This window comes from Lupinus angustifolius, chromosome LG08 (genome assembly GCF_001865875.1).
Source record: "Lupinus angustifolius cultivar Tanjil chromosome LG08, LupAngTanjil_v1.0, whole genome shotgun sequence".
Taxonomy (NCBI): domain Eukaryota; kingdom Viridiplantae; phylum Streptophyta; class Magnoliopsida; order Fabales; family Fabaceae; genus Lupinus; species Lupinus angustifolius.
The window spans coordinates 22413870-22532570 of record NC_032016.1 but is presented as its reverse complement, the minus strand read 5'-3'; the positions used below and the strand labels follow the sequence as shown (position 1 = coordinate 22532570).

The following is a 118701-nucleotide window of genomic DNA, read 5'->3' as shown; positions in this document are numbered from 1 at the left end:
CATTGCAGTTAATATGATAAACCTTAAAATTTATTGAGCTGTGGTATTTGTTGCTGCACATGCCTACTAAACCTTAAAATTTCCTTAAATAAAATTAATATGATAAATATTACATACTAGCTGTTACAACCTCTAAAAATAATGTATATGTTGCATGAGTAGACAATGATGAAAACAATTGCAGCATATCTTCACTCTTGATTAGTTGTGACCTGAGGCTCAGTACTATACCTATAAGATTATGAGAATAATGTATCTCATTATATCAGGAGATAATTTATTTCGTTAAATATATTTATTGTTTGACAAATGTTTTATTTTTATTTTTATATTATGTTTTAAAATGAAAACTTCTATAAAGAAAAAATAAGACATATGTCTAATAATAAATGGTTTGAAGAAGATAAATCATCTCATAGTGTAAAGAGATACTTTATTCTATTAATAAATTTTTACTTATTTATTTTGAACTCAAGTTACCATTTTTTTCATAGGATATTAGGTGACATGAAAATAGCTACATTTCTTCAATTTGTGATGCAATTCCCATCCACCTATATAGGAAAGGGAAATGTCTAACATGAAGGCTTCCTAATGAGGTTGGGGTTCAGTAAATGAACTTGTACGCGAAGATAAAAGGATGAAATAGAAGACTAGCTATTTTGTGGTGGGAAATGGTCAGTGACAAGTAGAACATTGCCTTATGTTGTTGCTTGTAATAATAGGATTCTTCTCTCATTTTTTAACAAACTGCCAGAAATACCCTTACATTCTTTCTTGAAGCAACCCAGATTGAGCTGCCATTGCACGAGACCAAACCAACTATAGGTTGGTGGTAAAGAGATTTAAATTTATGAATTCATGTATCACTTGTATCATTCTCTTAGACATGGTTTGAATATCAGTTGAACTATTTTTGTCATTGCAAATTAGTTTTGAGATGAAATATTAACATTATACCATAGTCAAAGTTCAACTTCTCTCTAATTGTCATTGACCAAAAAATATCATTCAAATCATGAGTTAAAGTTAATTATTCGTCTATTCCAACAAACATATGGGAAGGGAACATTTTAAGAAGTAATTCTCACATCATCTAATATATTTTTCCCTTAAATAATTTAAATATTTGTTAGACTACTCTTCATTGGAGTGTGAAAGTTCTGTCTTATTAACATATTATGAACATTCCATTTAGTTACATTTGAATATATTTTGCTACGAACTACATCCATATTCATATAGACAATCAATTTTAGTCCATTCATTTAAGATTACTTCATACAAATATTATTAAAAGGTAAATTAAAAAAGAAAAGGTGTTCACTCGTCCTATAAAAGTGCCCAATAATGAATAAAAAGGGAATTTTAAAGAATTTGCCAATTTGCAACTTTAGGACCTCCACTCATTCTAGAGTTATCATGACACTTTATTTGTAAATAGGGCTTATAATATGAGCATGATTGTCCCTGTTGCTCTACTCTTATCAAATTGTACTTGTAAATCTAATTGTGAACAACTCATTATGCCTCCATGATCCAAATTTCATAAAGAACTACCCCAAACAACTATGAGAAAGAACTGAACCGGTTCCCTTAGGTCCCACAAAAGTTACTTACCAAATCGACTTTGTTCATATTTGCCAATTATTCTTAAAGTCATAAAAAAATTAAAACACCTAAATTATAATGCTTTAACATATTCACATTCATGGACCAACATCAAAAAGTCTACGAATCTAGATAGTTCTTTAATATTATGGCTTTATGCATTGAATAATAGGATTGGATAGTTCAACTAAATAAACCAAGCAACCCAAAATATTAACAAAAAGGAAATCCTTAAATTGCAGAAATATTTCTCATTACTTTTTTTTGTTACATACTAATTTATCCCCCCAGGCTCCAACCTCACCCTCATGTACATTGTCCATCTCCCAAATGAAGAATTGACTTAATAACAAGTTTTAATGTAAAATTAATAGAAAAGTAGTTCAACTAAATAAATCAAGCAACCCAAAATATTAACAAAAAAGGAAATCCTTATATTGAAGACATAAATAAATAGAGAAACAAACAAGGGGGACACTCACACACCCACCGTTAAATATTAAATGAGATAGTTTTGTGCTTATTTATCAGAGTAGTTACATGTAGACCAAGAAATTGATATCAACTAATGACACTTTACTTAAAAAAATGAGAGCGACCCAAATGTCTAATCTTATCATTTCCTTTTTCTTTTTTCATATATGGAAAGTGTCAATAGTTTAATTGGTATCAATATTTAGTGTAAATATAACATTATTATATTATTATTTGTGTTAGAGCAGTGTGAAGGCCATTGTGACCCACATTCCTGAAATGGTTGGCCCTTACATGAAATGCCACAATTAAATCCCCGTTTCTAGTGGCCCACTCTTTCTCCCACTGCTATGTCTGCTAACCAGTGCACCATAACTCTTCGGGTTAGAGATTTGGTGTGTATTTTTGTGAGTTGAATTTTAGAGGAAAAGAATTGGAAAAAAAATAAAAGACTTTGAAATTTTTATTTTCTTTCTTATCTAATACTTAACTCACAAACTAATCCTTAAGCGATATTTTTGTTGTACAGTTTAATTGAAGAGAGGTAAGTGAAGTGAGTAAAAAGTAATGTCATTATCAGTCACTACTATGAAAGTATTGGGTAATTTTCGGTAAGAAATTTCACCTGCTGCTCAAACATATCATTCTTAACATGGGTTTATATGCAGTTACCATTTTTCTGATTCACGTTATTAATTGGTCCGATGTTTAGATGAAACAAGCACTGAAGCACACTTGGGTAAAAAGTTACGTAGAAAGTACTTGATTAAATAAATCTTGATCCGTATTATCAATTAATATTATGAATCAGGATGAATAAACATAGCATATATATCTTGCTAACTTTAGCGTATTGCTATCTTTCACATTAAAGTGACTATAGTATATACATATATCATCTATCACCAAGAGACATAAGCAGTTAGTATTTTGTTCACACCTCAATAATTGCTTTTACATTCTTTACGTCTCCTTTCGGAGTCGGCATGTGCCGACAAACTCAGTTACAGTATAGGGCTATCTTAAACTACAAAAATCAAAATAACATTTCTATAAGTCTCTACCAAATCCAAATTACCATCAGTCACCATTACTACTTCAGCTCCAAAAACAATGTAACTAGGAAATAGTTCTCAGCTCCCATTTTTGTGTTACTCAGACTTACTCAAAAGCTTGTCATTAAAGTTCAAACCAAGCTAGCTTTATAGTTTGGACTTGTATTTGAAATCTGGATTTTTGTTTTGATAAATTAACTTGGAACTTTTTGTATTTAAAAGAAAGTGCTTAGCTAAAGAAGACATGCAAAATTTTCATCAAATTAATAGTATGAGCATGTTTTTGAAAGTTTCGGGATGCCTTAAAGCATTATATTTTCCTTAAAAAACGATTTATGTTTAATATGACGTGAAGTCTTGAACCAATTATTCATGTTACAATCAATGCTTCAAGCAAACTACAAATTTAGGTATATGGTCAATTTGGTGAGAACTTAAGTCCACATCCTTTTCACAAATGCAGAAATTTCATGCTTAGCAATAACGTGGTTTTAGGTACCAACAATGTATGCCAGACAACTCACCTTGAACACATCATTAACTACGTCCAAATAATCAGATTAGTCTAGGATATCCTTCCCTGCATATTATTCTTGTGAAAGTCTCAGCTGAAATAGTCGTGGAAATTTCCTTTGCTTATTTTCTATTTGGATAGAAAAACAATATTTATAAAGTTATAAGAATACATCTTCTATCACACAAAATGTCGTTGTTTCAATATGAGATTCATTATTTTAATATGAGATCTTCTCTAGTATTGGAATGTGGAGGAAAAAAATAATTTTTTTATTATTTTGAAATAATATTAAATGTGGACCTTTAAACTTTTTTGGTGTTACATGTAAGGATTTAGAACTAGTAATGGACTCTTCAGTGTCGAAAAAGATCACATCCCCACCATTCCATGTGTCATTTTCTATGGTTGGTTGCAAAATATATATTTAAGTTAAAAGTTTAAAAAATAAATGTTTTGCTTATAATCATAACAAATGATACATGAAGTGAATACTTTGTTGATTGATTACATTTTCTGTCCCACGTGTCACTTGTTATGGGTCAAAAAATACTTATTTATTAAACTTCTAACTTAAATATTCTTTTGCAATTAATCTAATATACTTTGCATGACAAGATATACACCCAATATCACTTTTTTTAAACCTATTTTTGATAGAAATAAAACAACACCCTAAGGTTCAGGCCCAAGTTAAGCTCAGCTCAATCACCAAGCTAAGTTGGGCTTCAACCCATAAAAGCCCAACTACACAGCCCATCACCATTTTCATAAGTCAGACTCCGCCACCGGAAGCGGTCACCGTTTTAACCCAACCAAACGCATCAAAGACGAAACAGGAAGTGCAACAATATGAACAACGCACACAAGCTACGAGTTGCATTTGTAATAGCTACTACTATCGCAGCTATCTCCATCTTCTTCACCGTACGACGCCGTATCAGTCGTCGTAAGCAGAAATCTTCTTCAAGTTCATGCTATTTACATTCCGAACCCAAACCACAGCGCGTGTTCAAGCGCGTCTTAGCGGATAACTCTTACGCTCAGTTTAAACACTTGAAGCTCAATGACTCCACTAGCGATGGTACATTTCTCACTGGTTTATTTGTTTGTTCGTTTCGCGAGAAAATGAAGGCAAAAAATGAATCGCATGAGAATTTTGTGTGTTTAAAATCAATTCTGTTGTTCTGTCACAATAATCGTAGCGAAGATATAATAGTTGTTGTTTTGTGTTTTTGTATAGAAAATATCGAAGTAGCTCTGTTCAGTTTACTCTAGCAACTTATGTATTTGGATGCTGTGAAAGTGAACGAATATGAATTGCGCTAAAACTTACTACATTTTAATTAATGCTGATGCTAGATAGAAATAATGATAGCAGAGACGTTATAGCTGTTTTAATATTTTCGCTCGCTTCCGATTCTTTGATGGAGATTTTTTTAGTTTATGCGTCAGGTTAGAAAATTGAGTCCATGAAGTATAGTCACTTCAAAATAGTTTTTAAGCACTTTTGTTATTTTGCAATTTTTTTTTTTAAAACATTATGGTTGGAAATGTTTTAATATTATTTAGATAAACGTTAATATTTACGATAATGTATTTAGAATGATTTTTACGTACTTTATAAAACATTTTTTTTCTCTTTCAATTTAAGATTTACTTTTATGTTAATGTTATTCAAGTTTTATATCATACATCATAGATGTGTTGTGTCTTTTAATTTTTAAAACTTGGTGTACTTCCTAGACTGAAGTAACTTAGTTCATTCCAGTGTAGCTGTGGCAGAATTCAGCAAGCGTTTTGGAAATTTTGATGTTGCATAACTGGTTGAGGTTGAAGGAAGGTTAAAATTCAAGTGTTAAGTTTTCATTTTCTATACTTCTTAGTGTTTTCAAAAAACAAAGCCATAAAATATGCTGAAAGTTATAAAAGATGTTGTCTAAGTTTCTTTTGGATTCTTGATGACCTATTGCATTGAGTTTTCTATGCAAGGTTTTGGAGATCAAGCTAAGTTTAGTGGTTTTCTTGCAGAGTTTGCTTCACATTCACATCCGTTTGAGGCAGAGATTAGGGCATTGCTTAAAAATCATCTGCCTGACATCGAGCTTAGGACTGAGATCACAGACTTGGAAATGAATGATTCATATGTTTGGGTTGATACAGAGATGCAGTTGAAGGAACTGGTCAGTATATTGAGCAAAGAGAAGTTATTTGCTGTTGACACGGAACAGCATGGCTTGCGATCTTTTCTAGGGTTTACAGCATTAGTTCAAGTGAGTTTGTTCTGCTTTTAACCTTTCGTCTTTGATTGCATAATGTTGCACTTTTTCCGACAAATTTGATGATATGTGTGCTCTTTAATGTTATCAAGCAGATTTCTACACAGGAGAAAGATTATTTGGTTGACACAATTGCCCTGCATGATTCAATGGGAATCCTTCGCCCTGTTTTTGCCAATTCTTCTATTTGTAAAGTATGTAAGTTATTGGATCTTATTTCTAGGCTGTACAATAAGAGTTGGATAATTTTTTGCCAATCCTTATATAAGTTCTAATAAAAGATTATTTGTTATAACACACTGTTAGGATAATTTACATTTATTATATATATGTTGCCAGCGTCGGATGCTTAGGATTACACTATATAATTTATCTTTGTGTTTTCCCCCAGTCTATTTATTGCATTTTTCCCAAATTGAAAATTTATGGATAGGTGTTCCATGGGGCTGACAATGATGTTATCTGGCTACAAAGGGATTTCCATATATATATCGTTAATCTATTTGATACTTCAAAGGTGAGATATTAACGTTACCTGGCCATGTACCATACTGAAATTTCTACTCATGCATGATAGTTATTGGAGAAGTTTTCCTTTTACAATTGACTGGCAGCTTCTGTTTTATCATTTCATGTTCATGTACTGCAGGCATGCGAGGTGCTGTCAAAACCACAGAAATCACTAGCTTATTTACTCGAGACTTACTGCAGTGTGACAACAAATAAATTATTGCAGGTTTGACCTGATCATGCTCGACCTCTCCTTCTTTTGACGAGTTTGTTGATTGTCTTAAAAAAATAGCTAGAGTTTTTAGTATAATTTTAACGCTTAATGCACAAGATCTCATCAGGTCTCCATAGTTAAGCGTGTTTGGCCGAGAGTAGTACTAGGATGGGTGACCTTCTAGGAAGTCCTCGTGTTCAAAGAAAAGCCGACCCCACTTAGTGGGATTGAGGTTTGGTTGTTGTTGTTTAACACCTAAAAACTCATTTATATCAAGGACAAAAATTACTTAGTGGTGTAGTTCACATAATAAATTTATTAGTATAACTTTTTAGTGGTCAGTATTTCAATTGGCATTGAGGTTCTCATGCAGAGAAGAGATTTCTAAATCATACATTTGAAAATTTCCCTTCCCCACTGATTCACAAGTAGCCATCTGAGCAATGAATCGTATTGGACCAACAATTACATTAGCGATGAATTGTCTAAATTTTTGTAAACTAGTTATTTGTTACTGATGTAGGCTATAGTATGAGGGACATCAATGGATAGAACTATCAATACCTTTCTCTTTTACATACTAATATGTTATAAATAAGACAGAATATCATCATTATGGGTTTGGGGGTTTTTTTGTTAGTGACTTGAATCCTTATTTATGTTATATGCCTATCTCATTTGTAGCGTGAAGATTGGAGACAGCGCCCCCTCTCTGAGGAAATGGTAGAATATGCACGTATGGATGCACACTATTTGTTGTATATTGCTAACTGTTTGATCACTGAGCTCAAAGAACTGGACAGTGGTATGCCTTCTTGTCTGATATTTGTAAGGAAATAGAGAAAAAATAGAAATGAAGATTTGTTTCACCAAAATATTAAATATTTCTGAAGCAGAGAAACTTTGAAAACCTACTCTGTTTAAGATCTCTTCCCCTACTGTATATTCCTTCTTGTGGCCCAAAAGAGTGTGGCTAGAGAAATAAGCAGGTTAGATTATACTCTATATCTCAGATATGCAAGATCTGCAACCATGGTTATGGTATGGCCCCAAGTATTTTGCTATTTTGACAGGATAACTTTGATGTAAGAGCTTAATAAATGTTTAAATGTTTCCCGAGTTTCACTAACTTAGGACATAAGCCTTTTCTCTTTGCTACTTCTCAACTCAATAGTTGTTTAGGATCTTTCTTTGTTTACGTTGTTGTTCAAAATTCTGAATTTATTCTTGTATCAGAAGACTCTTGTTCCAATGACAAATACCATTTTGTTCTTGAGGCTACTCGGCGTTCAAACATGATTTGCTTGCAACTTTTCACAAAAGAGAGTGAGGCATCTCCAGGAGAATCTGCTGCATCATCATTACTGTCACGTCATGTGAGCAGTGAAGGTTTTCCTTCAATTTCCAATGAAACCCAGGTTAGCTGCTTCTTATACAGATTGCAAATGATGTGAATGATCTAGTTGAATATATTCTTCTAATATGATTCTCTGATTTCAGTTTCAGAATATTGTGAGGCAACTCTGCACATGGAGAGATCTGATGGTCAGTTATATAATATATGAAGGTCCCTTAAGTTTAGTTACCGTCTAATAAATATTAGTCTTTCTCTTCTTCCCTGAGTTAGAAGAAGACTGCTTGAATGAAGTTATTTTGCAAATTATGATATGAAAAAAAAATTCATGCCCCATGCCTAGATTGGAAATTCATTTGAGATAAACATGTTTTTTGACATCATGGTGACATTTGTTTTTGTTAAATAAATAAACCTAGAAGTAATACTGAACTTAAAAGATGTGAGGTTTAACTAAGTACAATTGAGTATTGTTTTAATATGTTGAGAATTGAGATTTATTTCAACTGGAAATAGTTAATATTTGTTCAGTTATTAATTAGTAATAATTAATCAAGTTAATCGTTTATCCTTAAATTTATTTTGCTATAATCCCCCCCAGGAAAAAAGAATCTGCAAAACTATGTTAAACTGACTCTATCAATTCAACATTACGTTGGTTGCTATATAAATTCTGGCATTTTGCTGAATGTTTTCAATATCATATTTTGGTGACACGAGCTGATTAGTATTTGGCATGTTCATGCTTCCAGGCTCGGATTCATGATGAGAACTTAAAATATGTACTGTCAGACCAGGCAATTGTTGTTTTAGCAAGTCATCCTTCAGCAAGTCACTCTGAAATATACAGCATCATAGCTCAGGCTGATGTCAATATGGAAACGGGTCTGAATGGTTTCAACCCTTACCCATCTCCTGTTGTTTGCAGCCACGTAGGTGACATTTATCATATACTTGCAGATGAGTTGGTTAGCCATGGTGATATCTATTCAGTTATTCTTCAGGAGTGCCTTGGTAAATATGGAAGTTGTCCACTTTCTATATTTAATTATGCTTTATTGGTTAACAGTAGCCCAAGACCTACTTTAGCCTATAAACACTCTGCCTTAAAAAATCCTAAACGAATTTCCCGGAAGGCTTCTCGAGATTTGTTTGTTCAAAAGTTCTCTTGTAAATCTCCCGTTTATCATAATTGCCGGATATTTGCTAATGATGGAAGATTGCTTTGTTATTGTGATCGGAAGAAGCTTGAATGGTTGGTGCACTTTTCACTTACTTTTGTTCTGTTTTTAAAAGTAGTTGTTTCTCTGTGATAAATGTTCAACTTTCCAGGTACGTTAGTCGTGATCTCGCAAAAGTTGTTGAGGAGGACCCACCAGCCATAACGCTTCTTTTTGAACCCAAAGGTCGCCCAGAGGATGAAGACAACGACTTTTATATCCAGAGTAAGAAAAACATGTGTGTCGGGTGTGGTGAAGGAAATCACTACTTGCGGTACCGGATAATCCCATCGTGTTACAGAGTGCATTTCCCTGAGCATTTGAAAAGCCATCGTTCTCATGATATTGTCTTACTTTGTGTGGATTGCCATGAAGTTGCCCATGCTTCTGCAGAGAAGTATAAGAGAAAAATAGCTTCTGAATTTGGGATTCCTCTCTACGTTCGTAGAGTAATCCATCCAGGACAAGAGAATGAAGAACAGACAGAGGAAGGAGGTGTATCTCCATTACAGTTACGGACAGCTGCTATGGCTCTTCTGCGCCATGGACCAAGAATGCCTCCCAATCGCCGTGAAGAACTGACTGAGGTTTGATCATATTTCTTTTATTGGTTGCTTTGGCACTTGACACGGCCATGGTAGAGCCTCACTTGATAATGGATGTCTGAATTTTATTGCAAATTATTAATTTGATGATTTGGACAGGTCAGAGATTAAATGTGGTTACAGCCAACTGGGAGTATCTGTGTTTAAGGAATCTTTTGAATATAGATCAGATGCATTTCAAATATGCCTTCTAAATTGAACTTTTGTAGTGATTATCATTGTTCATTATTATTGAAGAGCTTCATTAATTGCGGAAGCTTTTGTTCATCAGGTTATTTGTTAATTTATTTGCAGATTGTGAAGAGGTATTATGGAGGAAAGGAGATATCTGAGGAAGATCTAGAAAGAGCTTTGTTAGTTGGCATGAGTCCTCATGGAAAAAGAAAGTTTGAAAAGAAGAGAGGGAAAACTTCAAGAAATTCTATGGGGAGTACTGCTACAGAACCAGGACAGGAAAATCATGCTTGTTGCACAACCACAATGGGTAATATGAACATATCAAAAGTTGATGCTCCTAATGGTACATATGCAAATGAAGAAACAAGAAAGGAAGGGGATAGAGAAAATTTTATGGCAAAAGATGATTTTGGAAATCCCTCTTTAGCTTCTGATCTTGTGGTTGATGGAGCTGTCTCTGCTGCTTTTAATGGAAATACAAACACAGTTAAAACTACGGATTATAACGAAAGCAGTGATTTTGCTGTAAATGTTGATGATATCTGTCAGAGCCGAAGGCAGCCAGATGAAATTAGTGACTTGACCTGTCCCCCCAGAGATGAAAAATCAACTCAAACTAAACTTAATTCAAAACTATCACTCTTGGGCCACGGGCCACATGGCAGACAAGTAGTGGAACATTTACTGAAGGAATACGGTGAAGATGGCATTCGACAGTTTTGTCAAAGATGGAGACAAGTTTTTGTTGAATCTTTAAAGCCACATTTTCTTCCTGCTGGCTGGGATGTGAAACACAGGTATGCAATCATCATAAATTTATGATCAACTAGCATATATTTCATATGATGAATATATTTTTTATGCATATTTTGCAAATGAGTAGGTTAAAAGCATATAAAGCATGCAATCTTGAACAATTGAGCAAAAGGAAAAATGGATGCCATTTTCAAATTAATCCAAAGGAGACTAACATTGGGTCTGTAGGTCATGAATATAGTTAGTTCATAAACAAAATCTGGTACTGTAATTTAGTCATTTACTGTTTTTTACTTCCTTTGGCTGGTTTCTAAGTTAATTAGTTTTGATTAACTTTGTTATCAAATCCGTGCATAATAATAGTATAATTCATAGTTATCCCCCAGAAGAGAAATGAGAAATCTATTGATGCAGTTTTGCTACCATTAGATAGTAATTTTCAGTGTAATTATATGATACTAATATGTATAACAAGTTAGCAACTGAGTTATTATTCCTTTCCCCAAGGCTTTGATTGTGGGAAATGTTTTTGGCAGTGGAATAAGGGACTTCGGCGAGTTCAGTGTATACAATCCTCATAAAAGGGAGGCTGCTACTAATACTTAATGTCTCTATGCTGGAGCTGCAAGTGACATGCATATTTTGTTACAATGCTATCAGAATTTCGATGTGGTACCCCACTTCCTCTCACTGTATTGCTCCTGCTCATGCTCAAAAAGCTACTTTCTACTTAAGAATTGAAACTACTCAAATTTAACATGTTAATCTCATTTCTTGTTAGCTTCGTATAACACATTTGCTCATGGTTTTTGTTGCGCATTCCCATGAAATCACAATCTAGCATTGTTGACGTATTTCTTTGCTGCAACTTTTATATGGTTTCAAGATACAGCTGCGATATTTGGATAACTATTGGGAGTTTGGGACACTGTATTTTTATGTGGCGCCCTTTATTTATTTTTATTTACCAATAGTTACTGGCTTCTTCTTCTGTTTTTTTTTTTTTGTAAGAGGGATCAAATTTTCTTAAATCTAATAGACCAAATGAGTGACTGAAATAAATGATGAGAGAGAAAAAGGAAAAATCTTAAATAACTTTTAAATTTCACTCATTTGGTCTGTTGGATTTAAAAATGAATAGTTGAGATCGAATGTAACTAGTGTAACTTAACTTGACTGTAAATGAATCCTTCATTTTTTTTAATTGTTGCCAACAAAATGTTTATGTTATCAAATGCTTAAAGACATTACCAACTATTAGGGATGAGTAAGACCCGGCCCTATTCGCTCACCCGGCATGACCTGATCATAATCAAATCTGAATATGGTCGGGTCTAGGGTCGGGTTCAAAAAATAGACCCGGTCAATTTTAGGACCAGGTACGGACCAAGCATGACCTGGTCCGTCTTGTCTTATGATCATTCACTCATCAGGTTTGTATGTTTTTCTATTCAATGTGTATAGAGTAGTAATATCTTTTAGTCGAAAGTATCATTTATTATTAAATTTTTCCATAATATATACATGATTAATAATAGGATTTAATATGTATGTCGTGTAAGTGTTATTTATACTCTCAGCAAATTCTCATCATTCATATGTCAGCTAGTATTGACTTTCAAATGAAAGTATTATAAATCAATGATGAATGATGTGCGAGAGTGTAAAATTTTTATACGGTCTGTGCATGGTTAGCAATTTATATGTCAGCTAGTAACGACTAATCTAATCTATTTTTCCGGTTAGCAATCCATTACAAAACAAATGGACACTTTTACTTACGAAGTTTATTAATTCTAGTGACCAATCATGTTATCAACAACCAAAACCATCCTTATTTGTCACACCATACGTGCTTTTATTTTTTTGGATATACAAGGTGCTTTTATGAACCAAACTTTAATTAGTATGCAAATAGTTGGAGATCGAAGAGTGTTTTTATAGCTGTGCTACTAGCGTGAATGAAATCTATGGATGTTCGTTTCCTCCTGCCATTAAATAGTCATTTAAAGTACACTTGTACTATGTTTAGCAACTGAATTATTCTGTTCCCCAAGGCCTTGATCGTGGGAATCGGAATTTTCTTTGCCAGAGGAAAAAGGGACATCACGAGTACAGTGTATACAATACTCACATGCTGGTGCTAATACAGAATCTATAGGGTAAACATTGGCGACATTGCTTTTGTAATTCGGACTTATAACCTCCAAATCAAAAGGATTCTTACGATTGTTTATTGCACAACTCATATGATATAAGGTTGCCAAACATTGAGCCACATCTTTCTGGAACTAAGCATCTTATTGTCATTCCCTATACCCAGATATAAAGCACTATATTTATTTATACATTATAATAGTATAGTATAAAGATTTTATACAGCTAATATATAATTCTCATTTATTTGTTTTTTTTAAGTCAATATAATAACAGTAATATAGTATATAAAACTAACATTGTCAGTACATACATTTTTTTCTCTTATATCGATAGAATTGAATTAAAAGTTTCAATGTAAATGGATAGAATATGAAACTATAGTCCCATATTGTGCATGATATTATGATTTTCCTGAAATTACTACATTGATTACCATGGCTAAAAATATATTTTACTTTACAGTATAGACAACAATATCTCATTTAATAAGGTGGACAGTGGACACTACATCTTTGTAACTAAAAAAACCATTCCTCTATCACTGTGCTTCTGTCTAACATAAATAAACGTTCTAGGTTACAAAATTTCTGTAAATGAGAAAATCTTCTTGTGCAAGAGTCTTCTTGGGTCACCCAACGAGCAAAAATGACTTAGTGCCTTAAAAATGCGAGGAAACCATAGTTACACACGATTGTCCACTTCATTAAACCAAGGAATCTAAATAAGCACAGTAAGAGAGAGATATATAATGTGAGGATAAAAACTTTACCCATGGCGTAACGAAGCCATAGTACTAGTCATTTAAGAGTATTACAATAGTGAAACCAATTACAATGACAATAGCTGTGACTTATGGTCGATGCCGTTGAAGATGAAGGTCCCGGACATTGGTACAAATTGCCTTGTTATGAGCTGCGAAGAATAAAAGTAATGTTATCCCAAATCAAGAAAATAAAAGCTTGCAAACAAAACTGTTCAAGATCAGCTAGAGTTGCAGACCTTGATCACTTCTTGCGATGCAATTCCTCCAACCAAAGCAGCAACAGCATGAAGCTCTGCAGCGCCAAATCGACACATCTCATTAATAAGGTCTTCAGCCAAAGTGGCGCCGTTGCATCCCAAGTCACTAAGTAGGCTAATAGCTGTGCTTTTCAATCTTGGGATATCCTCATCCATTGCACTACAAAACAATGACCATGCAACCAAAAATACCTCAATAACACTGTAAAACAGAGGAGTATGATTATACCTTCAACAGTATAAGACATCACCTGTCAAACTGTCCAGGAAAAGTGTTGTAATTAGCAGCGAACCGGTCAACAGCACGAACCAAAATATAAATCCCCACAGCAATGCTGCAACACATATAAACAGGAAACCAACATTCAGCAAGAGAAATCCATCTCCGCGGATTAAGTCTTAAGAATAAAAATCATCCCAAAGCATTAGGTACAAAATTAACATAACCTGTAATCCTCATCAATTAGTAACTTCTGTAACTCGGGTAGATTTGGAGAATTAAATTCATCTTCAATCGGACGGTACCTGCAAACCTACAAAATAAAGATTAGTAACTATACAAAAGATTTCAGCTAACATCTCTAATGCTGCAATTGCTCCAATATACAATGAGCTAGAGAAAGGTGTGTGTGTGGGGGGGGATAAGTATTTCAAATCTTCTACTAGGAATAATAGTAATAATGTTCTACCATTAGGAAAGAGAACTAAGGGCAGTTTTCAATCCCAAAAATTTAAAAACAAAGTGATGCTTATGATTGTTCCTTACTCTACTGCAGATTTTCCTCCTCCACCAACTTCATTATTTTCACTTTCCATGAGAAATTAAAAAAAAATCATTTGTTTTCTGCACATTCATTCACTTTGCTACAGTCCCTAGTGATATTGCAGTGGCATTTGTGCATTATTACATCAGCTTTAACTTTCTACACCATCAATTACATATAAAATCCATTTGCATTATGAAAAGTTGGGGTTCTAAATAGAAAATTAGAACATTACTAAAGTTCAATTAGTTTTTGAACCAGCTTAACAAAGTTTTAAACATCAGACTAACCAAATAAGATTATGGCAGCATAAAATAAGCACCATTTGAAGAATCCATGGGGAGCATTGGCTCAAACAAAATTGCGCTTTGAAAAAAAAAACTCATGTAGGTTATAAATAATCTTATTTCATTTAAAAGAAAAACTTGAGAATGCCAAGTAAAGAAGACAGTCAGATGTACAAGATGAGTAACTCCACAAGGAATATTGAGGTTGTGCATAGTGTTTGCACTTTTGCAGAATCAAGGACCTCATGAAAATTTCGATTTGGCGATAAAACAAATTAAGTAAAAACATTATTCAGGAAAGGAAATTATTATGCTTTCATTATTTGCAACCTACAATGAATTTGATCTGTAATTTCATATGCTTACTTTGAGCTTTCTTGCATTTTTACAGAAGCTTTTAATTGTTGCCCTCGGAATGCTATTTGGATCTCTGCCAATTTTCTTCAAACTACTTCTTACCAATCGTTCCATTACAAGAAAGTCAGCCTCAGCCTTAGCTTGATAAATATTCTGCAAATTCACATATTGCCTGCAGGAGGGTAGATAACCTCGAGTAAATAAATTGGAGACTGATATTTTCTAGAAAAAATAAGAATTACCCTGAAAGTATAAAAATAATTGGCTACTAACTCAGTAGAAGAAGTCATATCTGGTATAGAGCCTTCAAGAGGCGCCTCCCCACCACCTTCATTTGCAATGAATTCCTAAAAAATGGTAAGAAATGTACTATCAAACAACTAAAATATAAGCAAGCAACCAAGAACATTGAGATGAACTATAGTTCACCAGTTTGGTGCTTCTAAACTCAAAACTGAATAGCAACTCAAAGGTTCAGGAGGCAAAGTAAGACCATTAAAGAAGCAAACTATAACTGAAGTGCAGTTAAAAAAACTATATCTGAAGTGAGTTCAATGATGCAATGCCAGGAGTACCAACCTTCAGAGCTGCCACCAACACCCAAAAATCTGATGAGCTAGAGTCCACTTCAGCAGAACTATCATTGAGTATCTGTTGCAATTCTGAACCTAAGAAAGTGCTTAGCATTAGGGGATAAAACTCAATTTAAATTGGACAGATGGGTGTGTAAATGTTCACACAATAGCTAACAAATTCTTGATGAAAACAATTTACTTAATGGAAAAAATAATGGAAGAGTTTATCATAATGATAACATCCTTCATCCTTTACAAGTAATGAATTTCTCAGTGAAGATGTTCATAGTAATCTCTTGGGAAAGCTCAACAATAGACTTTTAGAACCTTTATACAATATACTTGACATTTAAAATATTCAACACTTTTATTTGATTTTATCATAGATCAATATCATATAGATCCGGTAGTTTTATGTGGGTTGTCGACTGCGTAACACAACCTTCACCTTTTATCCGGGCTTAGGACCGGCTATGTGTAGTATCAAGCACACATAGGCAGGTTTATGAACATGCTTTATGATAGAATATTATGACATTGTTAGATCCATGTAGCCGACCTCACCTAGTGGGATTACGGCTTAGTTGTTTTTTATTTTATTTTATTCATTTCCTAATACAAACTTGCAAAAGACAATGCATTACTTTGTTCCTTATCTAAGGAAACAAATGGAGTGCTGTCAAAAATGAAGACTTGAGACTGAAAAGCTACTGAATGACTAGAGTGAACAGCACTCAACACTCTAATATTTATTATATAAAAAGGAATAAACACAATTTACATTTACATGGAAGAGTTAGATATTCCCTATGAGCCTAATGAAAATTTACTCAGGATTTCCAACAGTACATTAAAATGTCGCTATTTCCAAATGAAGGTTAGCAAATGCAAAAGTTGCAAACAATCTTATATAATCTACTTACTAATTCCTCGAGGAGCAAATACTTTGAAAGAGGCATCAATAGCTTCTTTGTAATTATCTTCATCTTGTGCAACCATCCCAGCCTTAAGAAGCTCCTACATTGTTCACATCCATAGATAATCAAATAACTATGACCAGCAGGATTCATAATGATAAGGGTAAATGGTTAAGCAGAAAACCTTGAACTCTCTTTTTTCTTCTCTTGTTGATGGAAGATTACCACCATGGCTTTTGGCCCACTCATCAGCCATCTTAACAAGAATTACAACATATGGTATGTGCTTATGAGCAACAGGATCTTGCACATTTAAGTCAAAGCCTTCTGCTAACCTGTGGTTACATGTACAATGAGAACATCAAGTGAAACAGTGAAGGACTATGTGACCACGTATATGGTACCAGTTTAACAACAGTTACATATGTTGACATGTGAAACTGATGAAGGCAAAATCACATCTTCATATATATAGGAACTAATCCAAAAAACAAAACATCTCTATACCTCTTGAGTTCAGGCCAAGGATTATTTAACCGGAGGTCATCCAAGAAATGATCAGGTTTTGACTCTATTACAGTATGTTCCTGATAGAACCAATAAAAAACACTAATCAACCAAAGCATACAAATCCTGTTGATATTGAATTACATATTGATTCTTTCTAACACTGGCATTTTCAGCTTTCTATTTCATACATACGACTCGGAAATTACCCCAAGCTCATTGTCAATCCACTGCAATTCTGGCCTTTATTTCCTTCCTTTAAATATTGTTTCAAATAGCCAGATTCAATCATTTCTACTCTCTTTTAAATGTCAAATATCAGAATATATTACATCAGAAGAGTGGTCCAGTGCATGAGGCTCCCACCTAGTGGGGGTCTGGTGAGGGTATATACACAGGCACACAGCCATACAGGTGCAAGCAAGAGACTGTTTTCAGGATTTGAATTCATGACCTTCAAGTTACAAAGCAAACAACCTTACGGCTGCACCGAGGCTCGCTCTCTATCAGAATATTACATCAATGATAAAAATTATTATGTTTCCTCAAGGGTAAGAGCTTCTTTTAACTTGTAGCATCAAATATCAAGTGGAAAAAAAAAGAGTTGTGGATTCACCAGATTACCTTTAAACTAATTCGAACAAACCCTGTAAGGCCATAGGAGCGAGCAAAGATCAACATAGCATTCGCCTCCCTACAGATCCGATCGAGCTTTATCATTGAACTTTCCACCAACTGAAAGGTTTATCAAAGAATACCATCAATGAGATTGCAAGTGAAAAGAATACGTAAGATATTATGCTTGTTTAAACTGAAATTCTAATTAAGCTACACTATTAATTAGTAGGTTTCTTTCATGCAGAAAGATAGAAAGAAAAACATAATTTTGAATGGACACACATAACAATGTTATGCCTGCCTTATAGAAGTTGGTGGCATAATAATAGTAGCATACCTGTGTGGCAACAACCAAAGTAAACTGAGAAAAGAATGATGGATTTGTCTCAATCAATGTTTCTGGATCCTCTTCTACAAATTTTGCTTTAACAGCATCGTTCAACTCTTGAAGAAATGAGCATACACATTTTGCCTTTGACTGCCCAAGGCTTGATTCATCCACTAAAAATAATAAAAAGAATGAGGGTCAACAGAGACGCACAAAAACAAAACACAAATTGTGTAAACTGATTCCTACTATTAATTAATAGGGGATACTGTACCCATAAAATTGTTTCCAAGGTCACCAACTTCAACTTTAGACCCATCAACCACAGTGATGCTTCCAACTCCACCAAGAACGAGATTCTTAAGTGTTTCAGATCCAGTAGGACCACAGTTAAGTAAGCATATGCTAGATTTCTCAAGTGCTGCCTGCCCTTGGTCACCCCATATTCTGTGCTTTCAATTTAGCATTACAGTACTGATGAGAAGTCTTACAAAATATTGTTGCAGAATACATCAAATTCAAAACACAACGCACACAGAAGACACAATTTCACAACAAAGGAAGCCGAGAGTTACAGGTTAAGAATAGTTAGAAAACTAGAAATCAATTACAAGAGCATACAAAAAAGAAAGCTCAAAATCCAGAATCAGCGACTCGGCATGAATTCATTGACTTTATTCAGTATCAGAAGAGAAAGAACCAACAAGGCATTAATCTAGTAGTGTAAGACCCGCTAGATTCTCAGGATGAACAAAAGGTCAAGGTTCAATTCCTGGGAGCGACACTTGTTGGGAGGGACAACCACGCATCCCGAAAGAGATTAGTTCCTTACCCATAGGGTGGTCACGTGATGGGATAACTTGATAGTACCAAAAAAAAGAAGAGAAAGAGAGATAAATATCTTCCTGTCAGTGTAACATTATTTCACTGAATAAGCAATTATTACGAAAACTAGCTTGTATAGAACAAAACTGTTTTGCAATAGAAGCTTAATTTCAGACACAGCATACTCAAATTGATTTTTGTACCCTCCTAATGCATTTGATCAAATCATCAAAACCCTAGCATCATCCTACTACAATAAATTAGTGAGATTATATAAAAATATATAAACAACATTGACTGATCTTCCAGTAAGAACCTCACCACGAGAATCTACATACACTACAACAAATTACTGAGTCGTTCATTCGATAAATAGGTGTAGAAGAAATAAATATGGAAGCTCAATCTATTCATACAACAACTTGATATATAGTAATTCAATACTCCATCGGAATAATAATTTAAAAATAATGAGGCGTTGAGAGTAGTTAGGGTAAGAGAAAGAGGAACGAGGAATACCTGAGTTGGCGATCGTATTTAACTTTGGGTTCGGCCATTTTTGAATGCTGAGAAATGAGATTGTTCCAAATTGCTCTTACTTGCTTAAGAGTAACGCTGTGTAACTGTGTTCTGTTGAGTGAGTGAATCAGTAATTGCTAATTGGATTTTGGAGTGGAAATGGGCCCTCTTCCCTCTTCAACACAATAATACCCCCAACGTCCTACAATGTCACATCAAATATAGACATACTTAACAACAATTGCGATTAGCATTGAGATTTTCTTTAGAAGAAATGGGCATAAGTTAACATGTATATCTATCTAGTGCTACAAACACATCTATTTAAACAAAAAAGAGATATATATCATATATAAATTTTATATAATGACATTATATCATCTATTATTTATATCTAATTATCATTAATTGTTTATGAATAGTGAATAATGTAGTGAATTTTATAAATTCTTGATGCTTAGATATTATTACTTTTTTATATTAATTACTATTGAGAATTATTAATTAAATCTAGTAAACCTCATTAGTAACTATTGATGTAAATTCATTTTGCCCAATTTTATCCATCTACTTATTTCGTTCAATTTTTTCAAGCTGATAACATAAGTTATTAGTAGGGATAATAAATGATGTTGAAAACAAATTATTTTCTTTACTAATAAAATATAAATTATTAATGTTGAAACATAAAATGTTATTATTAAGAGTGGGTCGGATGAATATCTTAAGTTGACTTTAAATTAAGAAATTGTCTTTAACATTTTGCATTACACCTATGAGGATACATTCCACCCAAACAAATTTAAAAAATAAAAAAGATTCTTCTAAAGTAAAAACACATTTATCATTGATTAATTAATAATAACATAAACCAGCTCACTTTGGATCGTTCTTATAAGTAAACCACGTGGTATAACAATAAAGGCCCATTTGACATTTTGTATTACGCAATAACCTTATCTTATCATATATCAAACAAGCCATACATTAACCTTCTCTTATGTTGGTTATGCAACACAGAATTATCTCTTCTAAAAGATATTTGTGATTTAATACAAAATGTTGTTTAGTCTAAAAATACATGTGCTTAGTTGAGATGTGACATGATTAGTTAAGAGCTAGTACTTTACACTATTCTTATTTTCGAATTAAAATATATCAACAGTCATTAAGGTTTAATAAAAGTATAAAACTACAAATAATACCTTCTCTATTTTCACACATACATACGATACTTTCTTTATTTCTCAAACCTCTAATTTATAGGCATCTATTATACCACATAACACTTCAGATGAAGTGAGTGAACATGCCTTAAAGAGGTCAATGTAATATTTGAAATACAGGGCAATGGGTGTAATTGAGATCAACTTCAAGAGTAATTTGCCCTCATTTTTAATTATCCTTCATTAGACCAAACCACTTTTACAGTAACAGCTCATTCAATGGTATGTTTATATCATTTATGCTAACTAACATAAATGTTTGCTAGCAAAATGTCAATGAAGTGGAATAGAAATGTTGATTGGTGAGCATAAGAAAGAAAACAAAGCGACTGACATATCTGTCACTTTTAGCATGGAAGAAAATATGTTAAATGTTGAAATTAAGCAAGCTCATAGACACCAAGAAACTGAAGAAAGGATGTTAACGAATTGATGGTGTGACAAAATAAAAAGTTGTTATTGGTATCACTGAATGCTCTAAAAAAAATTCAAGCACAGATGCTATGTAAACAAAAAAAAGTAAAGGGGTCATGTCATCATAGTCATTAAAACGGTGCCCTAACAGCAGGTTTAACCAGAAAACTGGTCAACACCGAAAAATGCAGAGATGTAATTAAACTAGTCAACTCCAAAAAATACCTATCAAACTGTATTGTCGCAAATGATAATATTTATATTCTAAATGCGTTGTATTTATTATAATATGTGGTTTAATTAGTAAATCAATACCACTATATCAATACCATGATATGATAACTTTAACTATTTAATAACACTGCAAAGTCATGTAACATTTTATTCAAACAACAAACCATTTGCTAAGGAGATATCCTACAAACATTTGCTGCTTGTTTGTGCTTTGGATATTACACAGGAACATCCACAGTGCAAAAACAAACTGAGGTAGGAGGAGCCTGAATGTTTCACTCATATGAAATTATGAACAATACTTTCAGAGGTATAAGCAGTGGGTGGCACGGATCCCAAACAAATAAGTATTTCAATATTTTCAAATAAAAAAGTGGCCCGGTGCACGAGACTCTCACCTAACGGTATATGGGGATGGTAGATATACAGTTTAAACAAACTTGTCATCAAAAGCGAAGAGATTGTTTCCAAGATCCAAAAACATGACTTCTAAGTCACAAGGCAAACAAATAGTGAATTATTTCATATAGGAGCTCAACTGCTTACAAAAACAAATGCCTATCAGCTTATGCCACTGTCAAAAGTACTGACTGACAAAAGAAAAGGACAAAGAAGTGCCTAAATTAAAAAGCAGATAAATAAGACAATCGAGCATATGAGTACATAGTAAATACATTCTTGGTTTGCACAGGTGCTCAAGCCTCTAGCTAATGTAACATTCCAGGTATAAGAAAGGAGCAAAGCTGAGTAATGAAAATCATTTATTGCCAGCATTATAATCACAAACATTACTATGATCAGAAGTAACTCTGTAACTTCACAATTACATAACTCCTAATTAACTCAGTAATTAAACTTTGCCTATTAAAAAAACTACATGAGATATAATCACATTAAAGTGAGCATTACAAGTTTACCACAGCATTGAAGCCAACTAGTTAATTAACCAAAGACAAAATATTAAAGATCCTTCAACATGCATGAGAGATCAAGGTAGTCCTCCAAAGTTTTAAGACACCAACTTGGTCCTTTAATGTTTAAAATGGATTTCAATCTAGTCCCTCAATATGCCTTTGAACATCAATTTGAACCATAAATTGACAAAGCTGGGAGGACTTCCTCCTTGGACAGAAGCTCTAGAGCAAAGGGAATACATACAAAAGACACTCTAACACTTATGTCAGACAGAGTATATAAAGGGTTAATGGGTATTCGAATCCATTGTGGTCGATTGTCAGTACGCGATAGCAGGGGTTAGTGTAGGAGTGGATGCTTACCTATTCCTACATAAGGTACCAATGTTAGGCAGGATTACTTATCCACCTTTTTGGTATTATCAAGGGTATTCTCTCCCTTATTGGTAAAGAACTAATCTTTTTCGGGATTCGTGGTTGCCCCTCCCAACATGTGTTGCTCACAGGAATCGAACCCTTAACATTTCGATCATACTCGGGATCTAGCGGAGTCTTACACCACTAGACCAACGCCTTATTGGTGGATTATCTATCCACCTGATCATGTCTCAAAGATGACAACCTTAGTAAACAACACAATGTTTGAAGCAGGGTTTTCAATTATTGTCTATAACTGTAATTAAACCCACTATTACAGTTCTGATCATCTCTGCAACAATAATAGCAGCAGCAGCATCAACCACACTTCTTGATTGTACGCAATTAACATAACCACAATTGCAATTTAAAACCACAGTTCAAAGGAGCAACATACTGTCTTATATATCTTTGCAAAACCAATTTGATTATTTACTCATAACAAAACACACACAGAAGTTAATGCATCAAAAAACTAATAGAGGGTAATATATTTGTGATGATAGATCTACATAAAACATACTCAAATTGTATATAGCTATTTCCTAATCAGAAGCATTGAAATCCAACAATAGAGCACAATTAAAACAGTAACGGTTCCATAATTATAATTATAATAATAAAACCTGTATCAAAATTGGTATTTGATAACACTTCATTAATTCAAACCCTGTCTGAGTATATTATTTATTTCACATCAAATCAACAATGTACTAATACACCACTGTCATCAACACATCTTAACGGATCCGCATCCTACGACAACGAATCAGTTCAATTTCTTTATATATCTTTCAACAACAAAAACTATAACCATTCTTGAACTCGATTCAATTAGCAACAACAACATCATTACCGAGCGATTCAACAAGAACCGAATCAGGCGAATCAGCAACCGAACGAATAGGTGAAGTGGTTACGAAGTAGACGGACTTAGATGCCATGAGCTTCTTCCTCTGCGGGCATCGTGGAGAGAAGATTCTCGCGACGAAGCAAGGAAAACCTTCGGTGTCGTTTTGCTGAGGCTGAACGTCGTTTGGTGGAAGCGGCGAAGGGATGTGAGAAAGTGAGTTGAGACGGTGGAACCTTCTTCGAGCGGTGATCTGTGAGTCACGGAGTTTGGCGAGTGCGCCCGGTTTAAGAAACTTGTGAAATGGGTTCGGTTTGACCGGTCTGATTCTCCGGTTCATCGTGGCGGAGTAATAGAGGAAGAGAAAAAAAAAAGAGATTAGGGATTTGGAGAGAGGGGAAGGGTGGTGGGGCGGGAAATTGAGTGTGTGTGAGAAAAAGAAGGGGGGATGGGTTTGGATTTAAAAACAGAGCAAGGCGCGGAACGAAATAAATCTATTGGATTAACTAATGTCAATTAGGAGCTTATTTTTTGTCCTATAAAATATATCACTTCATGTTATGATTTATTGAAAAAATATGTTTAAATTAATTTTTTAATAATTAGTTATTTTTTGACTAATCACAAACAATGTTACATGAAGTGGTACACTATTTTGGGACATCAGATATCTACCACTAATTACTGAGCGAGATTGACATAATTTTAGTTTTTTTCTAAGTTTAATATCTATGTAAAAGGTGTTATAGTTGTTTACAATATTGGCGTATTATTTATGATATATTTAGATTCTAAAGAAATATTGTGTATGATATTTATGTAATATTAGTATAAATATTATACAAAGACATTAAATTATTCGTTATTTATTTGTATTACTTTTTATAAATATGATTAATATATGGATAATAAATAATACAATTATAATATATAAAACTCGTGTATTTTTAGTGTTTAATTTTTTTCCATAGATGGATATAAGATTAAATTTTCTGTGCAATAGTGACTACTTTCATAAATGTCATCCCCTATTTTGGCCATATATATTCTTGGTACAAGGTAATTTTGTTTAAGCATATTTTCAACTCACACGAGATGTAAATCCTAGTTTCTTAATAAAAAAAATTAACATATATTATTTCATCTGATTACTCATATTTGTTAATAAAAAATCAAGCTGAATCATTATATAAATTCATGCCAGTTTTGGTGTGTGTTGAACCTATTTTACTATATTAGTTAAATCAGTGTTGGTTGTTTAATTGAACATTAGTACGCTCAGAATGATTTAAAATTTAGAACAAAAAATTATTAAATAAAATTATGATTTTTTAGAATTTTTAATATAAATTGAATCAATTTATACAACAAGTATCTCAATTGTCCATTGACCATTGAATCATTTATATAGTTGTCTTAGTACTTACTTTTCTTATTTACCATTTCCTAATAATAGTTATTCTAAATCCTATACATATAAATGATGGTCCTTTGATATGCCAAAAGAAAAACTGTGCGTATCCATGGGTTTTAGAAATGAATTCTTAAAAATACTTGCAATATATCATGCGGATATGAATATAGTGATACTTGTGAATACCCTAATATATGAAATTATTGTACTATATTGTTGAATTTGAGTTTTTAAAAGTTTGTATGATTTAATTGAAGCAATATTGTTTTCAAAAAAGTAATATTACAAAAAAAATCAATTTTTAAAGTATCTAGCATATACAGGTGGGTATTTGTTATATTCGCTTCCCATGTACCCAATAAAACTTGCAAGCTGGCTTATATAAAAAAATTCTATATATAGAAATGTCAGCTGATAGAATTTTCCATATAAAAAAGGTATAATTTCAATATGGAAGGAAATTTTTATAAAAATTCCCATATATTATAGTAATTTCCATATAAAAAATTAGAAGAATTTATTTTCCCGTGGGTCCACGAATAACATTTTTGAAAAAGGTGCAATGGAATTAACTATTGGGTAAGTATTATTAATTTATATAAACAAAATGGTGTGTAATTTATTATCTATCAAATAGTAAGGTAAGATTATGGCAATTTTTTTATGATATGTATGTCAAACTCAAGGTGGTCTTTGACATATTATTTGACTATTAACTCACTGTACATTGTTACTAGTGTAAAGTTCTACTAGATGCATATAACGATTAAAATATCAAATATTCAATTTTTTGGAGCAACATTTATTAGACATGACAGTCACACACAAAAAAATAATTAGTTCATTAACAAAAGGTAAAAGAATCCACATTAAAATTTTTGACCATTATAACCAAAACAATGTATAACATCATTTTTTAAGATATAGTATAGCCTATTTTAAAGGGGAGTAATATTTTATCTCATAATTTATGTCACTTCATGTAGTATAAGTTACGCTTAGTTAGAAAAATAATTAATAAATAAAATTTAACTTAAATATATTTTTTAATCAATTATAATCTCAAACAAGGGTGACACTCTTCATAGCACATGCACCTTATTTTAATATGGGAATATCAGAGGCCCACTATATTAGTTAATAAAAAATTATAAATAAGTAAATAAGTTCCATAAATGTGTTGATTTAGTAGTGTAAAGTTTCGCTAGATCCATATAATGACTAAAATATAGAGAATTCATATTTTGAGTGACACTTGTTGGGAAGATCAATCATATACCTCAAAAGTGATTAATTCATTACTAAAAAAAAATGAAAGAATACAAATGGGAATACAAAAAAATATTATTTTATTATTGTCCAAATTTTATAGTAATTAGTTTTCAATAGATACAATAACTGTAAAATTAGTCCTCAAGAGAAAACTGTGACCATTATATATTTTGAGAATCAAAACAATGTATAACATATTTTTTAAGATGTAGTATAGCCTATTTTAAAGCATGTTTTTAATCTGGAAATCTTAAATAGATATAATTTAATAAACAAACAACCAATAAGCATTTACATATAATTAGGTTGACATCAATTCCCACATAACATTATTAAATTAAAATAGACTATAAAATTTATGCATTAAAATTTTATACATGTCAACACGTCATATGATATATATTATTTTTGTTTAATGATTAATAATAGTTAACAAATCAATGATTAATGATTAGTTGACAGTGGAAAAAATATGTATATTATTAATATATACATATTAAATCCATAAAATATATAGAGAAGACACACATCATAGTGAAAAAGTTGCAATGTTGATGGTTGAATTTTCAATTTTTAAGAAACAGGACCACATATTAAAAATAGTTGAAAAAAGGAGGATATTTAATGTTGGAGAAAGTATGTCACTCTATACTATTGTTTTGATTGGAAAAAATTATTTAAGTAAAAAATTAGTGATTAAATATTTTTTGACCAATCATAAATACTGGGTCATGTGGTGTTACAAATTTTTGAGACAAAAAATATCTATTGGAGAAAAAATGGTGATGATATATCATAAAATTTTAATTAATGTATAAATATTACGCCTTTTAGTTTGATTGTACAAAAAATGTTGAACTAATACAGAGCTAGGAGAATATTTTGATGTTGGAGCTTGACCTTCTTAATTACATACTTTTTAAAATACTATAACCAAACTTTTTTGTTAAATTAGATTAGACCTCCATTGGGGTATCAGGTAAATGGTATGGGCTAACATATTTTAATCTATTTATGAAGGCAATTCTTTTTACACAATTCAAACTAAAATTATTTCAAAACAGATTCCTACAACTAAAAAAGATTATACACTTAATAATTGTATAATATTAGATTCAGAGCTAACTATTAGTATCGACAAATTTACTCTTATAGTATAGTTTGACTTTAAAATTACGACCACTGTCATCAACACATCTTAACGGATCCGCATCCTACGACAACGAATCAGTTCAATTTCTTTATATATCTTTCAACAACAAAAACTATAACCATTCTTGAACTCGATTCAATTAGCAACAACAACATCATTACCGAGCGATTCAACAAGAACCGAATCAGGCGAATCAGCAACCGAACGAATAGGTGAAGTGGTTACGAAGTAGACGGACTTAGATGCCATGAGCTTCTTCCTCTGCGGGCATCGTGGAGAGAAGATTCTCGCGACGAAGCAAGGAAAACCTTCGGTGTCGTTTTGCTGAGGCTGAACGTCGTTTGGTGGAAGCGGCGAAGGGATGTGAGAAAGTGAGTTGAGACGGTGGAACCTTCTTCGAGCGGTGATCTGTGAGTCACGGAGTTTGGCGAGTGCGCCCGGTTTAAGAAACTTGTGAAATGGGTTCGGTTTGACCGGTCTGATTCTCCGGTTCATCGTGGCGGAGTAATAGAGGAAGAGAAAAAAAAAAGAGATTAGGGATTTGGAGAGAGGGGAAGGGTGGTGGGGCGGGAAATTGAGTGTGTGTGAGAAAAAGAAGGGGGGATGGGTTTGGATTTAAAAACAGAGCAAGGCGCGGAACGAAATAAATCTATTGGATTAACTAATGTCAATTAGGAGCTTATTTTTTGTCCTATAAAATATATCACTTCATGTTATGATTTATTGAAAAAATATGTTTAAATTAATTTTTTAATAATTAGTTATTTTTTGACTAATCACAAACAATGTTACATGAAGTGGTACACTATTTTGGGACATCAGATATCTACCACTAATTACTGAGCGAGATTGACATAATTTTAGTTTTTTTCTAAGTTTAATATCTATGTAAAAGGTGTTATAGTTGTTTACAATATTGGCGTATTATTTATGATATATTTAGATTCTAAAGAAATATTGTGTATGATATTTATGTAATATTAGTATAAATATTATACAAAGACATTAAATTATTCGTTATTTATTTGTATTACTTTTTATAAATATGATTAATATATGGATAATAAATAATACAATTATAATATATAAAACTCGTGTATTTTTAGTGTTTAATTTTTTTCCATAGATGGATATAAGATTAAATTTTCTGTGCAATAGTGACTACTTTCATAAATGTCATCCCCTATTTTGGCCATATATATTCTTGGTACAAGGTAATTTTGTTTAAGCATATTTTCAACTCACACGAGATGTAAATCCTAGTTTCTTAATAAAAAAAATTAACATATATTATTTCATCTGATTACTCATATTTGTTAATAAAAAATCAAGCTGAATCATTATATAAATTCATGCCAGTTTTGGTGTGTGTTGAACCTATTTTACTATATTAGTTAAATCAGTGTTGGTTGTTTAATTGAACATTAGTACGCTCAGAATGATTTAAAATTTAGAACAAAAAATTATTAAATAAAATTATGATTTTTTAGAATTTTTAATATAAATTGAATCAATTTATACAACAAGTATCTCAATTGTCCATTGACCATTGAATCATTTATATAGTTGTCTTAGTACTTACTTTTCTTATTTACCATTTCCTAATAATAGTTATTCTAAATCCTATACATATAAATGATGGTCCTTTGATATGCCAAAAGAAAAACTGTGCGTATCCATGGGTTTTAGAAATGAATTCTTAAAAATACTTGCAATATATCATGCGGATATGAATATAGTGATACTTGTGAATACCCTAATATATGAAATTATTGTACTATATTGTTGAATTTGAGTTTTTAAAAGTTTGTATGATTTAATTGAAGCAATATTGTTTTCAAAAAAGTAATATTACAAAAAAAATCAATTTTTAAAGTATCTAGCATATACAGGTGGGTATTTGTTATATTCGCTTCCCATGTACCCAATAAAACTTGCAAGCTGGCTTATATAAAAAAATTCTATATATAGAAATGTCAGCTGATAGAATTTTCCATATAAAAAAGGTATAATTTCAATATGGAAGGAAATTTTTATAAAAATTCCCATATATTATAGTAATTTCCATATAAAAAATTAGAAGAATTTATTTTCCCGTGGGTCCACGAATAACATTTTTGAAAAAGGTGCAATGGAATTAACTATTGGGTAAGTATTATTAATTTATATAAACAAAATGGTGTGTAATTTATTATCTATCAAATAGTAAGGTAAGATTATGGCAATTTTTTTATGATATGTATGTCAAACTCAAGGTGGTCTTTGACATATTATTTGACTATTAACTCACTGTACATTGTTACTAGTGTAAAGTTCTACTAGATGCATATAACGATTAAAATATCAAATATTCAATTTTTTGGAGCAACATTTATTAGACATGACAGTCACACACAAAAAAATAATTAGTTCATTAACAAAAGGTAAAAGAATCCACATTAAAATTTTTGACCATTATAACCAAAACAATGTATAACATCATTTTTTAAGATATAGTATAGCCTATTTTAAAGGGGAGTAATATTTTATCTCATAATTTATGTCACTTCATGTAGTATAAGTTACGCTTAGTTAGAAAAATAATTAATAAATAAAATTTAACTTAAATATATTTTTTAATCAATTATAATCTCAAACAAGGGTGACACTCTTCATAGCACATGCACCTTATTTTAATATGGGAATATCAGAGGCCCACTATATTAGTTAATAAAAAATTATAAATAAGTAAATAAGTTCCATAAATGTGTTGATTTAGTAGTGTAAAGTTTCGCTAGATCCATATAATGACTAAAATATAGAGAATTCATATTTTGAGTGACACTTGTTGGGAAGATCAATCATATACCTCAAAAGTGATTAATTCATTACTAAAAAAAAATGAAAGAATACAAATGGGAATACAAAAAAATATTATTTTATTATTGTCCAAATTTTATAGTAATTAGTTTTCAATAGATACAATAACTGTAAAATTAGTCCTCAAGAGAAAACTGTGACCATTATATATTTTGAGAATCAAAACAATGTATAACATATTTTTTAAGATGTAGTATAGCCTATTTTAAAGCATGTTTTTAATCTGGAAATCTTAAATAGATATAATTTAATAAACAAACAACCAATAAGCATTTACATATAATTAGGTTGACATCAATTCCCACATAACATTATTAAATTAAAATAGACTATAAAATTTATGCATTAAAATTTTATACATGTCAACACGTCATATGATATATATTATTTTTGTTTAATGATTAATAATAGTTAACAAATCAATGATTAATGATTAGTTGACAGTGGAAAAAATATGTATATTATTAATATATACATATTAAATCCATAAAATATATAGAGAAGACACACATCATAGTGAAAAAGTTGCAATGTTGATGGTTGAATTTTCAATTTTTAAGAAACAGGACCACATATTAAAAATAGTTGAAAAAAGGAGGATATTTAATGTTGGAGAAAGTATGTCACTCTATACTATTGTTTTGATTGGAAAAAATTATTTAAGTAAAAAATTAGTGATTAAATATTTTTTGACCAATCATAAATACTGGGTCATGTGGTGTTACAAATTTTTGAGACAAAAAATATCTATTGGAGAAAAAATGGTGATGATATATCATAAAATTTTAATTAATGTATAAATATTACGCCTTTTAGTTTGATTGTACAAAAAATGTTGAACTAATACAGAGCTAGGAGAATATTTTGATGTTGGAGCTTGACCTTCTTAATTACATACTTTTTAAAATACTATAACCAAACTTTTTTGTTAAATTAGATTAGACCTCCATTGGGGTATCAGGTAAATGGTATGGGCTAACATATTTTAATCTATTTATGAAGGCAATTCTTTTTACACAATTCAAACTAAAATTATTTCAAAACAGATTCCTACAACTAAAAAAGATTATACACTTAATAATTGTATAATATTAGATTCAGAGCTAACTATTAGTATCGACAAATTTACTCTTATAGTATAGTTTGACTTTAAAATTACGGTAGTAATGTAACTTTATTTTTATTTATCAAAGTAGTATACTTTTGTTGAAATTGCCAACCCTATTGTCGATTTGTATTTTTTTCTCATGCTCTCACCAAAATCAGCACTGGAAGTCGAGTTTATTTATTTTATTCAAGTCCTATGGAAATCGGCAGTGATAATGCATTTTTCCACTTTTATTTATATTTTATTTTACATTGGCAAAATCAGCATCCATAAAGGAGTTTTCAGTTTGTTTAATTTTTTTTCCTGCTAGAAAACTCTCGACAATGATATTAATAATATTGTAGAACATTATTCAAACGTGTTAACTCACTATATGATCATACAATATTCTACAATGAGTTACCACGTTGGATAAATATTCTACAATATTATTAATATCATTGCCGAGTTCTTTGGCAGAAAAAAATTAAACAAACCGAAAACTCTGCTATCAATTTCTATATGACTTGTATAAAATAAATAAACTCTACTTCTAATGCTAATTTTGGTGGGAGCAAGAGAAAAAATAATACAAATCGACAATGATGTAGGCGACTTCAACAAAAGTATACTACTTGATAAATAAAAATAAAGTTACACCACCTAATTTTAAAGTTAAACTAAGTGCTGGGTCTCACTGACAAAATATTGTAAATTGGCCATTAGTATCTATTAACTAAGCAAGAAGGCCCACTTCCCTGTACGCGCCATAGCACACTTTCCCACCTCTCTTCTCTCCCATTATCCATTCTCTCTAATTGCAGAACAAAACCGTTACAACCTTTCCCAATCACACACTCACACTTTCTCCATTTCTTCTTCTTCTTCTTCTTATCATCTTGTTATGAATGCGTGATCATCATGTATACAAGTACTTATTCTTCAGCTTCTTCTCTTCTCAGAACAACCAGCTCTAAGAATTCAACTTATTCTATTTCTAGAACCTTCTCTTATCCTCCTTCTTCAACATCTTGCTCTTTCTCCTCCGCCGTCGCTCGGTCCTTATGTTCCTCCCTTCCACGGTGGAGCCACCGTCTCCATTGGCGCTCTCCGTTTACTCCTCGCTCTCAGGTCAGAGCTGTGGCTCCCGTCGTCGAACGTTTACACCGCAAGATCGCTACCACGGGTACTACTTCTTCTTTCATTCACTCCGATAGAATTGGAATGTTTCTTTGGTCCTGTAATGAATCCATTGTTTTTCTATATTTGGCTGAGCTATGAGTTGTTCATTTCCACTGCGATTTCCCGTTTTCTCTGTTCATCTATGAATTATATTTCATTGTAACGAGAATCATTTGTTTCATTTTTTTATATTTCGGGTTGATTATCAACTAAGCGTGTAGAGAATAAGCAGAATTTGATGCATAGATATTTTCACTTCTTTTAATCCATTTCTTATATTCTATTAGCTTTTGAAGATGAGCGTGCGTTGAGAGTTGCTAATTCTGGATCAGTGTTTTTTTGTTGATGCTGGAAGTATTTGTTTTATGCAAACACAAAAATTGATTGAGGATTCGGATATTTCATTCGTGGATGGAATTGTGTAATTCGAACTATGTATTTGCCTCTGTATAATTTTATAAATTATAATATGAGTTTGTAATATCTTTTGCTAAATTTGACATTCCAGCCACTGAAAATCCTTTCAAGGGAAACTTGACAAGCCTCCCCAAGCCTGGTGGCAGGGAGTTTGGGAAATTCTACAGTCTTCCTTCTCTCAATGACCCAAGGATTGGTAATTTGCTACTTCGCTTTATTTTGTTTTGTTTTGTTTTGTCTTCGTGATCCGGGTTAAAATGTGATGTTGGTAATTTAGTTATAACAATATTGTTTGTCTGGCAAAGGACTAGTCTATCCTTATTCAGACTAGTGCATTCTTATTCACACAAATAAGAGTAACCAAAAAAAGACTAGTGCATTCTTCTTTGGATAGTTAAACTACTGACGGTTGGTGTGCATAACAGACAGATTGCCTTACTCCATTAGAATTCTCCTTGAGGCTGCCATCCGTAATTGTGACAATTTCCAAATCACTAAAGAAGATGTTGAGAAGATCATTGACTGGGAAAACAGTTATTCAAAGCAAGTTGAGATTCCTTTCAAGCCTGCTCGCGTTCTCTTGCAGGTACCTTGTTAACTTCTGAAATATGGATACAGTGAAAGGGTTATATTGGGGATAGGTGGTATTAAGTGATATGTTTTGATCCTTTGAAGTTCTTTACTCTTCCCAGGATTTCACTGGAGTCCCTGCTGTCGTTGACCTAGCTTGCATGCGCGATGCAATGAATAAGCTTGGCGGTGATTCTAATAAGATCAATCCTCTGGTATTTGTCTTTCTTATCACTTGCAGAGGCTTTCATTCTTTTTTAAGTCATTGATATAAGTCACCAACAAGAGTTCGAAATTTAGATTGTAAAGTTGATAGAGAACTGGAGACTAGTGGGGAAATTTTGATATAAATAAATTTTGATTATTGTCTGGGATTTCTTTCAAACTAGTTTTTGACTTCATATTAAAACTAGTTTTTTGAAGTTTGAGTGATTACCAAGCAAAAAAGCGTGTAACTAACGATATGGTACATGGGTTTCAGGGAGTTTTAGATGAGAAACACATATTTTCTGTGTATATCATGTTTGTTATATGTGGTTCTGAGCAATAATAGTTGGCAGGTTCCTGTTGATCTTGTCGTTGATCATTCTGTTCAAGTGGATGTAGCAAGGTCTGAAAATGCAGTGCAGGCCAATATGGAGCTTGAATTCCAAAGAAACAAGGAGAGATTTGCTTTTCTTAAATGGGGGTCAAGTGCGTTCCATAACATGCTTGTTGTTCCTCCAGGTTCTGGTATAGTACATCAGGTAAGTTTGGGATAAAACACTCAAAATGACTAAATCCAATTTAAATGTTCCTCTTTTCTTCGTAGTACTGGGGCCTTGTGATGCGATGACTTGAATCCGAGGTCAATCTTGAATACCTTGGACGTGTTGTTTTCAACAATGAGGGCTTACTCTATCCTGACAGTGTGGTTGGGACTGATTCACATACAACTATGATAGACGGGCTTGGTGTTGCTGGGTGGGGTGTTGGAGGTATTGAGGCTGAGGCAGCAATGCTCGGCCAGGTACATTACCTTCTCACCTTGATATATAAATATGTTATGTAATGAGTATTGATTCTATCCATAACACTCAAATGATTTATGAATGTTGATGACGTATTTAACTGTTAAAATTTCAATGTTTATTTGCTTTATTTTGAAAAAAGGATGTGTACTAACTTAGATGCAGTTTGATGATTCTAATGCTGTGTGCTATGATACTGACAGCCTATAAGCATGGTGTTGCCTGGTGTTGTTGGGTTCAAGTTATCTGGAAAATTGCAGGATGGTGTTACAGCAACTGACTTGGTTCTAACTGTAACTCAAATGCTTAGGAAGCACGGCGTTGTTGGGAAATTTGTTGAATTTTATGGTAAGTTATATCGAGGCCCACTATCAATTTTTCTCTCCTTTTTTCAAATTATGCTGATCTGCCCTTCTGATTAACACTTCTCGTGTATTTATTCTCCAGGTGATGGTATGGGTAAATTATCTTTAGCTGACAGGGCGACTATTGCTAACATGTCTCCTGAATATGGTGCTACTATGGGCTTCTTCCCTGTGGATCATGTCACATTAGAATATCTCAAGTTAACTGGAAGAAGTGATGGGACTGTGAGTATTCCATATTGGCTCATTTGCTGATGTGATATGCTTATAAAACTATTTGACCTTCATTTTCTCTGAATATAGGTGGCCATGATAGAGTCTTATCTCAGGGCAAACAACATGTTTGTTGACTATAATGAGGTATTATTAGTAGATTGACCTATACATTCCTTTTGAAAAAAATGAAACATGGTCATATGTTGGAGGCTATGCAATGCTAATTTATTTCCCATCAATTTAGCCACAACAAGACAGAGTTTATTCATCGTATCTGGAGTTAAACCTTTCTGACGTTGAACCATGCATCTCAGGACCGAAGAGGTAAGATCCTGTGCTCTTTCAAATTTTGGCCTGCATATCAATGTGGATTTGAAAATAAATTCTATCTGTTTATCTATGTAATAGTTCATACGAAATGTTACTCTTTCTAGACCTCATGATCGGGTACCTTTGAAAGAAATGAAGGCTGACTGGCATTCTTGTCTTGAAAACAAAGTTGGGTTTAAGGTTAGTAATACTGAGCTGGTACAAACCCTTCAGTTTTATTTTGGTCTTATAAGCAGGAATGAATTTCATAGTTTATATCTTGAATTACCTCGCAGTAGTTAGTTTTAAGTGCATCATTGTCCATTGTTGTTCACGGGGGATGTTTATTGCAATACAAAGTTGGAATTGTTGCATTCAAGACTAATTGGTTTACCTTTTAAAAGTTATGTCATTGTATTTCTGTAACCTAGAACCATGAAACATCAGTATTTTTTGAGCTACAAGCCACTTTGGTATTGGACAATATCGTCGCACGTCACTTTAGTCCCAAGAGATAGAAATTGTGTTTAGTCCTAAAAGTGTATTCTGTCAATCAGTTTAGTCCTTGACGAGATACACTTCCAGTGACTAAACTGATTGTCAGGATACACTGTCAGGGACTAAACATATAATTTCTATATCTAAGTGGCTAATGTGATGAAAGGCTACACCATCCAGGACCAAAGTGACTATTTACTCATTTTTTCATTACTAACTTACAGTTTCAGCGTCACTTTTACAAAATTCTTTAGAATATAACTGTTCCAGCTGTTTACAGTTGTTTGCCTCTTTCATTAACTTTCTGATAGCTAGAGTGACCATGATTTATTACTGGTATAGTTAATCTTCATCAACATCAGTTTTGTACCATTTACCTGATAATTATTTAATATTTATCGAACTGTTGGTCACTCTCATCGGCATGAGCACTTATGTATGATATGTCATTTGCCTTTGCAAAAAATCAATGCCTCTCCTTCATTATTAGCCATTTAGTCATCACTCATGTTCCTAGTTTTATAAGACTCTTTCTAGTGACCTTAACAGCAGTAACAACATCAAAACTTTTGCTTGGTTTCTATATGTATGCTTTCATATCCTGTGGCTGAATATCTGGGAGATCCACTTGAATGAATTGGAGGGGATCTCCCCCTTTCCTAATTGTATTTGAATATGTGGAAATCAAGTCATCCATATTTCATTAAATTCTGTTTGATGAGAACCCTAGATGAATATAGAATACTGCATTTCCTCAATGTTTTGTTCTAATACAGGGATTTGCTATACCAAAAGAGGCACAAGGAAAAGTTGCGAAGTTTGATTTCCATGGGCAGCCAGCAGAACTCAAGCATGGCAGTGTTGTGATTGCTGCAATCACAAGCTGTACAAATACGTCAAACCCAAGTGTTATGCTTGGAGCTGGCCTTGTTGCAAAAAAGGCCCATGAGCTTGGTTTGCAGGTTAGGCACTAATTTAATAGTATCAAACTGTAGCAGTTCAACTTCTCTCCTTTTAAGCATGAAGCCCTTGCTTTGTGTGGTCTGTTTTCACTGCCACAAATGAAGGACCAAAATTGTGTGTCATTTATATCTTCCTTTTCTTTTCCTGATACTAATTTAGCTGTTTTTACCATTTCCAGGTCAAGCCTTGGGTTAAAACAAGTCTTGCTCCAGGCTCTGGAGTTGTTACGAAATATCTACTCCAGAGGTATTTTGCACTTCATATTAGAACAGTGCTTTAGTTGTTGTTATTAGAATACTAATACTGTAATTTGTATTATAATGTAGTCACTTCTCCTTTGCACGATTTAAGCAAATTGCATTCCGATTTAGAATTTGTTTTATCTTTTTGGCAGTGGACTCCAGAAATATTTAAATGAACAAGGTTTTCATATTGTTGGATTTGGTTGTACAACATGTATTGGCAATTCTGGGGACCTGAATGAATCCGTTGCCTCTGCCATCTCCGAAAATGGTGATATTTCATAACTGAATACAGATTTTTGAACTGGAATTGATTTCTATGCAATGCTTGTTCTTGTTTATAACCTTTAGACACTTCTAGTCATATTCTGCGTTTTATTTGCCTTATTGAGCTATTTTTTGGCTGATGTAGATATTGTAGCGGCTGCTGTGTTGTCCGGGAACCGTAATTTTGAGGGCCGTGTGCATCCCTTGACAAGAGCTAACTACCTTGCCTCGCCTCCTCTAGTTGTTGCTTATGCCCTTGCTGGCACAGTATGTGTGTCTTATTCATATTTGTAATGTGTGTATTTTTTGTTCTTACTTCATCTGATATTATTATTATTGATTCTCATATCTGTTAGTAAAGGAACTGATTTTCTGATTCATATTTTAATATTTATACTATTTATGTCAAGTACGTTGTTGAAAGTAAATGAAACAGACAAATGTTAATACTGTTGTATGTTAATCACAAGCAACTGATATTGGCAGCTATTTACACAATCTACATTGTCTTCATTTGTATGAATGGAATTTAATTCAGCCACCTTATGCTGTGTGCAAACTCAAGCGGAGGACTAATGCAATGCACATTCCCTTTCTTATCTTCTCAACTTTTTGGATACTTCTTCCTGAAGTGTGGTTACGGATTCTCAGACATACAATGATAGTTGCACATACTTGCATGCGTGTGTATGTGAAACATTATTATTTTGGTTTTGATTTTGTGTGATGAGAAGTGCTTGACTACGAGTATGGTGTGTATTCATTATTGACCAAAAAGTTAATATGCCAAACTAATATTACTGACTATTGAATGTAACTATATGACAACTAAGCTTTATTCACAACTTTCTTAGTCAGTAGGAAGCACATTTTATTTTAGTTATTAAAGGTTGATGAAATTTAAGTTTTAGAAACGTCATGACCCCAAAATTTGCCGGATCTTGATCAAGTACCTTCTGGTCAAATTTCCAGGTTGACATTGATTTTGAGAAAGAACCAATTGGAACAGGGAAGGATGGCAAAAATGTGTTCTTGAGGGATATCTGGCCATCTAATGAAGAAATTGCTGAGGTAAATGATGTCCAGTTTGCTCATTATGTGAAATTTAGTCTATATATATAACAATGTGGATGGCAAAATTAACTCCGGGTGACTTTATTCTTAGGTTGTCCAATCTAGTGTGTTGCCTAACATGTTCCGTAGTACATATGAGGCTATTACCAAGGGCAACCCTATGTGGAATCAATTGCAAGTTCCTGCTGACAAACTCTACTCATGGGACACCAACTCAACATATATTCATGAGCCCCCATACTTCAAGAACATGACCATGGATCCTCCTGGAGCTCATGGTGTGAAAGATGCTTATTGTCTAATGAACTTTGGTGACAGTATAACCACTGATCACATATCTCCAGCTGGAAGCATTCACAAGGACAGTCCTGCTGCTAAATACCTACTGGAGCGTGGGGTGGACCGCAAGGACTTCAATTCTTATGGAAGTTGCCGTGGTAATGATGAGGTGATGGCAAGGGGAACTTTTGCCAATATTCGCCTCGTTAACAAGCTCCTGAATGGCGAAGTTGGTGCCAAAACAGTTCACATTCCTACAGGGGAGAAGCTTTATGTGTTTGACGCAGCAATGGTGAGTTTTTTCTCAAGTATGGCATGCTTATATTTTCGATATCACTTTTCAAGCTGCGAAGTTTTGTTTATTATATGATATTTTCTGGCGCCGTCTCTAAAGGAAAAGAGAATTAGTGAATAACCATGTACCAGAGAATGTGACAGACTATTATTAATTTCATCACTGTTGAGTTGGTAATCCCCTGAAATCGTTCTCTTATGTCAGAGATACAAATCTGCTGGGCAAGACACCATTGTGCTCGCTGGCGCTGAATATGGTAGTGGAAGTTCTAGAGATTGGGCTGCCAAGGGTCCAATGCTATTAGTGAGTTCCTTTATAATAAGTTTATACATATTATGCTTGTGGTTAAATGGAGTTTTTTTCTTAGACTGTAGAGATTGATATTCCTGATGTGGTTGATGGCAAATTTTAATAGGGAGTCAAAGCTGTAATAGCTAAAAGTTTTGAGAGAATTCATCGCAGTAATTTGGTAGGAATGGGAATTATTTCTCTTTGCTTCAAATCCAGCGAGGATGCTGACACATTAGGATTGACTGGTCATGAACGATATACAATTGACCTCCCAAGTAAAATCAGTGAAATTAGGCCTGGCCAAGATGTCAGTGTCACAACTGATAATGGAAAATCTTTCACCTGCACAGTACGCTTTGACACAGAGGTAATCTATAATCTCATATTCTCATCCTTCATTTATATTTATTTGCTGGGAATAAGCCTTTTTATTGAGCTTTTCTAAAACATGGTTCAGAACCTTTTTGTCCCCTTATTTTTTGCATTACATAACCAACATATTTTCAGGTTGAACTTGCCTACTTCAACCACGGTGGCATTCTTCCATATGTCATAAGGAACCTCATTAAGCAGTGAAGTTATTGTTGATGGAGAAGTCCAAGGCTATCATTCCCGCCGCACGCTTTTGAATGTTTAAAATGCGGGGGAGAATAAATTTCCAATAAATTGGAAAAGATCCTTTCAAGGGAGTTTATTTTTTACACAACATTGTTTTTTCTTCTTATTTAATTTTTTGCTCATAGTAAATAGGGCCTCATTTGAAAATAATCCCTTAATTTTTTTTATGGTTAGGCCCTAGATTTTGAGAGTTTTTTTGTCATATTGACAAATGTTTGGTCTTTGAAAATAGTCTGTACAATGTTTTTACGTTTTGGGTCCCTGACTTTTGTGTCATAGTCTTTTTGTTAGTGCCTGTTGGTTAGGTGGTGATGGACACATAGTAGGTCATGTCGTCATTGCCACATCCATTAACATGTTGCCATGTTCTTTTTTAAATTATAAAATTCAGTTTTTAAATAAGAAAAGGAAAATAAACCCCATTCCATTATTTTATCCTAATAATTAAAATAAAAATGGAAAATATAGAAATATCCATACGGCCACCTTAACAATCCAAACAGCAAATATTGACAACTATCTGACATCCTTTTCAACTATCAAATTGGCATTTTTACTCTTCTCTCTTTTATCTCCTTTTTTCATCTTCCTCATCAAATCTTCCTTTGTTTCCTCAAACCCAACAATTCTCATTTGTTCGCTGATATGCGAGAGAAGGTAGTGCTTAGCGTGATTGGCACAATGTGGTTGCTCAGTGACAAAGGACACGATGGCCGTGCTTGGTTTATGAGATTGGAGCCAGGGGTGGAAAGGATGACATGACTCACCATGTGTCACGTCAAACACTTAACTGAAAGGTATCAATGGAATGACTAAACACAAAAGTCATATAAAATTAGGGAACCAGAACATAAAAAACTTTCGTGATTATTTCAGAGCGGCAAACCAAACCTTAGATAAGCTCTCTGCTTTTATTATTAGGACCATAAACAATTGCTACATTGATTATGGATTTCTAAACTAGGACCATAAACAATTGCTACATTGATTATGGATTTCTAAACTATGCGCCATAACTTCACCCGTTGAAAATGCAGCCAATTATAAAAGCCTAGGGATGCATTTTATTTGGCAGTCTTCTTCTTCCAAGTGCAGGATAACCCCAAGGAGTTGCGGGTTTTTTTCTACCAATTGGGGCCCTCCCTTCACCACCCACTATCCTCTTGCCTAGCAGGCAAAGATTTACCTCGGTGGAAAGGATGATTTATATGAGAACAGTGTCGATTGCACACTGCATTAGGTTAGTTAAAGTGTCTGGTTAGAAAGTCGGGTATTTATAAGTTAGATTTGATTTGTGAAAAGAAAATTGTTCAAACATCCATAACAAATTAAATGAGTGATGAGGTGGTATGATAGTTAAGATGGAGAAACTTAAAGAATTGATTGAATGAGTTTGTGGATTTGAGACTCTTCCATTACAAATTAAAAAAAGATAACAAATTAAAAGTTGAGTCTCACTCAAAGTTTTGAGATTTACTCGTTTAATTTATTTATAAACTATAATATCTATACCTTATCAGTTTAAAAATTATCATTACATTACTTTCATTTATATAATGAATAATAGTCTTATTATACAAAACTCTTACCAAGATATATACATTTCTTTCTCTTATTTATAAGGTTAATGTTAAGCTTTGGTTATAATTGATAGTTTGGTTATTTTTCCTTTTATGAAATTGCGAAGATGAAATGAAAATAGGCATAATGTAACCCCCCACTCATGTAATAATAATTTATAAAGAAGATGGTAGTTTAGTGTGTAAAATTTCAATAAATTCCATAAAGATTAAAAATATTCAATTTCTAGTATCTACATTTATTAAAAAAAACAATCACACACTTTGAAATAATTAACTCCTTCTGTAATCCTTTATAAATTATTCATAACATCATAATGTTACAAACATGAAATATTCACCAACTACTCAACTACGGCATAAAGAAGGAATGAACTTTTTCATGGTCAAACATTCTTTAGTAGAAATGAAACTTCTTTCTTTTTATTTCTCACGGGAACATCCGCAGGTATGTGACTAACTCTTTCAGCGGACATTTTTTCCATTTACAATACGTAGAACCCGATATCTTACTTAGGAGGAATCAAACATGTACCACTTGAATCTAAGCCTGTTTGGTAATAGAAGTGAGACTTTGTTAATGATAAATATTTTTCCAAATTCTCCTATAGTAATTATTTGTTTTGATATTTATCACTTTAATGGGGATGACATAAGAGCACAAGTTTGGAAGTGTGCATCAGAAATTGGAGTATTACGTGGCACAGCCCTACTTTGTCTCTGGTATCCATTTCCCTCTTCACTGAATTCTCCTCTTCTCATTATATTTTCCTCCAATCTCTATTCTCTATTCTCTTCATTACCAACGAAACCATGTCTTCCCTCCTCAGATCTAATAAGCCCAAACTTTTTTCTTCCTCTCTTTCTAGAACCTTCTCTTCTCTTCCCACTTCTACTCCTCGGATCAAACCCCTCCCTACCGCCACCGAAATCTTCCACCGCAACACCGCTACGCTCTCTCCCGGTACTACTTCACTCTATTTTATTATTATCATTATTAGGATATAAATAATAAGACGAATAGAACAAATTGCTCTGGAATTTCGGATCCCTTTCCTGAATAATATAATTATTAGGTTTTGAATCGTTTTATTGTATTTTATTTAGGATTTGCATATTTCATGTTTGATTGAAAGAATTTTGTGATGTTCTGTATATGCTTAATTAATTGTATTGATATGAAGTTATAGTATGCAGTTCAAATTTCTAATAGCTGGTGCTGTTGAATTTTATGTTTTGATTGTTGATTTGATGTTTAATGTCATTTCAGAGAATGAAAATCCTTCCAAGGGAAACTTGACTGGCGAGTTTGGAAAGTTCAACAGTTTCCCTTCTCTCAACAATCCAATCGCTATGCTTCCAAGTGATTCTATTGATAAGATCAATAATCCTCTGGTATGCACCTTTCTCATCACTTCCGTGTGCTTTTGTTCTTTATTATGAACTCACTAGAATATCAATAAACATGATTTATGATAGAGTTTTATAACCTGATTAAATAGAAAATAACCCTGTTGGTAACAATCAATCATATCAGAACGGTTTCTCCAACATTTGAGTGATAACCGAAGACAAAATTGCATAGTTAATTCCATCGCATGTAGTTATCAGGTTTTTGGAGTTTGATGAAGAAAATACCTTGGGCTAGTTTTCCTTTTATTATGCGTGTTATACAGAGTGGTTCTGAGTAATAACTGTTGAAACTTGAAAGGCTCCTATTGTTGTCAATGTCATTGACAATCTATTGCTAAATAATGTAGAGGATGCTTACTGAATTGTGATTTCTTTTGCTTATGTGCAGCATCATTTATTGAGTATTGTTTATTCAAATAATATGACCTTTTATTGCATATTTCCACATGCACATATGAAATTGTGAACTTTTTTTTCTTTAGCTTTAGTGTTATCTTGTCCTTTGATGGCATGGTCGAGGCATGATTACTATGATCATGGATGTAAATCCACTAAGTGCCGCTTTGCATCAAATACAATGTTGACAATCACTATTAATTTAGCTCTGTTGAGTTTCTAATCCCTTGGGATTGTTCACCCATGTCAGGGATACAAGGCTTCTGGACAGAACACCACTGTGCTGGCTGGAGCTGGATATGTTATTGGAAGTTCTAGACTCTGGGCTGCCAAGAGTCCAATGCTACTGGTAAGTACTAAGTTCCTTTGTTATAAATTCATGTGATTTAGTTTATATTTAATCGGCCGATGATGTTTACATTTTCGACAGGGAGCCAATGCTGTGATGGCTAGAAGTCTTCAGAGAAGTGTGGATACTGACACATTGGGATTGACTGGTCATAAACGCTTTATGAGTGACACTGCAGGTACAATCAGTGAGACAAAGACATATGGCCTTCGACCGTTATCTCCTCATCTTCCTCTTTATCAGCCACAACTATCTTCAACACTCTCAATTTTCAATAGAATCTCCGGAGCCCTCTTATCCACTGTCATATTGCTTTTTTATATGATATACATGAAAATTGGTTTGATCAGCCTCAGCTATGATTCTTTCTACCAGTTCTTGTTTTATTCATCAAAACTCAACCTACTTGCTGTTGAGTTATCTGGCTTAGCTCTGTCCTATCATCTGTATGCTGGAATTCGTCATTTAGTCCACAAGTAGTGATGTCAATCCCAACTGATACCTGAACAGTACGATTTGATCCTGAGGTAATTTAAGCTTTTCTTAGATTCAGTCTAGTTTTTTTTTTACAGATAGTTTGTTAAAAACGTTTGCATAGGGTTGAGCCATTTATTCAGCTTTTTGAAAAGATCCTTAAGAACCTGTTCTTACCTTGGCATGTCATATCTTTAGGTGATGCTTGCTTATATGGACGCTGGATGCATACTTCCCATGTGTCACGAACAAATCCATTAAGCACTGAACCTTGTTTAGATGATGTGAATTTGCTTCTGTTTGTTATCAACAAAATACTTTTACAGTTTGGGCCATCACTTCATATGTGTTGAGCATAACTACATTTAGCTTGCATATGGAATCTCAGTGATGTTTTTTCTCTCTTCAAATTGCATGTAATTAACTGTCGGGTTTAATAAATGCATGTCAGATTTTTGGTGACCTTAACATCATCAATTATACGATTGAAGTAGTGTGGAATTTTCTAAAGTGTATATATGTCTGGAAAATTCAGTAAGACCAGCTAACTTTATTGTCAATTATCTGTATCTAAAAATCATTAAAAAATAGTTCTATGTTCGTCCATCAAACAGAAAATGCCTTCCTGGGAAAAATAATTATATGGTGCAGAATTTATTAGAATTGGTCTAGCAACGTCAGCAATGAGTGGAACTAGATAGCTATTTCTGTGTGATAAATGAATATATGAACATAATAGGACCATAAACAATTGCTACATTGATTATGGATTTCTAAACTATGCGCCATAACTTCACCCGTTGAAAATGCAGCCAATTATAAAAGCCTAGGGATGCATTTTATTTGGCAGTCTTCTTCTTCCAAGTGCAGGATAACCCCAAGGAGTTGCGGGTTTTTTTCTACCAATTGGGGCCCTCCCTTCACCACCCACTATCCTCTTGCCTAGCAGGCAAAGATTTACCTCGGTGGAAAGGATGATTTATATGAGAACAGTGTCGATTGCACACTGCATTAGGTTAGTTAAAGTGTCTGGTTAGAAAGTCGGGTATTTATAAGTTAGATTTGATTTGTGAAAAGAAAATTGTTCAAACATCCATAACAAATTAAATGAGTGATGAGGTGGTATGATAGTTAAGATGGAGAAACTTAAAGAATTGATTGAATGAGTTTGTGGATTTGAGACTCTTCCATTACAAATTAAAAAAAGATAACAAATTAAAAGTTGAGTCTCACTCAAAGTTTTGAGATTTACTCGTTTAATTTATTTATAAACTATAATATCTATACCTTATCAGTTTAAAAATTATCATTACATTACTTTCATTTATATAATGAATAATAGTCTTATTATACAAAACTCTTACCAAGATATATACATTTCTTTCTCTTATTTATAAGGTTAATGTTAAGCTTTGGTTATAATTGATAGTTTGGTTATTTTTCCTTTTATGAAATTGCGAAGATGAAATGAAAATAGGCATAATGTAACCCCCCACTCATGTAATAATAATTTATAAAGAAGATGGTAGTTTAGTGTGTAAAATTTCAATAAATTCCATAAAGATTAAAAATATTCAATTTCTAGTATCTACATTTATTAAAAAAAACAATCACACACTTTGAAATAATTAACTCCTTCTGTAATCCTTTATAAATTATTCATAACATCATAATGTTACAAACATGAAATATTCACCAACTACTCAACTACGGCATAAAGAAGGAATGAACTTTTTCATGGTCAAACATTCTTTAGTAGAAATGAAACTTCTTTCTTTTTATTTCTCACGGGAACATCCGCAGGTATGTGACTAACTCTTTCAGCGGACATTTTTTCCATTTACAATACGTAGAACCCGATATCTTACTTAGGAGGAATCAAACATGTACCACTTGAATCTAAGCCTGTTTGGTAATAGAAGTGAGACTTTGTTAATGATAAATATTTTTCCAAATTCTCCTATAGTAATTATTTGTTTTGATATTTATCACTTTAATGGGGATGACATAAGAGCACAAGTTTGGAAGTGTGCATCAGAAATTGGAGTATTACGTGGCACAGCCCTACTTTGTCTCTGGTATCCATTTCCCTCTTCACTGAATTCTCCTCTTCTCATTATATTTTCCTCCAATCTCTATTCTCTATTCTCTTCATTACCAACGAAACCATGTCTTCCCTCCTCAGATCTAATAAGCCCAAACTTTTTTCTTCCTCTCTTTCTAGAACCTTCTCTTCTCTTCCCACTTCTACTCCTCGGATCAAACCCCTCCCTACCGCCACCGAAATCTTCCACCGCAACACCGCTACGCTCTCTCCCGGTACTACTTCACTCTATTTTATTATTATCATTATTAGGATATAAATAATAAGACGAATAGAACAAATTGCTCTGGAATTTCGGATCCCTTTCCTGAATAATATAATTATTAGGTTTTGAATCGTTTTATTGTATTTTATTTAGGATTTGCATATTTCATGTTTGATTGAAAGAATTTTGTGATGTTCTGTATATGCTTAATTAATTGTATTGATATGAAGTTATAGTATGCAGTTCAAATTTCTAATAGCTGGTGCTGTTGAATTTTATGTTTTGATTGTTGATTTGATGTTTAATGTCATTTCAGAGAATGAAAATCCTTCCAAGGGAAACTTGACTGGCGAGTTTGGAAAGTTCAACAGTTTCCCTTCTCTCAACAATCCAATCGCTATGCTTCCAAGTGATTCTATTGATAAGATCAATAATCCTCTGGTATGCACCTTTCTCATCACTTCCGTGTGCTTTTGTTCTTTATTATGAACTCACTAGAATATCAATAAACATGATTTATGATAGAGTTTTATAACCTGATTAAATAGAAAATAACCCTGTTGGTAACAATCAATCATATCAGAACGGTTTCTCCAACATTTGAGTGATAACCGAAGACAAAATTGCATAGTTAATTCCATCGCATGTAGTTATCAGGTTTTTGGAGTTTGATGAAGAAAATACCTTGGGCTAGTTTTCCTTTTATTATGCGTGTTATACAGAGTGGTTCTGAGTAATAACTGTTGAAACTTGAAAGGCTCCTATTGTTGTCAATGTCATTGACAATCTATTGCTAAATAATGTAGAGGATGCTTACTGAATTGTGATTTCTTTTGCTTATGTGCAGCATCATTTATTGAGTATTGTTTATTCAAATAATATGACCTTTTATTGCATATTTCCACATGCACATATGAAATTGTGAACTTTTTTTTCTTTAGCTTTAGTGTTATCTTGTCCTTTGATGGCATGGTCGAGGCATGATTACTATGATCATGGATGTAAATCCACTAAGTGCCGCTTTGCATCAAATACAATGTTGACAATCACTATTAATTTAGCTCTGTTGAGTTTCTAATCCCTTGGGATTGTTCACCCATGTCAGGGATACAAGGCTTCTGGACAGAACACCACTGTGCTGGCTGGAGCTGGATATGTTATTGGAAGTTCTAGACTCTGGGCTGCCAAGAGTCCAATGCTACTGGTAAGTACTAAGTTCCTTTGTTATAAATTCATGTGATTTAGTTTATATTTAATCGGCCGATGATGTTTACATTTTCGACAGGGAGCCAATGCTGTGATGGCTAGAAGTCTTCAGAGAAGTGTGGATACTGACACATTGGGATTGACTGGTCATAAACGCTTTATGAGTGACACTGCAGGTACAATCAGTGAGACAAAGACATATGGCCTTCGACCGTTATCTCCTCATCTTCCTCTTTATCAGCCACAACTATCTTCAACACTCTCAATTTTCAATAGAATCTCCGGAGCCCTCTTATCCACTGTCATATTGCTTTTTTATATGATATACATGAAAATTGGTTTGATCAGCCTCAGCTATGATTCTTTCTACCAGTTCTTGTTTTATTCATCAAAACTCAACCTACTTGCTGTTGAGTTATCTGGCTTAGCTCTGTCCTATCATCTGTATGCTGGAATTCGTCATTTAGTCCACAAGTAGTGATGTCAATCCCAACTGATACCTGAACAGTACGATTTGATCCTGAGGTAATTTAAGCTTTTCTTAGATTCAGTCTAGTTTTTTTTTTACAGATAGTTTGTTAAAAACGTTTGCATAGGGTTGAGCCATTTATTCAGCTTTTTGAAAAGATCCTTAAGAACCTGTTCTTACCTTGGCATGTCATATCTTTAGGTGATGCTTGCTTATATGGACGCTGGATGCATACTTCCCATGTGTCACGAACAAATCCATTAAGCACTGAACCTTGTTTAGATGATGTGAATTTGCTTCTGTTTGTTATCAACAAAATACTTTTACAGTTTGGGCCATCACTTCATATGTGTTGAGCATAACTACATTTAGCTTGCATATGGAATCTCAGTGATGTTTTTTCTCTCTTCAAATTGCATGTAATTAACTGTCGGGTTTAATAAATGCATGTCAGATTTTTGGTGACCTTAACATCATCAATTATACGATTGAAGTAGTGTGGAATTTTCTAAAGTGTATATATGTCTGGAAAATTCAGTAAGACCAGCTAACTTTATTGTCAATTATCTGTATCTAAAAATCATTAAAAAATAGTTCTATGTTCGTCCATCAAACAGAAAATGCCTTCCTGGGAAAAATAATTATATGGTGCAGAATTTATTAGAATTGGTCTAGCAACGTCAGCAATGAGTGGAACTAGATAGCTATTTCTGTGTGATAAATGAATATATGAACATAATCACAAGTCTTTAAAAAATGAACATTATCACAACAAAAATCACTGGACAGTTCTAAAGTCCCTCCACAGGCGAGATATGCTTTGTTGCTTCCTATATTATTTCCTTTCGTTTTTCGACATTGTTTCACTTCACATCAATATGATCTTGAAACATGCTTTGAGCAAAATCTCTAGCATTTTGGCTACAAAAACACCGCAAATTCAATTACTCCCATTATCAAGAATTCGTGTTCATTGTCCATTTAAGTTAAGACTGAGCACTCAATGGTCCATTCCTTCAAGATGCCAATCATTTTGCATGAAACTCCAGCGCCTTAATTATGACCCCCTCCTGCTTTTCACTTTATAAGAAATTGGATCACTTTCATCACCTGTGCATATTCTACGGCCATAAATTTTCTCCATGACTTAGGACCCACCAATCTCCAAGATGTTAAAATTTCACCAATCAATTACTTTGAAATAGCTCGTTTGTAGTTATATATGGATATGATATCCTAACACTACCTTTATAAGGATGGCAAAACTATCCCTGCCAAATCTTTGAACATATGTATTCTTATGGATTCGATTTGTTATTAACTACTTTTTTTATATAGTTGTAAATAATACTACCACACATATTGAGCATAATTAAGAATGAAGTGATGTGAAACAGTGCTTCCTGTCCACTGCCAAAAATCATAAGGTTAATTCCACACTTTTCTTCCTTAGTAGTCAAACTAAATCTACTTCAATTATATGGAGTTCAACACATACTCCTACATCAAATTAAAAATAAAATAAAAAGTATCATTGTTTACATAGAGGGATTATTAAATATTAATCGATTCTCTGGAATGCTTTCTAAAGCTGGCCTCCAAGAACTCGTACCCACATTATTATATTCACAAATCTTAGAAACTCCTCCTCTAAACTTGAAAGCACTCAGTAATTGCTCCAATGAAGTGTTATGTTCATCATTCTGGCAACTCAACACCCTTTTAAATTCTTTCTGAGTCATCACTACTTTAATCCTCACAACCCCACTTCTAGAATTTTTTTCACTTCCTCCATCTCCATTTTCTTCACCATCATCATTTTGTATGTTGAACCTTACCTTCTTCTTCTTCTTCATGCCTTGTTCCTTTTGCACTGATTCTTTCAACTTTGACGAGGAAGATGCATTTACCTTCTGAACTTTTGCTACATCACAAGATTCTACATGTGTTCCGTAGTTCTCATGATCCTGTGCTGATATTTTGTTATTTCTCAAGCAGTTTCCCATGTTGGTGATGAAGAATAATGTAACTAAACAAGAAAAACAAATGAAGAGATTATATTCAAAGTGAGTTATAAATACTAAGAGGGGACGAGAAAACACATGGAGAACCCGATTTTTGCGCCGGGTATTCGAAATAAAGTTGAGATTCTCTTGCTTAACAACAACACCAACATCATCCATTATTATGCTTTTGGTAACCCCATTTGTTTAATAATGCTATATATGAACATATTTTTTGGTACATTATATATATTTGCATGCTAATGTAACCGTCTATTTTCTTAAGGATAACAATACGTGTGGAATACAAAAAGTATTCGATAACTTTTGAATTAAAATGATTACTATTTCTTGGAAAGTTACTAGATAAAAGTTTCCTTGTTTTTAAACTAAAATATGTTCAGAATAACAATGTTGGTTTAAGTGATATATGATTGATATTCCCCTTAAGTAATATCTCAGGTTCAAGTCTTGTGAATGAAAAAATATCCGCTAGGAGAGTTAGCCCCACGTACCTATGAATGTTCTCAGCTCGACATGATTGTCTCCGGTGCGAGAATACTCGGGGAAAACAAAAAAAAAACTAAAACATGTTCTTCATAAAAAGATGTGAAATAGGAGTTCCTTTAATTTCGAAATAAAACTATTTTGTTTCTATATTATAAAAAGTTTTGTATCTTCTTTTGATTTTGTTTACATATAGAAATCTATTCAAATTTTCTTCAATGAATCTAATTTGAAAATCAATTTATTTCAATTTAAGGGGTAGTCAATTACAATGCAATTATTTTTGTTAGTTTTGCTATTTCCTAGTTATTAGTGTTTTTCACTAATATCATTTAACTTTTTTCTTAAGGAGTAAATAAAGGTTGAAATTAATAGTACAAAAATAAAATTATATGATTAGAATTGTTGCAAGTCGTATAATCAATAATATAATATAATTGGAAGAATTTTAGTAATGTCCCCCAACAAATATAGGACACAAAAATATATAACCTCACTTGATGGAATAATAATTGGTATATAAGGGTGGGGTTAACTTTTTATTTTTTAAATTTACTAAGACTAACAAGATCACATAATTGTCATTGTGATCTTAAGTAGTAGTAAATAAAGTAAAATGAGTATTTTTATCCAAAATTCTGGGCATTGCTAAAATCCTCCAAATAAAAAAATTAAAAGGACTTGTAGAAGTTAACAAATCCCATAAAATCCTCCAAGTCGGAAATATAAATATAGATTAAAATAAATGCACACATGCTAACATACGAATAGATGTTAGTATATATATTTTTTATAGTGTAATGCATTCCATCTTCAAAGGTAATTAGAAGTATGAATTATTCTAAGATCATTTTTTATAAAGTCGAAGTTATGATGCCTCTAATCACTGCTCAAAATGCGGTACATTTCATTTAGCAACAGAGGAAAACCTTAGTTAACGTAGGGTTTAGGGAATCTACTTAAAGGATATCATAAAAAGGACAGGAATAAGCATTAAGTCAACAAATAATCAATAAATAAAGGTCATCAACAAGGTGTGTAAATTACCATTTCACATTGAATAATCAATCTTATAACTTTTCAAGCCTAATTTCAGTAATTTGTTTTTAACTTGGTACACAATTAATGCTGATTCTAAGTACATTAATTAAAATGACTAGAACTTGCGTAAAGATTAACCCAAAGTTGTCAAACCATTGAAACCTTGGTTTCATGAACTTAAATTTTATTGAAGAAGAAGGAAATTGGTGCATGAAGGAGATATATATAACACAAGGCGCATCTTCAGCTTAAAGAGACCATTTATTCTATAGGCACTGTATTTGGCCTCATTTAATATAAGTGTTGTTAATCTACGTAAGATCTTGCGTATAGAAACAGCAGCAGATAATGCCAGCCATATGGGGCATATCTTCACATGGGATAAGAAATGTTCATTAACTTGTGTATTAATTAATTTCTTACAAAGTTTCATACAATATTTTCGGCCCTTGTAGCTTGATTTGCAGCAATTTGGAGACAATCTCTACTATGCTTGGGATTTGAGATTGTTTCATGCTTGATACAGTAAAATTTTGACTATGGGGTACGTTATTCACAAACTATATTCTATCATTTTCTTCTTGATAAGTTTGAGATGCAAACATCAATAGGGAGCAGCAAAAAATTGTACTGATATGATAAGTGGACTTAATTTGCCACCTTCATTTTTATGAGGGATCGGTAGAAAATCTATAAATGAAAGCATATAAGTTTGAATTAATGTACCCAAAAAAATATAAGTTTGAATTTCGGTCCACGCATTTTTAGGTCTTGTGCCGAAATGAAAATAAATGTCCAAACTTATAAGTTTATTTAATTATGTGAAACTTTGATATCAAAGTTAGTTTGAATAAAAATGAGAGTTCCATGTAAATTATGAAGGCAAAAAAAATATGTGCCCAAGTTTAACAATATTACTTTGAAAATTTAAACACAATTGTTATATTATATATTTATATTTTTTTTGAAAAATCAATAATAATTAAAAATTAATAGGTATAGATGGAATCATAATTATAAATATCTTACACCGCATTTTCACTTATTATTTTTTTGTACTAACAAGAGTATCCTTATATTTAGTTATGGAATTAATCTATTTTGTTGTGTGTGTGGCCTCTCAATAAGCTATTATGAATCGAACTTTTAACCTTTTGATTATCCTAATATTTAGCAAAGTCTTTCACCACTAAACCAATAATTTATTAGTTTTATGAATTGTTTAAATTCAACTTAGAGATGTTAAATATACAGTATATTTTTTAGGATATGGATATTATGGAATATGGGATTAGCTAACCATCACATGGGACATGACATAGCATTCAATCAATCACGTGACCATCCCTCATATTGTGGCTGTCAATGTTATCTCTCTAATGTTTTGTCTGAAACACTCTCAACTCTCAACTCTCAACTGTAACTAGCTGAAAATGGCTCTCTCACATTCCCTTCACTCTTTTTCTTCCATTGCAATTCACCTTTTCATCTTTCTCTCTGCCATTTTTGCATTGAAGCTTTTTCTGTGAGATTCTGAAGCCAGGAGGAACGTGTATACAACTTTTCTTAATGTTCACTTTAGCATTCACTGTCTTGTTTGGTGGCAAGCAACAAATATGAAAGGAGTTCTCTGTTTCAATCTCCTTCTTCGCATTACACTGTTTCTTTTTCTTTTTCTACTGTGTATGTGTTATTGTAAATATCTACATGACCCAGTGACTTTTTGTTATTTAAATTGTCACTTTTAGCTTTTCAATTTTGCATCTTTTTATGGCTTGGTCCTTAAACGAATTTGTTATTATTAATGACACTGCAAATTGTAATAAGCATTGGAATTGCTATTTTGTGATGTAAATTCAGAGTCTTAATTAATTAATTATTATGCACTTCAAATCTGTAAGGAATCTGAAAACTTCAAGGTTCTTCTATTCCAGGAAAAATAAGTTTTGGATTTTTCTCACAAGAAATTTTGATAGTAGAGTTTACTAATATGAAGTCAAGTAAAACAACATATATCTTTGATGTTATGTTTTTGGGTACAAACTATGATGAAATGGGGCAACATTGATCCAATTTACCAAGGAGTTGTTCATATCTTTGCACATTGTGAAATGTCAATGTACTACTGGGAACAATAGCAAAACTCTCAGAAATGTTAACTCTTATTTTTCAATTCAACACACTCACTAGAAGCAGCAAAGAATTGAATATGTCATTCAATTTGACATGCTGTAAATAAATTTGCATGTACTTATAAATTTGGGGCCTTAACCAATGTAGGATAGTAGGAGTATTTCTATTTCATTTTCTTGTAGAAATATCACCCTTAAGCTGAAACTTCCCTCTATGCAGTTATGAACAAGTCTCAGGGTTCTCCAATCAGTGGTGCAATACATTCCATTTCTATCACACCTAAGGTTGATGAGCTGCGTCCAGATATGTCTCCGAGTACACAGCCACAACCCTTTATTCCTCTTTTAGCTCCTTCCCCATTGGGATCTTTCACATATAATTCTCAGCCTAAGTTATCAGGTATGGTATACTTTTTCCTTTTCAGCTTGTCTGTGTCATGTGAGACTAAGCTATGGGATTTTTCATTTACTAAATTCTCATTTTTGCGTATATCGGCCGGCCTTTGACAAGTTAAGTTTGTTGGTGAAATAGAGTGGCTTAGATATGGAGAAGTAAACAGTGAGTTCTCTTATAATGGAGTCATGTCTCAGAAATGTTTTTCACTCCTTGATTCTTTAGTGGATTTTGTCATCCTTGTAAGTTGTAAACTGGGGTACCTCTACAATTATTCCTAGGTTTGTTGTGTCATTAAATCCGTCGCGGCGTCGCCTAATCACTAAATGCATTGGATTGCTAAACCTTTTAGTTGTTGAGATGACATAGAATTCTCTTTTACTTCCAGGCCTATGTTCGTTAAATTTCTCCGCTTCGCAAGATATAATGACCACGACTGCTACTGATTGCTGGACTTCCTTTGCTCCATATTTGGCTAATGTTGTATGTTGTCCTCAATTTGATGCCATGTTGATGACTCTCATAGGACAATCAAGCAAGTACTCCGGCGTGCTAGCTTTGAACACAACTCATGCTCGGCATTGCCTCTCTGATGTTCAGAAGGTCCTGGTTAGTCAAGGAGCAAATAGTGACCTAAAAAATATATGTTCAGTCTATCCAGCGAATCTCACTGAAGCCTCTTGTCCTACTGTTTTTGTTGATGAACTTGAGAGCATTGTCGACTCTTCGAGACTTTTGACCGCTTGTAGAAAAATTGATCCTGTAAATGAGTGTTGTGACCAAGTTTGTCAAAATGCTATAAATTATGCTGCTAGAAAAATTGCCTTGAATGATATGTCTATTTCAGATGGAAACCACAGCTTGCCAAGGCAGACAGCTAGGGTCAATGATTGTAAGAATATTGTCCTCCGTTGGCTGGCTAGTAAACTCGATCCGTCCACCGCAAATAATGTTTTCAGAGGACTTTCAAACTGCAACCTAAATAAAGGTGAGCGGAAACAAAAAGGGAGAAAGAAAGGAAAATGCTTTCCTTACAACATGTTTGATTTTTTACACTTCTGAATAGTTTATTGGAATATAAAGCATACATCTAACATGTTAATGTTCAATGTTTCTTTGCTCAGCCTGCCCGCTAGTTTTTCCAAATGTCACAAGTGTTGTAAAAGAATGCAATGCGCCGATCAGTAACCAAACACCTTGCTGCAAAGCTATCAAAAATTATGTGTCCTATTTGCAAGACCAAAGCTTCATAACCAATCTTCAAGCCTTGAAATGTGCTGCATCACTTGGGAAAGAGTTACAGAAAGCTAATGTCTCCAGTAATGTATATAATCTTTGTCATATAAGCCTGAAAGACTTTTCTCTTCAAGGTTGGCATTGTTATATTTCTATTGCATAGAAAACTAATATTTTACCCTTTCTTCTAGCATTGATACTGATACTTGTCCTTTTTGCAATTTATACTTCATGATCATTGGATTTCTCATGGATGGATCAGTTGGATCACAAGGTATCACTTATAGCAAGAAACTTTTATTGATTTACTGCTTTGCCATCTGCTGAAATGTAAAACAAATTGTACTTTTTCCTTGTTCCCCCTTTTTAAATCATAATTACGGTAAGGAGTAAGTGTGAGTGGGATAAGTCCCACATCGAAGTGGAATTGGCCAAGTGAAAAACATATAAGTGGATAAACACATAAATCTAATGCCTTAAGTGTGAGTGGTGTCCGATCTACTTATTGTATTCCTACTTTGACTCGTTAGTTGCATCCCTGGCTGTTTCGCCTTCCCCGGTAATAATTACAGTAAACTACGTGTGGAAGATGATCCATGTAAGAAGAAATAGGGAAGAGGATAGGAAATTAGAGCGCCTTGAGGTTCATTTCCATTTTACATTCTAGAGTAGTAAGCTCTTTATGTTTCAGAATCTTCTAAAGGATGTATGTAATTTTCCTTGGTGTTGTAACCTCTAAACTTAATCAATCATTTGAATTTCATCTAGAATCTGGCTGCCTTTTGCCGAGTCTTCCTTCAGATGCAGTGTTTGATAAAACTTCGGGGATTGGATTCATTTGCGACCTTAATGACAACATAGTTGCTCCATGGCCTTCAACATTAAACCAGCTTCCATCCTCATGCAATAGAAGTACGTATATGCACCTACATCTATCACATTTTCCCCTTCTACCCCATTGGATTGTGTCTTCCTTCTACTATGACCAAATATTTTATATACCTTCATGCTTAATACTAGTAATAATTGATTTGTTCATCGAACTCATGGCATTGCAGGTACAGAACTTCCTTCCCTTCCTACAGCGGCATCATCGCAAAATGGTAAGAAACATCATTCTCTGTACTCGATTGCTGAAGACTAATTTTTCATGCCTGATACATTCTTAAATTTCAAGGCATTGATAATTGTAATGCAAGGTATAAAAATTATTTGATCATGATTCATGAAAGATGCAGATATCTAATTTGAGGGCCTGTTTCCCTCTTCTTCCTTAGTCATGAATCATTTTATAATTGAAACAAGAGTAAGGAATGATGGAATTAATAAAAACCTATAGAGAATGTAGAAGTCGAACCTGCAAATAAAACAAAATCAAATGGCCCATGCAGGTCTCGAACCTGCGACCTTCGCGTTATTAGCACGACGCTCTAACCAACTGAGCTAATGGGCCAATTGTTTATGTAATGTTTATAAAGTCTAATTATATCATGTTCATGTACATGAGCTTTTGTTTCAAACATCCCACACATAAAGCTTTGATGGAGTAGTACCCTAGGCAACCATAAGGTGTAAGATTATATCATATTGTTGCAACTTACGCCAACCAAAGCCATTTCCTGATAGGTTGGGTATTTTTTTGATACATAAATATATTTCAACAATAATAATAATAAATGGGGTGTCGTGAACCTGCAGATTTAACATTATTAATACAATGCTCTAATCAACGCATTCATGGATACCTATGCAATCTCATTGATTGGTGTCTAATTTGAATTTCATTTTTTGCAGGTCTGTTTATTAGTAACTTGGTTTTACCTCACCTCTTGACCCTACTACTTCTGAAGAGCCTTCTTTAACCTTGCTTCAGGGGTTATTAAGGTAATTTGGATATTATATGAGACTTTATGGAAGGACTAAAAAGTCCTTATTTGTTTCCAACCCCAATATCTTCATATTTTCACTCTTGAATTAGCAAGGAAATTTTACTTAGATTTAGTCTTTCTAGTACACTCTTGATTGCATTGTATTATCAATGCTTCAATATTCTTTGAAAGTGTAATAAGGTATGATTCTTCATCAAGTAAATAATATAAAAAAATGGGATTATCTTAGGTTCTCTCTATTCATTTCCGTTCTATCTTATTTGTCAGTACTCCTTACCACTGTTCACTTGATAATGATGATATTTCACAGTTAGCTCCAAAAAATGGATAAAATTCCTTTATCGTTATCCTCAAGAATCTCACATGAGATATCCAATTCCAAAGACAATATTACTGAATGTGATTCTCCGATTTTAATTATCATTTTTTCACTCTTCTTTTTCCCTAATATTATTTTTAACTCCTTCAGAGCCAACGTGCAAATACTTATAACAAGGCAAGGAAACCAGCAAAACCGGTAGCCAGTAAATTTTTTAATCCTTCCCTGACAAATCCAACGGTTCATAACATATACCCCCGGTGAACATGCATGGTAGGATAAATTTTTTACTATCTAAGGTCGAAAGTTGAATTCTTAGGAATGACACTTGTTGAGAGGGATAATCACGAAATCAAAAGAATTATTTCCTTACAAAAAAAGAAAAGGCAAATAATATCCTTGATAATACCAAAACATCAAAGTGTAAAAAATCTTTAACTTCATTTAATGAAATGTTATTATATTTTACTATCGCTGAGACTTGAGAGTTGAGAGTATTTAAACTTCAAGTTTGCTAATTTGTTAGGGATTATAAACAGTTATTTTGAAATGAGGCAATACTTTAACACACACTTAATTATTTGATAACACTTCTCATAATTTTATGAGAGAAATTTGCTTATAACTTACATAACATGGAATAAAAGTAAACAAAAAAAGTATTTAATATATTAAGAAATTTGCTTAATATATAGTGTAAGTTGGAATTGAATTGAGTAAATTTATATCCAATTAATCGAGCTAATTAAAGAGAGTTTTCTCAACAAATTGTACCCTTTTTGTAGCGCTGGGAATGAAAGGAAACTACTGAGTTAAAATTCTCATAAAAATGTTCAACACTTAAACAAGGTCACAAGCCGCCATGAATGAGATAAGAATAACTTCAATTCGGCTTCTACCACTTTCTAGGCACAACGAACAATAAATACTACAAAAAAGATTAGCTAAATTAATCGTCACTGGTTTCGTCATACGAATATAGTTGAACATGCTTGTCCCTGTCCACGAATCCGTGGCATTTGTAGCAGCCACTGATTAATACCTAGGATAATTTATTACTAGATATTAATTTCAAGAATTTGGTCACTTCCTGCTACAAATCAAAGCAATCATTTTTTACTTAAATACTAATATTAGTATTCAGCTGTGGACTTGTGGTAGCGTATAACTATTGAGTATAATATGTATGAAATTTTATGTATAAAGTTTATACATAGTTAATACTTTATTTACTTTTTGGGAAGTAAATATAAATGGTAAATGATATAATAAGATTGTATATAACTCAGATACTTTTCATACATACACTTTCTGTCATAATTTTATTTTAAATTTTATGTGAACTACTTAAAGTTGGAGGGCAGCAAGGATATCACAAAACTGTATTACATTGAGTAAGAAATATGTTTAATTATTCAATTCTAGCCAAAGCACGCAAGTTTTAGTTGAATTGAGATTGTACCCCTCTATAACAATTCAATTGTGATTGTTAAGGAATTTAAAAAATAGTATACTATTACGCAATCCATTTCATAAAATTTCTTGAATCTAATGTATAAATTATTAAATCATTATCTATACCCAGGTTTACTTTTAATCTTTAACGTTGGTAAGTATTAAATAATATCATTTATAAATTTAATAAATACCAAATAAGTGAGATACAAAATAAATAAATAAAAATGTTTCAATTGTATAAATCTATACTTACTATTATAAAGAAAACTAGTAATCAGACGATTAAAAATAGAATTATACATATTCTACACTTTGATATATATAATTTGTAGTAGTGTGTATAAAAAACACAATAATAATTAGATATTTATATCTCAAAAATATTTAATTTCTACTAAAAACGGATAAAATTCAATACTTACATACAAATAATAAAATGTAGGAATGAAGATTCATATACTCAAAGAGTAAGTTTTTTAAATTTACTCTCTATCATCGTCATCAATTTTATAGATATTTAATGATTTAGATCTATTCACTAATTTAAACAATTAGATTCCATAGAATTAAGGGTTAAAATAAGGAGTAAATTAAATTTTTTTACTCTTCCATCCCTCCCAAAATGTAGATATGATGCTTTGCATTTATTTTGCAACTTTTGGGTGCCATGAGCTCTATCCGTTATCCTTTTCACATGTCTTTCTCAGCCCATTGCAATGTAGCGTCCATTTATTATGCATGTTTGCTATATGATTTACTTACTACTATTATTTAATTAATTTTTTTTTTATCAATATGACTGATGCATAATCATCCATATGAGTAGTGTAACATAAAATTTTGTATATGCATTTCACATTAAAGACACTCAAGTGGATAACTTTTTTTTTGCTACACTCAAAATTTGTATATATATATTTTACATGAAAGACTCTCCGATGACCAAAAGTTTTAGAGTTTAATTCCTAAAAACAAGATTTGGGAAAAATAATTGTACATCCCAAAGTAGATTAGTCTTTATTCAAAGGGTGTGAGAAGATATCGTTGACAGTACCAAAAAAAATTGATATACTTTTAATATTGAGGACATAGTTGGTTGCAAAAGTATACATTTGGAGGAATAACAACTACATAACTCATAATCACCAATCACCAAACACACAAATCACTAAAGTCAAGCACATGGTAATCCATGTTGCCATGTTGTACCTAATCATACATACATTTCAAGTTGTAAACAACTTCCTCTGATACACATAATAAGTACACAAATCCCTCCAATCTCAAAACATCATCATAAGTGGCTCAACCACAAAGCCTCCTTCTACATAATAAAAGGCTTTTGTCCACAAACAAGTGTGTGTTTCCATTCCCTCATGGATTCTAATTCTGTTCATGACCATGTTTCTCAACCTTTGTTAATCCCTAGTGAAATTCCACCCCCTTCAATAACTCAATCATTCAGCTCAAATCATGAATCAAATGGTGAACTTGAGAGAATACTCTCAGACACAAGTGTTCCTCTACTAAAGCGTTTTGGACTTGCTACATGGATTGAATTCAAGCTTCTATTTTTTCTTGCTGCTCCTGCTGTTATTGTGTACCTTATAAACTATATCATGTCTATGTCTACACAAATATTCTCTGGTCACCTTGGTAATCTTGAACTTGCTGCTGCTTCTCTTGGTAACACTGGTATTCAAGTCTTTGCTTATGGCCTCATGGTACTACTCTTTTCTATGTCTCATGCTTCTCTTCTTGAATGTTATATGAGAGATAATACCTAATATGACCCTTCAGAATCCATAACACATGATTAGTGCAGATATTCAAGCACTTAAAATATTAAAAAAATTGAATCAAGACCAACCTCTATGCTTTTATTTACAATTTGTCTTGAAAAAAATATATTATTTTCTACCAAATATTCTCTTCAAATCATTATACCAATTAATATTATAATTTTTTAAAACATCTTGAGATGACTGTGACACTTTATTTGAACACCTCACACAAGATAACTTCTTGAAACATCTAAATAATGTCAGAGAATAACAAATAATAATAATACATAAGTGTGTGAAGGTATAAATATACAGGGTTAATGTTTAATTTTGTTGTACCAATAATATACAATTTGGGAAGAACACTTCAATTGGTCTCAATTTTTTTCTAGCACCATTTTTTCTATGCCCATTTTAGACAATTTGATTATGGACATGCTTCTGTCTAATGATGTACAATTTTGTTTTCTGGTGATTATGATCAATAGTTAGGTATGGGAAGTGCTGTTGAGACACTATGTGGACAAGCATATGGAGCACAAAAGTTGGAAATGTTAGGCATATACTTACAAAGATCTACTGTTCTTCTCACATTAGCTGGTGTTATTTTAACTGTGATATATGCCTTCTCCAAACCAATTTTAATCTTTTTAGGAGAGTCTCCAAGAATTGCATCAGCAGCTTCACTCTTTGTCTTTGGCCTAATACCTCAAATATTTGCCTATGCTATAAACTTCCCTATTCAGAAGTTTCTTCAAGCTCAAAGCATAGTGGCTCCAAGTGCATATATATCAACAGCAACATTATTCATCCACATATTGTTGAGTTGGGTGGTTGTGTATAAAATTGGGCTTGGTTTATTAGGTGCATCATTGGTTTTGAGCTTCTCATGGTGGATCATTGTGATTGCACAGTTTGTGTATATTGTGAAGAGTGAAAAGTGTAAGAGGACATGGAGAGGGTTCACAGTACAAGCTTTTTCAGGGTTGCCAGAGTTTTTCAAGTTATCAGCAGCATCAGCAGTTATGCTGTGTTTGGAGACATGGTACTTTCAAATTTTGGTTTTGCTTGCTGGGCTACTTCCTAACCCTGAGATTGCTCTTGATTCACTTTCCATTTGGTAAGTCATTTTGGTCCCACTACTTTTAAATATTCCAACACATCTCTCTTCTAGTGAACTATATCTCACAATAAAAACATGTTATATCAATTACAAAAATTAAACATTGTTGTTTTTATTTCATTATCATTTGGTGAGACATGATTTGAGTCAATGATATTATAGAATAATATTATCTCTACAACTAAATCCTAAAATTAACATCTATAACTATAACTTTTTATTTGGGTACATAATAAAAGGCCAACAACTTTTCATTCTCATTATTTCTCACTTTCTTTACTGAAAAAGATAGCTGTGGGAATTGATGGTAAGGTGTAGTTATACATATGGCATTATTATACTTTATGTTATGCTTTGTGATGGATATGATATGTCTACGCTTGTGTAGCTGTGTGGAATCACATGCTAATAATTCATTCCCTCTTTGCACAAAGAATCCACAACTTCTTCTGTGAGGGTTAGATTTTTTTCCCATTTTTATCTGATGGCCTAGCTTTCACATTTAAAAAGCAGATAATGAAAATTCGAGTAGGCATGATATAAGACAGTTAAGACAAATATAAATGTAGGGATAAAAACATATAACCATTGTTTGGTTAACTTAACTATTGATATCGAAATTAAGTCAAAGATATGAAGCAAGTAAATATTTAGAGGAAGAGTTTTAGTTTTGTTTGATAATCTGTCCCCAAAACATATTTGAAAGTAGTCAACATATTTGAAAGTAGTCATGTACCAAAACAAATTAAAAAAATGTAAGTGATTAAAATCAATAGCCAATGACTTCAGGAATAGGGATAATAAACTATCCACACCCTTTTGTCATTTTTTACAAGATTCTTTATTGAATTTTAATACATGAATTATACTTTTAAAAAGTAGCTTTATTTTGGAGAAAGCAATCATACATAAAGAAAATGAATGAGTCATAATGATGATAAAGGTTTGAAAAAATACTTTCAATTATTAGCAAATTTAATGCTAATAACAAACCTATGTTTCGGGGAGCAATCGACAAAAATAGACTACTGTACCTAGTGGTGAGATTTAAAAAAATAAAGAAAGAAAGAAATTGAATCAGTCAATGTTGGACGATTTATCATTTGATTTGGACTTTACTAAGTAGGATTCCAATTTGAAGGCCATGACTAACTCACTGATGTAGCAGGTATACGACAACCTTCGTGGCGTTCCAGTAATTGACTAATCCACATGGCACATAAATGCTGCTGGTTGAATTTAATAAAATTAAATGAAAACTTTATGGAAAATTATGAACCCTTTAAAAACATTGTGGAATTGACAAAGATAGTGACGTTCTGATACTTCAATTCTTTCTCAATCGTGCCTCAAAATATCACATAGTTTTGACTTGTTCTACTTAATGGGGTAATCACTAACATGAGGTTCTGAAACACCGTACTCATCAATGAATTGAGATTTGCATGTCACATAAAAAATTATTTAGTGAAAGAAAAAAATGTAGTTGGCTATTATTTAAGATTGTTGAGCACTATAGTATGTGACAACCACAGTTTCCATGTGATGCACTTCAAACAAATTTGAATATCCATGTTCAGTGACCATGCCTTCATTATTGCAGTACTACAGTGTCTGGATGGGTGTTCATGATTTCAGTTGGATTTAATGCAGCTGCAAGGTTAGATTGTTATTTAGATTCTTATTCATTATACCTTTTAAAATTTCATTCATTTTAGTTTGCTTTGATGCTGTATACTCCATGACTTAGTTTTCTTAGTTTTTGCTTGTCATATATAGATATAGAATAATATCAACTGTGTTAGACTCAGACACATAGAGAAACCGAACATGCACTATTATATATCTGAATAACGAGGGAGGTTATTATCACTCCCAAATATTTATATTGGTAGTGAATCTTAACTTTGTAAAATAAAAGACAAAAAATATTGATTAATTAGATATGTGAATAAGCATCTGAAATAACTCCCATAACAATAATCGTATTTATAGGACTGAAATGTTTAACAAAATCATGTAATAATAAAATAAGTACAAATAGTATCCTAAAATGATTATTGCATAATTGAATAGTATCAAGCTAAATCAATCTTGATTTTTTTGTTGAAAATATAGTTTATTTTCAATTAAGCAAGACCTTGTTACATGGTTGATTGAGGTGATACAATAATGATACCCCTTAAATATCTAGCATGTTCTCGCTATTGTAGAATTTCTTCCCGCAAATATTCTTGTGGTCCTAGAAGAAGAAGAAATTCTTTATGTTTTTTCGGTTTTTAGTTGGACGTATGGAAAGAGGTTTTGAACCTAGTTAACCGTGCCAATATATTTTAGTCTACTCCATATGTTTTTTCACATTAAAATATTTATTGTGTGGTACAAAAAAGAACTAGAGTCATCTCATCAATTATAAGAGTGAATTTAATTGTAAAAAAAATACCATAATATATTATTTCCTTTTATCTTTATTATAAAGTACTTCTATCTGAATTACATATACTAATTAATAAGGGTAATTAATTTTTTATTGTTTAAAATATATTATAACTTAAACTTTTATCCCCTAAGTCTCCTTAAAAAGTTCATTATTTTATGAACAAATGACAAATAAAAGAAAAACCAATATAAAATACCTTATAGAAATAGGTCATCAAAATTTTCAAAAAATGTATCTTATAATAATAAATACGAGGAAGGATTAATTTTCAAATGGTGGGTATCTTGAAAACAATTATCATATTATATAGAGCTTATTGTGCATAGTTTTGCCTTTTAGAGCTTATGAAATTTATCATCAACAAAAAAGGAGTTTATGAAATTTCTCTTGGTTTCATTCTTTCATTTGAAAGTTTCTAGCTTAAGTTGGTTATCATAATGAATAACAGTTTATGTGACATGGATGCAGTGTGAGAGTGAGCAACGAGCTAGGAGCCAAAAATCCAAAATCAGCCTCATTTTCAGTATTGGTTGTGACATTGATTTCTTTCATAATATCGGCTATTATAGCACTTGTGGTGCTTGCATTAAGGGATGTTATCAGTTATGTCTTCACAGAGGGTGAAGTAGTTGCTGCTGCTGTCTCAGATCTTTGTCCCCTCTTATCTCTTGCAATTCTCCTCAATGGCATTCAGCCTGTCTTATCTGGTAATTATGCGACTAAGTCTCCCATTTTTTTTGTGGAGCATATTTTCTGTCATATAATATGTATCACTCCGTATGTAATGAGATTTGATTGGTTAGAAAAATAATTGATAATTAAATTTTTAACTCAAAAATGTTTTTTCAATCAATCACAGCTTATATCATATGGAGTAGTGCAGATTCTAGGAGAGAAGATGTAATATATTTTTTCTCTTCTCAAAACTGTATCAGCTATGTCTTCATATCATACTGACTAATTTGTTTGACATGGTTGTTTGTTTTAATTTTTTAAGTTTATTTCAATTTATATGTGTTTATATGACAACCTTATTAATTGTTTATCTCACACGTAGAGTTGGAAACTAATGCATGCAGTATGGAATATATTGTATGTAGGGGTGGCTGTTGGATGCGGATGGCAAACATTTGTTGCCTATGTTAACGTTGGTTGTTATTATGGAATTGGCATACCCTTGGGTTCGGTTCTCGGTTTCTATTTCAATTTTGGTGCTAAGGTATGTTGATAAATGTACATTGGGTGAGAGAAAACTATAACACAATTTGATTATTTTTCTTATGTAAAGAACATAATATATCCTCCTATTAATCCTCTTATCTACAATAGAAATGATATATGCCAAAAGGTGATACTTTAAGGGTTGATGATTGATTTAAAAGTGACATGTGTTACATTTAGGTGGGTATGAGGATTTAGTAGGATGATATAACATTATTCTTTTGGTAATCCTAAAGGTATTTTTACCTTACAAGAAATGAATAATCTCTTTTGGGATACGTGACTGTCGCTCCCAACAAGTATTGCTCATAAGAATTAAAAACTTTGACATTTTAGTCATCCTATATAAATTTAGTAGGTTCTTACACCACTAGATTAATGGGTTGATATTTTAATTAATTAATTTAGCCCTATAATAAATATTTGTATGATTGTTTGAAACCGTTGACTGTGTGTAGGGAATATGGTTGGGAATGCTAGGTGGCACGGTTTTGCAAACAATTATTTTAGTGTGGGTCACATTTCGAACCGATTGGAATAAAGAGGTAAAAACTATTTAGAATCCTCTTTAATAGTGATCATTATTCATTATTCTGTGAGTAATGAGAAAGGTTTACTAATCAAATTATTTTTTGGTTGAAGGTTGAAGAAGCAGCTAAGAGGTTGAACAAATGGGAAGACAAGACGGAACCACTTCTCAAGAACTGAACCACTTTGGTCCAATTACTCCACATAAGTGACACAATATAATGTTATTCCTATTTTTTTCCTAGCAATAATATTCTATACTCCTATTTTATGAAAAATGAAGAAGATAAGAGTGAGTATAATTGAAAATTTCTCTATCTATCTTTCTCTTGTAATAGGAAGGTATAAGCAGAAGCATGAAAATAGAGTATAAAAATCACGAGTTATATCTATATATTTATTTATTTATTGTGTGTATATATATATATTGTATACATATACGTTTAAGGCTGTGTGCAGTCTCACATAAATTAACGAGTGAAATTTATGCAACTATTATTAAAACTCAAAAGGGGAAAAAACCCATTTCATTCTTGAGGTTTCTACCTGGGCCTTTGAAGTTTAGAATTGAGTCTCTGTTTAGCTCAAAAGTGCTTTTTAACCGAATGTTAAAATAATTCAAAATTTATAACTGTTAAAGCCATTTGGAAACCAATTATACAAGCTTCGGCCGATTCTTCAGAATTTGTGCGTCATTTGTGTACAATTAATTAACAAAGTATAGGGATTTATTAAGGTGATTGCTTTAGCACCTCTTAATTAATTTTGGAGGGGGATGGTACCCGTTGTCTATTATTCAATATCATGTTAACGTAGCTGAAGTTGCAGCATCAAATTTAAACATTGAGGCTTACAAAAGGATTTTGAGGGCCGTGTAAGCATTCAGGTTGTTTGAGAGTTGAATTTTAAAGGAAAATTGATAGAAATGGAAGCTTTGAGAGCCGTAAAATATACTTGTGAGATGACTCATAAGCTTTCATTTTCCTCCAAAATCTAACTCTAAGAGTTCGACAATAAAGTTGAGATGTCCACCATGTGAATTTCACTTGTCTGGTAATTAACTAAAATTAATTACTGTTTGATTTTCTTAACACGGTAAAAAATAATTTATCCTAAATATGGTATCCCTTTCCAATAAAATCCATTCAATCTTTTTGGTTCCTTATTGAGGAGCCGATGTTAATGAAGCTTAATCATTGGTAGGACAATTAGTGACTTTTTTAATATATGTATTACCCTTTTGTGTTCATTGTAGAATAATTTGTTCTTCATAAAAGGTTTATGTACGTTTTAATTTACGATAAAACTATGCAATCTAATTTTAGTTCATGTAATGTCTACTTTAATCCAGTCAAGCCGAACTTAATTGAGTATACAGATTTATAATGATTGACACCCACACTCACAACGTGTTTTTAGTGGGGTGTATATAAAATTATAATTTTGTTTATAGTCCAGTAAAAATAATATAAAAAAGGCATAAAGTGAATCTCATGTTCAACACTTCACGTGGGGTCCACTACTTTAATTCTTCTTGTAACATGTTACCCTATCCCAATCTTGTAAAGATGGTGCTCCATATTTCTAGTGGTTTAAATTCAATTCAACTTTGCAAGATTACAAACCATTTTGTCAGTGTTTGTTTGAGTGTACTCTATCTGTTGCAAAATTTATTTATCATGTTTAAAGTTAGGAAAATGATTAATATATTATAAAATGTTACTTTATTTATGGATTATTACTTTACGAATTATAGTGTTACTTTTTTAGAGTAAAATGATTTATAGGACTCTTAAAGTTATACATACAATTTAAGGGTTCAGTAAATAATGTAAACATAGAACATAGTTTGAATAAAATAATTAAGATTTATTTTTGAAAGAAGGGAGGGAGACAGGGAGTGTTGTTCACTGCTATCATTATAGTAATTTAACAGGTTTAGTGATTCCATGTAAAAACTTCAAAATATCTCTTCAATTAAGATGTACAAGAAAAAAGTAGGTGAAAAATGCTAGAAAGAGAGTGAATGATTATTTTCTTCAACTTAAATAGTAACTTCCTTGAGCTGGTTATATTGATTTGTTCAAGTAAAGCATATTTTTTACCTTTTCAAAATCTGGTCTTGAGGTAATCTCAGATGCTCTCATCTTCCTTATTATTCTCTATGTTTTTTTGTACTATGCATCAAGAATTTGGATTGGGGTCATGTGTCCCAATGATATCTCATTTTCCGTCTCAAACCAATCATATATCAACATATAAATAAAATAAAAAATTTTAAAAAAATAAATAAATAAAAAATAGAACACTCTGACTGGCTTGGAATATGAAGTAAACACTCCATCCCAAGAAACTAATCTCTAATCTCTTTTGGTTGTTCACCTCACAACAAGATCAAGATCACAGTAAACTCTTAATCTTACGTCACTTTACCAATAAATTGTTGGTATTTCTAGGGTTCTGTTACATATTATAGTATTTTTATAATAAATATTAGACATGTGGGCTTATTCTCACTAAGAAAACCAACTTTATTTTTGTGGTTTAAGTGGCTTCTCTTTAAAGTTTCCAAGCTTTATTGTTGTGTTATGATGTTGAACTAATATGTATATTGAGAATCAACAAAAGTATGGGTATGCTCATAGCATAGGTTTTATTCACATGGTTAAGAGGGTACCAAAGTTTGGATTTGAAATTGTAAATAACATGGATTGTTCTTGTTGAGTGCTGAATTCTAGTTTTCTGGGTTTTCTTTTGTTATTGAATAAGCTCTCATGTTTCTTAGAATCTCTGGACTAGTGGGTTTTTTCTTCTTAATCCAATATTGGTGTTGCTTGCTTTCTTTTGTTCTTCATTTTGCTTCTTCTGAAATGGTTTTGAACTTACTAGGCGCTCTGTCATTTCTCCTATGCTGAGATGGTATTATTAGATGAACAACTGTAGCTGAAAATTGCAAAATTTCTGAGCTTTTTTCCCTCAAAGTGAAGACCCTCTTGGCAGCATGGTTAAGGGCAGAACATTATTGCTCTTGGTTTTTGGCTTGTGGATTTCCACAGAAATGATAGGGATGACAGAATCTTCACAATCTACCACTGTGAATTCTACTGTGTCTTCAAGACCGAAGGTTGTGAAAATTGGAGCCCTTCTTACTTATAATTCTGTCATTGGAAGATCGGCTAGACCCGCAATTATGGCTGCCATTAAGGATGTTAATTCTAATATGAATGTTCTCCCTGGCATTGAACTTCAAGTTATTTTACATGATACAAATTGCAGTGGTTTCCTTGGCACAGTGGAAGGTATTTGCAAAACTGGAAATTTTAGTAGTTATAACCTGCCGTTTCTTTGTTCAATTGAAATTTGGAAACTTACTTTGATTTAGGATCTAACTCACTAAGGTATCGCTCAATCCTCACTAACCTGAGAGTGTCTTGTTATAAGAAACTGTTGAGAATTCGAAATGCTAGTAAGATGGAAGTCCCACGTCGGAAAATAATGAACAAATGGAAGGAAATGTAAAAGCAAAAGAAATCACAATCCTAATTTCAGTTTGACTCCACATCTTGTCCTAAATGTGTGAGTCCATTTTAGAGTTTCATGTCCATGTTAGTAAGTAACAATAGTTTCCTGTGTCTAATATATCCAGTACAACTGAGTTTTTCCTTTTTCTTTTTGCCTTTTGAATTTTAGTTAACCTCTCCCTCTTTACTACTATGATATAATCTTTCTGTTATTTCGACAGTTTCTTCCTAGTGTATGCTTCATTCTATATGTTCAGTTTTATAGCTCTATCAATTATAATGTCAAAAAAAGTATGACTTCCTTTTTTAAAAGTATCATTTGGTTTCTTGTAGAATTACTTTGCTTTAAAATTTTCGTCTCAATTTTGTTTAATTTACATTCCGCTTGACTGAACCAAAAAATGAATGTTTACTTGACCAATAACATTATGCTTGATTAAACTGTGTAGTAAAGAAGTGGATAAACTTGATTAATGTTGTTGATCATGTAGCCCTGCAGTTGATGAAGAATGAAGTGATTGCTGCTATTGGTCCACAATCTTCCGGAATAGCTCATGTCGTTTCACATGTGGCTAATGAACTGCATGTACCTTTTCTATCATTTGGGGCAACTGACCCAACTCTATCTGCTCTACAATACCCCTATTTCATCAGGACTACCCAGAGTGACTATTACCAGATGCACGCAATTGCAGATTTTATTGAGTATCACGGGTGGAGGAAGGTCATTGCCATATTTGTAGATGATGATAATGGAAGAAATGGAGTTACTGCATTAGGTGATGCGCTGTCAAAGAAACGCGCCAAGATCTCTTACAAGGCTGCATTCCCTCCTGAAGCCTCACAAAGTGATATCAGTGACTTGTTAAATGAAGTAAACTTAATGGAATCAAGGGTCTATGTTCTACATGTTAATCCTGATTCTGGTTTGACAATCTTTTCCATTGCGAAGAAGCTACAAATGATGAGCGCTGGCTATGTTTGGATTGCAACAGATTGGCTTCCTTCAATGCTGGATTCATTAGTTCGAGCTGATACAGGCACAATGAATATTTTACAAGGGGTTGTGGCTTTTCGTCATCACATTCCTGATACTGATCTCAAGAAGAGTTTTATCACTAGGCTGAAAAACCTTAAAGACAACGACACTGAAAGTTTCAATTCTTATGCATTTTATGCATATGATTCTGTTTGGTTAGCAGCTCATGCCCTTGATGTTTTTCTCAATGAAGGTGGGAATATATCTTTCTCCAGTGACCCCAGGTTGCGTGACACGAAAGGAAGTGTGCTGAATTTAGCAGCACTTAGCACCTTTGATGGGGGTGATCAGTTTCTCCAGACAATTTTGCGAATGAACTTTACTGGTTTGAGTGGTAAAATTGAGTTTGACCATGATAAGAATTTAATTTATCCAGCATATGATATTCTAAATATTGGTGGAATTGGATCGCGTAGTATCGGTTATTGGTCTAATGAGTCTGGTCTGTCAGTATCAGTTCCTGAAACTTTATACATGAAAAAATCATCCAACACTTCAACAAGCAATCAAAACCTGTACAGTGTGATATGGCCTGGAGATGTCACAACTACACCTAAGGGATGGATATTCCCTAACAATGGTAAGCCACTGCGAATAGCAGTGCCAAACCGAGTAAGTTATAAGGAGTTTGTTGCTGAAGACAAGAACCCTCCAGGGGTACAAGGCTTTTGCATCGATGTCTTTGAAGCAGCCTTAAAGCTGTTGCCTTATCCTGTCCCCCGACAATATATGCTATATGGAAATGGCGATAGGAATCCTAACTACAACAACCTTGTGGATCAGGTTGCACAAAATGTGAGTTTCTAACTCATATGTCAGGATTCACTATGTATAATATAACCAGGACTGCAAGTAGCTATAATATGGATCTCAATTGTGGATATTTTGTAAATGGAGTACCTATAAGATTGACATTTAATACAGTATCTGATTCTATAGGTGATTCAAGGACATTTAGAATTCTGCTATGCTGTTCAAATTTGATACTTATGCTAATTTGCTCCTTTCCTTGTTTAGAACTATGATGCAGCCGTTGGAGATGTTACAATTGTGACAAACAGGACACGGTTTGTGGATTTTACTCAACCTTTCATGGGATCAGGGCTTGTTATTGTTGTTCCTGTCAAAGAGGACAAGTCAAGCCCTTGGGCTTTCCTTAAGCCATTCACTGCTCAAATGTGGTGTATCACTGGTGCTTTCTCTCTTTTTGTGGGAACTGTTGTGTGGATTCTTGAGCACCGATTGAATGAAGAGTTCCGTGGTTCACCAAGGACACAACTTATAACAGTCTTTTGGTTAGTATGTTTTGAGTTTTGACCATTTGAAAGCCTTTTTTATATCTGATTTTTTTCTAAGATGACAAATGCCACTTTGTGATAGACCATCGGGCCTGGTTGCTTCCATTCTTTATCATAGCATATCATACACAAGAGGGCCTGGTCTAATTTTAATATATTATAGCATGTCTTATTTTATTTTTTTGTTTTTCCTCCTGAAAAGGCTCCATGAATAAATAAGTCTATGTCTGAATATCCTGCCCTTAGCATGTTTAGAACTAAGGGTGTGTTTGATACAAGTGGCAGTACCAGACAACTTAAGTGCACAGGGCAAAAAATGACTTTTGTATTGTCCTATAAGGAGGTTTTTGTCCAATACCGAAGCCAATTTAAAAATCAAATAAGGGAGAGGAAAAAAACTGTGCTGTTTTGTCCCTCATTTTTTAGCAAATCAAATACACTTAGTCTTGTTTTTTACTTTAACATTATGTCAGATATTTTTGCTGAGAATAGTTCCTATTTTGCAGCTTTAGTCTCTCAACAATGATTTTCTCACACAGTACGTACTGATATTCTCACTCAGACCTTTTTAAAGTTTTAACTATAACCATCCTTATTTTGTATGGTACATGGTGAAATTATGTGACTTATTTTCTTCTTTGGCTTATGGCAGGAGAGAACACTGTGAGTACTCTTGGAAGATTAGTGCTAATCATGTGGCTTTTTGTGGTGTTAATTATCAATTCAAGCTACACAGCTAGCTTGACATCCATCCTCACAGTGCAGCAACTATCATCACAAATTGAAGGAATAGACAGCTTGATCTCAAGTACTCAACCTATTGGAATTCAAGACGGGTCATTCGCACGCAAGTATCTAGTAGAGGAACTCCATATACCAGAATCAAGGATAGTAACTTTGAAAAACATGCAAGGTTATATTGATGCCCTCCAGCGTGGACCGAAATATGGAGGGGTTGCGGCCGTGGTTGATGAGCTTCCTTATATTGAGACCTTGATGTCCAGCACTGACTGTAAGTTCAGAACTGTCGGGCAGGAGTTCACTAAAAGTGGCTGGGGATTTGTAAGTATCTCTATTTGCATGTTTGTGGTTCAAGATTCTAAAGTTTGCTTTTATAAAAACTAAACATTTGGAAGGTCTCTCTAAAAGAGAAAATTACTTTACAACCGGGCATCTGAATACTTTTTATGTGTTTTATGAAAAAAATCAAGGGCGTGTAATGATTGAATATGTTCGATATTTATCTATGCAGTGTTTCATTCAGAAAACATTTAAGAAAAATGGTTACTTTGCTTAAAAGGTAGTTAGTGTATCTGCTATATTATTAGTTTTGTTTCTGAAAATTAATATCTTTTGATTGAAGAAAGGTTGTACCTTAAATGGTGTCAAATTTAATCAGCTGTTTGGAAATTTTACAATGGTCACATTCTCTCCTCTACCAATCATTTAGCTCATCTAATAGTACCCTTCTTCCTTAAGAATATGTTTCCGAGTTGAGTTTTGGAGGGGAAAGAAGGGAAGATGAAGGATTCAGAGCCATGAAACACACTTGTGAGATGACTCTGAAGTCTTCCTTTTTTCCTCCAAGACCCAACTAGCAACAGACTAAAATAAAAATTGGTTTTTGCTCTAACTTCACACACGCATATTCTTATACTATAAGTGTGTTTATTATGTCTCTTTTGTATTAGATTTTGAGAGGATTATATACAAATGAATATTGTTCTCATATTTCCCCCCTCATAACAGGCATTCCAAAGGGACTCTCCCCTTGCTATTGATTTGTCAACTGCCATTCTTCAACTCTCAGAGAATGGTGATCTTCAAAGGATACATGACAAATGGCTTAAAAAAATGGAGTGTTCCAATGATGTTGATCCAAACAAACTATCTTTGAGAAGCTTCTGGGTCCTCTTTCTTATATGTGCCATTGTATCTGTCCTTGCTATAATTATATTCTTTGTTAGAGTGTTGTGCCAATATATCAAGTTCAGTCCAGAGCCTGAGGAGGTTGGTGTTGAAATTCAACCAACCAAGTATAGAAGAACATCCAAGACTCATAGCTTCAAGGACTTGATTGTTTTTGTAGATAAAAAGGAAGCAGAAATTAAAGAGATACTTAGGGAGAAGAGGAAGAAAAGGAGACGTAGCAAAAGCTTGGATGGGTTATCAAATTCAACCACCTGAAGTAACACTGCATTTTGATTAGTCCATTATTTTGTTATTCTATTGGCTACCATCTATGAAGCACTATACCAATATGAGTATCGGATACTATATGTATTACATACGTTCATATGCATTTTTTTTTTAAATATAGGATAAAATAGGTTTGAAATAAGCATATAAAATATGTATATAAAATCTGTAAAATATAATAAATATGTAATTTATTGTTATGAATTTCCAAATAAGGAAAATATATTGCAAACATCAAAAATACAAAATGACATTTATATTGTCATAAGATAATCAATCTTGTTTGGTCGATGATCAACATTATGCATATGCATTTTCTATTAATTATCTATGTAATACACGTGTTTTATTTTATTTCTTTTGCTACAAGTCTACTTGGTAAATTACATAATATGTTTCTCTCTTCTATTTAATTGATTGTGTCATGTCTTTCTCTTTTTTAAAAATTTTATTGTGTAGCATTTTGGGTGTCTACGATGTATCGAAAAACATTTTAAGAGTATCAAAGAGTATTGGGAAAATATTGGATTTATAAATTATTTATTTTTAAAAAATATAATTTCGATATGCTATAGGTATCTATTTGAGAGTATCGGTACCGGATATATATCTAACACATATACGTGAAAGTTATTGAAGAATTGATGCCTCATGTTACCAAGTAACAGTGTTGGCACAACTTAGTCCAGACTAAAGTATGTATATTTATTAACAATGTATAAAGGGGGGAAACTAATGAGTAATGGAAAGTGTGCTTTTTATTTTATGATTAAAAAAGGTAGTATAAAAATTTAATGAAAGTGAATTGAATCTCCAAACTACTAATATAATTGCATAACTGAATCTGCAAAACTATATTAATGATATTGCTTATTAGATAATTTCATAATATCACACATGAAGCTGTTACTCGTTTGTTACAAAATTGAAAATGATTCATAACTCAATTGGACCATTCCACGTGTTTTTCATGGAAACATGTGTTCAATATACGAATGATGCACACGTTGTCTTGTTTCTCAAAAGCTACTTTACATATGAATATCCTTAGTTAGTTGGCAATCTTACTATTTGTCGTTTGAATTATATATTTAGATTTAGTCAACTTACAAAGAATCCTATCAATTTGGTGAAATTATTCAAGAACTCAAATATTGTGTCCAAATCCAATTATTACGTGATTGGCACTAGACTATTTTACAAAGAGAATGCCTCTTCCTATGGACAACTGACACTTAGTAAGGGAGTTGATATGTCATTGTCTCTTAAATAATCTTCATTAATGGAGAGACAAATATTATAAAATATAGGAAATAATAATATGGTAAGAGATTTTTATCCTTTTATATATAATGAAATATCACTTTTGCCATTAAAAATATATATAAAATCATGTACTTGTCTTTCCATTAATGAAAATGATCATGGTTCTCTTAGAGTATATCACTATCTAATAGGGCTCAGCTCCTCTTCAGTACCGGAGAGAAGCCCAATTCTATCTAATACAATAATTTGGGCATAATTAAAGAAAAATGTATCCACCTATATTGGATGACTTCTATATAGTATTCTTATATGTTATATCATTCATATTTAATCATTATCGACGCTTTAAAGAAGTAATTCAAGTGCATGACAAATAATAAAGTGATTATATGTAAATATTTACGCTATTATTACATATATTACACTCATAATTCAATCAGATGTTAAGAGTGAGTTACTACCTGATTATGATTTGTTTGATTTCTCTAAGAAAATAGGATGAAAGAAGATAAAAAGAAAGAGTATGAGTAGAGAGATATAAATGAGAAAATTGGTTTATTTTAAGAATTGTTTGGTAGGAAAGAATTAGAAAAAATAATAATGTTTTGATAAATAAGATAATTTTACCCCTTCTAGATAATAAAAAGTATATGGTAAAGATAAAGATATTATACTAAATGCAAAAAAACATTTCAAATATAGCTTTTTTTCTCACTTTAGAGAAAAATAAAAATTTGGTGGTTGTACCACTTTTTTTTTCTTTCTCTCCATACTCTATTCTCCCTAAAAGTTTTGGACTATACATTTATTTGTTGTGAAAAATAATAATACGTGAACAAATAAGTAATTTATATAAGAAAATTAATAATTGTTTATAATTGTTTAATTCTTGGGAAATTAATACCACATCAAAAATTTAATTATATATGGAAAAAATAATTTAAACGTCAAGTAATATAAGTTATGAAAGAGGATACCCTTTAAAATATATCATTAGATGGATAATCCAAGTGTCAATAAAAGGTTATATCTATTTCAATAATAACATCTTGAGTCATCTATCAATAGTAGTTTTTTAGGGTTAAATACTTTTTAGGTGGATGATGTGGTTGTTCAAGAGAATTCAAGGAATTCACACTTGAATCGATGAATTCAATGGAATAAGCGTAGGAATTCCTATGAATTGAGAAAAGAATTCGAACTTACTTATTAAAATCAATCAAGAATTGCAGAATTTGTGTTGAGGAAAGAAGAAGAAGAAGTTTTGGGAAACTTTCTAAAAATGGAAATCTGTTATTAACTGCTTTTTGAAAAGTTGTTATTTATAGCCTAATTCCTAACTACCTGAAACAAAATTACAAAGGCTATGAAAACAGAATTACAAATGCTACAAATTCACCCTTATCATTGCCCACCCCATAAGAACATTCTTGTCCTCAAGAATCAAAAGCTGGAAATCTTTTACATAGATCATAATAGAATTCCCATGAAGCATCTTCAACCAATTGATGTTTCCATTTAACCAAAACCTTGGTTACTGGTTGTCCCCTGTGTTTCACTGTGATTCTATCAAGGATGAGCTCTGGTTCCTTATCGTGATTACCCACACTTGTAGCAGAAGGAAGAACTGAGGAAGTAACAACCTGCCCAACATGCTTTTTCAATTGAGAAACATGAAACACATTGTGGATTTTAGCATGTTCTGGAATCTGCACTTTGTAAGCCACAGATCCAACCTTGCTGAGTATAGGAAACGGACCAAAATACTTAGGAGCAAGCTTCTCATTACTCCTAGCTGCTACTGAAATTTGCTTGTAAGAATGCAGCTTAATATAGACCAAATCACCTTCTTGAAATTGCCTATCACTCCTATGTTTATCTGCCAACTGTTTCATTATATCTTGGGCCCTTCTTAGATGAAACTTAAGCACCTTCAACATCTCTTCTCTTTTAGCCAAGCTTCTGTCCACCAATTGTACCTTAGATTCACCTGGCAAATAAGGCAAGTAAGTGGGAGGAGGTTGACCATACACCACTTCATAAGGAGTTGCTTGTATGGAAGTGTGAAATGTAGTGTTATACCACCATTCAGCTAGTGGCAACCAACATACCCATTGCTGAGGGGTATCTGTACACATACAACGAAGATATGTCTCCAAACACCTGTTGACAACCTCAGATTGTCCATCTGTCTGTGGATGGTAAGAAGTAGAGAGCTGCAATTGTACTCCTTGGAAGGCCATAAGTTCCTGCCAAAACTTGCTGATAAACACAGGGTCTCTGTCACTGGTTATGGATTCTGGAAATCCATGTAATTTGAAGACATTATCCATGAATGCTTGAGCAACAATGCTAGCTGTGTAAGGATGAGTAAGCTGGATAAAGTGAGCAGCCTTACTCAACCTATCTACAACAACAAAAATCACCTGCTTGCCATTAGAGATAGGTAGCCCTTCAATGAAGTCCATAGTGATATGTTGCCATACATGTTCAGCTATAGGCAAGGGTTGTAGTAGGCCAGGGTAAGCAGAAGTGTCATACTTACACCTCTGGCACACAGAGCATTGTTGAATGAAGGATTTGACATCCTTATTTAACCCTTTCCAATAGAGCACTGCTCTAATCCTCTGGATAGTTGCATTTCTTCCAGAATGCCCCCCTGAAGCTGCCTCATGAAACCATTGTAACAATTCCTTCCTGAGTGAGTCATCCTTACCCACCACCAATTTACCTTTCCTTGTGAGTTCTAGTCCATTCCAAGCATAGTGTTTGTGTTTAGTTGGATCAGATGTTAATTGAAGTATTATCTTCTGCAAACTAGCATCATTGACCCAAGTGCCCTGAATCCTCACCAATAAATTTGAATTCAAAGTATGCACCAAGATTGCTTGACATTCAACCCCTTCCATTCGAGAAAGAGCATCAGCTACTACATTGTCCTTCCCTTGTTTGTACTCAATGGAAAAGTCAAACTCCATAAGCTTTACCAACCACTTTTGTTGGAACTCAGTGGTCAATCTTTGATCCAACATGTATTTCAAACTCCTATGGTCAGTTTTGATGATGAAGTGTTTATTTAAGAGATAGTGTCTTCATTTTTGGACTGCAAAAACCACCGCTATAAGCTCCTTTTCATATGTTGAGAGTGATTGTTGTTGTTGATTTAGCATCCTGCTAATATAAGCAATAGGGTGTTTGTCCTGCATCAACACAACACCAACTCCCTGTCCTGAGGCATCTACTTCAATTGTGAACTGTTGTGTGAAATTAGGCAGAGCCAACACAGGTGCAGTGGTTAGCAACTCCTTCACCTTCTGGAATGCCAATTTGGCTTCAGCAGACCATTTAAAGTTATCCCTTTTTAACATTTCAGTGAGTGGTTTAGCAACTGTGCCATATCCCTTCACAAATCTTCTGTAGTACCCTGCTAAGCCCAAGAATCCCCTCAACTGTTTTAGTGTTTGAGGTAATGGCCAATTCTGGACTGCACTGATCTTGGCTGGGTCAGTGTCAGTGGCTACACCCTCTCTGGATATGAAGTGCCCCAAGTACTCCACCCTTCCAACTCCAAAGTAGCACTTAGATTGCTTAGCAAACAACTGATGTTCCCTCATCTTAGCAAGCACTAACTCCAAATGTACAAGATGTTCATCTATTGTACTGCTATAGATAAGAATGTCATCAAAAAAGACAAGCAAGAATTTCCTGAGGAACTCCTTGAAAACTGAATTCATCAAGTTCTGGAATGTAGCAGGAGCATTTGTTAGGCCAAATGGCATCACCAAATATTCAAAGTGCCCACTATGAGTTCTAAAAGTTGTTTTGTGAACATCATTGGAACTCATCCTCACTTGATGGTAGCCTACTCTCAAGTCAATCTTAGAAAAGATGCTAGAGCCATGTAGCTCATCCATGAGGTCCTCAACCAAGGGAATAGGAAATCTATCCTTGATGGTGCCCTTGTTTAGCTCCCTGTAGTCCACACAGAGCCTCCAAGTACCATCCTTTTTTCCCACCAAAACAATTGGACTGGCATAAGGGCTATTGCTGGTCTGGATTACTCCTGAACTTAGCATATCATTGACCAATTTGTCAATAACATCCTTCTGTTCCTTAGCATACCGATATGGCCTTTTGTTTACAGGGTCCATATTATGCTTTAAAGGAATTCTATGATCATGCTCGCAATTGAGAAGGGTTGGCAAACACATCAGCATATGCTTGTAGGATACACTCAATTGTAGGAGGAATCTGGTTAGCATCAGCATGAGTTGTTAGAGTGTGCAAGAGACCCCCTTCTGGACTGCCAATCTGAATCATTGAGAGATGGACCCCCATTAGCATAACCTTCTCTAATTGTTGAGCCTTAACAGATTTGCAATCAAGTTGTGTAGCACCCCTGAGCACATGTCTTCTTCCCTGTAGGCAAAACTCCATGGTTAACTTGTTGAAATTCCATGTAATGTCTCCCAAGGTGATTAGCCACTCAATGCCTAAGACAACATCACAACACCCCAGGGGAAGCAGCATCATATCTGAAGTGAATGTACTTTGTTGGAGAGTCCAACTAAAGTTCCTTACAACCGAAGAAATTGGTACATTTGTCCCATCTGCCACAGTAACTAAAATAGGTTGCAATTCTTCAATTCTACACCCAATTCTTTCAGCTACTTGCCTATCAAGAAAGTTATGAGTGCTGCCACTATCAATCAAAATGTCCAAGGGCTTTTTGTTGTACCTCCCCGTGACCCTCATTGTATTGAAATTGGCCACCCCAGTTAAGGCATTAACCGAAATGTGTGGTTCTTCACTTGAACTCAGCACTGTTTCTTGATCCCTACCAGACCCAACCTCCTCATCCTCCAACTCATCCACCTCTAACAGATGAATCTGCAGTTTCTTGTGGGACAAGCTATGTTCTGGTGTGTACATTTCATCACAAAAGTAACAGAGCCCTTTTGCCCTCCTCTCATTCATATATGCTGGTGTCAAGCTTCTATTGAATCTTGGCCTCTCTTTCATACCCTCTGCTTCAGTATGCAAAGATGGTTTAGGACCAAGTAAGGGTCTTCCTCCCGTAGTGCTAAAAGAAGGATTCTTGCCTCTCCCTTGGTTCTGGATGGTGGGACTAGCAGCTTCATACAATTTAGCCAAAGTGAAGGTCTTCCTTACAGTTTGGGGCTGAAACATGCGTACCATCATCTGTACATCGTTCTTCAAACCTCCCAGAAAGCAACTCAGCATATAGTCTTCAGAAAGATCCAACCTTGTAATGATGGCATCGAATTCTTCGTGATACTCAACTATGGTGCTCTTCTGCCTAAGTTTCATCAATTCTGCCATAGGGTCATCACAAACATCCCCGAATCTTTCCAGTAGTGTCTTCACATACTCACCCCATGTAGGTATTGAGTTCACCCACATTGACCTTACATAGGCATGATGCCACTTCAAGGCTTTACCTTCAAAGTGCATTATGGCTAGTTTGACCTTAAATTCCTCCTGAGTGTTGTCCACCATGAAATACGTTTCACACTGGTATAACCATTCCTTCACATTGGTTCCATTGAATCTAGGAAATTCTATCCTAGCTAGCCTTGTGTGACACGCATATGAGTGGTTATTAGTATGTTCACCTTGACTACGGTGGTGGTGATCTCCATTCCCCATGCCTGATTTGTTTTGCCATGATGATCCCCCTGATGCCATACCTTGCTTGAGACCCTCTTCAACTGATTGTTTAACCGATTCTGCCATGGATTTCTGCATTGAGCTTATCAATTCAGCAAGACGTAGTTCTAGCTTATCCGAAAGGCGTGTCTCCAACCTTTCTTCAATTTCTCTTGCAGCAGCTTGCATGCGCGTAGACTCTGCCATCCCCCTAGAAAAAAAAGCTCTAGATACCAATTGATGTGGTTGTTCAAGATAATTCAAGGAATTCACACTTGAATCGATGAATTCAATGGAATAAGCGTAGGAATTCCTATGAATTGATAAAAGAATTCGAACTTACTAAAATCAATCAAGAATTGCAGAATTTGTGTTGAGGAAAGAAGAAGAAGAAGAAGTTTTGGGAAACTTTCTAAAAATGGAAATCTATTATTAACTGCTTTTTGAAAAGTTGCTATTTATAGCCTATTTCCTAACTACCTGAAACAGAATTACAAAGGCTATGAAACAGAACTACAAATACTACAAATTCACCCTTATCAGTGGATAACTGAATAATATAGAAATATTATTTTATAATATATTAACTAAAATTAATAAAAATTAATTTATTATTCTTTTATATATATTATATCTTTAAAGAAATTAATTTTGACTATTTAACAAACCATCTAAATAGAATAGAATTAAGGTGAATCTCAGCTATTTAAAAGTTTGATATCAACCATAAACTTCTTTAAAAGTCTATTTCATTATAAACATTTAAATAAACCAATAAGTTTAATATTATATAATATAATTAAATTATATAATTAAAAAATTTATATAATAGTTTTAATATTATATAATATAATTAGATATTTTATATAATTTAATTAAGTATGTTGATCTCTTAGATATAATATATCTTTTAGATAAGTATAGTTTATAAGCTAAATAAACTTTCTGAAAAAACTTTATACTAGTTTATCAAAAAAGTTTACATATCAACAATTATAAATCAAATAATAAATATCTTATAAGACAATCTAACATGTTTTCACCTTGAATTCTCCTATCACCTAAATATATAATTAAAAAAAACATTTGACCTTGTTTTTTTTATATAAAGTTAAATTCAATCATTCCTGCATTCTAGAAGGTTTCCTTAAATTCAATAATTCCTTCATTCTACGGGTCTGAAAAACAAAGGATACGAAGCCATGGAAACACAAAAATGGTTCTTCTATTTTTTCCTTAGTAAAAATATCTCATCACCATTCTTTACTTAAGGAATAGTTTCTTGACAAAGATGTGATTTCCTAATAACTATTGCTCCCGTAAATAATTTTTCCATTTAACACATTTTCTTATCTCTCATTTTTTGTGATTAGCCACTTCATAAAAGTATTTAAATTTGGAATAATTTTTTATACTACTAATAAAATGTCCTCACATTTTGGTAAATATCTAATTTTTTTTGATAAGGAATCGAATCCTTAATATTTTGATCATATTTTGGAATCTAGCAGAATCTTATACTACTAATTTAAGTGATTTAAATTTAGAATGATTTTTTTATGTTACCAATAGAATTTCTTCACCTTTTGGTAAAAAACTTGTCTCTAGGAATCGAATCCTTAATATTTTAAATGTTACATTCCTAACTTAATTTTAATTTTATGTTGGTAAGTTTGGGATGAATGAATGAATAATGTCAATGTTTTAACAGTCAACGGTGGCGTTAAAGTAGTAACTTTTGACTGCAAAGTTTAAATTTTACAATCAAAACCTTTCACAAAAAATAATAAATATATGGCAGACAAATAAAAATGAGGGGAAGGAAGATGATATCCCCAAAATGCCCTTCTTGCATTCAAGTCAGTATAGTTAAATATGAGACAACAACACAACATTGGCTTTCATTTTCATGGCTGAGACGCTAATCACTTCTTGCACTCATAAAACAAGACCATCCATCCCAACAAACACACACAAAAAAAAAATTACTGTTCTCTTTTTTCTTATTTTAAACAATTAATTAAATTAGAAAGAAGAAAAAACCATGTCCCAATTTTGCCGAGAAGCTGGTCACTCCACCACCCTGCCACGGCGGTTTCAGCACCGTGTCTCGGTGATCCGGCGATGTCTCCTCCGTGTTATCAACCGCTTCATTATCTGCTCCGGAGGGAAACTCACTGATGACACGTGCCGCATGTTGCCTCCGTATGCAGGATTATCTCCTCCTCCGTCGCCGATGGTTTTCTCCGATGATGCTAGCAATGAAGAGTTACCGATTTCATTGTCACCGTCCGTGTTTAATAACCATGTCTTGGATCCTGATTTAGTTTCCTTGAAGATCACTTTGTTGGGTGATTGCCAAATTGGAAAAACCAGCTTTTTGGTTAGTTTACAACTTCACATATAAAAAAAATCACATTGTTTTGTTCTGTAGTTGCAACCTTAATTTCGAGACCCAGATTTAAATTTTAGATAATGCAAAAGGGTTGAGTTGATTTTTTTAATTAATTTAATATTTGCCATTTTTTCTTAATTTTCACGTTTGGTTTTTTTTCCAGGTGAAATATGTTGGGGATGAACAAGAACAACAAGGGCGACATGGGGAAGGGCTAAGCCAAATGGGCAAGATTTTGGATGTAAGAGGAGCACGAATATCATATTGTCTTTGGGAAGTACAAGGTATAATATAGAAGAATAATCAATGCATTTGATGATTTTGGGATAAAGATTTTTCATTGTTGATTGTTGATGATATATTTTATGATTATTATGAATGCAGGTGATGGAACATCAGAAGAACAAATTTCAATGGCTTGCAAGGACTCGGTGGCAATATTGATTATGTTTGATCTAACGAGTCGATGCACATTAAACAGGTGTCTTTTTCATTATGTACCTAACAAGTCATTCTCTTGTACCTAATCTTGGTAATCCCAGAAATCATTTGCGGCAACTTTTTTATTTTTTGATTTTCAGTGTCCTTGGATGGTACAAAAACGCAAGGAAATGGAATCAGGTATATATAAAATATGATATATCTTTTGATACAATCATCTGATTCAGCTTATTTATTTGGATGCAGATAGATAACAATTTGTTACAGTGATATTTGCTTTATTTTTGTAGACAGCAATTCCAGTGTTGATAGGGACCAAGTTTGATGAGTTCATTCAGCTCCCAATTGATTTGCAATGGACCATCGCTAGTCAGGTAATAATGATTCCAATTTTACCATTTCCTATTCAAAATGCACATAAAGTATGATATTTTGAGATCTAGGCCTGAAGAAGTGTATTGTTAGAATATTAAATGAATCATACACAATCATGGTTTTATGACAGTTTATTCTCTTTTATACAGTAAAATTTAATCTAAAAATAAGGTGGTATACATTTCTTTAAACAACAGAAAACTTCTGAAACTTCAGATTCGTATTATTGACTTTTTTTGTATTACTTATATTCCTAACCATGTTTTAGATAAAATATTTAACAATGATTGCAACTTATAAATAACCACGTTTGGTTATGTAAACATCTAAAGCATGAATGTTTTAGAACCTTACAGAATTATGATCTACAAGGAAGACTAATCAATTTTGTATTTTCTTACTAAGAAAGATAAATAATGACGAGGGAAATTGAAGCCTCCGTTTTCGTTTCTTCATTCTAATGATTAAGCTATACTATTTTATTTATAAATGGTTGTTTTCGGTTGCAACGTCTACTCAAGTGAGAGGGTCTGGTTATACTTTTTTCTATTCATTTTATCATATTTACTTAATGGGTAGAGATATGTTCTTATAAGATGTGCATGATGCATCATCATGAAAAAACCTCTAAGGTCAATACATTACTTCCAGAGACATCATTCACATCTTTGTAGGACACACATATAAAAAAAGGCAATGCCCTATTAACCTTATTAGTAATATTATTTGAGCGTATACAATATTGCTCTTGGTTTTTTTTGGTTAACTTGTGATATGGTGAGAGTAGTTAATAACAAAAATGAGAGGTTGTGACCTTTTTAGAATCCATTATTTGTTTCCTGAATAAAAGCGTAATCCAGCATTGGAACAGTTCAATGAGAATTGACAAGGAGTGGTGCTTTGTTTTGGGGTAAAAGTGGACCCTATCAATATAAGAAGACGGTGCTATGTTTGATGATCATTGAACATAAGGCACACAATCTCATCCATATTCACACGTCCACCTACACCTATTTACCAATAATAATGATAAAAGTTAAGAAGGTTCCTTTCGAGAGCAGGAGATGGTAGTATCATAAAAAATAAAAGTAATACATTATAATACTTTTGTCATTTCCTTTTTGATAAAATGACATTTTTATTTTTGAAAGTAAAATAATAATTTTTTCTCTTTCGAGTATCTAGAAGATTATTGTTAAAGTAGGTGGACCTATGAGAAGTTGATCCCCTCAAATGTTTTAAATTTTATATATATATATATATATTAACAACACTATTGTCATATTTATAAACATTTAATATTAATATATTTATTTTTGTGGAAAAGTAAGGTAGGATTTTAATGGGAAAGAGAAAATTAGCTTCAGCTATAAGTTTCAATATTTTATTTTTGTTATCACTAGTAATTAAAATATGAAAAATCTCTCAACTATCTCTTAAATTATGTGAATATTTGGCATAAGTAGAAATGACAAATGCACTTTAGTTGGAAGATGAATTTGTCGTACATTGCACAATATTGTCATTTACATTGAAAAACAAATAGTAGAAATTTTTTCCTCACTTCATTTAAGTCTTTAAAAGAAATAAGTAAAAGCAACAACTCAAATAAATATACTTCTTTTCCATTAATTTATTATTTTGAAATTTTAATATAATTATATATGCTTTTAATAAATAGACTTCTTTACCATTAATACATCTTTATGCACTTCGACTTGTTTTGGAATGTTTCTTTTTTGTAGTATAGTTAAAATTAAGGTAGTATTTATAAATGGAGAGGATTGTTGTTTCTCACTATTGTATTGTAGGTGTTATTTAATTGAGAGACTTGTGAAAATGTAGAAGATAATCAATAAAATTTTGACAACATATTAAATATTTAATTATAATTAAAATTTAGTCATGTCATTAATGATACCACAATAAAACATAAATACATTTGTCTCCAAATGATGTGTTTTATATATAATACAAGTTTTTCTCTTTAATTGATTAATATGGTGTTTATGAAATTGAACAGGCTAGAGCATATGCAAAGGCACTGAATGCAACTTTATTCTTTTCAAGTGCAACTTACAACATCAACGTGAATAAGATCTTCAAGTTCATAACTGCAAAGCTCTTCGACCTGCCATGGACAGTGGAAAGAAATCTAACAGTTGGGGAGCCAATTATTGATTTCTAAAAAACTGCACAATACATTTACTTTACATAGTGATGGTAGTTTTATGTTGATGTAAAGTGATCAAAGTCAACCGAACCACCAGAGATGTTAGTCAATTAGTCTTAGTCTCGCCAATCGAGTTGTTAGGTACAGAAAAACAGCATTTCCCATGCAAAAAATAAGACTCTTCAATCATCAAAGAGAGGAAAGTGATAAATAAGAGTGTAATATCATGTATTGTCAATATAAATATTTATAGACAATCAGTATTTTATCTATCATTTATTTGTGGTGATGGATTATTGAATGAAAAAATATAACTTAATGGTGCTTTTGTCTTGTTATGTGATTAGGCTTAAGTGAAGATAGATGTGTACAGTTGCATCTTCTGAATATATTTTTATTTCTCACTCGGTCTTTAAGTTTTGGTAACCTAATCCTTTTAAATATATTAATCATTCCATGTGGTTACTTGTTTTATGTTACTTTCAAGTCCTAGACATCTCTCATTTTGATAGAATTTCACATCATCTTGTAATTCTACACGACCATGCATAACACTAATTCCTAAGACAGTAATTAATCAATTTATGCATTTCAAGGAAAATTGTTTAATAATTCTGCTTGCCAAACTTTATCTCGCAAATGCAACTTTGAAGCTTTTTAGTTTACGTTTGCGAATTGTATTTTGAAAGGAAATGAAGGAAAATAAAAGACTTTAAAATTATTTTAAAAATGTATTTCTTAACTCTTAAGTCTTCAATTTCCTTTCATTTAAAAGTCTATTTTTTAACTCTTAAGTTTTCAATTTCCTTTCATTTCAAAATTGTATTTCTTAACTCTTAAGTTTTTAATTCCATTTTAAATTCTAACTCATAAATAAATCCTAAGAAACAATACAATCGAATTGTAAGCGTGTACCTTTTATCATATATTATACTAGTGCACTTCCTAGTATTATCTACAAGTCAGGTCCTAATATAATCTGGCTAAATAAAATTAGGTACCTTTCATTTATGAAAAAGTTTTAACTTTAAGAAATTTTATCATTAAAGTGGAAAATTATCAATTTTTATTGATAGGATGATATCTATATTTAAAATTGAAAGAAATTTTTTTGCAACATTTCCCCCTTAAATACTACTAAATACTAAAGCTGAGATAAAGTACTCTTCTTTACTTTAAAGAATATTTATGCCTTAGGCAAAAGTCCGGTCCCTAATATATGCAATGATTATAATATTTAAAAAAAAAACTAGCTATGATTATAATAAAAAGAGGGACATGGATACACGTCTACAGTAAATTCATATATAAAAAACAGGGCTGAGGCACCCTCTTATTTATATGACAAAATCTAATTGATCTATGATAAAGAATAGACAGTATTGAAAATATATGATCTTTGTCACTTATTATCACCCAATGCTGGGCAGGGCCTGATCACCTAATCTTTCTAATTTCACCCAAACTCAGAAGGAAAAGCAATGATGGGGAATGAGAAAATGAGGGAGACAAGTTCATATATAGGATAGATTTGTGATAAGATGACTTGGTGAAATAAACTTAGTTCATATAGGGATTGATAAACCATTTCAGCAAGATCTCCATCATGTCACTGGTTGTATAAAAAAATTTATATATAGAAGTACACTAATAATGAAATTGTCCATCTTTTACCAAAAGTGGAATAATTTTGTGCGTAGAGATGAATTTTATATTCAAATCTCAGAGTTGATAATTTGGAATACCATAGTTATACTTATAAAATGGAGATTGATGGTGAGCAGTGTTATAGTATAGTAAATTGGCAACATGTCTTTTTTTCGGTCATAGTGTCCCTTTTTCACAAAATTCAACAAATTAGAAAATGTTTCGTATTAGTATTAAATTTAATAGATTTAAATGGTTAAACCATTTGGTCAGCTGGACAATTTTATATATAATTACTAATTTTTTCTATAAATATATAATTATTTATAAATCCAAACTTTTATATAATTATATTGAAGTAATATTCCTTCATCTTTTTTTGGACTGAAAACATTAGTTTAGTCTTCATTTTTTATTTTTATTTTAAGTTGATCGTCCGATTCAGTTCCTGATCTAGTTTTCACAATAATACTTAGCATACAGTTTAGGACGATTATCATTGTTCATTTTGACTATAAACATATCTATCAACTTAATTAGTTATTGGGATAGCATAACCAATGTCCTCCTTTTATTTATTTTAATATTTATTAAAAAAAATAAAAGCATAAGTCCCGTTTATAAATCATGCATATCAATATTCCTCAAAAAAAATCAAACTATTTCAAGGAATTTTCATACTTAGTTATAAAAATGGCAATGAAATACATTCAACAAGAAAAACATAAAAGATCCCAAAAATGGACCATAGAACAAACTAAAGTCCAAGTGTAGTGGAAAATTCAAGGTCCCAAGATCCATTTTTTCCTGCGACCCATCTCTCATTCTCTCAGTCTCTGTCATTTCTCTGTCTCTCCCATTTCCATCAAATTCTGTGAAGCATGAAAATGAGTGTTGTGTTGAAGTTGATAGATGCTATTCTGCTCCTGTTCTTCTTCTTGATAGCAGTTTTAGCTCCTCTCATAGATGCTCAGACAATATTTCCTATCTCTTATTTCCCTGAATTCTTTGTGCAACTCAAGACAAACTATGCACACAACTATGGTGACTATCTTGTTGTTGATAAGCCTCATTTCTTTGTTGGATTGGTTTGGCTTGATCTTTTGTTCCAATGGCCCCTTTCCCTCCTCAACCTCTATGCCATCTTGGCTTCTAAGCCTTGGTTCAATACCACTTGCTTGATCTATGGTGTCTCTGTCTCTACTTCAATGGTACTTGTTTTTGTTTAATACATTCATTTTGCTTTTTCAATTTCCTCCCTTTTGAACTTCTGTTATATCATTATATGCTTTATGTATTAATATATGATGAACAAGAAAAGTCAATCTGTCTATTTTCATGGCAAAGATGCATAGCACAAAAGTTAGTAGCAATAATTGATTGTTGTTAGTATATATATACAAGAACCTGTTGCTTGTTATGAGATTCATTCTCATCATTTGGTCTTTTGCTTTGTTACATACATTTCCATTTGAATATTACCTTGGTTATTAGTATTACATTGCAGTATTGTTCTAGGAATAATGGGCATTTTTTTCTTTTGTTAGATCCTCTTAAAATTTTATTACAATTTGGATAATCTATTATCTTTTGTCAAACATTCTTAGATAGCAATATAAGAGTTGGTTACAAAATTAGCTAGATGGTAGTCACAACTTACAACTGTTTTAGTACATAACCTTGAACTTACTTTATCTTATATCATTTTTCTCATTTCAATCAATACACAATTTCAGTTTTCTCTAATCTCTACTTTCTCTTCAGACTCTGCCATGTTTTATTATCTTACTTTGCAATTTACTTCTTTTGGTGTGTGTGGGTTGCAGGTTGCTATATTATCAGAACTGAGGGGTTCCAATAAGGCATCTGAAACACTATTGAAAATGTACTATCCTTTCATGGGATTAGGTGTTCTAGCAATTCTTAGAGGTTTGCTGGGACATTCCTCCAAGACAACTTCATCTCATAGCAAGAGAGCCGCATTGGCGAGGAAAGAGCGCGCTTGAAGTTGTAGTTATTGGATCAAACATGAGTAAAAGGAAAGAGAAGAAGTTACAGGTGTGAAAGAAGGATGATTCATGTTTAGTTTGAATTTATTTCTCTGGGTTTCCTTTGCTTTCTATCTGAGAAAAAGATTTTGTGTCAGGTATACCTTAATTCCATCATGTTGCATACTTTGCCATAGGAAGAAATAAAATGCTAACTATTGCATAATGGGTTAACCCAATTGATGATTCAAGATAACTCATACTCATGAAGAGTATAATTATGGATGATTATTATTTGAAGCTTCTGTGGCAGCTGATTTAGATACAAGATATAAAAATGAAACATATAGATAAAGTGAATTCTCAATGTATTTGTTATATAAGTTACGTAAGTGACATGAGATGCACCTAAATGATGAATTAAGGATGTATATATGAAAAGGGGTAGAACAAGATATGATCCAAAATAATAGTTCATACTTCTGTTCCTTACTTACTTAATGCTAATGATTTTGATTGTTACACCAAAGGGTTAATCAGTGTGATCGATGTGAAAGTGAAGGTTATCTGTAATTAACTTTTTATTAATATATACTCTATCAATTTGTGATATCTTTCTGTGTAGAACTCATCTTTTGTTTAAGAATATACTACAACTCTGTAAAACGCTAGCAAAATCATCAATGCAGTGTATTATGTCAACTTTTGTATATTAACAAGGCGTTGGTCTAGTAGTTAAGGTTTCACTGAATCCCGAAAGTCGATAGTTCGATTAATGAGAACAATACTTGTTGGGAGAGGCAGCCACAGACCCAAAAAGAATTAATCCTTACTCAAAACTAAAAAAATTAAATTAATGTATATACCTTATCAATTCATAATATATTTATCAGTTGATTATAACTTTTCTGTTGTTTGGATTGTAGTAATGTACTAATGTAACTCAATAACAAACTTAGAAAAATCATAAATGTAGTGTATTATACAAGCTTTAATATCTTTATACACCAGAAGCTGACTCCTATATAATTAGGTTGCTCCCAACATCTTCGGAAGACATGGATAAGTCCGCTTAAATTAATTATTAAACTTATAATAATTAACATCGGAAAAGTATTTTGAATGCCAAAAAAGAATTCTGCTTTTATATTATAATAATAAATGATATACATATATTCGTAGTTTACTATATAAATATGTTTTTTACTAAACTCATTTATAAGAGATTGATTTAAAATATAATCAGATTCATTTTATTATCTATATAATTAATGTCTGGTAAGGATCATTTTGTTTTATGTTTTAAATATCATTTTCAAAGTTTTATATATAATAAAATAATTTGTTACGAAAACACTTTAATTTCCTTAAATAATTTGAGCGAAAAGAGGAAATAATTTAATTTGATGAATAAATCACACTTGTGATAAAAAAAACATATAATTATGAATAAAGTTAATGATGTTTTCAACTTCCTTAATCCCATGAAAATATTAAAAAAGGCAAGATATGCTATATTATAAAATATTATAGTCATAAATTATTTTTTAGGCTATAGGAAACACAGTAAATATAAATTGATGAATACTAGGACCTAAAAAGCTTGCCTATCATTCAGAAACGAATTACTTTTTGACAAGACTAACAAGGTGTAAATAGAAGACTTTGTTAGGATCAATAAAGGTGCTTTTTGTGACAAGTGGAGACTTGCTCTCTTGGATCATAAATCACCAATAAATAATAACTCATGCCTTAGTTTGATGAATGTCATTGCCACTAAACACATCCATTTCAAAATCCTTGAAAAAGGGAAAAGAGATGTACTAAGAAAAATAACGGGGTCCTTGTGGTGAAAGTTACCACAAACCATCTAATTAAAACACACAATAAGGAACATAGTTTACACTAAACATAAATCCAAGTTATTCAAAAAACTTACCTAACTACATTATAATAAGTCACAGGAATGATGAAAAGTAAAAGTAAGTCTTAGTTCAAGCTCTTAAGTAGGGAAGTCAATTCCCGAACCTTAATTCTCTCAGCACTCTTTTGGGGTGTTGAGAAAGGATTATGAAAGGTGCGTTCTTGACTCCTCCCCATCTTTATGAATAAGCCGAAGTTCCTCACCACCTTTTGATTTTCCACAATGCCATCCTCTTTATCCTCCTTCTTGTAAACAACAATAGAATTAACAAAAAAAGTGAACATTAAAGTGAAGTAGAAATTAAACGGGTGGGTTTTCTGAAGCAAAAATAGATATCAAGGCAAAACTAACTATGATATTCATTATACTCCTACTCAACATGATTTGATAAAATTCCTGAAACATCACTGCATTGGCAAACATTAACATACCATACATGAATATTTTCATTTTGTTTCAGTAGTAGAGGAACCAATGAAAATAACAATATACTGTTTTTTAATCTTTCCAATTCAAATCTTCAAATATAGAAAATAAAATAAAACAATATGTGACATTTTTGTAGTTATAGATAAAAAAAATTCTCAAACTAAAAAGGGTTGTGTTATATCTGGATAGGCTCATGAGATTACCTGAAAATGCATTAGTCTTGAAGCTCTGGAGATAAGGAGGCCTTGATTCTCTCAACAGTACAAGCAATAAGATTGTTAACAGTAGCAACAGATCCAAGAGAAAGCCTAGCAGTTGGAGCAGAATCAACCAATATTTGAAATGCCACAGTCAAAAGTGATCCACCAGGTCCAGTTTCACCAATGCCACTTCCATGTGTTGTTGTCCCATCTGGGAGTATCGCAAATCCTGACGGAAGAAGTGCTACATATTCTGGGTCTCCTCCATTTAGAACAACATTCATTGCAACAATATCTACTGGAGCATAGATCACAAAAGAGCCTGTTGAATCCATGCAGCTCTCTTGTAATATCAACATGTTGCTTTGGCTCGAATTGGCACTCTACATAAGGTTATAATTTAGTCAAGTATCACGTCACTGAAATTGACTAGAAATATAAAAGGTTCATAAAAGTGAGAAATGGTAGATTTAACTAAAAGATCAACGTACGTTCACTCTAAGTAGAGAAACACAATTTCCAGTTTCTTGTCCATTTGCAATGTGTGCCATTTCTTGGACAGCTCCACCATTCGAAAGAATATCCCACTGTTATTTCAAGGGATTAAAAAAGTTAAATGGCATGGAAAGAATATACAATAAAATTAATGAAGACGGGGTCATTAGTACTAATCCACAACCACATGTTTTATACATGAAAATGTTTCTTGTACAACTAACCACAACAAGTAATACAGTACTCTCTCACTGTACCTTATAAAGCCAAAAATTGTCCTAAAGATGTTGGATGGGATTAAATTAAGAAAAAGGAAGAAGCTAATAAAAAAAATTATACCTACATTTAGTGGCAGAATTAAAATGCAAATATAAAAAATGTGATATTAGTTCAAACAAATTGTTAAAAGTGTGTAGATAAAAAAAATAATAGATATGTAAGTGTTTGTATATTATAGTAATTGACAAAACTAATGCAAGTCTAAAAATAAGGTAAAATCAGTTAAAATCAAATGTTAAAAGTCTGTAAATATCAAATAATAAATATGTAAGTGCTATGTATATTATATACTAAATGGTAATGACTATGTAGCTTGTCAAAAATCAGGGAAGATGATGGAAGAAAAGATGTTTTTTTCCTAACAAAACTTTCTCACAAGGGTGTTCATTAAAAAGGTGATTGAATTTGATAGGAAGATGATTGAATGTAAAACTTTCTTTGTCAATTTGAAAAGGATATATAAATCATTTGAATTTGATAGGAAGATGATTGAATGTAAAAACTAGAAAAGTAAAACTAAAAAACTAATAATAGAGGAGAAATTCAGATGAATACATTTTTAGTAAGCCACATTTAGCAAATTAAGAAACTGACTATGACCACACAATAATGAAGCCTAAAAAGTTAAGTGGTTTGAATTATTGAATACCTCACTTCTGGAATTCTCATCACGGAGAAAGTCAAAAACTCTTCTTGGTGGAACTGGAAGCCAAAAAGAAGTTGCAGCACTTAGAACAATACCAGGGGGTCTTCCTGGGTCATCCACACTCTTTCGGGTCATGACCCTTACATCATCAGCACCAGTTCCACTCTGCAGTGTAGTCCATGTATGAGCAGTAGAAGCACTCACTCCAGCGCAAAAGCTTATAACCATTCTCTCTGCCAGTTTCAGCATACTCTTCCTCCCTTCTCGGTTTGTTATCACTATTAACATCATAAGTAATTACAGGTTTATCCAACATAAAAAGACACCACATTAATAAATATGGATATGAAAGCATGTGAGTTTAGTAATACCGCCAACTTCTCCTGTGGGTATGTTTGTTGCCATGGCACTAGCAAGCCTTTCACATTGTCGACCCAAGGTTGCAACCCAACGTTTTGCACCAAATGCATGTCCAGAGCTAACAAGCTGCTTGTAAAGATTATGAACACCTCTATCATCCACTTCCACATGTTCCACCCATGTCACCTAATGCATAGAACATTATTAGCTTATATAGTTAAGAAACATATAGAACAAATTAGCTCTCTTTGGTATATGAAATAATGACGATGATGATGGTTTTCAAATTACCCTTGAATAGCCATTGGGCATTTCTTGAATCAAACAACCAGAAGGCCTTCTTCTACATCTAGCTGAAGGATTAGGGCGCAAATTATCCAAAGACACATCCACTACTGCCCAAGTCCCATCCACATGTTGTTTACAATACCTTACAAAATAGCTTTCACGAGTCGGAACAAGAGGTGAAGGTACTTGTAGTTCTGCTGTCATCTGCATATATTAATCAAACAAATGGTTTTTGTACTATTTGCAACATCAACAAACTATGTAGTAGCTGGTCGGTTCAAGTGTTTAATAGGAAAAAAATGAAGTTGTATAAATATATACCACTTGTAAGGCACCATTGTAGTTCCCGGCCACCCCCGTTGATAAAACTTCCAGAGTCATGGCTCTTGAGACTATACCAGAGAACACCGTGGACCACTGATTCTGAAAATTACAAAGGGTTGTGTTAAACTCAATAAAAATAAGGATTAAAAATATGAAAAGTGAACACGTAGCAGTTAAGTTATTTACTGAGTTAAACATTACAACACACTTAAATTTATAAAAAATATAAAACCTCAACTTGGTACTCAATTAAGTACTTTTTAGGATAAATTATGAAGATGCCTTATTTCTCATCAAAAACTATTTTGATTGACATTTAAAAGATTTGAAAGCCAAGTTGAGATTTTTCATTTTTCAGTTTCCACAGTTTTTTTAGGAAGCAATTTGTCATCTATTACAAAGAAATTTATCTTCAAACTCATATTATACATGTAAGAAGCAATAGGTAGTAATAAAAGGGAAGAAAGATTATACCACATCCATGAGGATCTCAACAAGATTAACATGGTTCATGATAACAACAGTAGTTTCTCGAGAAGCTTCACATTTAAAGCCATTGGGTTTTGGTCCAATTCCTCTAGGAAAGGACCTAATGTATTCATCCTCATTTAGCACAAATTTTGTGCCATCCGGACTGGTCAACCAAAGAGGCTCGCCCATCTGTGCCATCCCTATGAGCTCCTCCATAGCTGCAACAGCAAGCTCAATTATTAATGGCTTATCAGCTTCAGTGGGTCCACTAATTGACCTTACAAGATCTCCACCACCTCCATACATATCACCACCGCGAATCCCAGCTGGATGGCCACCAAAACCGCCATTAGCCCCAAGTTCTAGTGGGCGTGGAGGAAGAGAAGGGGAAAGGTTTGGATAATTCACCATTGGCTTTCCCACGTATTTGGCAGCAATTCCAGAAATACGATCAATCTGAAAACCAAAAAAATGGTTACAGAATAATCAGTGATCAGCCACCTAATGTTGGGATAACATCTATTGTGCACTCAGTAGTTAGTTCCCAGTACCTTTGTACCATTCGATGTGCCATGATATAAGATTTGGTCAAAAGAAATATTTAACTCAATATTTCTTTGAGGAATCATGGATATATGAGAAAAAGAGTGATAACTTGGGATATAATGCGGATTTGGTTTAGAAAAATACTTTTTAACTTAATATTTCGGTGGTGAATCATAGGTATGTAGCAAAGTGAATGCCCCAATTGTTACATAAAAAGGTAGACAGGTTATGGTACCTCTTCTCTTAGCCTTGCATTTTCAAGCCTGAGGTGATGTTCATCAAATGACATTTCGCCCATAGCAGTTGGTCCACCACAATTAGGACACTGGGCATTGCTAAGAGCTTCCCTATACCTCATGTTTTCAGCTCTAAGCTTGTCGTTTTCGGTTCTAAGCTGTGTGTTCTCATGGCGTTCAGTCTGGGTCTGCAAAACAAAAACATCACATGTTTAAGGATTTAAAAGAAAACAAGTAAAACCTGTGCACGAGAGGATTCTTTTCACCCAAAAACACTCATCAAATCACGTAGGTTAGTTAGGGTATACCTTCATCTGAGTGCGCTTGTTCTGAAACCAAAACTTAACCTGCAATGGCTCTAACCCTAACTCCCGGCTCAGTTCCTTCCTTTGCTTGTCATCAGGGTGTGGACACTCCTTGAAGAAACTGCAACGAAAAAATCAATTTTTACATATCAGGAAACGATAATTTTGTTTTTTTAGGAATGGGATAAATTTTAATTTTGAAGATGAGTCTTACGCTTCCATTTCTTGGATCTGGTGTTGGGTGTGGCGGTGATAGCGCTTTTTCTTTGCGCTAGGTTCTTGGTCTTCACCAGATGCACCTTCTTGGTTTTCGCTACCAGACTTGTTAGCACTGTCCAACTCATCGTCACGGTTTGGAGGGATGTCGCTATTGGAAGTGTTCTGAGCCATGTTGTCCAATGTGTTGTGAAACTGGTTTGATTGGAACATGTCTTCTGATCTTTAAGTTTCTCCGATACTTATTGTTTTTCAATCTAAACAAAACAAAAAAGAACAATCCAATATATACAGTACTGTACACACTCACTAAGATAATAAGGCAAAGCAAATTGTGTAATTATGTAATTAGTTTGATGTAAAAATTGTGTTTTAAAAAGTATGGCTTTGACTAGGTTTTTTTAATTATTTTGAGAAAAGAAAGTAGATGGAAAAACGCGGCTTTAGGATATCGAGAAGGATATTTGGTAAGAGTAAGTTAAACCAAATTTCACTCGAAAAATGGGACCTTTTGAAGAAAGGATGCATAAAAAAAATGAATCTAGACATTAATTCAATATTGGATCAAACTTTTAATAAAAATTCGGGGAATTGAAGAGGTGGGTGGGGAATTGAGAATAAAAGGGAATTGAAGAAAGTGAAAGGACCTGAATGAATGAGGTGGAAAGTTTTAAAGCACCGAACTGAGAAAGAGTGAGACTTGAAGATGATCCAAACCAACCAACGTTGTTGTTTCTTACAAACATAAAAGAAGCTTGCATAATTCAAAATAAATCCCTCAGAAGATACCAGAATAGTTGAATCTTTTCTATTTCTCTCTCTTCTATCTAAGAAGGGTTTTCTGAGGTCCTTAAACTGAGGACTTCAGAGGTTTTTTCTTAGATTATGTCACCCGGTAATGTCAAAGGAAAGAGAGGATTAGGTCACAACAAGAAGAAAAGGAGAAAACACCAAAAACGCTGACTTATAAAGTGACAACCAAGAAAGAGTGAAAAGAAAAAGGGAACAGGCGTTATATATATTATGACATGAAACGCAAAGAAAGCGTTAAAGATTTTTATGATACGTCTTTTTGACAAAACAAAATCAACCTAAACCAAATCAGGAAATCAGAAAGTAAAGACAAAATAAAAATAAAATAAAATAAAAATCTAAGCCAGCGAAGATCTTGGAGATTCTAACCATGCTTCGTATGATCATATCTTTCACTATATTTTCTTACAAACTTACCGTTCCTTTTCATATTCTTTAGCATGCCCTAGGTTTGAACACTAAGGAGAGTAAATCTCACTAGGACAAAAAAAAGGTTGGAATCTTTTTTTCAAACACTATCATTAATCTTGTCCAACCTTAAAGAATCAGCTTTTGCTAAGATTTTTCACTTACCAGTTGGTGGCAGTTGTTGTTAGTGAAGATAAGTATGAGAAGATGGAGATGAAAGTATAGATCTTTTTTGGGTCTGTGAACTTGTTGAGAAAAAATAAGATGACCCTTTTGAAAGAAGGGTTTGAGGAAGGTTGTGGTGATAGTATAGCTTAACCAGAAAAGCTTATTGTTTTTTTCAAAGAGAGAAAAGGTGGAGAATAGAAGAAGGTAAGAGTGTGAGATTAGGAGAAGGGCATTGAAGGAGGGAGAGAAAGGGAAGTAGGGAACATATGGAGGAAAATGTGGCAGTGATGAGTAATTGCAGAGCGTATTGAGAGGGTGCAATTGCATTTAATGGGGTGTGAGAGAGGTGTAATTGCTACTGGGGGAGAGAGAGAGAACAATATTGTTTACCAAATTCAAAAGAAAGAAATTATTATTGGAAAATTAAAGTCAAACATGCATCATTTTTCAATGAACAATTTCGGTTTTCAAAATATATTTTTCTTTTCATTTTCCCCTTAATGAATGTGTCCTTGAGAAAGTTGTTAATACTTCTCTTTTTTTTAATTTTGATATTATTTTTAGTCTTTTTTATCAAGTAATACTTCATGGATGAATTGGAAATTTAAATATAAATTTTGGTGTGTGTATATAAAAAAAAATGCAATTGAAAGGGTATTTGTTTATGACTTAATCACATCCCAAAAAATTAACTTTCGTGAAAGGATCGGGAGGATGTGTCGTGAACAACAAAAGGAAAAAAATCAAGAATTTCATTAGCATTAGCATAATCCTAAAACAAACTTCCAAATCTGATAGTGATTATATAGAGTTCATTCAAATCAACAACTCAAGAAGCAATCCTTATTTTAAATGTATTTTTATATGCCAATATATATATATTAACAATGTAAATGTTTTTTATACTATCAACAAATTATTTGTCATTCATATATTAATTATCATTAACTCTTAAATAAAAGTAGTTTAAATTAATGATGAATAATATATTGACAATATAAAAAATTTATATTAACGGTGCATACATTTTGTACTTATATTTTACTGCTTCATACAATTTGTCCCGCAATGTGGTTGGGTGGGAACTCTAGAATGAATTCTCACCCTTTGAGATGTACTAAAAATCTATTAATTTTATTGTTTTTCTCTTAATTTTAAGTAAGAAATAAAATATTTCTCGATATAATGAGATAAATTATTTTTCTCATCTGTTAAAATTATATCATGTGTCTTTTTTATTTATTTTTTATAAAAATATTTGTAAAATTAAACAAGATAGGATATATATCATACTTTTATTGGTTGGAGAAGATAAATTATTTTCTTGTATATCTATGCTAGCTTTGGTTTTTTCTTTCCAATTTTATTGTAATATTAAATAATATTTTTCAAAATGTTAATAAATGAATGTCTTACCAAAATACTATTACTTACTAAAAGAGTTGAATAAAAAGTGAAAGTAATTTAATTGAATTTAATGGTATTTTTGTTTTTCTAAATACACTGAAACTAACTAAAGTAGTTTTATGAAAGAGACAAAACCTGATATAAGGTCTCATTTAGATAATGAAAATGAACTATAATGACCAATTATTTAATGAATGTAAAATCTATGTATTGACCTATAAAAGTTAGTGTGTATAGGCACTCCGTGCTTGCTGGCGAATATCTTGTCATACTACATATTCAATTTTTATATATTTCCTTTTTTTGAATTAAAATGTATTTGTTGTGTTCGATGTACTTTATATTATATTTTTGTGTGTTTATGATAATGTTTAATTTAAGATGATATATGTGGTTAATTAATGTATTGGTGGTAGTTGCTTAGGATTATATAGTTTTTTTGTAAAAATTAAATAATGTTAAGGGCAATATAGGAAATGAAAATTACACCATAAAGGAAGTTATTTCAAGTTTTTGCTTTATATAATACTAGCGTGTTGAGAGTCACTATCGTGTCTGTCAACCCGCTTTCCTGTCATTATAAATGTTAAATATAATATTTTGTGTTAAATATTTGTAATCTACAGTTGAATTTATTTGATTGGTGTAACATTCATGTTCTACATTAAAAACTGATAGTCATAATGAAATAATAAGATATAATTAACCAAATAATATTAGCATATTTAGGTGGAGATGAAAATTAGATTATATATGATTTTTTTTGTAAAAATTAGAAAATAGTGAGGGCAAAATAGGGAGAATCACAAATTACACCATGGTGGGTGGTTATTTTGGGTTTTCCCTTTATAAGTAGTATAGATAGATTTATACATAATTGATATATTATTTGTCATTCATTTGTATTATTTTTATTTAAAAGTCAATGATGACAAAAATGAACGGTGAATAATACATTGATAGTACAATGACAAACTTATGCAACAGGTTAGTTCCTTATTGTATTTTTTTTTTTTGGTAAAAAAAAACTTGGCAGCTTAATAACTGTATTAATACTTTTTAATATAATAATGAATTAATCATTAATGGATACCTAAACTGAATTTACCTTATAATTAAATATATCATATTTCTCATTCTCTTAATTAGTGGAAATAAGTGGGGATTAAATAATGAAAACTTAATTAAGATATGACATACTTTTTTAACATATGTGGATAAATCTTAGGATTTAATATGTATACATTGACAGTGTAGTGTTTTTATACTGTCAGTAAATTTTTATCATTCATATATTAGTTAATATTGACTTTCAAACATCATTATTACAAATCAATTTTGAATGATATGCCAACAGTGTAAAAAACTTTACACTATCAATGCATAGATTTTAAACTCTAAATCTTAAATATAAAAAATTGTATATTGAGTCTTCAATATGTGATATTGTTGATAACCAAAAAAAAGTGATATTGCTCTCAATCATTATCATATAATATACTAAAAGCTTTTGCCTACTATTATTTGAGGAATAAAGGAAATGTTATAAACATAAAATTAACTTTCCAATGTAGATTTTATATTATATTTTTTTGGATTCTTTAACCATTTAACAAATCAATTTATTATACTACGTGGCCATTTATTGATAGGAGTCTTATATATCGATAACTTAATATAAAACTTTTGAAATTGAAGGGTGTGCACATGTATTAAAATTTTATTAAGTGATTAATTAGAAGATTGTTATATCTTGATTAAATTTCATTCATTTAATATTCATCGTATTCGAGTAATTAAGAGGCGATAAGAAATGTGGGGCAGAAAAATAATGTAATAGATAATGGCAGGGTTCGTGGAACTATAACTAAATTTTGAGTTTCTGGAATATAATACTTAAAACAAAACGAAAAGGTTATAACATCACCGGTTTATGATGGGAAGAACGAAGAAGTAATAATAATGTGGAAAAGTGACGGTTATAAATTATATTCTAAAGAATTAATATAAAAGAATTCAGCTGATAATGTAATAATTTTTGTAAATTATTAAGAGAAAAATATGCATATACCAACATAGAATTTTACACTAATATTATATTATTTGTCTTCGTTTTTAATTATTATTGACTCTTATAATAAAAATATAAATAAATAATCTGATCATATATAAATTTGTAAATTGTCACTCCATAAATATTGGACTCATTATATATTAATGCGTCATGGACGGTTTAATCGTTAAATGTTATTATTGATTTGAAAATAAAGTTAGACACATTGATGAATAACAATCTGTTGACGGTAGACAATGTCAAAAAAATTATATTACATGATTACCATGGCATACATCCACCAAACTCTTATTATACTCAATGGAATTTCCTATTCTTTAAGTGTATAATATATACACTGTAAAAGTTTATAAATAGTAATTATATACTTATCATTTATTAGTATTATTATTTTAAAAAATCAATAATAAGTCATAATGAATAGTGTATATTATATAATAGACTAACAATATATAAATTAGTACATACATATTTTTCTCATTTTTTAAACCATAGATTAAATGTCCTCTACAATTATGTCCTAGTAGTAAACAATCACTGTGAACAATAAAGATCTCCCACAACATATTTAACATAAAGCACATATAGATGCATGAATTATATATATATTAAAATTTATTTTTTATGACTAATAATTATATTCTATTGTAAATTTAATTATTTACTCAGTCATTAATATAATACATAGCTGAATATATATTAATCAATAATATATGTAATTGTGTTGGTTTCGTGGAAAGTTGACACATTTCATTTTTCGTAAAATTATCTTTTGTATTTTTAAAAATTATATTTTACTGAAAATAACACTACTTCAACATATTTTATTAAAATCTATATTATGTGAATGCTATTTTCAGTTGTTTAATTAAATCTTTGGGCTGCAATATAAATTAAAAACAAAGTTTTATATATTGATATTATCTTCAATCATTTCATAAAATCTTTAAGATTGAATGTATCCCCAGTCATTCCATAAAATCATTAAGTTTGAAGCACAGATTAAAAATTTAACTTAAAGTTCAATGTGTGAGTACTATCTTCCATCATTTCATAAAATCGGTAATAATGAATTTTATCTTCAATGATTCCATACAATATTAAAGAGCGGAACATAAATTAAAAGATTGTATTTTTATGCTTTTATTGGTTCATATCCAGTTTCTTATACAAATATACGTACTGTTCTTTGTTGACTGTTATAAAAAGATTAGTTCCTTTTTGCTACTTCAGTTTTTGATATATTTTAAATTAAAATTAGAATGAAAGAGAAAGGAGAGTTTCTTAGCTAAGCAAATAAATACATTGATGGAGCACAAAGGGTTGAAGATTACAGTAAAATAAGAATCTACCTATAAGGAGGATAAATGGCGAAAGATTTATGCTCCATTTCGTAAAAATAAAAGAATTGGACCCAAGTAGAGTTATCTATGATAACTTCCTATCTTTCCTTTCCCTTTGCTTGGTCTTGATGGTAGTGCTTTGTATTTCTGATTCGTGATTTAAGCATTCCTCATTCATCTCCCATTAGTTTGTTTTCTGATAACAGCTATGCTCTACATATAACACATCCAACCCAGTTTTTCATAAGTGTACCAAATGTTGGAAGAAAATGAATTACACACACCTCACTCTTCACTCTATGGCAGAATTGTTTGAGAAGAAGTATGAAGATAAGAATGAAAGAATCAAAGAATGCATGAACTTGTTATTCACTTAACTTTGAATACAAGGCATTGTTACTATTTATAGGCTTAACAACCATAACCAACTATAACAACCATCTAAAAATAGCCTATTGAATTACAAAATTCCAATACTCTCCCTTAATTCAAAACAACTACAAGCAAACTACACTTAACATATTCCTTAACTCTTTGAACCTATCTATCTTCATTGATTTGGTCATAATATCTACAATTTGTAAAGCTGTCCCACAATGCTTCAATTGTATCTTGCCTTTCTCAACTTGATTTCTAAGGAAATGGTATTTCCTTTCTATATGTTTACTGTGTCCATGACATACAGGATTCTTTGCCAAATTGATAGTAGATTTATTGTCAACCAACATCTCTACCTTACCATCAAAATCAACTCCCAATTCATCAAGCAAGGAGGTCATCCATAGAGCTTGACACGCAACATGGCATGCTGCAATATACTCTGCCTCACAGGTAGATAAAGCCACTACCTCTTACTTCATAGAACTTCAAGATGTTGGTGAACCAGATAGGAAGAACACATAGCCCATGGTGCTCTTCCTTTCTAGTGGATCTCCACTCCAATCCGAATCAGAGTAAGCAACTAGTTGAACTTTGTTCTCTGTTTGCTTATGGAACAGAATTCCAAACTCAGGAGTACCCCTTAGGTATCTTAGAATTCTCTTGGCAGCAATGAGATGTGATTTCCTTGGATCATTCATGAATCTACTCACAACACCAACATTGTGTGCAACCTCTGGTCTTGTGTGACAAAGGAACCTTAGGCAACCAACAATCTGTCTAAACAGTGTGTTGTCAATCTCAGCTTCATCTTCCTGCTTGCCTAGCTTTAGATTGGTCTATGCAGGTGTCTCAGCAGAGTTGCAATTCAACATATTGAATTTTCTTAGTACATCTTGAGTGTACTTTCTTTGATGCAATTCAATATGGTATTAGAGCCTTCGTCCTAAAGGTTTTGATTACCTCTGTGCATTTTCTACAATAATTATTTTTCTCTTCCAAGATTCAACAAACACAGAAAAAGATGGAAATTGAAGTGATGGAGAATAATGCAGAAGATGAAAGCAAAAAGGAAGAGAAGCATAACATGAATTAAGAAGGAAATGTTGAAGGGGTGAAGAATGATGCAGAAGAAGATGAAAGCAAAAAGAAGAAACAAATTTTCAAGAAGGAATGGTGCAAAAAGACTCATGAAGAACTAGTTCTTGGCAACCAACACCACATTCACACACCTACTGATTTTGAAGGAGCTGTCCAAAAGGGAATGATGAAGAAAACAATGATACCCAAGATCTTGTGTTTTCATTTCACAAGGCTTAAGAGAAGGCTCTTGAACAATATACATTTGCAAATGATTGCTTGGAGTGGAAAACCTTTTGCAGCAACAACAACAATGTTGTTTCAACTACAAAATTACATGCCTATGTCAAACCACCCTCGGTTGAGACATCTGCTAGTGGAACTAAGAAATCTTTGAGGGCACCAAAAGCAGTGATAGTCCAAAGTTCTCATGCAGAAACTAAGAAGAATGCAAACATCAATAATCAAGAGAATAAGATTTCAGCTTCAGGTAGTGAAGCAAGTTCATCACAAAAGGTAAATGAAGATGGATAAGAGAATATGGAAAGCGAAATTAGAGGCTTTACAAAGATACAAAGAGTCGGTATAAGATATGCAATTTCTTGAGTTCTTTTTCATACTCAAAGAATCCTCCAACATTATAAAACCATGGAAAACCCATGGGAATATGGTCAAGATTTCTGACCAGGAAAATAATCAAGTGGTTGAGAAAATTCAATCACGTGAGGATCAAGATTTCGATCCATCACACTGCTATCAAATCAAATTATCAAGCTGGAGTCATTAACATTTACCCTCCAGCTTGAGGGGGACTATTGGAGATCAAAGCTATCATGACACATTTTACACATGTGATTAATATCTTAGTTAGTTTGTTAAGATGTTACTTGTATCACAAATTATCTTTGTATTGTGTATATAAGCATGTGACTTGTAATCCTTTATCAATGAAGATTCACAATATTCATTTTATGTTTTCGCATTATTTTCGCAATAAGAAGTGAGAAAGAAAGAGGTGAGAAAGAAAGAGATGAGAAATATATTAGATTTTTGTGATGTTTGGTATAAGAGAAGAAAGAGAGAAAATAAATAGAAATAAATATTTTCTTCTCTTTCTTTTTTGTTTGGTTGGGTATAAAATGAGAAGAGAAAGATAGTGTTATAGTTCAAATGACAAAAATGTCTCTAACATAAAGAAAAAAGAAAGAAAATTGTTGTGTTATTATTAATTGAAAATAAATATTATAATTATAAATTTTATTACATATATTTTATTATAATATCAATTAACTTTTTTAATTGATATTTTTTATATTCAAAATAGACTTATGTATATCAATATCATTTAAAACTAATAAGTAGAGAAAATAAAAAGAATTTAAGAGTATTTTTGACATTTCAACTTAAAAATTTATTGTGGTCACATCCACTTTTTCTTCTCTTCTCTCTTTCTCTCTTCCCAACCAAAGGGAGAAAAACTTTTTTTTCTCTTTATTATCTCTCTCACTCTTTTCTCTCCACACTAATTCACCTCAAACAAACAAAGACTTAATTCTATTTCAGTAGTTATTTTAGTTTTATTCCCTCTGTTTGTAGCGGCCTATATATTTTTACTTTCAATATATATTCAATCATCTCCTTAAGCAAACAATACAATAAGTAAGGTTATTCATTCAATTTATGTTTCATGAACAATTTGTTTACTCCTTCATCATCTCCTTTAGCAACCTTTGCAAAAATTCAACCATGGAAAGTTGCATCTTTCAAAGTATTATCCCAAAGCTTACCTTGGATTAATATATTAAATGAAGTTTTTGTTTCCTGAACTCTCTCTATCACCATTTTGGAAATGTAACTTATTGCCATTCATTGAAATTACAAGCTAAAACTAGCTACTTATACAAGAGAAAAAGAATGTTTAAAAACTAAGAAATTAATCAAAACGATTACTAACCTAATTAGTTATCTAACCAATTTGAAGCATGATTCTTGAAATCGAATCTTGAATGAAGAATCAAACATCGAGTCTTGATTGAAAGAAAGAAGAATTAGTTGGAATCTCGATCCTAATGTGATTGGATTCTCAATCGCTTATTTATGTTCTTGGTCAGAAATCTTGAACAAAATGACACAAGACTTTTATTGAATTGATGTTGTAAAGAGGATAGAATATTTGAGACTAATGAATTCTATTGATCTTATTGGTTAGAAATTTTGACCATTTCTCCATGGTATTAATTTCGTGGCTCTACATTGTTGAGAGTGAAACTTCATTATTGTAAGACACACACTCTATATTCATTGATCAAAGAAAAGAATGTGTATTTCGTTCATTGGACGAAAGGATTCAATGAATTGAATTACAAAGAAATTATCAAGATATTATATAGACAATACAATAGACTTGATATTATTTAACTCCTAATTACCTAATTCTTAACTAACTAATCTATTTTGCACATGTTTTAATCATGGAAATTATGCAAAATGTAAGTGAGTTTAAACTAATTACTAGCTAAATACAATATAATTGAAAATACTGAAATATATTTCAACACCTCCTGAAGCTCGAGAGTGGATATTGGCAATTCATATCTTGAACATAATATGATTAAATTGTGAAAATTCCAAAGCCTTTGACTAACGGTATGCATGTCTTTGCATCTGTCTGTATAATTTACATATAATATTGGAAGGTCTTTCTTCACCAATTGCAACTAATTCTCATGCAACTTAAGAATTGCATAGAATAATAGCCAAAGAAGATGAATAATGGAATAAATTTAAAGAGATTAACACATTCTTCAACATATAGCATATGAAACTACGAACGGACGTTGGTTCAAATGATACATGTTTGATTCCTTTTAAGCAAGGTCTCTGGTTCGAGTCTTGTGGATAGAAAAAATGTTCGCAAGGAGAGTTAGCCCCACGTACATGTGGATGTTCCCGACTCGGACATGATTGCCTCTAGTGCGAGGATACCTGTGGGAAACCAAAAAAATATAGCATATGAATTCTTAGAATAAAATAATTTGACATTAAAAGTAATGATATTGTTCATCAATAACTAACACAATAGTAATTAAATGAGATCAATGATATTATTGTTCAAGAGTATCATTTTGATTTCTTAGAAAAAATGAGATAAATATAGAATATGATAAAATAGGAACAATATTTATTCAATAATAACAATGCTAAAAAAATCCAATCTTAGTTTTTGATCAAATAATGAGAGAAATATAGAATATGATAAAATATGAACAATAATTGTTCAAGAATAACAATACTCAAACTTATTAACAACAGTTTCAATAGCAACAGTTCTTATTGCATATTTTAAAAAAAAATATTTTTTGTATTTTTCTTAGAAAAATATAACCAATATATTAAGTAGTTTCTTAAAAAATATATAACTAATTCTTATTTTTTTGTACTGCCAATGATATCTCCTAATTTTTTTGGGTAAAAAATTAATCTCTTTTTAAAATGTATGATTGTTGACCCTCTCAATAAATGTCACTTCTAGGAATGAAACATTTTTTTTGTTTTCCATATGTATTCTCGTATTGGAGACAATCTTATCTAAGTCGGAAACGTCTACAATTACGTTATTTGTGGTTGCAATCAAAGTATATTATATATACCAATAGAGTATACTAAAATGTTGAAAGAATAATAATTAAATTTATAAAATGTGAAAGTAGATTAAATGCGGAATTGCATTGGAAATAGAAAATATTAAAAGCAATGGTTGGGAATAATAGAAGTCATTAATCATTAATAAAAACATTTGAGAAACTTCAAAATTATACTAACCACTAAAAGTAAATTACTTTTTACCTGGCAAACTTCAAAAAGTCAAATGTCAAAATTAGACTCCAAGTGGCAAATACAATTTTCACATATCACATTCAACGAGTTGAGAAGCCAATTGCAAATAGAAGAGTTAATCACCTTGTTTCTATTGCTGTAGATGGAGATCATCTATCTCATTCTATGTCCTAAACTAATTAGAGTGTTTTATTTTATTACTTTTTGCTTTTAAATTTTTTATTTTATTTACTTGTTAATATATAATTAGCTTATAATAAAAAATGAAACACCATTAAAAACCAGTGATTCTCATCAATTTTCCATGAGGGTCCTCAACTCTTTCCTATTTAATTTTAAACGTCCTCTCCTTCTCTAGCTCCTTCTTTGAAGAGTGTATTATTAGAGGTGTGACATGTTATACATATAGACTATTATATCCACTATTATAATATAGTAAGAGTATAATATTTATGTACTGATAATGTATGATTTATATATAATTAATGTATTATTTAAATTTATTTGTATTACTTTTATTTTGAGTGAATGATTGAAAATGAATAATAAATTATATAAAAATAAAATAAATTTTTTTTACATTATTAATATATATATTTATCCGATAATAATGATTTTAGCCTTTTATGACTTGTAATTTTTTTTTATACAATTATTTCATTCACCATGCATTGTGTATTATATTTGTCTAAAATTCATTGAAGATTAAGACCAGAATAGTATGTGATGTGATGATAGTATACATCTTCTTACATTATAAGTGAACAGATATTGAACTCTAAATAAAAGAGTGTTTGTATGAATATTTTAAATACGAATAATTTCCTATCTCATGGTCAACAATTTTTTTATGTCTATTTGTGTTTATTCGATTATGTATAAAGTAATAATATCTCTTTGGTAGAAAGTGTAATGGATTCTTTATATTTTTTATTATATATATGTATATATGATTAACAATATTTATATTTATATGTATTATTTCATATGTCAAATTATATATATATACAACAATGACTAATATTAAGAAGACTTTAACTAAAAAAATAGTCATTATATTTAATAACTTTAATCAAATCTAGGCTGAGTTTGAGTTCAAAATCTATCACATTCAACATATCGAGTCAGGTTTGAATTTAAAGGTTGTTTCGTTCAACATTTTGTATCCTGTTAGTTCTAGGTTCAAAAAGTAACTTCAGGTTCAAAGGCTATTTCATTCACCCGAGTGATCCTCATCCCTAATTATAAGGTTGCATTCGGATTCCCATCGGTCAAAATTGTCATGAGATCAGAGGCAAAGTTGATCATTAATAAGCATTTTGGTATTAAATGAGGACTCTTTTAAGATATAATATCATTGCCATTACTACTATAATAATGGAAAGGAAACAATTTTACAGAAGGTATCTAGCCCTTGCCATAATTGGGGAATACTCATACGTAAAATGCATTTAATATGGAGGAAAATGTTGAAAGGAATTCAATATATCCAAGGAAAACATGATCCCTGCCTTTGACGCTAATTAGTGACATGATCCCTGCCTTTGACGCTAATTAGTGACAACATCTTCCAATTTATGAGTGTTGTATCATGTTTTATTTTTTCATGTCAATAAAAATATATCATCTATTTAGAAAACTTTAAACTTTTATTATTGTTGTTATTTTTGTATTATTGTTATTGGTGTGAAATAACATATAAAATATGATCTAAGACATCATATCTCTATTCGAATTTATGAACCTATGAGCTTTTCAATATTTTCCTTGCTAGAGACATTGAAACACTATATATATATATATGCGAATAATTTTTTTTCTCATAATAGAATATAAATCATAATTTTAATGATTGAAAAAAATAAATTATTTTTTGGTATTATGAGATATTTTATTCTCTAATTTATTGGTCACCTTTATCTACATTTAGTTAAATCCTCATTGACTACGCCCAGTGTTCCCCTCTTTCCATTATTCTGTCTTTATTAACGATGAAAGGTGATAATTAAGACGCAAAACAAGTATCATGTTTTCTCATAAACGGGTCATGGTAACAACAGTCAAATTTAAGTAAGAACCCATCTGTTTTTCATAATTTATGTTATTTTGATAGGATAGATTGAAAAAATATACTTAAGTTAAAAATATAATTATTAATTATTTTTTTTATTAATCAGTAATCACAATTGGTAATATATGAAATGTCACAAATATATTTAAGTTAAAAGTATAATTATTAATTATTTTTCTCATAATCTTAATTAATAATATATGAAGTAATACAAATTATGAGATAAAAGATATTATCATTATAAAGTATATGCATATAAATTGTGCATGTGTGAATGTTTTATTTCCGTCCACTACTTATCCTAAACTATTATCACAAAATAGTTTATATATCAAATGTCAGAAATTTTTATATAAATTTAATATGTATGTAATGACAATAATATTTATAATAATGCGGTTTGTTTTATAACCGATATTATATTTATAATACTAGTTGAAACTATGAACACAGTAGCAACTTAATATATCTTGTTTCATATTGTTAATCAATAGTAGTGATTTGATTTTTTAGACAGTAATTTATTTGTACTAGCGTGTCGACCAGTATTATGTACCAGTTGACTCAATTTTTATTTTTTTATATAAGTGTATAAGTATAAAAAATGAAACATATAAATTTAATAGAAAATGTAAATTTAAAAATATAAGATGCAATAATTGATATGATATACATAAAACTTTTATAAATTTATCGGGCATCTCATAATCATTATTATGTTGTTGGATATATTTTTTCATGTACTATTGTTTTATTTTTGGGTTGAGAAAGAGAGAAGATAAAAAAGAAGGTGTGGATGAGTAATAATGTATTAATGAAAAATGAAAGCAAAATGTGGAAGTTTCCATTTATTAAGGAGAGAGGTTAAAAAAGATAAAAATGAAATTTAAAAATTATATCATGCATAGTGATTATTACTTGTTTTGAATAGTATAGATATATCTATATAATATGATTTATTCGACTGCAGGGATATATGCTAGTAAGTTACTTCACTGGGCAAGAAATGATTTATTTCAGAACTTCTTCCCCCTTTATTTATTATGGTAGTTGTGGTTTCATTTATTGATTTTTCTTGGTGAAGTTTGATTTATTGATTAGTACTTGTTTCCCTACCTTCCCCTCATATATTTTCTGGGGACAAGAATCTCTCCAACTTATTTAATTTGTTTTTCCAAGATAAAAATGTAATTAGATTACATAAAGGGTAAAAATGTCACTTGTCGAATATTAAAGAAGATCTAACCATTTTATATCGGAGAAATGCCAAAACTACATGTCCATTTCTTATAGGCCACCATGATGAAACCCGTATGAAAATATGGTAGGGTCTGCATGGATGTAGTTGTAGTTGTCATAGTCACAAGGGAAAGCGAGTTTATATGGATCCCATATTTGTCATTATTGACTTAAATAATGGAAGGATGAATAAACCGTTGAAGCTGGAAGAAATAGCCTTCCATTTTATCTAAACGAAGCAACAAAAAAAACAAGAGTAGTAAAGGAGGCTCTCTTAGCATTTCAAACGCCACAGAAGTTAGGGTAATTTGAGAACGTGGCTAAGTTAAGTGAAACAACACACATAGCCATGGCGATCCACTGGCGCAATGGAAGACTTCATTTCCTTCTAGCACAAGTCCTTGTAGCTGCCATTTCATATATAAACAGCTTATATACAAACATCGGTCAACATAGAGTTAAATTTCTTGATGTGGAAATCAATATGATATCATATACACCTTATATTTTTCAAATCTTAAAAATTTATTTGAGAGTTGGATTTTAGAGAAGAATAAAATAAATAAAAAGTTTCAGAATATCTCACAAATATATTAATAAATATTTCTGGACATAAGCCGATCCAATTTGACATAGACATATCCTGTAATATTAATGGTATCAAATGTTATGTTCGGTCTATATATATTGACAAGTGAATTTAAGATTTAAATTAGTTGTTAATTTCTAAAAGTTTTATGTTACTAAAAAAGAGAGAACTATCTATGCCCATCTCTTTTATTTCCCAAATATGAAAGTTGTAGAGATTAACTATCAAATTGAATCATAAAAATAACATAATCGTCAAGAAAGTGATTTAAAAAATAAAAATTGCCATCGATGTTATCGATAAAGTAAATTATATTAGGTAATAATTATTACCTGTATATTTAATTAAATAAACTCAAGTACACGAAGGAATTATAAGTATACATCTCTTAAAAATAATAAAAAATTGAGTGAATAATCATTTTTTAAAAGCAGAGATATAAAAATTACCAGTTGTTATTAGATTTTTTGAAATCTGATATAACAACTTTATATTTAGTAATTCAAAATTGACACACTTTCTATCATTAAGCCAACTTGTTCAACTATAGATAGATTATGTGACCTTTAGAGAGAAAAACACAGAGAATTACAAGGTGTGTTAAATGGAGGTAAATTTATTTGGTTGGTGCACCCTATTGTGCAATGACTCATATATCTAGATAACAACAATACAAGTTATGAGCTTGAGCTTGGGCTGATATAAATGAGTTTGGGTAGAGGACTATATATTTATGTTATGTTAACTTAATGTAACAAGGAGAAGAATAGTTAAACACTAATCCTAATTCTCTAATAATATATAGTGGTAGCCGCCGAACGCTCCCGGGGACGTATGCACAATTGACCGAACCTCGTTACCAAATCTCTTGTGTTATTCTCTTGTCTCTGTACTCTTTACTATTTGATTGTTCACTTGTACTCAACAATTGGTATCAGATAGCTCTTAACTCAGGTGCCAAATTCGAGGTGAGGAAGTTCGATGGAACTGATAATTTCGGATTGTGGCAAAGGAGGGTTAAGGATGTGTTGGCTCAACAAGGTCTATCAAAGGCGCTGCGTGAGAATAAACCACAGGGTATGAATCAACTGGATTGGGAAGAGATGAAGGAAAATGTTGTGGGAACCATACGACTCTGTCTATCAGATGAAGTAATGTATCATGTTATGGATCTGGCGTCACCAACAGAGGTATGAGAGACATTAAAGAAGCGGTTCATGTCCAAGTCTCTAACAAATAAGTTGTATTTGAAACAGAGACTCTATGGCCTGAAGATGCAGGAAGGTGCTGATTTGCAACAACATCTCAACAATTTTAATCAAGTCATCAATGACTTGCAGAAACTTGATGTGAAGGTTGATGATGATGACAAATCAATAATATTAATGTGTTCTTTTCCAAATTCCTATGAACACTTGGTGGCAATAATGACGTACGGGAAAGACTCAATCAAACGGGATGAGATCACATCCACACTTGTGTCCCACACTCAAAGAAGACAAAATGTAGGTGAAGGGTCTCAGAGTGATGGTCTATATATGAAAGGGAGCCAAGCGCATGGGAGGAGACAAGGCAGAGGAGGTCCTGCCAAAGGGAAAAGACCAAATTCCAGGGGCAGAACACCAGTAGAGTGCTATAAGTGCAAACAAACTGGGCATTACAAAAAGGATTGTCCCAATGAATGAAATTCTAGCAAGTCGATGGGGAAAGATGGAGTATCTACATCTACAAATGTTGCACAGAAAGATGACTCTGGTTACAACAGTGAAGTTGATCTATTATATGTATCATGAAATTATAGTACATCTGAGTGGATACTTGACACAAGTTGTCCCACCACATGACGCCAAACAGAGAATGATTCACCACATACAGGGCAAATGCAATTTTGGTTTCGTGTATCTTGGAAATAATAAAGCATGTGAAATTATTGGTATGGGAGAACTCAGAATTGTGATGGATGATGGTGTAGTGAAGACGTTATGTGAGGTTAAGCACATACCAGATTTGAAGAAGAATTTGGTTTCTCTGGGGACATTACAGGCCAAAGGATTTAGCTATAGAGCTGATGGGGATAGTGATATTCTTCGAGTATATAAAGGTGCTCTAAGTGTGATGAATGGTAAAATGACTAAATGGAACACTTACAAGTTGTTAAGGAAAACAGTTGTAGGTGGAGTTGTTGGAGTTGCTGAAGAGATCTTAGTAGATTCAGACCATGGAGCTACAAAATTATGGCACATGCATTTGGGACATATGATTGTGTGTGGTGTGATAGAACTATGCAGAAGAGGACTGTTGGGGGAGTTAGCAAATGCAAGCTAGATTTATGCTAGTATTGTGTGCTTGGGAAACAAACACGAGTTAGTTTCAAGGCTGGCCAACACAAGACTCAAGGCATTCTAGACTATGTCCAAAGTGATGTATGGGGACCCACTCAGGAACCATCCCTAGGAGGTTCTAGGTATTTTGTTACCTTCGTTGATGACTTTTCTCGTAAGGTCTCGGTATATTTTCTGAAGCATAAGTCAGAAGTTTTTGCCAAGTTCAAAGTTTGGAAGGCAGAGGTAGAGAACCAGACTGGTAGGAAAATCAAATACATGAGGTCAGATAATGCACAGAGTACAAAAACTCACAACTTCAGAAATCATGTGAGGAACATGACATTCAGAGACATTTTTCAGTGAAAAAGACTCCTCAGCAGAATGGTGTTGCAGAGAGGATGAATAGAACTCTTACAGAGAGGGCCAAATGTACGAGACCGAATGCTGGACTTTCCAAATGATTTTGGGCAGAGGCACTTAGTATGGCATGTTATGTCATCAATAGATCACCACAGGCTTCATTAAATGGTAAAGTTGCAGAAGAAGTATGGACAGGTAACCGAATCAATTATAATATGTTACACATATTTAGTTGTCCTACTTATGTACATGTACCAGTGATGAACGATCTAAACTTGATCTTATGTCAAAGAGGTGTATCTTCATTGGATATACCAAAGGTGTGAAGAGGTTCAAGTTCTGGGATTTAGTTTCCAGAAATGTGGTGTTGAGCAGAGATGCATTGTTTGATGAAGATTTCATGATGAAACAGTCAGTTTTGACAGAGGTGCCCAGCCAAATGGAGAGACTTTGGGATCAAATATGATTCCAATGAGCAATGAAATGGTTCAGGTCAATAAAGGTAAATAACCATGCACTAGTTCAATACAAGAACATGATGATTCTCAGACAGAGAGTTGAGGTGTGCAAGAGTATCTACTTGCTAGAGACAGTGATAAACGTCCTATCAAACCTTCAGAGAGATATGACTTTGAGGATATGGCTTCAGTTGCTCTCCATATCAGTTCAGGAGATCCATGTAGCTTTCAGGAGGCTATAAACAGCCAGGAGAAAGAACAATGGATGTGTGTCATGATGGAGGAGATGAAGTCTTTACAGAAGAACCAAACTTGGGAGCTTGTTCCATTTCCCCAGACAAGCATGTAGTTGGTTGCAAGTGGGTGTACAAGAGGAAGCCAGTAGTATCATAAAAAGAATGGGAAAATTTTATGGCTCGTCTTGTAGCAAAAGGGTATTCACATCAGAAGGGTATCGACTACAATGAGATTTTCTCCCCAGTGGTGAGACGCACTTCTATTAGGGTAGTGCTTGCCTTAGTAGCCAGCCGAGATATGCACTTAGAACAGATGGATGTGAAGACTGCCTTTCTCCATGGTGAATTAGAGGATGAAATTTATATGACACAACCAGATGGGTTCAGTGTAGCTGAACAGAGTCACTTATTTTGCAAGTTGAAGAAGTCTCTATATGAGTTGAAGTAGTCTCCCAGACAGTGGTACAAGCGGTTTGACACTTATATGTTGAAGCTTGGTTATAAGCGTTGTGAGTATAATTGATGTGTTTATGTGAGAAGCCTTGACGATGGTTCGTTTATTCTTCTGTTACTTTATGTTGATAATATGTTGATTGTTGCTAATCATTTGAGTGATATCAATGAGCTGAAAGTCATGCTAGGTAAGGAGTTTGACATGAAAGATTTAGGGCTGCTAGGAAGATTCTTGGGATGAAGATTCACAGGCATATGAGAACTAGAAAACTATGGCTCTCCCAGCAAAGCTATGTTGAAAAGATCTTAGAGAAATTTGATATGAGTAATGCTAAAGTAGTGAGCACTCCATTGGCAAATCACTTCAAACTTTCCCTAGATCAGTGTCCAAAGATAGATGAAGAGAAGAAATGAATGTCAAAGGTTCCATATGCCAGTGCAGTGGATTACTTGATGTGTGCTATGGTTTGTACTAGACTGGACTTGGCACAAGCAGTTAGTCAAGTATGCAAGTACATGTTGAAACTAGGGAAACAACATTGGGAAACAGTCAAATGGATTTTCAGACATTTGAAGGGGACTACAGGTCTCGGTATCATGTTTAGCAACCAACAGAGTAAACCTTCAGTTATTGGTTATGTTGATTCGGACTATGCAGGAGACTTGGATGATAGAAGGTCCACAACGGGGTTTGTCTTCACCCTTGCAGGTGGACCAATTATGTGGAGATCATCAGTTCAGTTTGTTGTTGCTATGTCCAAAACTGAAGCAGAGTACATGGCAACTGGTGAAGCTTCTAAGGAAGCCCTGTGGCTTATGGGGTTGGTAAATGAGTTAAGCATTGAGCAAGGTGGAGTTTCGCTGCATTCTGACAGTCAGAGTGCTATCTTATTGGCAAAGAACCAGGTGTATCATGCTAGGACCAAACATATTGATTCGAGATTTCACAAGATCAAAGAGTTGGTAGTTTGTGGGAAGATACTATTGCAGAAGGTTCACACTTCAAAAAATGCATGTGATATACTAACCAAATCAGTTACCGTGGACAAGATCAGGCATTGCCTGAGCTTGCTGAACATTCACTGATACTGGACTATGGAGCGCCCCGAACACAATGGCGGAAGATGGAGATTGATGATATTTGCCAAGGTGGAGATTGTTGTGCATTGACTCATATATCTAGATAACAGAAATACAAGTTATGGGTTTGGGCTGATGTAAACAGGTTGAGGTAGAGAACTATATATATTTATGTTATGTAAACCTAATGTAACAAGGAGAAGAATAGTCAAATACTAATCTTAATTCTCTAATTAGATATAGTGGTAGCCGCTCAACGCTCTCGGAGATGTAGACACAATTGACCGAACTTCGTTACCAAATCTCTTGTGTTATTCTCTTGTCTCTCTACTCTCTACTATTTGATTGTTCGCTTGTTCTCAAGGCACCTTGACTAAATTATTACAGTTTTGTTATACCTTTTAAATTAAATATGTAACTTGTGCAGTTTTAAAAACTAGACAATGTGATTGTTGAGTTTGTTATTTTTTCCTAAATCAAATAAGACTTGACAACTATATTAAAGTGTTTATAAAATATAGATCTTTTATTAATCTTCACAACTAGAATGGAGTTTTATATATTTTTTAAATTTCTGACTCCAAAATCGTCAATAAGTTGAGTTTTTCCTTTAATTCATATTATATTATATTCAACACTCACATTCAAGTTTTTCTTTTCCCCCTAAACCAAAGTAGCCAACATGAGTGGAGTTTGTTTGTTTTTTTTTAAATTCCCTTTAGTAAAATCTCATTACTTGCTCCCAGAATATCAGTTCAGTAACTTCATATTTAGCTTTACACACGTGCAAAAGTAATACCTCTATTAAAAGTAAAACTAAAGAAGCCCAACTTTAAGGGGCATTGGGGAAGGCTTATAGAGAACTTATAAAAATAGTTTGACTACATATAATCTCTTACTGTCTTATTTTAATAAATTTATCATAAAATCATGTCTTTTGTTTATCTTACTTCAAAATGCTTAATTGAATGAGTGTTTAATTAGGTTGTTTAGCAAAAGAAAAACTCTGAAGCACGAAAGTAGATAACTTTTGACAGAGTATTAGAACATAAATTAACACGAAGATTAAAAAGCGAGACATGATTGCAATACACGATGGAACCAATTTAAGCAAAGAAAATATAATGGTTAATTCCATTATATGCATCGAAGAAGAAGTAAAGCACTCACATTTAATCAAACAGAATCAAACAGGTGGTGGTCAACCAACTAAGCATTGAGGGCACAAAAACCAATTCGAAAAAGTAATATCTCTTTGCAGCAAAGCTAAATATAGAGGTACTAAACTGATATTCTGGA

At 32.5% G+C, this 118701-nt stretch overlaps 15 protein-coding genes and 1 non-coding gene across 27 annotated transcripts; 9 read left to right on the top strand and 7 right to left on the bottom strand.

The window, feature by feature from the left end:
* On the top strand, positions 4433 to 11656 carry LOC109355218 (protein RRP6-like 3). Of its 5 annotated transcripts, XM_019598241.1 has the most exons (13): positions 4435 to 4738; positions 5686 to 5927; positions 6029 to 6127; positions 6367 to 6450; positions 6583 to 6669; positions 7342 to 7462; positions 7894 to 8075; positions 8158 to 8202; positions 8764 to 9266; positions 9344 to 9818; positions 10131 to 10527; positions 10579 to 10810; positions 11306 to 11656. In XM_019598241.1, exons 1-13 carry the CDS (start codon positions 4507 to 4509, stop codon positions 11373 to 11375), a joined length of 2769 nt encoding a protein of 922 aa, XP_019453786.1. In that variant the 5' UTR covers positions 4435 to 4506; the 3' UTR covers positions 11376 to 11656. The 5 variants fall into 5 exon arrangements, with proteins under 5 accessions (XP_019453787.1, XP_019453785.1, XP_019453784.1 ...); XM_019598242.1 differs by having other exon boundaries at positions 4433 to 4738; positions 10131 to 10810; positions 11277 to 11656; XM_019598240.1 differs by having other exon boundaries at positions 4434 to 4738; positions 7897 to 8075; positions 10131 to 10810.
* Positions 13385 to 19842, bottom strand: LOC109355217 (NEDD8-activating enzyme E1 regulatory subunit AXR1-like). Its single transcript, XM_019598238.1, has 14 exons — positions 19647 to 19842; positions 18577 to 18749; positions 18312 to 18475; positions 17981 to 18091; positions 17357 to 17436; positions 17034 to 17184; positions 16856 to 16949; positions 15937 to 16025; positions 15631 to 15704; positions 15367 to 15529; positions 14397 to 14482; positions 14201 to 14284; positions 13929 to 14109; positions 13385 to 13841 (listed from the first exon to the last, which is right to left on the bottom strand). Exons 1-14 carry the CDS (start codon positions 19682 to 19684, stop codon positions 13758 to 13760), a joined length of 1572 nt encoding a protein of 523 aa, XP_019453783.1. The 5' UTR covers positions 19685 to 19842; the 3' UTR covers positions 13385 to 13757.
* Positions 23470 to 24164, bottom strand: LOC109353500. Its single transcript, XM_019595800.1, has one exon. It carries the CDS (start codon positions 24039 to 24041, stop codon positions 23682 to 23684), a length of 360 nt encoding a protein of 119 aa, XP_019451345.1. The 5' UTR covers positions 24042 to 24164; the 3' UTR covers positions 23470 to 23681.
* Positions 27576 to 28161, bottom strand: LOC109353501. Its single transcript, XM_019595801.1, has one exon. The coding sequence runs from the start codon at positions 28033 to 28035 to the stop codon at positions 27676 to 27678; it is 360 nt and encodes a 119-aa protein (XP_019451346.1). The 5' UTR covers positions 28036 to 28161; the 3' UTR covers positions 27576 to 27675.
* On the top strand, positions 32238 to 40168 carry LOC109355215 (aconitate hydratase, cytoplasmic-like). The gene is made up of 20 exons (XM_019598235.1): positions 32238 to 32672; positions 33177 to 33281; positions 33511 to 33671; positions 33778 to 33870; positions 34216 to 34401; positions 34503 to 34664; positions 34869 to 35013; positions 35113 to 35255; positions 35334 to 35390; positions 35491 to 35570; positions 35681 to 35756; positions 36830 to 37015; positions 37195 to 37262; positions 37411 to 37529; positions 37671 to 37792; positions 38498 to 38596; positions 38691 to 39170; positions 39378 to 39476; positions 39589 to 39831; positions 39972 to 40168. Exons 1-20 carry the CDS (start codon positions 32408 to 32410, stop codon positions 40038 to 40040), a joined length of 2958 nt encoding a protein of 985 aa, XP_019453780.1. The 5' UTR covers positions 32238 to 32407; the 3' UTR covers positions 40041 to 40168.
* On the top strand, positions 42364 to 44758 carry LOC109355216 (succinate dehydrogenase [ubiquinone] cytochrome b subunit, mitochondrial-like). 2 transcript variants are annotated; one of them, XM_019598237.1, is made up of 5 exons: positions 42364 to 42626; positions 42933 to 43057; positions 43722 to 43820; positions 43902 to 44321; positions 44498 to 44758. In XM_019598237.1, exons 1-4 carry the CDS (start codon positions 42476 to 42478, stop codon positions 44298 to 44300), a joined length of 774 nt encoding a protein of 257 aa, XP_019453782.1. In that variant the 5' UTR covers positions 42364 to 42475; the 3' UTR covers positions 44301 to 44321; positions 44498 to 44758. The 2 variants fall into 2 exon arrangements, with proteins under 2 accessions (XP_019453782.1, XP_019453781.1); XM_019598236.1 differs by having other exon boundaries at positions 42366 to 42626; positions 43902 to 44347; positions 44493 to 44758.
* On the top strand, positions 46351 to 48745 carry LOC109355214 (succinate dehydrogenase [ubiquinone] cytochrome b subunit, mitochondrial-like). Of its 2 annotated transcripts, none has more exons than XM_019598234.1 (5): positions 46351 to 46613; positions 46920 to 47044; positions 47709 to 47807; positions 47889 to 48308; positions 48485 to 48745. In XM_019598234.1, the coding sequence occupies exons 1-4, from the start codon at positions 46463 to 46465 to the stop codon at positions 48285 to 48287; spliced, it is 774 nt and encodes a 257-aa protein (XP_019453779.1). In that variant the 5' UTR covers positions 46351 to 46462; the 3' UTR covers positions 48288 to 48308; positions 48485 to 48745. The 2 variants fall into 2 exon arrangements, with proteins under 2 accessions (XP_019453779.1, XP_019453777.1); XM_019598232.1 differs by having other exon boundaries at positions 46353 to 46613; positions 47889 to 48334; positions 48480 to 48745.
* LOC109354090 lies at positions 49688 to 50473 on the bottom strand. The gene has a single exon (XM_019596447.1). It carries the CDS (start codon positions 50459 to 50461, stop codon positions 49817 to 49819), a length of 645 nt encoding a protein of 214 aa, XP_019451992.1. The 5' UTR covers positions 50462 to 50473; the 3' UTR covers positions 49688 to 49816.
* On the top strand, positions 53149 to 57708 carry LOC109355213 (uncharacterized GPI-anchored protein At1g61900-like). 2 transcript variants are annotated; one of them, XM_019598230.1, is made up of 9 exons: positions 53155 to 53291; positions 53361 to 53512; positions 54182 to 54361; positions 54744 to 55343; positions 55480 to 55725; positions 55854 to 55865; positions 56360 to 56503; positions 56650 to 56694; positions 57386 to 57708. In XM_019598230.1, exons 1-9 carry the CDS (start codon positions 53263 to 53265, stop codon positions 57451 to 57453), a joined length of 1476 nt encoding a protein of 491 aa, XP_019453775.1. In that variant the 5' UTR covers positions 53155 to 53262; the 3' UTR covers positions 57454 to 57708. The 2 variants fall into 2 exon arrangements, with proteins under 2 accessions (XP_019453776.1, XP_019453775.1); XM_019598231.1 differs by lacking the exons at positions 56650 to 56694; positions 57386 to 57708 and having other exon boundaries at positions 53149 to 53291; positions 55854 to 55921; positions 56360 to 56466.
* TRNAI-AAU lies at positions 56971 to 57044 on the bottom strand. Its single transcript has one exon. It is a non-coding gene; the product is annotated as a tRNA-Ile (tRNA).
* LOC109355212 (protein DETOXIFICATION 40) lies at positions 60477 to 66651 on the top strand. The gene is made up of 7 exons (XM_019598229.1): positions 60477 to 60981; positions 61530 to 62161; positions 63768 to 63824; positions 65073 to 65311; positions 65705 to 65823; positions 66284 to 66370; positions 66468 to 66651. The coding sequence occupies exons 1-7, from the start codon at positions 60634 to 60636 to the stop codon at positions 66531 to 66533; spliced, it is 1548 nt and encodes a 515-aa protein (XP_019453774.1). The 5' UTR covers positions 60477 to 60633; the 3' UTR covers positions 66534 to 66651.
* LOC109355210 (glutamate receptor 3.4-like) lies at positions 68344 to 74424 on the top strand. 4 transcript variants are annotated; one of them, XM_019598226.1, is made up of 7 exons: positions 68344 to 68480; positions 69243 to 69652; positions 70366 to 71708; positions 71931 to 72208; positions 72718 to 72749; positions 72864 to 73273; positions 73961 to 74424. In XM_019598226.1, the coding sequence occupies exons 2-7, from the start codon at positions 69355 to 69357 to the stop codon at positions 74396 to 74398; spliced, it is 2799 nt and encodes a 932-aa protein (XP_019453771.1). In that variant the 5' UTR covers positions 68344 to 68480; positions 69243 to 69354; the 3' UTR covers positions 74399 to 74424. The 4 variants fall into 4 exon arrangements, with proteins under 4 accessions (XP_019453771.1, XP_019453772.1, XP_019453770.1 ...); XM_019598227.1 differs by lacking the exon at positions 68344 to 68480 and having other exon boundaries at positions 68885 to 69403; positions 69443 to 69652; XM_019598225.1 differs by lacking the exon at positions 68344 to 68480 and having other exon boundaries at positions 68885 to 69652.
* LOC109354024 lies at positions 79853 to 81553 on the bottom strand. The gene has a single exon (XM_019596378.1). The coding sequence runs from the start codon at positions 81551 to 81553 to the stop codon at positions 79853 to 79855; it is 1701 nt and encodes a 566-aa protein (XP_019451923.1).
* On the top strand, positions 83242 to 86884 carry LOC109353735 (septum-promoting GTP-binding protein 1-like). The gene is made up of 6 exons (XM_019596101.1): positions 83242 to 83729; positions 83905 to 84025; positions 84126 to 84222; positions 84323 to 84362; positions 84473 to 84556; positions 86581 to 86884. Exons 1-6 carry the CDS (start codon positions 83391 to 83393, stop codon positions 86743 to 86745), a joined length of 846 nt encoding a protein of 281 aa, XP_019451646.1. The 5' UTR covers positions 83242 to 83390; the 3' UTR covers positions 86746 to 86884.
* On the top strand, positions 89098 to 90596 carry LOC109353701. Its single transcript, XM_019596056.1, has 2 exons — positions 89098 to 89588; positions 90204 to 90596. The coding sequence occupies exons 1-2, from the start codon at positions 89259 to 89261 to the stop codon at positions 90381 to 90383; spliced, it is 510 nt and encodes a 169-aa protein (XP_019451601.1). The 5' UTR covers positions 89098 to 89258; the 3' UTR covers positions 90384 to 90596.
* On the bottom strand, positions 92122 to 98808 carry LOC109355208 (homeobox-leucine zipper protein HDG2-like). 2 transcript variants are annotated; one of them, XM_019598222.1, is made up of 12 exons: positions 98471 to 98807; positions 97083 to 97341; positions 96872 to 96989; positions 96563 to 96751; positions 95785 to 96237; positions 95308 to 95409; positions 94990 to 95190; positions 94710 to 94884; positions 94342 to 94616; positions 93410 to 93505; positions 92922 to 93301; positions 92122 to 92531 (listed from the first exon to the last, which is right to left on the bottom strand). In XM_019598222.1, the coding sequence occupies exons 2-11, from the start codon at positions 97295 to 97297 to the stop codon at positions 92933 to 92935; spliced, it is 2193 nt and encodes a 730-aa protein (XP_019453767.1). In that variant the 5' UTR covers positions 97298 to 97341; positions 98471 to 98807; the 3' UTR covers positions 92122 to 92531; positions 92922 to 92932. The 2 variants fall into 2 exon arrangements, with proteins under 2 accessions (XP_019453767.1, XP_019453768.1); XM_019598223.1 differs by having other exon boundaries at positions 92420 to 92534; positions 98471 to 98808.

Excerpts from the sequence above, each read along its gene's own strand:
- LOC109355218 (XM_019598239.1), top strand. The coding sequence starts at position 4,507 with ATGAACAACGCACACAAGCTACGAGTTGCATTTGTAATAGCTACTACT. Across the intron at positions 6,670-7,341 it reads CAACAAATAAATTATTGCAG|CGTGAAGATTGGAGACAGCG; the intron begins GTTTGACCTGAT and ends TCTCATTTGTAG. Across the intron at positions 9,267-9,343 it reads GATCGGAAGAAGCTTGAATG|GTACGTTAGTCGTGATCTCG; the intron begins GTTGGTGCACTT and ends TCAACTTTCCAG.
- LOC109355217 (XM_019598238.1), bottom strand. The coding sequence starts at position 19,684 with ATGGCCGAACCCAAAGTTAAATACGATCGCCAACTCAG. Across the intron at positions 18,476-18,576 it reads CCTTGGAAACAATTTTATGG|TGGATGAATCAAGCCTTGGG; the intron begins GTACAGTATCCC and ends TATTATTTTTAG. Across the intron at positions 17,437-17,980 it reads TTGTTCGAATTAGTTTAAAG|GAACATACTGTAATAGAGTC; the intron begins GTAATCTGGTGA and ends TGGTTCTATCAG.
- LOC109353500 (XM_019595800.1), bottom strand. The coding sequence starts at position 24,041 with ATGAACCGGAGAATCAGACCGGTCAAACCGAACCCATTTCACAAGTTT.
- LOC109353501 (XM_019595801.1), bottom strand. The coding sequence starts at position 28,035 with ATGAACCGGAGAATCAGACCGGTCAAACCGAACCCATTTCACAAGTTT.
- LOC109355215 (XM_019598235.1), top strand. The coding sequence starts at position 32,408 with ATGTATACAAGTACTTATTCTTCAGCTTCTTCTCTTCTCAGAACAACC. Across the intron at positions 33,672-33,777 it reads CTGCTCGCGTTCTCTTGCAG|GATTTCACTGGAGTCCCTGC; the intron begins GTACCTTGTTAA and ends TACTCTTCCCAG. Across the intron at positions 39,171-39,377 it reads ATGTGTTTGACGCAGCAATG|AGATACAAATCTGCTGGGCA; the intron begins GTGAGTTTTTTC and ends CTCTTATGTCAG.
- LOC109355216 (XM_019598237.1), top strand. The coding sequence starts at position 42,476 with ATGTCTTCCCTCCTCAGATCTAATAAGCCCAAACTTTTTTCTTCCTCT. Across the intron at positions 42,627-42,932 it reads CACCGCTACGCTCTCTCCCG|AGAATGAAAATCCTTCCAAG; the intron begins GTACTACTTCAC and ends ATGTCATTTCAG. Across the intron at positions 43,058-43,721 it reads ATAAGATCAATAATCCTCTG|GGATACAAGGCTTCTGGACA; the intron begins GTATGCACCTTT and ends CACCCATGTCAG.
- LOC109355214 (XM_019598234.1), top strand. The coding sequence starts at position 46,463 with ATGTCTTCCCTCCTCAGATCTAATAAGCCCAAACTTTTTTCTTCCTCT. Across the intron at positions 47,045-47,708 it reads ATAAGATCAATAATCCTCTG|GGATACAAGGCTTCTGGACA; the intron begins GTATGCACCTTT and ends CACCCATGTCAG. Across the intron at positions 47,808-47,888 it reads CCAAGAGTCCAATGCTACTG|GGAGCCAATGCTGTGATGGC; the intron begins GTAAGTACTAAG and ends CATTTTCGACAG.
- LOC109354090 (XM_019596447.1), bottom strand. The coding sequence starts at position 50,461 with ATGGATGATGTTGGTGTTGTTGTTAAGCAAGAGAATCTCAACTTTATT.
- LOC109355213 (XM_019598230.1), top strand. The coding sequence starts at position 53,263 with ATGGCTCTCTCACATTCCCTTCACTCTTT. Across the intron at positions 53,513-54,181 it reads TCTTTTTCTTTTTCTACTGT|TTATGAACAAGTCTCAGGGT; the intron begins GTATGTGTTATT and ends CCCTCTATGCAG. Across the intron at positions 55,344-55,479 it reads AAACTGCAACCTAAATAAAG|CCTGCCCGCTAGTTTTTCCA; the intron begins GTGAGCGGAAAC and ends TTCTTTGCTCAG.
- LOC109355212 (XM_019598229.1), top strand. The coding sequence starts at position 60,634 with ATGGATTCTAATTCTGTTCATGACCATGTTTCTCAACCTTTGTTAATC. Across the intron at positions 60,982-61,529 it reads TCTTTGCTTATGGCCTCATG|TTAGGTATGGGAAGTGCTGT; the intron begins GTACTACTCTTT and ends TATGATCAATAG. Across the intron at positions 65,312-65,704 it reads CATTCAGCCTGTCTTATCTG|GGGTGGCTGTTGGATGCGGA; the intron begins GTAATTATGCGA and ends TATTGTATGTAG.
- LOC109355210 (XM_019598226.1), top strand. The coding sequence starts at position 69,355 with ATGGTTAAGGGCAGAACATTATTGCTCTTGGTTTTTGGCTTGTGGATT. Across the intron at positions 71,709-71,930 it reads TGGATCAGGTTGCACAAAAT|AACTATGATGCAGCCGTTGG; the intron begins GTGAGTTTCTAA and ends TTCCTTGTTTAG. Across the intron at positions 72,750-72,863 it reads AACAATGATTTTCTCACACA|GAGAGAACACTGTGAGTACT; the intron begins GTACGTACTGAT and ends GGCTTATGGCAG.
- LOC109354024 (XM_019596378.1), bottom strand. The coding sequence starts at position 81,553 with ATGGCAGAGTCTACGCGCATGCAAGCTGCTGCAAGAGAAATTGAAGAA.
- LOC109353735 (XM_019596101.1), top strand. The coding sequence starts at position 83,391 with ATGTCCCAATTTTGCCGAGAAGCTGGTCACTCCACCACCCTGCCACGG. Across the intron at positions 84,363-84,472 it reads ACGCAAGGAAATGGAATCAG|ACAGCAATTCCAGTGTTGAT; the intron begins GTATATATAAAA and ends TTATTTTTGTAG. Across the intron at positions 84,557-86,580 it reads AATGGACCATCGCTAGTCAG|GCTAGAGCATATGCAAAGGC; the intron begins GTAATAATGATT and ends GAAATTGAACAG.
- LOC109353701 (XM_019596056.1), top strand. The coding sequence starts at position 89,259 with ATGAAAATGAGTGTTGTGTTGAAGTTGATAGATGCTATTCTGCTCCTG. Across the intron at positions 89,589-90,203 it reads TCTCTGTCTCTACTTCAATG|GTTGCTATATTATCAGAACT; the intron begins GTACTTGTTTTT and ends TGTGGGTTGCAG.
- LOC109355208 (XM_019598223.1), bottom strand. The coding sequence starts at position 97,297 with ATGTTCCAATCAAACCAGTTTCACAACACATTGGACAACATGGCTCAG. Across the intron at positions 96,990-97,082 it reads CAGATCCAAGAAATGGAAGC|TTTCTTCAAGGAGTGTCCAC; the intron begins GTAAGACTCATC and ends TTTTCGTTGCAG. Across the intron at positions 95,191-95,307 it reads ACAATGGTGCCTTACAAGTG|ATGACAGCAGAACTACAAGT; the intron begins GTATATATTTAT and ends TAATATATGCAG.